We start from the raw sequence: 121,896 nt of genomic DNA on the forward strand, positions 1-121,896 counted from the left end.
AATAATTTACAATATGGAGAAGACGTGGCGGCCAGAAATGACCCAACCACGCTTCTAAGGGTGTAACAGTTATTTGAGCTTCTAGTATAAAATAAACAGTATTAAAAGAAAACATTAAGTGCTTTCATATATCCCGATACTTTTTTCACTTTTTGAACAGTCGATAACATCTTGATACCGAGTCGAAAGAAGAATGTTGACTTGACAGCCATCCAGTTTCGTAATCCTTTGCTAGAAGCACAATTTCAATAACAGTCTAGCAACAAATGTAACAACAACTGTTACTCGCTATTCCCTGTTTTTTTTAGCAACAATACAGCGTTCAATTTATATAATAGTCCTCGGAAGATATCAACAACTTCATTCGGTTTTAGCTACTCGTAATACATTACACCTTGCTGATGTCATCATACGCACAGCAAGACCTTGGTGACCATGAATATTTCGCTTCATTATCGATAGCTAGAGCTCAGAGCTTTTCATCTCTCCTGAACTAACCCACAACTTTCATCACCACTTACACTACCTCATAGAATACCCTTCTTTTTTGTCTGGCAAGTAATGAAAACGGGATGCTGAAGCGCTTCTAAATTTTCAATCATTTCGTCCGATCTAAATACTGAAAAATACAGCTTAGTAGCTCCATATCTGTCCATATTAATTTTGCATTGCGGCGAAATCACAAAATCCTAATTATATCACTTGACGGATGAACAAATACTCAAGAAGAATCAGCCAAATACCTCGAAATATACCTCGATGGTAGGTCAAATTGGAAACATCACGTCAGACAAAAAGCAGAGCAGATTAGATTCAAAGTTAAGCAACTGTACTAATTAGTCGGAAGATACTCTCAATTTAACCTAAAACCAAAGAGACTAGTTTATCAATCAATCATAAAGCCAATTTGGACCTATGGGGTGTAAATATGGGGTTGCACTAAGACATCAAACCAACTAGTAATCCAACCTACCCAAAACAAAGTTCTAGGATTAATTACTAATACTTATCGCTAGCAATCAACGAAGAGCTGCAATATGACTTCAGAATCAAATGGACACACGATCAAGTCATCCAAGATTTCACGCTAAAACATGAAATAAGGTTGCTAAATCACAGCAACGTAGAAGCAATACAGCTACTGGACAAACACGCAGGAAACAGAAGATTGAAGAGAATCAAACCACATGAACTTGTATAGTGTATAGGTGTATTTTAAACTTTAACTTAAGTAGTTTTTGTAGACTAGTTTTATTTTAATTTGGGAAATACATACTGATGTATTAATCCCATACTCGCCTTGCTTGTATATAAATGCAACTACAACAGAACAATAGTAATAAATTAATTGTAAATTAAGATTGTACTAATTATATCAAATATAAGATGTAATTAAAAAAAAAGTTCGTCCGGTAACCAATTCCCTTCTTTGGGATATTTCCACGTAAACACATGGAAAGAATTCGCCGAGTTCAGTTCATCAAAACACCGTTGATGGAAGCAATTCATCAACTATTAAGATATCAGAATGTTCTCCGAGATATTGAGGTGAGCTTTCGTCCAGGAATTTTTAAATTTTATTGTCTTCGAACATTTTTGGTCACCCATGTCCACGCTTTTCATTATTGACATTAAAATCACGTCGAAATCATTGAATTGAACCAACAAAAATAAAGAATGTCAATTTTCAGCGTTCCAGGGTTAGTGTTTGTAAACGTTAAAAAACTTAATAATACTATATGGTAAAATATATTAGTTGATGTAGAGAAATGCTGAAACCATTAAATTTAACAATTAATTTGCGTTGTTTTACATTAATACTTCTTTTTTCACCAATAAATATCTCTGATAAAAATAGATACAAACATCTAATACTACGAATGAATTCCATCACATAATACTCAATACAGAAATAGTTCAAATATTTTTCTACGAAAGATTTATTGATATATCTATATTTTACGAAGATAAATTGGACAGATCATTAAATTTAAATGTTGATGGATAGATTTAAATACCGAGGGCATAATAAAACAAGAAATAGTAGCGTTACCGATAGCTTGGACTACATATGCGCAGAAGTAGCGAAGTCGTTAAAGAAGTAATTTGTAATGTTATCAGTTTTACACTAATTTGTCTCTTCCAAAGTACATTTCGATCATTCTCGCATAGGCAGAAAATCCCGTTCCACGAACGATTACCATGAAATTAAGCACAATGATTAATACGCTTGCAATAGTGCCACAAAACAAATGAGCGCGAACGCCCGAAGACGATAACTAACCGCTGAATAGGTCATTAATCATCGAGCGGTCATTTTATTGAAAATATGATTTCTTCTCGTGTGTCTTCGGACATTTCTGGGAAATCTAGGATTTGAACCTACAGTTCGTTCAAAATAACACGTCTAGGATTGCCGAAAAAATATACACTATGTTAATTCACAGCAACTTCTTTTCTTGATAATCAATTTGATTGCTGTTAATTGACTGAATTTAAAAGAGAACACCCTTATGATTTCATAACAAAAACCAAACAAAAAATATATTAATTTACTTGAAAATATTATTTTATTTACCGAAAAGAAGAGGTGACTTGTTGAACGGCTATATAAAACGGCACTGAGGCGTAAAAAACAGACCAACTGGACTCACTTGTTCACTAGTCAAAAAAAAAACAGATGTCCAGATAGTCTGGGCGGTATTACATGACATATTTACATTAAACTCTTTTCCACACCTCCCATGAAGTAAAGACCCTATCCCCTCAAGTCTAAAGCTCCACTTAATTAACAATTTTGTATTCAAATGACGTATTTTACTCTCATTAGAGAGCATATTTACCATTTTACGTTTAACTTTTGTTTCTTTCGTTGCTGTGCTCCATCTCACGTTTTCTGGCCAAATCATTTTGATGTTAAAGTTACGCCTATAAATCAGTTTTAAAGATCCCTTTGAAATGTGAAGCTTTATATTGATTTGGTAGCACTTCCCATTTTAATATTTCCCAGTATGTTTTCGCCAATATAGCAACATGTGGTCGAGGGTTGCCATACCGAGTAATGACATTATTGTGTTTTTGTTAGAATTCCGGCAGTTTTTCATGCAGTGCCTGGTTCGAACGCATCAACTATAATTGATAGTAATCCTCATTGTTGGTTTCTTCATGCTTTCAATGCCTTCAAATCCTCGTCTGCAATTTTTGTTGGCTGTCCAAAGTCACCTCTTTTAACACGGTGTTATTCCCATGTTGAAATCGATTGACCATGTTTGATATCTTAGTGCAACCCCATATTTGCAGAAAAAGTTCTTGTTTTTACTTAGACGGAATGATACATACTAAAAAGTGCACTTGAAGTTGATTACAAATGTATCGAAAGCGTTCAATGCACAGTAACAGCATCTGTTGTAAATCCTTTAAAATTAATTTATATACCTAGTATATGTCTCTTTATTTACTTCTATTACTGCCTGTTTACATTTTCTTGCAAAATTCTACCGATATCCTTTATATGTTCTAATTTAATCACTGCATTCTCTCTAATGATTTTTTCATATCATCTGTAAAAGGGTTAGTATCCATTCTCTCCTCATACCTCATACCTCATCAACCAAATACTCATATATATTCTGAAGAATCCGTGCACCCAAGTCTTACAGTCACTTCCACTTTCACCATCAGAATCACTGTTCAAATCAATTACTAATTTGTTAATTTTTAATCTATCGAATAGTTGTTCACGATTCCACCATTTGTAATTTTCTTCTTTTGTGTGCGATGGAGTTCGTCCAAACCCAAGATGTTACAGTAGATAATGCTATTTTTCAAGAGTCGCCTACTATGCAACCATATTCTTCTGCCATCTGATATACTGTGTATCTTTTTTCAGAAAAAGTAAATTACATAAAATACAAACATTTAATTTATATTTACCGAGCGAACATATGAAATAGTTTTCCCTCATAGAGTTGCATGTTCTTCTTTTCTGAAAATACTTATCCAAATTAAGAATTCAGAATAGAGTCAACATCAAGGTGATATTGTTTCGTCACCAGCTTAGCTTGTGAACGATTTGGTGAATCCAACATTATATCGTTTTTCATCTTTTAAGAAATCTTAGTCAGAGTGCCCGTTAATATTTTCAGTACATCTGCAACGTGCTAAAAAATATCTCCAACAAAATACAAAACCACTGAATATTTAATAGAACCAATATCTAACACATCTAAGATATATCTATAAGATATTTTACTGGCAAGAAGATTTTACTCTATGTTTCTGACTCCGATTAATTATTGCTAGGTCATTTTTATTCATTTATCAGAATGATCACAAATATTAAGCAGCGATTTCAAATTAATTAAAATAAATAAAACACAAACTTACTTGTATTTAGAGGAATTTTGCTGGAATTTGACAACCAGGCAGATTTTATAGGCTTATGATCCAAATATAGGTCGGTTACATGTTCGAACGCATCCGATATCAACTTCGATTTTTAACTAAAATAAAATGAATGGGAAAATAACTAAAACAAACTTACAATCTATAACAGGCAATATATTCGAAATCGTGAATTCACTGTTATTATTTTTTAGTAATGACATCTAATATTAGATATGCTTAGTACAATTCTAATTTACAAATTAATTTATTACTACTGTTCTGCTATACTTGCCCTAATATACAAGCAAGGCAAGTACGGGATTAATACATCAGTATGCATTTCCCAAATTAAAATAAACTAATCTACTTACGCTAAAGTTAATAATACACTTGTACACTAAACAAGTTCGTGGTTTGGTTCCCTTCAACTATCTGATTTCCTGCGAGTTGTCCTAGTATTTCTTCCACGTTGCTATGATTTAGCGACCTAATTTCATGTTTTAAGGCGAAATATAGGATCACTTCGTGTATCGATTTGATTTCCAGGTCATCGTGCAGCTCTTGGTTACGTAGCGATAAGCATTGGTAATTCATCGTAAAACTTTGTTAGGGTTACGTTGGATTACTAGTTGGTTTGATGTTTTAGTGCAACTCCTTTTGTGCAACCCATAAGTCCAAGTTGCCTTTATGATTGACTGATAAACCAATATCTTTGATTTTCGGTCAAGCTGAGAGCATCTTCCAAGTAACCAGTACAGTTGCTTGACTTTGAGTCTAATCTGCTCTGCTATTTGTCTAACATTATTTGTTTGGCATGATACACATTAACCTACTATCGAGATATATTCCGAGGTATTTGGCTGATTCGGATTTAGTAATTGTGCATGCGTCAAGTGATATAATTAGATTTTTGTAATTTCGCCGCAACTCACGAAACACTACTGTTGCAACATATGCTGACGATACAGCGGTTTTAACGTCACACGAGGATCCAATATCAGCCACAAAAAACCTTCAACTTTATCTTAACAAAGTCGAATTCTGGTTAAAAACGTTGCGTATCAGAGCAAATGAGACAAAATCTACCCATATGACATTCACCCTTTGCAGAAGAACATGTCCCTCAGTAAAATCGAATAATCATGAACTTCCGCAAGCAGACAGCGCTAAATATCTGGGAATGCATTTTGATCGACGTCTGACTTGGAAAAAAATTATAGTGACAAAACGCAAATAGCTTGGGCTTAAACTAAACCAAATGTATTGGCTGATAGGGCGTAAATCTAAATTATCATTAGACAACAAAGTTTTGCTGTATAAGTCAATACTTAGGCCCATCTGTACCTATGTTATTGAACTGCGAGGTACTACTAGAAAATCTAACATAGATATCCTCCAGAGGTTCCAGAATAAAGTGTTGCGAAATATCGCCGATGCCCCATATTACGTGTCGCACAAACTGATTCAACGCGATATCCACATAGAACCTATAACGAGTGTGATTCGAAGTGCCAGTGCGAAGTACTCTGAAAGACTATTAGTGCGTCCGAATGCACTCGCCAAACAGTTAAATGTGCGCGATGACAGTGAAGTGCGTAGTCTCAAACGCAAACTACCATACGAACTGGTTAATAAACACATAGAGTGAAATTTAATAATTTCTAGAATAAGTTAGAATAGTCATTAGAATAAGTTAGGATAGACTTTAAAATAAGTTAGAATAATATATAGAATAAGATTTAGATTATAAATTGTACAGAAGATCACTTACTGAAGTGATCTTCTACATGTTAAGATGGTTAAATTACATAACGGAAATCAAACCATAATACTTATTGCCCACGGGCAGATTGTTGACGTTTCAAGAGATTAATAAAAAGAAATTCGCCACAACGCAAAATTAACATACACAGATTTGGACCTATTAATTCCAGTTTCTAGATTCCAGATTCCAGTTTCTAGTCCCTTTGTAGATCTTGTTAATCGATACCTGTACATTTTCTACAGCCTTAGACAGAGAAATATATTTTGCCATGATAGCTGTGTCGTCGGCAAATGTTCCAAGTACTGTTTCTTTTGTTGTTGGGACATCAGCAGTATAAAGCAGATGTAGGAGTGGTCCTAAGGCACTACCCTGTGGAACTCCAGCCGACATACGTTTAAGTGTTGAGAATGCCACTTCATGAGGCACTCTATATTTTCTTTCGAAATGAAATGACTGGAGCTGTAGACAATAGTATTCCGCGTTAGAAATTTGCTAACTTTGTAGATTACTCCCAAATGCCATACCCGAACAAAAGCTTGTGAGACGTCCTGAAATATTGTAGGGTAGTATTTATTTTCTTCCAAAGCCTTTTTAACAACCGCTGCACTCGGATTGTGGAGTGGTGATTTCGAAATCTAAACCAGAAATCTGGTATTTCTATAAGTGGTTTAACACGTGTCAACAGCAGTTTCTCAAATAATTTTGAACGGAACCAGTTCAGTCTCAAACAGGAATATATATATATATATATATATATATATATATATATATATATACGCTTAGTACAATCTTAATTATAAATTAATTTATTACTACATTTAATTTGTATTTGGATTAATTCATAAGCAAGATGAATGCGAGAAAATACATCAATATGTATTCCTCCATTATAAAATTATAATAACTTATAGCCATAGTTTCCACTAAAGGTATACACTTTATATAAGTTCGTATGGTTTAATTCGCTTTAATCTCCTGATATCCTGCGCGCTGTCCAGCAGTTGTATTGCTTCCACGTTAGTATGATTTAGTAATCTTCTTTCGTGTTTCAAGGCGAAATCTTGGATAACTTCGCAAATCCATTTGATTTCCAGGTCATCGTGCAGTTCTTCGTTGGTTACGTAACGATAAGCATTGGTAATCAATCGAAGAACATTGTTTTGACAGCGTTGGATGATCAGTTGATTTTAATTTTTACTCAACTCCATATTTGTACCCCATAGGTCCAAATTGGCTTTATAATTGTCTTATAAATCAACCTCCTTGATTTTAGATCATATCATCATCAATGATATGCTCCGACTAACCAGTATATTTGTTTAATTTTGGTTCTAATGTGTTTTGCTTTTTGTCTAACATGATGTTATTGAACATATATGTCAACATAATTATTGCTTTTCGTGGCAGCTATTAATAACCTAGGTGAAATATCGTAGCCTTTTTAGGATTAAGAATGTTCAATTTCTGAGGCAACTTCCCTTGGATAAATCAGATTTACAGCTACATCGGGCTCATAAACATTATTTATATCTATTGTAGATTATATAATTAAGTTGGAATATGTTAGCTAAATTTTCTGGGAATAATTCAAGTTTTTCATCGTAGCGTCGAACCCAATTGTTATTTTGAATGGACTATGTTTGTTCTCTGATAGTTAGTTGTTAGTTTTCATGTTATTGATAAAAAATTAGACACTAGCAGAGAAGAACAATGAAAATCCGTTCAAAACGAATCCGGTTTATGGCTCACACATATCCGGGGACGAAAATCGTCTTAATCGTCCCGTTAATTCGAGTTTTACGATCGCTAATTGCAACGTTTCACTGGAATCGACCGAGAAAACTCCGATGTCTTGTATCGGATGATTTAAATGGCGAAATTTTAACGAACAATGCTGCGAATGCGTCGTAATCTCGCGTAAAAATTAGCCACCAATAAAAAACGGATTACGAAACGACATCACCGACATTTTTCCGTGAGAAAAACGGATAAGTTTTAATACTGTTAGCGTTTATTGTTTAGACGGAAATATCGTCTCAAATTATCCACGCTTTTCATGTCATACAACGAGTAAAATCTCAAATAACAATCGATTAAAAAAAAAGACAAAGAGGATATTGTTGAAGAGTTTTTTAATTGACCAATGGCCATTGTTGTTTACGTTTTCTAAATTCATATAATAGGTAAAAACTTGGCTTGGTGCCGAGTTTCCGGACAGTGCCCGAGAAAAATCAACCATCAAAGATTGGTATGCTATGTTTAGACGCGGTGAAATGAACACCGAAGACGGTGACCGCAGTGGATGCCCAAACAAGGTTTTTACCGACAAAAACATGAAAAACATAGGCGGGCTTTTCTTTTATATCAATTCCTTTATATCAATTTTTTTCACAATAACAAAAGTCGCTTCACTCAAAATGCTATAATTCACAAACTAATGATCCGACAGCTATCAAATTTATACACGCATCTTTTAAGTATTAGGGCTCACTAAAAAACATATGGATTTAATTCTAGTAGCGCCATCTATATATCAGGCCCGATAATTTTCAATTGACCTGTTATTTTAATAATGAGAAAAAAGACAGGACAAGACTGGTTTCTGTCATTTATGTACATCTTGAGCTGGCAGTTCGTAAAGCTCAAGGACTTTCAACCGCTAGAGCTAAGGGAATGACAAGACAAGAATGTGCTTAATATTTCGAATTATTAAAGAAGGTTTTAAGAGAAAATATTCTGTTTAGTAACCCACTTAAAGAGTAAGTTGATTCCGATTAATTGAATAAATTCTTTTTAAATATAAATCAAAATTAATAATAATTATAACAAAAATAAACTAAAATAAATGAAATTGTTGGACTCCATACTAGTTTTCTCCTGGCTAAGCTGGCCGACTTTACAGATTTAGCAGTATTTAGAAATTACATTTATTGGGCGTTTAGAAAACCCATTGGATTTTTGGCAAACCCATAAAATGAAACTACCTGAATTCGTTTTCTTTTTTAAAGTTATCACAAGAATGAATGAATGAATACATCTCAGTCTCGCTTATACTACCATTGGAGAATATAAAGACATTTAAAATTAACTGCTCCATCATTCATCTCCGTCCTTTCCTATCTCACATTTTATACAGACAAGAATTCGTACATCTTCGTCTGGCATCTCTAATGGAAAAAAAAGTCGAACCGTGCATTTGACTGGAAATAGTAATTACTATTTTCAGTCGCTATTTTTCTGACTATAGACTGTTTCGACTGTTTTGCGACTATCGATTGTTTCGACTGTTTTCAGTCGATAGTTCCCAACGCTAGTTTGATGCAATTAAAAAGAAGTTGTTCATCATGTGCTGACCAGCTAACGTCATTGAAATCAATAAATTCACTTTGAAATACACGAAAAAAACAATAACTTCTAGTTAAATCTTTGACCATGCTCCAGCAAATGAAAGAATGAGTTTATCCCCAAGCAAGCACGTGTTGCCTACAGAAAAATTAAATGGAAACAATTTGGAATATTTAATAATTAAGCTAAGCTTCGTGTTATCCGAAACGTTCTTCATTAATTTATATACCGATATATAAATCAAAGAAGATCGATTTTTCTACTCGAAAAGCTCACCTAATCCGCCGTTACATGATCGTCAATAAATCAACGACCGTATTAAATTACCGAGATGTTATTTGTTATATCGACGCTTCTGGTTTTGTCGATAGAATATTTTAAATAAAATACATTTATTTATGAATGGAAATGCCCGAAATGCTTAGGTATTCCGTTGCCGAGCTCGTAGAGTAAGTAATTTACGATTATGGGCGTCATAGTTGGTTGATGCACCTTCCTCCAGTTTCCATCTACGTTTTTATCGACGATTCCCTGTTGTCGGAACGCGCCCCCTGCTGCCGATTGGAACTATCCGAAAATTAACATATAGCAGTCGTAACTATTGCCTTTCCACATCGTTAGAAATCGAGACGGTATTTGTTTCATCATAATTAACTGTAATTTCATATTATTATCCCATAAAACCGACATTGTTCAATAAGTATGCGTCTGCAGCAAGCCGTAAAATATACATTATTTGATTATTTTAATAGATCTCGTCGAAAACGTGGATTTGGGCTACCCAGAAGTGTGTCAGTAATTATTTTACAGTTTACAACGGCCACATTAAAAGGCATTAATCAGCGAACATAAAACAATGAATCATCATAGCCGCCGGGCTTTAGTTTGTGAGTTCGAAAAATGAATGGTAGGAAATTTTCCTTATGTGCAAAGGAAATTAATAATAAATTAATGTTTTTTCGCCTATATTTGTAGCCCTTAAGATATCTTGGCTTAGAAACTTTTACATGTTGAAATTTTATTAGACTTTTATAATAAATGTCGTGATGTCGATTATGAACAGGCATGATGGGAGTAATTGAGGTAATAAGGGAGTAAAGGGAAGCGTTTAAGGGAATAAAGGGAATTTCATAGACTTTTCAATATAAGATCACATATTTAATTGGTATATAACATTAATTAAAGTAATAAATATCTGTATCTCAAGAGCTAACACTCATTAACCTTTTTTATTCGTTCATTTAATTAAATCTAATATCCATTAAGTTTCAATAATCAATGCAATATTAATAAGTGTAAATTACTACAATACCGATCGCTATAATAAAATATCATAAGTAACATTATTTTCAGAACAATAACTACTTCAGAGCATCAATTATAAGTATGCGTGATCTTTCTTTACTTTTACGTTATAAACATAACTATGGGTATAATAAATGAAGCAGTACATGTTTGTATATTAAAGCAGAAAACATATAAGTATAGCAACGCTACAGTAACGTAGTAAACTACAGGTGCTAACGTAAAAGTTAGGTTATAAGTCTTACTTCAGTCAATAATGCTATTTAAATCAGATCAATAATAGTTGATTCGAAAACCTCTTTCGATTCGAATTTTCTTGGAGTGTACTTACCGGTTTTATGCCACAATTCTTCAAACTGTATCAATAAAACAAAATATTAACTTGAGCCATGCTTCATCGTATAAAAGATAACGGAGGAAAACAGATAACGGGTGACTCATGTTGCGCCGGCGTCAAATTTCCGTACTGGCTAAAACAGGACTGAGGCGAATTACCCGATACGGCATATTCTCCCACTTTATACTATATCAAGATAATACTGTCTAATGACACTATACCATGAAGGCATGGCAATCTTGTTGGAATGAATAGTCTATTCAAAACAGTAGTGACGCGCGTCATCAATATGTGGCAGTCGAAAGTTGTCACTTGTTGTTTTAACATACAGCCACACAATATTTTTCTTCTTATTTTGTAGTATTTAAAAAGAGATAGAATGCTGTTCGACAAGTTCGAACATTTAACGAAATGAGCCTGCAAAAGTCGTTCGTTTGTCAAATGTCTGCAAAATTCTTCAGAATATTATAATTAAACGAAGAAAGAAATATTGTCGACAATAACACCTTCCGTTTAGATGAGCTCGATCGGACACATTGAAGAAGAAATTGACAAATGGTGGAATCGTGAGCAAGTTTTTGATATATTGGAAATAAAACAATAAACAGCTTAGTTATTCACTGACAGTGACAATAAAACTTTATGAATGTTGGTTTATCACTCAATGCTGACAATTACCAAGACAGGGTGAGGCAAGAGAAAAAACTAAATGTCAGTGTATATTTAATATACTTTAGGTGAAGGAAATTGTGTTATAGAGTGAGAAACCTTTATGTGATTGCGTGCAATTGCTCAGAATATACGTTTCGGATGTTTGGTTAAAATGTATGAGAAGAGAAAAAATACTAACTGATTTTCAGATATGGCAAAAGAATTAAGGAGAATATTTACCGGTAGTAACAGAACAAATTAAGGAGAAATGCAATAATTAACATTTATGCTTCTTGACTAGAAGACTCTCTTAAATAATGTTCTTCTGATTACTGTAAGAAAATTGATTTTCAAATTCTTGGAGCGACACAGGAATAAACTTAACGAGGGGACCGACATTTTGTACATAACACAGTTACTATTACAGATAACAGAAATACGATCTACGAAATAACGCGGAACCGTCAGCTTGCTTCCCAGGTAGTGATGGGTGTCATAAAATCAAAAACGAATAAAAACTGACTGAAACTCGTAACCAGCCGAAAACCGACAAAAACCACACTAATTCATCTAGCACTTTTATAGATATTTTTCGTTTTTAAATTCGAAAATTATACCGCTCCTTAACTGATGATTCCCCAACACTGTTGTTTTAATGTGTCATCGAAGACAAAATGTCGTGATGTTATCATCTAATCGCGCCTAATTCGCCAACTTTTGTTATTGTGAAAAAAATAGATAAAAATGAATTTCGCGTGTTGATAAAATATTGCTTTTTGAAGGAAAAAAATGCAGTTAAAGCAAAAACTTGGCTTGATGCCGAGTTTCCGGACACTGCCCCAGGAAAATTAACCATCAAAAATTGGTATGCAAAGTTTAGACGTGGTGAAACTAGCACCGAAGACGGTAGACGCAGTGGACGCCCAAAAGAGGTTGTTACTACGTAAATTTAAATTGAATGAAATAGCACTCTAAAGATATCAACTGAACGTACATCATATCATTCACGAACATTTGGGTGTGAGAAAGCTCTGTGTAAAGTGGGAGCCGCGTGAGCTCACTTTTGACCAAAAACAACGACGAGTTGGTGATTCGGAGCAGTGTTTGAAGATGACCAAGCATAATTAATCCGAGTTTTTGCATTTATATGTGACAATGGATGGAACATGGCTCCGCCATTTTACATCCAAATCCAATCGACAGTCATCTGAGTGGCCTGCACATGATGAACCCGCTCCAAAGCGTGGGAAAACGCAACAGTTGGCTGGCAAGATTATAACGTCTGTATTTTGGAATGCGCAAGGAATAAAGTTCATTGACTACCTTGAAAAAAGAAGGACCATCAACAGCGACTATTACATAGCGTTATTGGACCGTTTGAAGGACGAAATCGCCGAAAAACGGTCGCATTTGAAAAAAAGAAAGTGCTGCTTCACCAAGACAATGAATCGTATTGTGGCGACCGCCACGACCCTTTAGGCCACCACCAATTCACCATCAACAACTACAAAGGTTGGCAACGCCGGTGGATTGGTACCATGCAAGTTCCAGGGTATAAAAGACCATCACGACGACGTCTCGCTCGCTTTTCTTTTCACCGTCCCCTTGTAACAGTACCACTTCCACAGCGCTACCGTACTTCCTCTACTTAACCTAATATCCTGTCAATTCTCCCATCGACCACATGTATCAATCGTAAGTTAAAATAAACAACTTTGATTCAACCAGTGTTTTTAGTTCCCGTGCAAATTCCTTCCAAAAATAGTAGTGAGTGTTCTGACAAATAATCGCAGCGGCAGCCACACATTTCGACCGACTGACCGACCCGACGAACATTCCTACAGTATCACAAGTCAGTGAATTCGATGGCCAAAATCCATGAATTGGGCTGCGAATTGCTTCCTCATCCACCGCATTCTCCAGATCTGACCTCCAGCGACTATTTCCTGTTAACCTGTTACATTTTCAAGATGTATTAGGCTGTTCCAAAATCGTTAGGAGTATCACAGATTTCATTTTAGATATTTAGGTGAATAAACAAATTGCAAACGATCAACTGATGAAGAATTCTACAACACAAGAGGAAGAAGACCAAGCTGTAGATATATGGAAAGATCGTTATAAACTTAAATACGAGAAGAATAATATTTTGTCTGGCAACGTGACACGAACAGGCCTATAAAACTTTCTGGATTTTTTTTCGTTTATTTTCTTTTATTTAATGTTATTTTTTTTTAATTCATTTTATCATAGAAATATCTAAAATTCATGCTTCTTGACTAGAATATCCTCTTAAATATTCTTCTGATTACTGTAAAAAAAAATTGATTTTAAAATTCTTGGCGCGACACATGAATGAATTTAACGATGGGACCGAAATTATGTACATAACACATTTCAGTTACCATCACAGATAACAGAAATACGATCAATAAATAACGTGGAACCGTCAGCTTCCCAGGTAGTGATGGGTGTCATAAAATCAAAAACGAATAAAAACTGATTGAAACTCATAACCAGTCGAAAACCGACAAAAAACCACACTGATTCATCTAGCACTTTTATGGATATTTTTCGTTTTTAAATTCGAAAATTATACTGCTCCTTAACTGTATACCCCAACACTGTTGTTTTAATGTGCCATCGAAGACAAAATGTCCTGGTGATAACAGCGTCATCTAATCGCGTCTAATCCGCCAAGAGCCGTCAACCGATCACCGCGTCATAAAACAAACAAGTTTAACACTTTTTCGGGTGAATAACGTCTAAAAATATAATGTTTTTTTAATGGCGATCAACCGGCAACATAAACCAAACGGAATGAACAGGTTTACTAATTAACGTGACAGACTTTCACAAATCGAACGATACAATCGAGCTGATGGCCAATTATATTGTTCCACCGTATAACAGACTGATCGTTATTGGTTCATTTTGATACTAGACCTCCTAAATTTATTGACACGCCCATCTGTCTTACGTTGTACATTAGGCAATGTTTATTTTAACATTAACTTATGCCAACAGTTGAAAAGCAAATAAATATTAGGCGTATTGATAATTTTTACAAATGTTTTTTCAATGCTAAAACGTTTACGATTTTGGAAGTATTTGGGGTAGGATCAGGCGCAGATATCAACAAGTTTAAGTGAGTTATCCAGTCTTTAAGAAAAGCAGAATTCAATGGGAAAATCTTTTTTATTTAATTAATACGTAGTTATTACAATATATAGTAATATGGAATGATAAGTAAAATAGTCTAACTCGTAACCATGTTCTCACTCTGTGTAAAGAAAAGCTGACATATTTCTTGCTATTGATCTGAAAATTTCTTTTTCCATATTTGTGAACAGTTTTAAGGATTTTTTTATTAAAATGGAATGTGTATAGCATTTATGGTAAATATTAATTATATAAATGCAAAAAACAGAACAAAACTGTTGTTTTCCAGGATATGAAGGCTCAAATAAAATTAATTATTTTACAAAGCATTCTACTCTAGCGCAGAAACGGGCTTTAAAAATACACCATGATAAACTTAAGGAAATCTGTTATGAGCTCATACATTAAGCACCTGAACCGGAAGACTTGTTCTTTGTATTTCAGGCTAGATTATTATAGACCCAAAAGTGGAAAAGCATTACTTAACAAACATACAATTCCTAATTGTAATTTAAATAGTAAGTTTTTTTTATTAAACTCTAGATCGAAAACTTAATTGTGTAACGATCTTGAAGTATGTCCAATTTTACTCAGAAGCAGCACCAGAAACTATAGTCTATTCCAGGTTTTTTTAGTAATGCGTCATGGATATTTGTGACGTCAAAACATGGAAATATTGCTCCATCAACTCCTAGTTTTAGTTCAGTTTGGTTTTGACGTACAAGAAAATTCTAATCTAAATAAAATAATTGAACAAAAATGTATATATATATATATATATATATATATATATATATATATATATATATATATATATATATATATATATATATATATACAAGAACATATACAAGGACTTTAAACTACAATTAATAACATAATTATAATAATTGTAGGTTAGATTTGTTTTGTTTACATTGAACTCTTTTTCACACCACCCATGAGGTAGAGCTCCTAGGCGCATTTTTTATGTAGTGGTATTCCCCTGGAGGCCTAACCCGCTTAATTAACAATTGTATATCTGAGAAACGTATTTTACTTAAATTCAAGAGCAAAATTACCTTTTTACGTCTAGTTCTTGATTCATTGTATTACTAAATATTATATAATATCTTGGTATTACTAAATATTTTATTTATTCTGCTACTACCTGGGTACACAATTCTTCCTAAAATTAATCACCGAATTCTGTATAATGCCTTTACCATATCTACGAAACAGTTAGTATTCATTTTCTCTTCATACGTTCTAATTCGGTTAGCTCTTTCACGCCCTACAATACAATTTTCTACAGTTATATCCAATTAATTATGTGCATACCTTTAGTTGTTTCCACTATCATCACTCTGGGTTAGGAATTTCCAGCATTGCACAGCATTATGACTAATATCCTGAAAGTCTCCTTCAGTCACTTTCACTTTCAGACTCACTGTCCAATTCAATCACCAAATTGTCAATTTCTGATGTGTTTAAAACCTGTTCACGATTCCACCATTTATCAACTACTTCCTCTGTATGTCTTATCGAGATCATCCAAACTGAAGGTGTTATGGTTGACAATACTTCCTTTCACATAACCAAATAGTTTTTGATGGAATATCCTTCTCGACCAGCAATATATCTGAAATTAATTATTAATAAATATAATGACCAACAAAACCTAATCGAATGCTATTGTAACTTTTACCTTTTTCAATCAATTTTTGTTGTCCTTACACTTTTTTTATTGCTGTCTTGCCAAGAGTGCCCCAATGAAACATTTTTAAATATTCAAGTTTCATCAAGATACACAAATTCAAATAGTTTATATTCCTTGGTCTTATTTTATGCCTTTAAAAATTGAATTATTTTTAAGGCTGTCTCTGGAAGATCCATTAACCTCTCCGAGGGTTTTCTTTACACCATTTAAACCCTATAAGTGTAAGTAAGAGTGTATGAAATGATGCCTTACATCCCTCAAAAAGCTGCATGTCCATAACTCTTTTATGTATACTTTCCAGACAGATAATTTTCTATAAAATAATTTTATTAAACTATGTTTATATATCGATAAAATAGTTTGTGTACTTACTGTACTTATACATTTCGTATATTTGGTCTAGAATAGAGCCAATATCAAGGTGGTCAAGATTCGTCACCCACTTTGTATGTATACCGGGTTTTTTTTGGACAAATCTAACGTATTATTCTTCATTTTGTAAGCGATGTTATTCACATTACCCACACTAATATATAGCGCGCAGCAACCCACTAAAAAACATTTTCAAAAAAATTGTAGGGACTTATATTATTTAATATCATCAATAATTACCTCTCTAACGGAAATTGTAGGCAAAAGGAGGCCTCCATTATCTCGTTCCTTTTCGAAATAACCTATTAAAGCCCGCAATCAATTTGTGACCCTGAATATCTGTTGTTTTCGGTATTTTCAAACAATGTGATATGATGGAGCGACTTAAAATTTATCAAAATAATCAAAGGGCTAAAATAACGTTTGCCGGTTTATAACCTGTTGTAATTATAACTAATATTTTAAATAATTTAGCGTACATCTGACAACTGGACGGCGACCAACTGTCAGACGTATGCAAAATTCTTGAAAGCAATAGTGATAAGAGGTTTTAACTCTTACCTATAAATTATTTTGGCTGTATAATTAACTGTAATTTTTAGATATACTATAATGTTAAAATAAATTATATTTGATAATTATTTTATTTAGATTAGAATTTTTTTGTATGTCAAAGCCAAACTGTACTAAAATTCAGAGTTGATGCGGCAGCATTACAGTGTTTCGGCGTCACAAACATCCATGACGCATTACTAAAAAATTTTGAATAGACTATATTTGTGTAGCTATCTTGAGGCATTAAATGTAAAATTTTGGCTGGAGAGTATTGTAATGTTGGGCGGGGTGCCAGCAGCGCCAACTAATACACGATAACGAATATCTGGCAACCCTGATACGTCTATCTGGGAGATGATTGAAGGATACTTTCATTCATTCAGTGACTGACCATAGTTCAGTTTACGTTCTAGCATCGACTGCCCAAGCCTAGATTTCAGTTAACACCTCTGCCATCCGTTTTTTCATTTATCTATTTGCATATTCCACATATTATATTACACCAATAAATAACACATGATGTAAACCATAACTGTTTTTTCATCTTATCTCCATTCACTCAGCCATATATCAACCCTAAAATTGACTATAAAAGACCACCTTCACGACGACGTCTCTTTCCCTTTTCTCTACCCCTTATAACAGTACCACTTCCATAGCGCTTCCATACTTGCTTAACCTAACCTAATATCCTATCCATTCTTCCGTCAATATAAGATTAAATTTATGAAATGTATAATATATATATATATATATATATAAATGGGTCATTAGGATTATGTAAAACTATATTAAAAAGTGTGTAAATACATCAGAGTTACTGGAAAATGATAAAAGTTAGAATAACATTTGATTAGATTTTGTATATCATAGTATTATTTAACAATTCATTGCAGATATATTGTTATTCATGCTAGAAACAGGAATCTATTAAAAATATCCCAACAAGTGGTTGCCAAAGGCCGTAATTAAGGAATGGCTTTCAGAACATAAATTAGGTTTGGAATATACCATTTAAGGAGTGAAATATTTCAAATTGTGTTTTATATAATTTACTTTTTTAAAATGTTAGATTCGAATAGATTACATTGGAAATTGACAGCTTAGTTGTTGACTTGAATAGTGGCTGAGAAAATGGCAGTGAGTGCATTAAACTTTCTAGATGTAGGATTATGATTCAATGCTGACGATACCAAGAGAGGGTGATGAGAGTGGAAACAAAATAAGGTGAGTATATAGTTGCTATAGAATTACTGTAGAAAATCGTCCTACCAAGTGAGTGTAATAGTGCACACGCATATTGTATATATGCATTACATGTACTGCAATTTTAAAACAAATTATATTTTAAACCAATTTTGTTTCCTTGTTTTATTGATATTAGAATGTTGTTATATATCGAATATAAAATAAACTAAAATGCATAAAATGTCAACGTTAGATGCAACAACATTGAATCGTTTTGACGTCATAACTGAGATAACGAGAGTTCACTACTTCTTTCTATAGACTATATATCTCTCTTTCGAATCATCATCAATTCCTGCCAAGGCCACAAGGTGTGGCAAAACAGCAGTATCGATCGTCGAAATTTATCATTTCATTCAAGATCTAACAGTTTTTGTGTAATAAAAGTTTCGAATTTGAAAAATAATATCCAATTCAATTTTTTTTAAACAATCTTCGACGACGTGCTCAAAATGCATAACATTAAAAATATTTATTACACATACCATACTTATTATCCATATAGTTATTTCTATAACATCTATTTCTGAATATAGTCGAGCGAGCAGCATAAGAACATGGGTACTTATTCGACATAGGAAAATAGGAGGATAGACAGACGTCGCTGGGACAATAGATGTATTACCGAGCTGGCCAATAACTCATTCGCTCTTCGTGGCCTTATTCTATCATAGATTGTCTCGACCATCTCCGGCGAGCGATTAACTCATGTACCGCAAGCTGCGTGGTGTGATAAAGACGCCACGTCCTTGTCTGGCCCTTGTGTCTCTTAACGGTGTTACCGCTTACGGGCACCCTTCTTACTAACAGTTAGAAGTATCAGTTATTGGATCAGCTGATAGGGTGGGGTTTAGTGGGTAGCCCAGAGGCAGTCTCCACATAACCAGTCCAACTCGCTTATTCTTGCGGGTTTTCCCGACCAGGTATCCGTAACAAGATTCCCTGGTCTACTTCCCAGGAACACTGGTCTAATATGGTATAACCAAAACAGCCATTGTCATAAATGAATAAATTAAAAATAGTTCCCATATACAAGGATTTATTCCTGTCCATTTGTTTTAACTTATCGCCCTGACAATAATATTCTTGATTCACAGTATCAAAATCACCGCTTCGAAGTAATCTTCGATCATTTCCATTCAAAAGCTCCCAGCAGCAGTTGTCTGTGAAATAAAGTAGAAAAACTAAACTATAAAAAACAAATATTTTTTATATTCAATCATTCTTAACACAGCAACACCTGTTAATAGGTCAAATGAAAAAAATTATCCCCGGCCTGACACATAGATGGCGCTACTAGAATTAAATCTATATGTTTTTCAGTTAGCACTAACCCTCAAAAGATGCGTGTATAAATTTGACAGCTGTCGGATCATTAGTTTGTGAATTATAGCATTTTGAGTAAAACAACTTTTGTTATTGTGAAAAAAATTGATAAAAAGGAATTTCGCGTGTTTCGATAAAATATTGCTTTTTGATGGGCAAAAATACAGTTGAAGCAAAAACTTGCTTGTAAGAATATCAACCATCAAGGATTGGTACGCTAAGTTTAGACGTGGTAAAATGAGCACCGAAGACGGTGAACGTAGTGGACGCCCAAATGAGGTTGTTACCGACGAAAATATTTAAAAAATACACAAAATGATTTTGAACGACCGTAAATTGAAATTGAATGAAGTAGCAGACACTCTAAAGATATCAACTGAACGTCTACATCATATCATTCACGAATATTTGGGTATGAGAAAGCTCTGTGCAAAGTGGGTGCCGCGCGAGGTCACATTTGACCAAAAACAATGACCCGTTGATGATTCGGAGCAGTGTTTGAAGATGATCAAGCATAATAAACCGAAGTTTTTGCATCGATATGTAACAATGGATGAAACATGGCTCTATCATTTCACTCCGAAGTCCAATCAACAGTCACCCGAGTGGACTGCAAACAATGAACCCGCTCCAAAGCGTGATAAAACGCAACAGTCGGCTGGCAAGGTTATGGCGTCTGTATTTTGAGATGCGCATATAATAATGCGCGAATAATGTTCATTGACTGCCTTGAAAAAGGAAGGACCATCAACAGCGACTATTACATATTGCTGCTTCACCAAGACAATGCACCGTGTCACAAGTCAATGAAAACGATGGCAAAAATCCATGAATTGGACTTCGAATTGCTTCCTCATCCACCGTATTCTCTAGATCTGCCCCCCAGCGACCATTTCCTGTTCTCAGATCTCAAAAGAATGTTCGCTAGGAAGAAATGATCGTCGAATGAAGAGGTGATCGCTGAAACTGAGGCCTAGGACGCAAAGGACAAATCGTACTACAAAAATGGAATCGAAAAGTTGAAGGGTCGCTATAATCAGTGTATCACCCTTGAAGGGAATTATGTTGAATAAAAAAAAAATTTTGCCAAAAAAAAAATGTGTTTTACTATGATCAATTTCAAATGATCTGTTTTCTGTAACAAAACAATTGAACTTACTTGACACCACCTACAGTAAATACCTTAAAAGTAACACACATCTTAGTACATTAAATTGTGTTGTGTGTGAGGTGACACCTTTTTTTAACTGATTAAATCAAATTTCTTTCCTCCCTTCTTGAAACAAAATAAATACCGACGATGTATAAGCAGTCACCAGAAAATATATTCCCCCTCCCTTTCCTATCGGCTGATCAAATCAACCTATCTCGCATTAATTAAGGAAAACCGTTGTAACAACAACTCCGAACCGGTCCTGGCGGGGTGTTGATCGAGATACTAAGCGGAGGCACGTGGCGGCACGCGACCCAAAGGGCAGGTCAGTACCATCCACCTTTAACTCTTCGGAAGCCCTCTTTATTTCCGCCTAGGTCATCGCGCGCTCTACATTGGGCGCACGGGTCCTACCTCGCGCCCCTTTTGTTTTCGTTTTTATTTTGTTTTCCCTTTTCGGTTCGGTTTTATTGTGTGTCCGAACAAGATATCTTTTATTATCTATGACTTATGGAAAGCAAATATGTGTATTTTTAGTGATGATAGAAAAGTGATAGTCGATATGTATACATCAATTCGCGTTAATTAATTTTACAAGTAAGTTTTTTTTTTATTATTACATTGCAAGATATGTTAAGTTTTTTAACCAATAAGTTTGATAGATAGATTTTATATATTCTATACTTGATTTAATCTCTGGAAATAAATAAACTATAAAAACTCCTTATTTAATATACAAAAGAACTTCATTTTATATGCAAACTAACTGCTTTTTTACTAACTATACCTCACTGTACAAGATCAAGTCTACGTTCTATTTCAGTGGTGTCTAAGAGTCGCAGTACTAAGCGTGTAGTCTTTCATCTTGTGTTACTGTTGGCATCCGAAATTTTCAACATAAATACTTGGTTTTGTATTATCTTGATGAATTAATGATACATCTTAGGAATTCATCCTGAAAGACCCAGGTCTATGCAGGTTGTAATATTTGTTTATGCATTGTTTTTCTTGTATTTCGAATCGAATTATTTTATTTTCGATGTCTACATCCCCACAAATTTTTGTACTAAAGTACATTCTAAGATACCTAACGCTGTTATTGTCGATAATATTATATAATTTATTCTAATCGACTTTTAATGTATTTTGGTTGCTTCTTGGACGATTTAATATTAAAATACTATTTATGTTGAGTTCAAAAAGACACGCGTTCCTTATAATAAAGTAGCATGTAGAAAAAAGAGGCGATTAATAAAATTATAAAATTATATTAAATACGATTAATACATTAGAAATATAAACTAAAGCAATAATAGCAATAAAGCAATAAGTTTAATTATAAAAATAATTGACAAGTTGCTGAAGAGTTTGACTGTAATAAATTAAATTATAAAAAACCAAAATAATAGGTCAATTGAAAAGTCCCCGGCCTACCATAGTAAAACACATATTTTGGCAAAATTAGTTTTTTTTATTCAACATAATTCCTTTTAAGGGTAATACACTAATTATAGCGAAACTCCAACTTTTCGATACCATTTTTGTAGTACGATTTGTCCTTTGTTTCAACACAGGTCTCAGTTTCGGCAATCAACTCTTCATTCGACGAAAATTTCTTCCCAATGAGCATTCTTTTGAGATCTGAGAACAGAAAATAGTTGCTAGGGGCCAGATCTGGAAAACACGGTGGATGAGAAAGCAAATCGAAGCCCAATTCATGGATTTTTACAATCATTTTCACTGACTTGGTGACATGATGCATTGTCTTGGTGAAGCAACACTTTCTTTTTCTTCAAATGCGGCCGATTTTCGGCGATTTCGTCCTTCAACCGGTCCAATAACGCTATGTAATAGCCGCTATTGATGGTCCTTCCTTTTTGAAGGTAGTCAATGGAAATTATTCCATGCGCATCCCAAAATACAGAATCCATAACCTTGTGAGCCGACTGTTGCGTTTTCCCACGCTTTGGAGCGGGTTCGGTGCAATCCACTCGATTGGACTTCGGAGTGAAATGATGGAGCCATCTTTCATCTATTGTCACATATGGACGCAAAACAAGATGATGTACACGTTGAGTTGATATCTTTAGAGTGTCTGCTATTTCATTCATTTTCAATTTACGGTCATTAAAATCATTTTGTGGATTTTTTTTAAGTTTTCGTCGTTAACAAACTCTTTTGGGCATCCACTGCGTTCATCGTCTTCGGTGCTCATTTCACCACGTCTAAACTTAGCATACCAATCCACCATTTATCAACACGCGAAATTCTCTTCTCTCTGGCGAATTCAATTTTTTTCACAATAACAAAAGTTGCTTCACTCAAAATGCTATAATTCACAAACTAATGATTCGACAGCTGTCAAATTTATACACGCATCTTTTGAGGGTTAGGGCTCACTAAAAAACATATGGATTTAATTTTAGTAATGCCATCTATGTATCAGGCCGGGGACTTTTCAATTGACCTGTTACAAATCCATTATGTCCCATTAGTCCTTACCTAATATTGAAAATAATTTCAATATTGAGTACTGAGCATTAATCAACGTTGTACTCTTTTTCTTTACTAACTATACTTCACTCTACAAGCTTGAGTATATATGTTCACTAGTTCACCGTTGTCTGAGAGTCGCTGTACAAAGATTAGAATCTTAGATACTGTTATTATTCTTATTCATATTTCATTAAACTATATCTGGTTGACTTGGTCTTTTGGATAGACTGGTTGGTGTCGACAGTCTTTATTGCTGTTGATGTTTTTCTCCCCGCAACACAGGATAAAACTGCTGTAGTTGTTTCTGAACTGTGTAGCTCTTGTAATTCGCTGTGTGATTACTGTTGCAGTTAATACATTTAAATTTATCGTTTCGAATTTCTCGAGTACTGTCTATAGTTATGTTTATTTTATGTATCTATACAATGTGCGATAGTATGTTTTTATGTGACATTGAGCTTGATAACTTGGATATTGCAAAATTGTTCTTATTGTGATGGTTCGCATTAAATGATATTAGTTTATAATTTACTGATGTCATACACCTTCGTACAATTTCCTTTTGCTTTGAATTCGACATAAACTATTGAGAGAAGATATTTTTAGCAAGACAAATTTCAAATATTATATTTACTAGATCATGACTTTGTTCACTTAACCCTTAATGGTGTTAAAGGCCATGGCGTGGTGTGAACTTCTTAGCAAAAATTCGAATATCTTTTCAGATCTTGACCTGAATGTATGACGTTTAGATACCGAGTCAACAAACTGTAAAAATATTAATATAATTTCATGACATATACAAAACATTAAATTATCAACAAAACAAATCTAAATTAATAAAACTGTTTGGGTTCGGCACCGACTTCAAAGTAGTTAGTTGGTAGTAGTTAAAATAATACTGTAAATAGATAAATAGGTTTAGGTGGGTATTAAGCTATATTGTGAGTATGTAGTAGAATATAAAATACGTGTAGTAGATAGGTTAAATAAGATTTTTGTTTATTTTTATTTAGTTATTACAACTAATATTATGTACATATTTTATTTTTAAATGTTTCTTTGACTATTTTTTAATTTTTAGTGAGTTCCTTATTTATTTTCCTGAAGTCGGTTCAATTTTTTATGTTAAAAATATTTTATAAATATGTTAGCTTTTTTTATAGCATTTTACAAAATTCACAACATTTACAAAATATTTTGTATTTTTTTTATTTTTATGTATTAAAACAGATCTAGGATTTTGCTTTGAGATACTGTACCTCTCTGGAAGTAGCTTTAACCTAAGGTCCATAACATTAATGGGGGGGGGGGATTTATTTAACCAAAATGACCATCTTCTGAAGTGTTAGTAAACGATGGTCTCTGTGGATTATATTCTAATGACGTTTTAGTAGATTTTTTGTTGATGATTCTACGCTATGTATACTGCTATTCATTTAATCTATATTGTCCATAATATCAAGTGTATTTAATGGATATGCTGGTCATGTTTTTGCTGAAGGTGTTATTTGGGCGAAATGACCACTTCTTGATGTTCCAGCAAACTATGCTCTATGTCGGTTATATTCCAATGCCCACTTGCTATATATTGTCGTAAAGGGTTATACGATTTTTTAAAAATTAATTACATCTTACATTAAATATCAGTGGTACAACCTTAAATTATAAATTAATTTACTACTACTGTTCTGTTATATTTGCAGGCAAGGCTATTATGGAATTAATACATCGGTATGTATATCACAAATGAAATTAAAACTAAACGATTTAAGCTAATGTTAAAACTACATTTATACACTATGACAAAGAAGTTCGTTCTAAAGTTTGCATGGTTTAATTCGTTCTAATCTTCTGATTCCCTGCATGTTGTCCAGTAGCTACATTGATTCCATATTGCTCTGATTTAGCTACTCTAGTTCATGTTTTAGGCGAAATCTTGGATCACTTCGTATATCCATTTGATCCAAATGGACTTTATAATTGCCTAATAAACCAATATATTTGATTTTAGGTCAAGTTTAGAGTATCTTCCGACTAACCAGTACAATTGCTTGACGTTGAGTCTATTCTGCTGTGCTTTTCCTCTAATAAGATGTTTCCAATTTAACCTACCGCTACTTGCTTGATTCCGTTTGAGGAATCGGGCATCCGTCAAGTGATATAATTAGATTTTTGTAATTTAGCACCAACGCAAAATTATCATGAATAGATTTGGAACTATTAGGCTGGACTGTTGAGTCTCTAGTCCATTTGTCGATCTTGTTGGCTGCTACTTGTACTTTTTGATGATAACTGTATCGTCGGCAAATGTTCCAAGTACTATTTCTCTTGTTGTTGTCTTTTGAATTGTACACACGTCCAATCGACACTATGGCTTGAAAGATTATTTTTAAAAAATGTATATAGCATTAAAATTATTTCAATGAGTATCTCAAGAAAGCGTTCGGTATAATTTAAGTAATTCATTTATTGGTATTATCATTTTCAGCGAAATTCGACTTTGTATCAAAAATCTTATGGCAGTTATGAAATATTTCTATGCCTCACACGATGAGGTCTCGGACGTCTTCGACGCCCACAACTACTTCTCCGGCTGCCAGCCGAATTTTTATGAGCGATCTCTACCAGTAACGCTCAATCAACAACCCGGTTTCATAAAAGTCGAAGACGCCATCAATCTGCGACCCCAACTAGCGGCCAGGACGCCCGATGTTTACGATAACAACACGTACGAGTCGTTCCTGTCCAGCGCCTCGTTAACCGGCGAAGAAAAACTCACTTACGGTACGCACTTACGATCCCCAGATCATTTTCCGAAATTTATTACCGAACGCCTGATTTTTTTTTCTTTCGCAGGTAACATAAATTTTTTCACTCTGGACAACAGCCGATATGATAAGGACGAACAATCGGAGGACAGCGCGATAGAATCGAAAAAGAAGAGCGCGAGGAAACGGAAGGTGTCCGTTCGAGACCGACCAGCTTCCCCAACGATAATGAAAAGGCGGAGATTGGCGGCTAACGCCCGAGAACGACGAAGAATGAACGGGTAAATGTTACTCCCAAAATGTTCATCCAAATCTATTTGCTCATTACTATATATTTCTCGTTATTACTTCGTTTAATTTATGGTTAACTATAGTCCGTCCAATAAAGCAAATAACTCATGTCATCTGAACATCGCAATGTTGCCGATCAAGTCTGAGTTTCAGTTCATTTTGGATTTGACGTACAACAAAATTGGAATCTAAATAAAATAATTAAACCAAAATACTTTTATCAAATATAATATATTTTAACATTATAGTGCATCTAATGAATATATTATTGAAGGACATTAACCTATAATTAATTATACAATTATAATAGTTTGTAGGTTAGGATTATGTTTTATTATATTTACATTGAACTCTTTTTCCATAGGAGTTAGGGTTCTAAGCGATTTTTTTATGTGGTGATATACTCCATATTTGCAAGTAGCATATTTCACTTTCATTAGAGAAAATATTTACCTTTTACGTTTAGTTCCTCCTTCTTTCGGTGTAGTGTTTCCTTGTAACTTTACTACCTGTATATATCTTTCTTGATAAAACTAGATTTAATAACTGTATTCTCCCTAATTATTTTCACTAAATGCTCATGTATATTCTGAACATTAACACACATATCTGTACCCATAAATCTTTTACATCATACAACAATATTTGCTACAGTTATATATTGATTATATACTCGTATCCTGTCTTGGAAATTGTCATCATAGAATCACAATTCCATATTGAAAGTTTCATTCAAGTCAATAACTAAACTGTTCTTTATTTTTATTAAAATTTCCAATATATCTACCATTCGTTCACAAATCCAATTTGTTAATTTCTTCTTCGATATGTCTGATCAAGTTTATCCAGATCTAAGATGTTAATTAACCATTCTTGTTTCCAGCATGAAGAACAATATATCTGCAATGAATTATTAACAAAAGTTGTGACTAACAAAACCTAATCAATTGCTATTCCATCGTTTACATTTTTCCATCAACTTTTATTGTCTTAACACTACTTTTATTATCATACCATTGGGTATATTGGTCCCATTCTGGAATATCCATGTTTCAACTAAATATACAAATTTAAATAATAAGCCTCCTTTGATTTTATAATATACTTTTAAAAATTGTACTCTTTTAAAATCAATGTCTAGAATTTTCATTAGACCTTCCCGTTGGTTATGTTTACATCATTTAAATACTATATTACTCAACAGAAAGGATTTTCTTCATCCCTCAAATAGATCCATGTCTATATAGACTAGTTATTTCCTCTAAAATAACTATATTAAATTATGTCTATATTGAAAAAACGGACGGACGGTTTCTTTTCGGTGAATCCAAAATTATATTTTTTGAGATATTTCTGTAACCATGTTCTAAATTGCAATACGCTAAAAATATTTTCAATAAAAACCGCTGTAACTTAATATTTAACAGTAAAAATGGTTACTTCTCTAACAAATTTTACCGGTAAAGTGGGGGCATCCATAATCTCGTTCCTGTTCAAAGTAACTGACGCAATCTGTTCTGTCTGGCTTCGGCTTTCTCAATCAGTGTAATAATAAGCAGCTATTTGAAATTTACCAAAACAAGCAAAGTGTTAAAACAACCTTTGTCGGTGTATAACCTGAAGTTATATGTAATATTTTGATGAATTTTGCAGACGCTTGACATCCGAGCGACTTTTTCAGGCAGCTGGCAGGTTCGGTTACATGGTTAAATCGTATTTCTTCTTAGTTGAATAAAATAAGAATTTACTAAAACTAATTTACAAATTACGACAGGCAATACAATAAATATCTTAATTACGTGAGTTCACTGTTATTTTCAATTGATTATAGTTAGTGTTTACTTGGGATATATAATTTTATATAAAATCATATAATGAAACAAAATATAGTCAGCCTTAAATCAATTAATCCATCTACATTTATTTTGTTTCTGCAATTTTTTATTTTCAGTCAGTGTTGTCATCTAAGCTTTGTGATTTTACACAGCCAATTTAGCATTTTAAAGTGGATTTACTTAAAGTGTATACAAAATCACTAAACAGGATACATAGAGCACATTGACAATTGCTAAAATCTGTTAAATATATATCCGAACCCAATACATTATAATTTATCAGGTAACAGCAACAATCGTCAATATTGATATTGATGTATAATGTGCAATCAAAAATACCATAAGAAATATTTGTTATTACTTCTTCTTCTTATACCATAAGAAATATTCTTACACTTCCTTATTAAATGATATAAATCAATCCAGTACAAAAATATATTTTGATATTTTATGTTATTTTGCATGGGTACAATGATATAAAAGTACATATATTAGTAATACTATAAGTAAAGTTATTAAAAAAGCCCTTGGGCTAATGATTCCCTTTTTGTACTTCTATTTGCAGAAAGTCTAAATATACAATTAAACCTAAATATTTTAACTAGATATTTTCTTCAGGTTAAATGAAGCCTTCGACAGACTGAGACAGGTAATCCCCAGTCTCGATGCAGAACACAAATTAAGCAAGTTCGAGACTCTACAGATGGCGCAGTCGTACATCAACGCCCTGAGGGAGCTCCTAGCCCTGAGCGAAACGTGACTATCGCGAAACAGAACCTCTCTCCCCAAGTAGTTTTTGCATTTTGTAGGACACCATTTTTGTTTGAGTGCGAGAAAGTGCATTTTACGATTTCTCTTTATTTTCGTTTCTTTCTATACCCTCTACCATGAATAATTTCTAGTCTGAGTCCAAAAATATATATTGTAATTTTATACGGAACTAATGGCAAATGATCTCGGCCTGTTCGTATAATATCGGCATAGAATAAATATATGATCTATTTTTGTATTTGTAAATAATAAAATTAGTGTTTATAATGATTTTTATTTTATATTAATAGGATAAAAAGATAGTTACAAACTGTAAAGAAAAATTTAAAAACCACCTTTAAGAAACAAAACATGTTTCTAATAAATTTTAAGATATTTCTCATAAAACTTAGTTAAAAGCTACAAGAGATCACATAGACTGCAGAAATGCGTAAGCTGTACTATCCACTAAAACCATTTGAAATATTACATAAAAACAAATATATATATATATATATATATATATATATATATATATATATATATATATATATATATATATATAATAGTTCTTAGTACTACATGTTTTGCTTTAATTAAAATACAAATTACAAAATATTATCTAGCATGCATTTAATATACGAAATACAAAATAAACTTTAGTTCTATCTTTAAAATATGATAACAGTATTTTAACTATTTTAATTTAAAATTCAAAATACAATGAGGTGTTAGGTTATGTAAATAGAACAGAACTAACCTTACCCGTAAAAGAAAAATGTCCATTCATGAGCATTAGATTTTTAAATATACTAACAGACAAACAGGCGACAATATGCCTGTTAAAGAAAACAATCTTTTTTACAGAGTACAAACTTGTGTTATATTATTATTTAATCTCCTTGAAGAATAGAAACGTTTTACTTTTATCGTTTAGACAGCTGATTAACTCTAACTGTCTGTTATCGATCCAATGTACGCAAAAACAATAAAATTATGATCTTCTTTACTAGCACTGTAGCTCCCTAGTATTATTTCAAGTTTTTTCTAATTTGCCTTTAAGGCACGAATTGCAAATTAAATTCAGCAAGGTAGTGTACTGGATCCAGTACTATACAAATAAAAATAACCACTGTGGCAACATACGCAGACGTCACGGAAGTCTTAGCCTCCCTTGAAGAACCAGCCATAGCATCAATTAACCCACAAACACAGCTAAATCAAATACAAATGTAGCTGAAAACATAGCGAATAAAAGCCAACGAATCAAAATCCAGTAATATAACTTTTACGCTCCGTAGAAGAACATGTCCACAAGTCTATAACAATAATTGTCAACTCCCGCAAGCAGAGGATGCTAAATATATTGGTATGCACCTACATCGACGCCTAACTTGGAAAAAGCAAACTGAACACGGAAACAACTTGGACTTGAATTGGAATCTTCATCTAGAACCAATAACGGGTGTACTTCAACGTGTTTGTATGAAGAACTTCGAAAGAGTGCCAGTACATCCTAATGTATTCGATAATAAGCTAAGTATGCGAAGTGACAGTGAAGAGCGTAGACAAAAACTTCTAACAACATCCGATTTAATTAATGGACATATACATAGACTTTAGAATACTTTTAGAATGATTTTATATTTCTATACTATATATATATATATATATATATATATATATATATATATATATATATATATATATATATATATATGTATATATAGTATAGAAAACTATTACTAAGAAATATGTATTTCTATTTCAATGAATTTCAATGACATATTTCAATTACGAGTAGTTGAAATACTGCCCAACCCTGAGTTTATAGCTTACTGCAATACACAAACCGCTGGACAATTCACAACAAGATTACATGATTCTAAAATATATACACATACACACAAAATTTCCCTCCGCATATTAAAAATTCATTGTCCGTTATAAATTCTTGCTTTTCAGAAATTTGTCGCTTCTAAATGTATAAGTAATAATTCTCAGAAAAGAATTCCTCTCTTTTTCTTATGTATTTCAGCTTCCGAAAATATTAAGCTTATCGTTATGAATTTCTTCGCCATCACAGCATTTTCAAGTTATAGTTCATAGTTTATAGTTATGCAACCACAGTAGCCGAAACTTGGATGAAACGCTGCAACCAGTTGTGACATTGACCAAAGTGAATACTGTTATGTTAATAGTAACTTTAATAGAGTCCCTAGATACGCTCAAACAGCAGCTTGAATTAAAAAGTAGTTCAAATTGGCGGGAGTTTAACAAAAGCATTAATATATTTTTAAATTAACTCTAAACTTTTAATTTTAGATTTGAGTTAATCCATTAAATACAGAATTTACTTCCTTAATTTATGTTTAATTAACTATGCGTTCACTTTGGACATCTAACTTCATATAACATTATATAATGAAAACAGCTGTATTTATTTTGTTCTTGTAATTTTTCATTTTCAGTTGTGTTGTTATCTAAGTTTTGTGATGTTATTCTATATATATAGAACAAATTCAGTATTTCAAAGTGGTTTTATTTAAAGTGTATACTAAATCACTAAACGGGATAGACAAACCACATTGACAATTGTTAAAATCTATTAAATATATCAATGCAAACTATTCGAACCCAATTCATTATCAATTATCTACTAACAGCAACAATCATCATTAGGAATATTGGTCACCAAGTGAGTGACCATTTATACTACAGTATAAAAAATGATCGAAACAGAAGTACCACAAAAACTATTTTCAAACTTGTATGTCATTATGTATGGGTACGATGATCTAAGAATACATATACAGAATATGATATGATATAACTAAAATTATGAACAAAAAAGCTCTTAAGGTTGGTGGATCTCTTTTTACACAAAGACTGAAATATTTTAACAGTAGCTCATGCTAGAGAGCCATATAAAATGAACTTGATCTATACAAATGAAACTAAATAACCACTACCTAATATATGTGGTAGTATTGTTAGCTAATTGAAACCAAATATACTTAAATTTATATCAAATAAACAAGCTACATTTATTAAAAATTTCCATTTTTTCAATTGATTTTGACCTGGTTTTGTGATGTATATTTGCGTGTTTTATCCACTTTACTTTTATAATATTACCAAAATGGGATACTGTTGTTGTTAAAATCTACAAAATATATAACTGCAATCAATCAGACCGTAATGCAAATACAATAATTATATACACAACAAACATGAGTAACAAAAAAAAAATTCTGAGAATCTGTAAAGATATTAGTTGTTAAATAATTTTACTGGAGTTTATTGAATGAGACTATTGTAGCAAAACATATTTAATCAAACAGATCACAACAAAACGATTCCTTACATGTGTCGTCCGAGCTCAAGCTACATAACTCTTAGTTTCCTGCGACACTGCACAAAACATTTGAAGGGAATTTAAAAATACTTACTACATAATACTTCTCGCTTACATTTAAGAATTATATAAATTAGAATGAACCGGATCTACTTACAAGAAACTGAACAACCACTATCACGTATGTAGTAACAGTTGATATGATGAGACCTAAAGTACCCAGATTTAAATCAAAGAAACCAACCACACATATCACAGGCTTCCTATTTTTCATTGTATCCATTAAATGGTTGAGCTTATCTGTGAGCTTTGCCACATTTTTCTGTTGCGATGACTCCGTAATTCGGTCCAGTGAACGACTACAACATTTTAAAGCCATTTTATTTGCGTTTTCTATATGGTTACCAGAATAAGATAGTACTGTTGCTAAAGCCTACAAATTATAATAGTACACTCAATCAAAATGCGATATAAATATAAATCTGATACATACAAACGTGGCTAGTAACCATAAAAAATATATCACAATCATCATTGCCGAGACTGGGTACCCATTAATTGTCGTACCATTTATACTAAGTTGGATAATGACGATAGTACACCAGAAAATGTTTGAAATAATATATACAACAGATCCCAACAAGACCATCCCTATTTTTTGGTTGAACACATCTACCACATCGCAGATATCATCATATTGCATAGCTGTTTTATTTAGCTTCCTAATATACGCTGATTCTTTGCTCCGAAAGGAGTTAAGCTTAGTGCTAATTGATTGATCATAGAAATACGACTTTTCTATATAGGTGAGCATCGCAATAATATTGTAAAACCTCTCGGATAATCTTTTAAGAACAGTCATCACCGAAAACATCGCCAAACAAAATAAGTAAAATTCCAGGTCTTTAAATAAATAATACTGATAGTAGCTCCAGCCAAATTCGTCCACAACTGATATTAAATCCAACATGACCAAAAAAAGAATCACTGCATAAAATAAATTCACTGTATTCCTGGAGAGAAATGATTGCTTGCTGACAAACTGTCTCTCCCAATCTTCATAAGGAATTAACTTATATACACTGGCGTATTTATGATAATTCACAAAATTGATGATATTCGAAAATAATCTGGCCAAACTAGCGATGTGATCGACAGTTTTAACAGCCGGATGGAGATCTTTATATAGATAGGCATACTTTGCAAAAATTGAATATGAGTGGCCAGTACAAAGCAACAATACCATCGAGATAGTAAAATATCTATGACGCCATTTGTTTTTAAAAAAAAACAAACTTGTTCTTAGCATAAATGGATGACCATTCGGTAACATTATTACACTATGTCCGACTTTTCAGCAAAGATATATAAGTGTCACCATTAATTAGAAATATATAAATGTTAAATAAATTCCTATTCATGTCCTATTAGGACTAATTTCCAATATCCATTTATCTGACAATTTTGAGTTATGGCTTTCAATTCAGAAAACCTATGCTTGTAATTAATTTAATTACATAATTTCCCTCCATAGGGTATTTAGGTAAGAATCAAAGGTTTATTAAATAGTAATGATGATTAATAAAGCATTCTTAAACAACTCTAATAAAAGACACATATGGTTTTAGTAAATAATACTGTAATAATAAATAAAAGACATATTCAAATAATAAAAAAAGTCCAAAAATTGACGAAATTGGTGTTACAGTTTTTTTTTTAATTATCAAGTTGTACAAATTAACAAATAATAGCAAGAAATATGTAACAATCACTGGAAAAAGTGGAAAAAACCATGAAGAATAGTGTTATAAATTCTCAAACTGAACATTTTACTAGAAACTATTTGAATTAATATATCCACAATATACAATATTTCTTAAACTTCTTATCCAAATACCAAAGTGTTCTATTGAAATAAAATAGATTGGTATTATATAGAGACGCCAAGATTTAAAAATAAAATATGCAAGAAATTCTCTATATTCAAAATGAAAAGCCCTTTGGGCTGGTGTTTTGAGTCTCTATATGAATTTCAAAAAACCTATGTATTAATCAAGACCAAAATGTTTTAAAAGCAGCTAATATTAAAAATGTATTTGATTAACACAAAAGAAACTGATTACTATATGTGTGGTAACATTGTTATAATAAAATGAAATAAACCCAAGTTTACTGCAGCTGTATAAGGGTATTGAGTCAAAAAAACAGTTATCCAAAAGATCATAATAAAACTATAGTTGCTTCTTAAAAATTAATTTAATCAAGAAAATGAGTGATCATATTGTAACAATGAATCCAAAAATACTCAACTCCAAATCAAATAAATTAGCTGCTTTATTAAAGCTTTCAATCTATGAGTTGAGTTCAATTTATCAAGTTAAAAACTGTTAGTAACAAATCACAAAAGGTTTGTGGATTGGTAAATATGGTAAAATAAATCTAAAGAAAAAGATACTTTCATGTATGTTTAATAAATTAAATTCATCTTCAAACAAAACATTTAAATCAATAACTTCTAAAAATCAGCACTATACAGACAAATAATAACACTTCTGTGTAGAGTGATTTGTTCCTAATCCCAATCTTATTTCATTCTAAATAAACATCATATTATATAAAAAATACTACCATCACTTTCAGCTATCATCTTTATAGATATTTTTCAGCTTGTATCATCATATCCATAATAATACCCCTCATCAAATGCTCTATGCATATCTAAACTATTTCTTCGAATTCTTCTTCCTATTGGTTCTAAGTCATTATAACACCTATCAAATACCCTTTCAATAGCATCTATAGCATCTAATTTGGATATGTTTCTGGCAGCCAATATTGAACTTAATGCTTTGCTTTTAACACAATTTTGATGAGTGTTTTTAAAATCGAAGAATGAAGTATCACCATTGAGCCATGCTGAGAGAAAACTACAATGGGCTAGGTTTGCTGCTCTTATTTCGGTGCAAGCCAAATGATCAATATTTTTAAAATCCAAATTGTTTTTGCAGTAATCAAACATATGTATCATTTCATGGGTTAATATTCCTTGAACCATACCTGCATCTACTGCATTATTCTGGCAAATTACTACCTAAAACAACTTTTTTCAGTCAAATATAAACATACATGACATATACTTACTTGATTTAATATGGGATCAAAACCACCTGAAACTTGAGGGGCACACACTTCACAACTAATGTGTCTCCTAATGTCTAAAGAACAGCCAGCGGATTTCATTGCTCCTATCATTAATTTTACAAGGGGACTTTCTTTCCAACATCTATAAACCGCCCTTTCACATTTTACTTTTTCGGAGTTGTTTCGCCCTTTACCTGTTATTACATCCGTAAAGGATGTTTTTGCTTTAGAACGACGTTCTGGGTATAAATCATAGCCCCACTTACTGGCCTCTGTCGCGTTTATGTTTTTGGTTGCTGTTTTAGTATCTTTATCTGATTCTGGAGCATTATTAACGGTTTCTTTAACATTTTCCTGATATTCCCCAATTAGCGTCATACTAAATGTTTTTAGGTTATAAAATTATTTGAGGTTAAATTATGTAATTATTATATTTATAAATAAAATATTACATTGTTGATGTGACTATTTAAAATTAAATTGAAAAAGGCATTTAAAATTAGTTGTACGCCAAAAAATAACATTAATAAAAAATATAGAAAATTACATTTCAATTATATCTGTATTTTGAGTTGCATCAGCAGTCATTACATTTTTAATTTTAATCAAGAAGAGAGATAGACCGGCTTGGTTGGCGCAGTGGTAATGGCAATAGGACGGTCCACCTGTTATTGCGATAGTCGCGGGTTCGAATCCTGCTGGGACATGGCCGTAAATTTATGTTTGTGATTGTCCTAGGTAATAGTGCAAAATCCGACAAGGAAAATGGCCCCAGTCACGCCAATAACCAGGCTGAGTAAGACTGGATATCTTCTGGGACGACTTCTAAGTTGGTCACTCACCGTCGGTAGGCCTAATACCGAGGTGCCCACTTTAAACTGTAGGTCCAGTCCAGATAAACCCTCGTTGGTAATAGGAGACTTTAAAATATATACATAAAAAAGATAGGTTTTAATTTTAAATAGGACAAAAAATGAAAATTAAATGAATTTTATCATATAATATATAATGATTTGTATTGTTTGTTTTTTTGTGGAATAAATAATAATTTTCATTAATATAATTAATAATTTTTTTACTAATTAATTTTCATTAATTTAAAATGATTAATAGTGTAATCCCACATATAATTATTAAAATGAATTGTATTAATGAAACCAAATTATTCTTACTCTAATTTAATGGGTAAATGAATGCAAATAAAGGAAAAGGGCAGGTAATACAAATACATAATTTACTTTATTAGAAATAACAAAATAAAAAATATATATTTGTGCAAATTTTATATTAACTTATAAATAAATATATAAAGTAATGCAACTTAAATGATCTAAACAGCAATAAAAGCTAGAAATATGTGTTACAATATAAACCTAATGGTACATATGATTACTGGACAGAGCTGACAAGCAACATTATGATGGCTTTATATGCTTGGTCACTTATATTTTTGTTGTATATATAAATATCTGAACACTTCATCCATTGTGGCTTTATGAAAAAGGTAAAAGTTGTTATGATGAAGATGACACAGGGTGCTCTGATTCTGATCTCTTATTCTAGAAACTTTGGTGGTATAAATCACAAACGTTCATGAAACCTATATTATTTTTGTTGTTTTAGTGACTTGTTTATTAATAATATCGATATCCTTTTAGCAGGATCTGTATGCGAAGCTTCTCTAGTTATTTCTGGCGTTACCAGAGTTGTAGAGATTTATATGGAGATCCTTCTATAAGGGTAAAACTTTGGTTAGTTATTTTAACAATAGCTATGTTAGAATATTAGTAAATACTGCCTTATCAGTTTACCACAGTTTGTTGTGGTAGAACTTCAAATCGAAATATCCTTGTTCTGTCAATCCAGGGGTGTTTCGCCCTGGGGTAACTATTCCTGCTGCTTCTATCACCGGGCTTTTTGACATGGGCGTACGATGTAACGCTGCTTCCTCCAGATTTTCTACCTCGTCCTTTATTTCGTCCAGAGTGATGACCTCTTCCTCGCCATCTAAGATGTCGACGTCGTCGTCAACTTTACCATCCAAAGTTTCTTCACCATTACCGTTTTTCACCACGTTCTCGACGGGCTGAAGCATTTCAGTAACTTCCAAGTTGAGTGACTGGGGTCGATCAGCTTTCGACGCCTGACTGGTGGTGGGTTTCTGACTGGAATAGTGTATAAGATACTGGCTAGGATAGGTTTTTAAGTTGTGCGGTATTTTATTGAGATACTATTCGGGTCCTGCGAAAAGAAAATGAAAAAAAGCAAACATAAATAAAGAACAGAATATAAAAAAAGAAATACGTCAAGTTAGGATACATGTAGTATTGATTAATTTAAGGTAAGCGCGCATTTGTATGCATCGGACAGATTGAATACACTGGTTGCGGATTTTATTCTGTTTGTAAAACCCTAGGAGAACTACTATCCCTACTATGTACTTTAAGTAATTACAAAATACAAATAATAGTTATTTTCTTTCATTTCGTTCGTCTGAAATATATTTTAAATAAAACCTTAATGTAAAGGTAAAAACACACACCTTAAATTACTGCAATTCAAAGGACGTAACTACTTGTTGAATCGGTGGTATGAAGCAGACATCTCAGTCGGTCTACCTGTTCATTTATTATCCTGTTTTGACAGCTCTCACTTGTAATGAAATTAGTATTAAATACCGAAAGAATATTGCCCCCCCAGAATGTTCTTTGTGATCTTTTGGACTGCACTGTTTTCCCCCAAATTTACATGGAGTCATATCCTTGAAAAGTTTTTGTTTGTTTTGCTTTGCTACTGTCTGCCTTGATGTTATATATAGCATATAATTATATAGCATTATAATTTACAAGAGAAGCATTTGTATATATCTATTATTATTTCGAAATTTCAATCAAATAGAAGAGATTCTAATGCTATGCTTCATGAAATTAATTAATGTTATAGTTATACTATAGTTAATGGTTGCTATGGAATAAATTGTTAATAGAATTTCTTAATTATAAATTCAGCTGGCATATGTTTGTATTCATAACATTAAAAAAGTAGTCTATGGATTGAAATATGTAATTTCAAGTAAGCAATGGGAGCACTCTGAAGTAAAATTTAAACAAAAACAATTTGATAACATAAAATAATAATATTAAATACTTCCCTGGCTATATTAACATTTTATTATTTTCATCCATTTGCTCTCAAATATGTCAAATATTCAAATGTAAAATGATAAAATTGATTTTATTACCTGATTTTGAAAAAATCAAGGTTCATCCAAAATACTGTAATTAAATTGTTTTATTTTAGAAAATAAGTACTTGCACGTATTTTTCCATAAACTTATGCTCTCTAGGATACTTTTATTTAGTTCTTCAACCACATATAATGAATATAAATGTTAAACAAATAAAATATCTCCAAGACATACAAGTGTTCACATACTAGGTACCAATTAGGCATTTCTAGAGCTTTCTTTTTTGTTTTGATTGAAACCGCATACTACATGACCTAGTACAATTATAAACGTGCTATAAAATAGTTCTATGCGTTAAATAACAGAATAAAATGTAATTAACATAAAAGGCATATTTGCATGCAGGTCATTGTGGAACATGAGAAATATACTCACCCTGCTGTTTCAGCATTCCGTTTTATTACCGGTGAATCATTATGAATTATCTGGAAATTTAGTGGAGTTCATTATAATTGGTTTAGTACAAAGATTGTGTAGTGTGTAAAATTGGTGGTGCGTGAAATAATGGTGAATGCGCTAGGACACGTTAAAGTACATCATATTATATTAGTTATAAGCTAATTTCATACAATATTCAAAAATAAAATCTCATAAAATGTATATAGTCTAATTATCGCGACGTATATAAAAATAAATAATGAGAATACCGCACTGTCCAATACTCTGTTTATCTAGAACTCATTGATTTTTATCTAATTTCTATCAATTTTAATTTTCATGTGTTTCTTGTGTTTTGTTTTCTTTGAACAATAATGAGAAAAGTCTGTAATTGTTTAAAGTTGAATCCTTGAACCATATTATTACTGTTATACATTTGTCGATAAGTTTTGAGTAAAACACGTTCCTTGTTACCTGATCATTAATTATTTGGATTACATTTAAATTATTGATTCAAAATAAAATTTTGCTCATATTCGTTAAACCACTGTAACCTATTTACCCACTTAGCAAATGTTAATGAGTGTTGTCTGTATATACTGGGTAATGTGAAGAAGTTAATACCTGTCCCATACTACAAGGTGGTCTTGGAGCAGCATATCGACCATACGGTGATGTCGGATATCCTTGCTGTAAGCTATTAGCTGATTTATTTCTAGGCGAGTGGCTGTTAGGAACAACAGTTATATTAAGTGTTACCATAAATTAGTGAAGATAGTTGGGAATGAAAAAGCACCGTCGTTTCTTTGATTTTACTGCTATTATTAGTGTGTGTTAATTTTGAAGTTCCCAGTCCGAATCCAGCGAATTAGAATAACCGCAAGGAGTAATTAAAAGTTATTATGTCCCAATATATTCAAGTGCTGTTTCATTGTTTAATAAGAACTTGTTATAAAATTATACGACAAAATAGACTGATATAATTGCTTGCCTCGGATCTGATCCTGTAGACTTTGGACTGTCCACTACTTTTGGGAAAAATCCATCAAAGACGACGTAATTGTTCATTTGCTTGATGGGATTGTTGAGCCCGTAATGTTTGTTCAAGAATCCTAAAAATTTGTCGCTGGGTCTGTCGATGGCTAGCTTAACGGGTTCCACTTGTTCCATCTAAAATAAAATGTTTACCTCGGTTATCTTGCTGTTACCGTTGAAACTTATTGCTATGGGGATTACAAACATGCATCGTGTTACTTACTTTTAACATATGCTCGAATAATTTTCTTCCAAATCCGGACCTCTGTCTGGATTCATGGACGTAAAAGTCTAGGACGCATATGGGGGTGACTTGGTGGTGTTGTCCTTCTCGGTCAAAGATGTAGAGACCTTTCTCGCCAGTTTTCAACATCCCAGTCACTGCTCCTTTTCCACTGAAACAAATAAATAAATATGTAATTTCCAGTTGGATTAAATAAAGTTTTTGATAAAAATTTTATTTATTTTAATATGTTGTATTTTATCACTTTTGAGGTTGTTGGAAATAGGGTATATGATATTTGGCTTGTTCAATTTTTTTGCCTTCTGTATATTTATTTAAAAGTGAAAATTTATTAAGTTTAAATAATGTGAAGACAAATTTCTGTTAAGTTAATTGTTTGCTATATTTCATTTCACTTTTCTTATTTCTTCTCAATTCATGGGTTGTATATATAAATTATAAGTAATTGGAAGCAAATTACTTGGTACTTCTATTATTTGTGAGACATATTTTTGGAGTTAAAAAGTCTATTATAAAGTTCTTGAAAAATATATTATTTATTTTAATATGTTGTATCTACTGGTTGCATTTTATCAGTTTTAAGGTTGTTGGAAATAATGCATATAATATTTTGGCTTGTTCAGTTTTATTGCTTTCTGTATATTTATTTAAAAGTGAAAACTTATTAAGTTTAACTAATGTGAAGACAAATTTCTGGTAAATTAGCTGTTTGCTATATATTTCAGTTCACTTTTCTTACTTCTTCTCAATTCATGGATTGTATATATAAATTATAAGTAATTCTAAGCAAATTACTTGATACTTCTGTTATTTGTGAGACATATTTTTGGAGTTAAAAAGTCTATTACAAAGTTCTTGATAAATATATTATTTATTTTAATATGTTTTATTTACTGGTGTATTTTATCAGTTTTGAGGTTGTTACAAATAGTGCATATGATATTTTGGCTTGTTCAGTTTTTTTGTCTTACTTTCTGTATATTTATTTAAAAGTGAAAACTTATTAAGTTCAAATAATACGAACACAAATTTCTGGTAAATTAATTATTTACTATATATTTCAGTTTATTTTTCTTATTTCTTTTCAATTCATAGATTGTATATATAAATTATAAGTAATTCTAAGCAAATTATTTGATACTTCTGTTATTTGTGAGACATATTTTTGGAGTTAAAAAGTCTATTACAAAGTTCTTGATAAATATATTATTTATTTTAATATGTTTTATTTACTGGATGTATTTTATCAGTTTTGAGGTTGCTACAAATAGTACATATGATATTTTGGCTTGTTCAGTTTTTTGTCTTACTTTCTGTATATTTATTTAAAAGTGAAAACTTATTAAGTTCAAATAATACGAACACAAATTTCTGGTAAATTAATTAGTTACTATATATTTCAGTTTATTTTTCTTATTTCTTTTCAATTCATGGGTTGTATATATAAGTTATAAGTAATTCTAAGCAAATTATTTGGTACTTCCATTATTTGTGGACAGATTTTTAGAGTTAAAAAGTCTATTCGTGATCAAGTGATATATTTAGTATACATGATAAAATATAACACCTATTAAAAGAAAACTTTAGATAGTTTAGGTAACAGATCGATTCTATGGTAAATATATTAAATATATTTTGAAATAATCCACTTTTAAAATCTTTTTTAGATTCTTCAGTAGATTAAGAGTGTTATGTAGACAGGGTACGGCCAAAATAACTGATAAAATATATATGGCGAAATAAAGCGAAGGAAGTAGAACATCCGAGTGTCTTTCAATGTGTCTATTCGATTTAGACTTTTCGTTAGATAACTATATTGGATGCTTTTTAGTACATTTATGTTACATTTGCTTTGATGAAGCTATGGTTTATAATAGTTGTTAATAGTTCATAGAATCATACTCTCTGTGATTCCATCAAATACATAATTTCTTTAATATACATTTTTAATTTTTATTGCCAAATTTTTTTCTGTTTATGGTTGTGTTTTTCACCTTTTTTATTTATTTTTTTCCTTTTTTCCTTTTTTAATAACCTCACTATTGATTTAATGTATCTTTGAAGCCAATTATTCTTTTTCTATAGCCACGGCCAAACAGTCAATTATTATTTTATCCGTATTATAATTACTACGTTCATGAACCAAATCGGTGATATTACGGTTGATACAGTTCGCTGACGCTTCTCCATATGATTTCGTGCGTCTCCTTCAAGAGTGAAATTCGAAATAAAACGATCTACGGTAAAATTTGACATCGCATTTGGAGCATGAAGCGCTCTGAACCGCATTGTGGTTACTGCGGTGTGTGGTACAAATGAGATACAAATGAGGACGGTTGGGTTAAGTTATTTTTTCGTTATAGTAGACTATCATTAATATGTTTTTTTCTGCGAAGAACATAAAAATTAAAAAAAAAAACGGTTCATCGAATTTACAACACATCGTTTCTATTAAACCTTGATCCTAGTTTAATCCTAGTTCTAGTTCTAGATCCTAGTTAATGTTCCTAATGCTTTAACTTATATCTCGTTACATTCGTTATCCTTGCATCAGATAAATCATCGTGTTTGCAACCTATAACTCTATTCAGAGTTTTTTGTTCATACGTCATCAAGATGTTAATGTGTCGCCTGCCGTAACTTGTAAATTAGTTTCAGAATCAGACAATATATTCCTTCTCATTTTATTTTAGTTAAAAAGAGACACAATGTTGTCTAATTAGTTCGAACACGAACGAATGAGCGTGTCAAAGTCTTCAAAGCAATAGTGATATATTATAACTCTAACCTATAAACTATTGTGGCTCTATAATTAACTGTAGTGTTTAGATGTATTATAATGTTAAAATAAATTATATTTCTTAACATTTTTGTTTAACTATTTTATTTAGATTAGAATTTTGTTGCATGTCAAAGCCAAACTGAACTAAAACTCAGAGTTCATGCGACAATATTGCGACGTTTTGACCTCACAAATTTTGATGACCTATGTACAAAATAACTTTGAAGATATTTGAAAATAACGTTGAAACTATGTATTGTATATTCTTCAATATTGGACCAAGGATTACAAGGATGTGAATTTACTGTTATGCTTGTTTGCAATGGTACATACATATGGTTGAATAGATATCTAAACGTCATTCTACGGAGTAGAAAACAGTCATTATATATGAAGACGCGATTAACTTTCACAGTTCACCAAAAACCGAACACTATAAAAAATATTAAGGCTATATTAATAAGAAATAATTAAATAGTTAAGCTTACACATATTTTCTCTTTCAAATTAACATGGATTAGGTAATATCGACATATAGAGCTACATAGCTCAATGGGCTCACATGAGCATGTCTGGATTGAAGAGATTTGTGGTGATCTATATATCTCTGTAATCTCGGTTTTTCGTTGACCTATCTAGGCATTGTAGTAAAGTATAAATGAAAATATATCAGCTTGACAAGACACATCACTTCACATTAGAAATGACGAAGAAAGCCTGCGTTTAGTACTAAATTTCAATAGCTGGCTGAACAACTACAGCTCTTGATTGAAAAACAACTTTTCTAGCATGGTCTTGGAGAATAACACAAATAATTTATTTAGAGTACCTCATCTCGAATAGTTCAAGTAAATGAGGTTTAATTTTAACAATACCAAAGACTTGGGCCTTAAATATAAATATTTTTATTATGGACCAGTTTATCTGGTGATTTTATATAGGCGATTCTCATTTCTACATTGTTATCATTCATAGATATTAAACGATGATTATAATGTTAGGTGATAATGTTTATCGACAATTAATTTATTAAGTGCTTGCATACATTTTGTAAGTAAACGACCTAATCTAACCGTTGAATTGGATAATTTTGAATTTTTTTTTTTTGACAACTATTTCCATTTAGTATTATTGAGTAATTTAGAGTCTACAGACACTATAGAGTATATATAGAAGTTTTATTTAAATAGGTGAAATCGAGGAAATGTTTGACGTGGTTCAACTAATGCTGGCTCTGAAACCACTTTTTTTATTAGTTCATTCGAATAGTCCTACCAAGGCATTTGGTTGGCTAATTTCTATTAGCCGACTGTTTGTTTCTATGGTTGATTTATGACGCCTTTTTTGTGTGTTTGACATTGAGCACGATGTGTCTGATATTTTTGTGCCTTAATTATAATCACTATTATTTGATTATAATGTATCTCATTCTCAAAAGTGTTGTCTATGCAGTGTGTGTGCGGAAAAAAAACCAGATGTAGTTTTCCTTGGAGGAAACAACCCAAGTTAGCCAAATTAAGGATGTGTGTGTTGACGTAGCATTACTTTTACCTGGTACGTATACAATTATTTATATAGAGCATTCGTATTCATACATATAGTCTATTCAAAGTTTATTTGTATATGCGTCATCAAGATGTTCAATGTATTGCCATTTTATTCAAGTTAAAATGAAACACAATGCTGTCTGATTAGTTTGAACACGTAAAGGAATGAGCCTGTCAAAATATCCAGTTGTCAGACTATGCAAAATTCTTGAAAGCAATAGTGATAAGAGGTTATAACTCTAACCTATAAACTATTGTAACTGTATAATTAACTGTAGTTTTTAGATGTACTATAATGTTAAAATAAATTATATTTGATAACATTTTTATTCAATTATTTTATTTAGCTTAGAATATTGTTGTATGAACGAAAACTCAGAGTTGATGCGGCAACATTGCGACGTTTTGACGTCACAAATTTCGATGACGCATATACAAATAAACTTTAAATAGACTATATGTATATTGTTTTTTACAGGAATACAACAGAAAAAATCATGAAAATATTACTCACACTTTAAACCCAAAATATGTTCAAATGGGGCGAAGGCAAAATTACATTAAAGGTAAATGTGTATATATTGCATGAAAAGTCCTTGTTGCCCATTAAAAAATTGTTTAGAAAGTGCCATCAATTAAAGACTTAATTATTTTGAGGGTTCATTTGCTTGAAACAAATGTATATTGGTTAAGATACTAGAAAATAACTGGAATTGAAATATAAGAAAATGTACTGGCTAATTGGAAGAAAATCACAATTATCAGTACATAATAAATTGCTATTATATAAGCAAATACTGAAACCTATATGGACATACGGAGTTCAATTATGGGGATGTTCTGCAAAGAGTAACATAAATAAAATACAAATTTTTCAGAACAAAGTCCTGAGAGGTATTGTGGGTGCACCCAAATACTATAGGACTGATTACCTACATCGAGACCTTCAGATACCCACAGTCAGTCAAGAAATCAAGAGAATTGCAAGGGGGCATGAGGAAAGACTCCATTCTCATACTAATATTGAAATATTGCAACTTTTGGATAACACCAGAACAGGACACAGACTCAAAAGAATCAAACCATCTGATCTTGTGTAGTGTTGTGTAGTGAGGTGCATATATTAAATAATTCGGCAGTGACATGTATAAACATTATTTCATCAGAGACTGAGTTAGGGCCAATGGGTCCTCCTAGTTATATATTTAGATTTAAGTTATCATAAAGACAAATTGTAGGTTAGACGGAAACGACTAGTAACAATATATTAATTAAATAATAAAAAAGGAGGTTAAGATACTTATAATTAATATTTGATAGCGATTAAAACCAACTTCAAAGTAATCCGTTGGTAGTATTTAAAATAATTTTGTAAATAGATAAATAAGTTTAGGTAGGTATTAAGCTAAATTGTGTGTATATTAGAATATAAAATACGTGTAGTAGGTAGGTTAAATAAGGTTTTTCTTTATTTTTATTTAGTTATTACAACGACTATTATGTACATTTATTTTAAAATGTTTTTTTTGTGTTGAAAATCTAAGTTTGATTTTTTAAAAATTTTTAGTGAATTCCTTATTTATTTTTTGAAGTCGGTTAAATTTTTTGTTAAAAATATTTTATTTTTCTCTTTTTAGTGTTAGATATTTATAGAATAAATTACGCAGTTATATTATTTAATATCACAATGGGTAGACAAAGTAAAGGTGTAGCCCGTATGAGAAAAAATAGGGATAAAGAAACAAAGATTGAAAATAAGGAACGCTTCAGGCTCCGGGGTCCACTACCTATTCTAGATGATTTGGCAAATGTTTTAACTGAACTCGCACCCCCCGACACGGAAATAAACGCTTTGACAATTACATCATAGAAGCAATTGTCTATTGTATTTCTGCAACGTCTTATATACTAGAGGTTGTGCTTAAAAAGAAAATTGAATGGCTTTTGCAGTGAACGACTTCCATTTTTCCGTCCCATTATACATAAATACCTGATTATTTTAGATAAAAAAATTATGAAAACTTTCTACATGCGTTTGAAATTAGAGCGTTTCCCTCGCCCCAGCAGATCCTGACTTGGTTCCATGGGGACCACCTCGGAGGTGCACTCTTTCGAATAAAAAAATAATTTTGAAAATCGGCCCGCAATTGACAGGAGAAATCGGTGAAAATACATTAAAAAATATACACACGAACATAGAACCTCCCCCTTTTTCGAAGTCGGTTAAAAAATAGATAAGTATCGTAGATATATGTTCTACGAAACATTATATTTTTGGTTCTTCTACGGTCCGACCTTAGTCCGTAAATAGATGGAACAAAAAGTCCCGAATGGTTTCTATAAATATCGCAAATTCGCGGAATTCCTGTTCGATTTTAATTGAAATTTTCGATATCCGATAGTGACACGGCACGTTTGTCCGACAATAAAAAGCAACAAAGCGATCGATATCTTCGAAATCGCTTGTCTATTTGTTGGTTTCACGGACTCGACCTTATTTCTATCCTTTGGCGATTTTTTTTGGCCCGTTTTTCTTCAATAACTAATTTTTGCCTCATTATTAACCACCTATGTGGAGGATCTATCATGAATTCGGTTGTTTATTGTCACAGAGTGTTCTACGAATTTTAATTAATGGCATATTACAACTTTCCTTCATATCAAAAAAACTCTATTATTGATTTTAATAACAGAAACATTGTTAACGTTAATTAGATATCATGTGAATGGGTTTTAAGGGCAGTTTTCTGGTGTTATTATTTCATTTCTAAAGATGTTTGTGAAGATGTATGTAAAAAGTCTAGCTTTAGCATGATGGAAGACAACCCTACTAACGATTAACTCTGGTCATTGAGATTATAGTAGTAGATTTATATTTCATCACCAGGCTATCCTATATGATATATTTATTTATTTATATGTTATAGACCCATCAGCCTCTGGGACTATTTAGGGTCTGTTTACAGATATACAACATACAATACATTTCCAGGTTCTACAGCCTAAGACACTGGTCCATCGCACCTCCCAGGTTGACCAACCGTCTTTGCGAGTTGTATCTTCGGCATTCGATTAGTATGTATTTGGTTGATAGTGAGGAACCACATTCGACGCATAGTAGTGGACTTCTTCCCTTAATGAGAAACTCATGGGTCAGTTTGCAGTGACCATTTCTGAGTCGCGAGAATAAGCCTAAGTGCTAGTGGTGTTAAGGCCCTGATAATACTCTTTTTTCATCTCCAATAGCTTGTTGTTTTCAATCAATACACAACTACCAATATTCATAGTGTTGCTATGATTATCTCTCCTAAGCACTCTTAGCGAGTGTAGAGGTAGATATGGTTGGAGGCACTTTAAGGAGCTCATTGAATTAGAGGCGATAACTGAGCGAGGTCAGGGCCCTATACATGGCAAACTTCTATTTTTTTTTCTAGAATTATTATATTTCGCAATACGTAAATATTTTATTTAAACTTTTACGGTTGTTCAAGTTCGCTTCGATCGATTTCAAACAAGGACGATGATTAGAAACTTAACTATGCGGCTTATTGAATAGGCATCAGCCAATATAATGAATAAATAATGAGTCACAGTTGGAATAGGAAATTTGTAAAAAGACCGAGAACGTCGCGAATTTCAAATATAGTTAAACGTAGAGTTTTTTATTTGAAAATTTACATTGCATTGTACATCATCATCATGACTAATGAAACGTGTTTTAATTATGCGTATACTATAAAGAACTTTTAATTAATTAAGAACGCCGTTAATTATGCATTTTTTTTATATTTTAGAAATATCTTATATTTTAAGTAACATTTCAATATTTAAGTAACAATTCATAGTTGTGGAGCATAGTATAAAAATAAACTTCTCAATGATCTTGATTGCTTATATATGAATCTATCATATACCGCGACAAAACTTTAGCACATTATATTTTTTCATTACAATTCTTAATAAAAATGAATTTTAAAGCTTACACATTCTACGATTAAAGAAGGTTAGTCATGTTGTTCATGTTAACATTACAAAGAGACAGCTACTGTATATTTATAAGTTATAAAGGTGGTGTCAGTAAAAGTTTCTTTCTTCTTAAATGCATAGTATCTTGTAGGAGACGGTGAAAAGCCTTTATAGTTGTTTACACGACAGCTGCAGAAGCGATTTGGTTGGCTCCTAAGATAGAACTGAAGCGACCTGCAAAATTGCTTGCATCCTATAGTATATCCTGTAGTTTTTTTAAATATAATTTTCCTTTTCATTGAATATAATGTTGATTTTTCAAAATAAGCTATTTACTACTTAATATTTATATATGCCGGCTTGGTTGATGCAGTGGTAAAGACGACAGGACGGTCCTACTGTTGGTGCGATAGTCGCGAGTTCGAATACTGCTGGGGAATGTTCGTAAATTTATGTATGCGATGGATTAACTCTCTCTTGATGTGCTTAGGCAAGAGTACAAAATCAGAGATGGAAAATGATCCCAGTCACTCCAGTAACTAAGCCGGATAATACCGAATGTTTCCTGAGATGATTTCTAAGTTGGTCACTCGCTAGTCGGTAGGCTTAATGTCGAGGACCGTGCGGTAGCTCACATTAAGGGGGACATCCAGGAGCAAAATAGGACGCAGCTTGGTGAGGTGAGGCTCCGAGAGTCACGACGAGATATTGTGGGTTTAAAGTACGATAGCTACTGCGCAATATTTCTCCGCAACGTACCGGGATGCAGTTTTGGCTAAGGTAATCCTACGGAACGCAGTGTTATTGTCGCAGTTTTTCGCATTAAGTCACGGTAAGTGTTTGAAAATGGAATAAGAATGAATCGAAGCTGTGCGAAGTCGATAAGTTTGGTACGATACAAGTCATGACGGCTACATGAGAACAAAACTAAAAACGGAAATATGGAACTTTCATGTATATATAGAGTTCAGTAGTTGTTAGTGCAATATTAATTGCCATTATACCAAGCCTAGTTCTGTTTACAGCTTTATTGTGAAGCGAGAACTGCAGTCGTATTTGCGCGATTTCGGTGTCTGCCAGTTGTGGCACTGCGTCACCTCACCAAGCTGCATCCCATTTTGCGGCTGGCCTAAACAGTAGGCCCAGTACAGATAAACCCTAGTTGGTAAAAAGGAGACTCTAACATATATATTAAACATTTAATATACCGTAAAATACACGAAAATCTATATAGAAACACTAAAATGGAGAGTTGCACTTCATCTGTCATATTGACCGTTGCCTGAGCAGAACTTCACATCGTATGAAAATGTCATTGGGTTGATTGGTGAGAGATGTGCAGCTAAATGCATTATTGAAAATGTCTTCATTTTAAACAGCGTCAGTATGTTATAAGATGTTTATTTGTTCAGTTAAGTATAAAAATATGAGTATGAAAAATATGAATATGGTGCCAGAAAGAAAAATAAAAAAAAAAACAATGCCAACTAATAAAAAATATTGTCAATAATATCAATAAAATACAAGGTACTATTCGTTCCAAAAAAGCCTAATTAATGATAAAAACCGCGGTAATTTTTATGTACCCCCTTCATGTTAGTCTGTATATATTCGGCAATATTTATCTATCAAACTAATCGATTAATGGTCACGTATATATAGAGGAAGAATGTTAAGAACTAGGTCAATTATTACTAAGTATAGTAATCCCTCAATCAAATTATTATTGTCCGGTATAATTTAGTAAAGATAATATATACGGGAGTAATAGCCTTGATCAATCATTATATGAAATCAGGAATTTGACAGTATCCATATGCTTTTTCGAAATTAAAATGTCTTAATACATATTTTCTCTTTTTACTGGTTCCATTTTTTATTTTTCCTTTCTTTTGCATTCCAACCGAATTATCAATGCGTTTTTTAGGTGGAATAAACAATGTCTATGTATATTAAGTACTATAATTAATTTCTTATATTCGCATTGCTGTATTTTTTCATTTTTTCTAGTATACATTCTAGTATACATTCGGAACATTATCCAGTTTACAGTTTTCGTTGTTAATTTTGACAAAAATAAAAAATAATAACACTTATTAAGAGTATATCCGTTACGTTGCATTAAAAACAGAAACCATTTGAATATTATTGAAGAATAAAATAAAATGAAATATTATGAACGTCGTAAACATATTACTGTAACTAAAATATTGTTGATCTTAATCGATTTCCAAATAACACGATTGTTAAAAATTTAGGACGCGACCTACTCATTTTATCGGCTAATTTTATAAATGCACAATAAACAATCTACAGAATAGGAAATTTATTGAAAAACCGTAAACACTGTAGGTTTAAAGCAATAAATTCCAAATCTAGAAGGTTGAATGTCCTGCTTAACATTTCTTCTAAATGTCGTAGCAAATGTTTATTGCTTTAAACATAAAAAAAACTGAAAATGAATCAGTACTGACAGTATACGAAGATATTAGCTTATTCATTAGGTCACTCTAATTCCACAGATCCCTATTGACCACGGTCGTAATTTACCATAATCCCTGCAAAATACCTTGAGCAGCCATTACTTTTTCGATAAATGAACATCGTTTTTCACGAAATTATTTTTCAAGAGTTAAAAGAACAAGAAGTCAGAGGGAACTAAATCTTCCAATAAGGTTTCTTGAGCTTTTTGATGAATTTTTGTGAGCAGATTCGTTAGCTGGATGGAAAATGATTTTAATAATAATAATAATACTAATAAAATTATCATTGCTTGATCATGCATCCAGCTTGATTTTGTTTAGAGTTAAAATATTGTATCTACATAACTTCATTAATATTTTGCTGTCAATTAGGATTATGTTACTAGACCTATGTCTCTGCTCTTGATATAGTTTCATGGCGCCTTTCGATTCTGAAACACTAACATAGCGTGGAATTTTTACTTTTACTATTGACGTATCCTTTGTGAACTTATTCAGTGATCTAGTATAATGGAAATAACAATTAACTATAAAAATATAAAGATGTCATGAAAAATTATGATGAAAATTGGATTATAGTACTCACTGACATAAAATAATAATTAATTAGAGTTTTGAAAGTAGTTTAAACAACATCAGTATACAAAAAAGCGAGAAGAACTTAACAAAAGGAACTGTGTTCAATAAAAATACCAGAGGAACGAATTAAAATCTGACAATAGGTTATAAAATAATGTGGGTATGTGTAAGAAATACAGCCCAGCTACAGAAAAGAAAGCGATAAACAAATGCAGTATAAACAACAAAGAAATAACCACAAAAAGAAAGACTACAAAGATATTTTAAAATTTATCGTCTGTTGATCATTGATTGTGAGTCACGGATTACAAGCGATAGACATGCTATTATGATGTTTTCAGATATCCTATAAAAAGGAAATTATTCGTGACTCAACAATCAGTTCAAGTGAATAACAATATTTCAAAGTACGTCTTATGTGTGAATACAGCATCACTAAAGATTGTATTTAATGTTTAATGTTCTTAAGTGCTTTTTAAATAAATAAAACCAGTGTTGTAAATAAGTCTTTTGTTGCATCGGTTTGATTAGTTTTAGTACCTTTTTGTTTTAAATTTGGTAAAATTTCATTTCATATTTTAACTGCTAAAACAAGTATGTTACATGGTAGTAAGGGTTTATCACATATAATATATATTACTACAACCGATACACGCTAGTAATGGAGGTTTCTGAGAACCCAATATAATAACTTTTAATACCGAGTTTTAATTAACATAAAAGCGTCCAAAATTTTCATTGAAATTATTGAAAATAGAATGTAATATCCCAAAAACATTAATTTACTGAATTTTATCGAATATTTGTGAGTTCAAAAGGATTATTTCAAAGCCTTTGTACTAACGAATGACAATATTGCGGTTTAACCATAAATTACTTGCTATATTCGACTGATATAGTATTGGGCGCTTTTTGCATTTTTTACGAACTACATCTGCCAATGAAATTAGTAGATTTCTTCTTATCTTCTTAATCATCATCAATTTATAGCCGGCGCTTGGGGAGAGTGTCTATATTTCAGCCAATAGACGGTTGAAACATAAAAACATAAAAATATCTGTTTTAGCGTCAGAAAATTTTACTTTTTCAAATAGCGGTGTGTAAAAAAGCCGATCGATTTCGCCATAAATGTGTGGGGAAATTCTTGGAAACATGTTTAAACCATTCTATTCTGCGATTCTCTATTTGTTCCTCAACTATGCACTAATTGTTGCATCTTAATCGAATGACTTAATTTCTAAAACGAATTCGTTGCGAGATTTATCGAATAGCATTTCAAAGACCACATGATGATGTCAAACTGCAACAGTGTTGAAGTATGGAAGGCATACAACATGATTGGACATCATACAAAATAACACTTATATTGTGTCCGGAAGAGGTGGATTTTAGTTTCTTTTTCTTTTCTCTTGCAGCTTGGTCGGTCCGGGTTATTACTTCAGCAGTAGATGCTTCTTTCTGTCCTTCTATTACATGCTGAGGTTTACATTAGCCACGGCTGTTAAAATGTTGATATCTTCTTCATTTAATATTCCAGGAATTGTTCTCTGCACTATGTCATGAAGAATGTTCGAAGTTACAACAATTATTTTTTCGCAGGATCTGCGAAGATTCCTTTGTATAGTTTTTATAAAATAAATACTCTTCCGACAATGTGTAGGATACTGATTCTTTCAATTTTTTTATTTTTATTTCATTTACATCTCCTTTTTTCAATATTGGAACAATTATTATCTTTTTCGATGGCAATGGTAGTCTCTCGCGATCCGTCCTTATTATCAATGAGTAACAAGGTGATAATAAATAAATGTCCAGACAATCATGAGACAAGAAGCTGCCGAAAAGACAAAATCTCCTCTTCTAAGTGCCACAATTGTGCTGGGAACTACATATCATGAACTATACAAGATGAAAATAATACCCACTTATATGTGGAGTATTCAGATTAAATTTAAATTGGCTCCATCTCAAATATCATTCCAACTCCAACGGCAGCTGTTCTAGCTCTCGAACACCTAGACTCGATGACGAATAGGTTATCGAAGGCTGGAGTAAAACAGAGAGAGAGAGAGAGAGAACTTCCGAATATAATTTTTCTTTTTGAAATCCGACTCATAGCACGGGCTAAGAACCCACACGCTCATATTTTTTGTATCATGACATTGATGGAGTTTTAAACGCGCGATTTCAGTTCCCAAATACTTGAAACATTTTTTGTCAAATTATGACTTTATTAATTAATTTAAAGAATATAAATTATAGTAATAATTATGTACATATTACTTCATGTCTATTTCTCTTCCTATCGTTAACTTTACCTTACGTTAACCGTTATAATCATAATCATAATCTTTAACTCATCACTCCTTGCTTGTCAAATAAAACCAAAAAACAAAGACACTTTTTTCTATGAAATTCTACTTAGTTAAAGAGTATTATTGTGTCTTTTATATACAATATTAGCCTAGAAACTTAACAAGTACATTAGCGAAAAATCTACGTTTATTTACTTTGAAAGGCACCTATATATATATATATATAAATATATACATATACAATAAATATATACATATACATATACATATGTATGTGTATATATATATATATATATATATATATATATATATATATATATATATATATATTTGAATGTATGCTCGCCGATTTCTCTGCCAATTATGGATCGATTTTCAAAATTCTTTTTTTATTCGCAAGAGTGCACTTCCGAGATGGTCCCATTGGAATCAAGTCAGAATCTAATGGGGGAAGGTAAATGGAGGGAAAACCTCAAATTCCAAAGGCACGTCCAATGTTTTCACATATTTTTTAACTAAAATAATCAGATATATTTTAATCAGGAACATTTTTCAAATCACCTAGACTAGGTAGCATACCGCAGGGCCTGAAACGTTCCTTATTTTCAATCATTGTTTATTTATTTCTATTGTTTCCTCATACGGGCTGTACTATTACTTGTGCTATCCATTGTAATATTTAATAAAATAACTACGTAATTTATTGAGTAAATATCTAATACTAAAAATAGAAAAATAAAATATTTTTAACAAAAAAATTTAACCGACTTCAAAAAATAATTAAGGAATTCCCTAAATTTTAAAATATAATGACTTAGATTTAAAAAAAAAAGGTTTTAAAATAAAATATGTATATAATAATCGTCGTAATAACTAAATAAAAATAAACAAAAAAGTTATTTAACCTATCTACTACACGTATTTTATATTCTACTATATACACACAATTTAGCTTAATACCTCTAAACCTATTTTTCTATTTACAATATTATTTTAACTACTTATCGTTAACTTAACCTTACTTTTCGCAATCTTTCCTTGACAACCAACGAAGATACATTTTTTTAAATGAAATTCTACTTAATTTAAACGGTATTATAGATTCTATTATATATAATATATTTTTTTATATATTTTAAAGTCTCTTTTTACCAATAACTTTAACAGTCTTAACTTAAGTACAGCCGCGAAAAATCTGAGTATTAATTCAGATTATATTTTTATATATTTATAATTTAATCTGAATTTACTTTGAAAGGCACCTTGTATATGTTATATATTCGTCTATAATTATAGTATGAAGAAATGGTATTAATATTCCATCAATGCCGTAGTAAAAAACAAAATAATATCATGTTTTATTAGAATATTAAATATCTAACAAGTCTCGGTCGTTTCGCAAATAATAATTGTTCTTGCTCACTCAAGCCTATCGCGTTATTTGAAATGCCACATACAACCATGACCAGAAATTTAGCAGGCCACCGTTCTATTGGGCCTGCTAATATGATGAATAAATAATGAGTCATAGGCCATAAAGGATTTCCCAATTATCACGAAAGCCGTACATTCAAAATAGTTTTTCGGGTTTTATTTTTAATGAAACCTTGAATTTAGTAGGAACTATAATTAAAATAATGTTTTTAATTATATTTATATCTAATTAAATTTGATAATAAATGGGGAAAGCTCGACATCGAGACATAACGTGGAGTGGACAGTATAAATAGTTAATTTATTATCAATTATAAATCGGGTATAAGCGTTGAAACTAGGTCATTTGTCAGTAACTACTGAACTTCTGGGAATATGCATTTTATTTATGTTCCATAATATTGATGCTAACTATAACTTTCACCATTACTCATAAACATAATTATTTGTTGAAGAAAAACTAGCGGTATTGTACTCTAACTATGTGATAACAGGTCAATTGAAAAGTCCCCGGACTACCATAGTAAGCACATTTTTTTGGCAAAATTTGTTTTTTTATTCAACATAATTCCCTCCAAGGGTGATACACTGATACTAACTTTTCAATGCCATTTTTATAGTACGATTTATCCTTTGCTTCAAAATAGGCCTCAGTTTCGGTGATCACCTCTTCATTCGACGAACATTTCTTCCCAGCGAGCATTCTATTGAGATCTGAGAACCGGAAATAGACGCTGGGGTCCAGATATGGAGAATACGATGGATGAGGAAGCAATTCGAAGCCCAATTCATGGATTTTTGCCATCGTTTTCAATGACTTGTGGGACGATGCATTGTCCTGGTGAAGCAGCACTTTCTTTTTCTTCAAATGCGGCCGTTTTTCGGCGATTTCGTCCTTCAAACGGTCCAATAACGCTATATGATAGTCGCTGTTGATGGTCCTTCCTTTTTCAAAGTAGTCAATGAATATCATTCTACTACGACTATATCGTGTGCAGTCTACTCGGATGACTGTCGATTCGACTTCGGAGTGAAATGATGAAGCCATTTTACATCTATTTTTACACATCGATGCAAAAACTCGGGTTTATTAGGCTTGATCACTTTCAAACACTGCTCCGAATTATCAACTCGTAGTTTTTGGTCAAAAGTGACCTCGCGCGGCACTCACTTTGCACAAAGCTTTTCATACCCAAATATTTCTGAATAATATGATGTACACGTTCAGTTGATATCTTTAGAGTGTCTGCTATTTCATTGAATCTCAATTCACGGCCATTCAAAATCATTTTGTGGGTTTTTCAAATGTTTGCTTTGGTAACAACCTCTTTTGGGCGTCCACTGCGTACACCGCCTTCGGTGCTCATTCCACCACGTCTAAACTTAGTATACTAATCATTGGTGGTTGATTTTCCTGGGGCAGTGTCCGGAAACTCGGCATCTAGCCAAGTTTTTGCTTCAACTGTACTTTTCCTTCCAAAAGCAATATTTTATCAACACGCGAAATTCCTTTTCATCCATTTTTATCACAATAACAAAAGTTGTTTCACTCAAAATGCTATAGTTCACAAACTAATGATCCGTCAAAAAGACCGTTAAATTTATACATGCATATTTTGAGGGTTAGGGTCAAGCAAAAAACATATGTGTTTAATTCTAGTAGCGCCATCTATGTGTCAGGCCGGGGACTTTTAAATCGACCTGGTAAATATTTGGTTAGGTCAGATCTAGTGCTATTAGTTAAAAAAATACTATAGAGTAGACCGAGTGGTAAGAGTCTTTTAATGTTGGATCTAGGATTTGAGAAATACAGATTCAGTGATATTACTAAACGCTCAAATCGCGTTCAAGAGGCGACACAAGTGGTTAGACAGTTATTTGCGCTTGAACATGGAGAAAAGTAATGCAAATAATGACAAAGGAAGGAGCAACTATAATATTATGACGAATATGGTAAAGATGCTTTTGCAGTCACTTGCTGTGTTAAAAGTGAATTTAAACATCATCTTCCTCTGAAAATTTTGATGCGAAAGAAGAGTTATACTCATGAATGATCCAGCCGCTGAAAAAGATGATTAAATTCTTTAAAAAATTCAACGAGATAATCATATTAACACTATGAATATTGGTAGTTATGTAATGATTAAGAAAACGCTGAACGCAGTGGACGCCCACAAGAGGTTGTTACCGACGAAAACAATAAAAAAAATCTACAAAATGATTTTGAATGACCGTAATTGAAATTTAATGAATTAGTCTAGATACTCTAAATATATCAACGGAACGTGTACATCATATCATTCACAAATATTTGGGTATGAGAAAGATCTGTGCAAAGTGGGTGTCGCGCGAGCTCACTTTTGAACAATAAACAATGACGAGTTTGAAGATAATCAAGCATAATAAAGCCGAGTTTTTGCGTCGAGATGTGAGAATGGATCGACATGGTAAAACATGACAACAAAACATCCGAGTGGACTGCACGCGATGAACCTGCTCCAAAGTGTGGGAAAACGCAACAGTGGGCTGGCAAGATTATGGCGTCTGTATTTTGGGATGCGCATGGAATAATTTTCATTGACTACCTTGAAAAAGGAAGGACCATCAACAGGACATTTGAAGGGTGAAAACGCCGAAAAACGACCGCACTTGAAGAAAAAGAAAGTGCTGCTTCACCAAGACAATGCACCGTGTCACAAGTCAGTGAAAATGATGTCAAAAACCCATGAATTGGACTTCAAATTGTTTCCTCATCAACCGTATTATCAAGATCTGCCCCCCCTTGAAGGGAACTATATTGAATAAAACAAACCCTGTTACAACAACAATTGACCTGACAACTATAAGCTGTCTAAACGGGACAACGATCACATCCATCCTTGTGATCGTTTCTTTAGGAGGGAGATGTTGTATCACGCGACTGTTAACGGGCCTGTCTACGAAAACTGTTTATTTGAAGACGAATAACATACTTATATATAACTTACATACTTTGTATATAACTTACATACAAACCATTGTATTAACTATATGTTATTTTTCAGCGTACTCTCGTATTTCAAATGGAATAAATCAACGCGTCTAACCACGACCACGGATTCAAGAAATAAATGTTAGAAATAAACCATTCCTCGAAAAATGACATAATAAAACAATTATAACGAAATTAAAATGAACCAAGCACGGGATTGTTTTATAATGGTCGGGATCGTTGCGACGCTAACTACAAAAACAACAGCTAGAAATGAGTGTAACAGTTATAAACTGACATCACTTCGTACGAACCCATTAAGATTTTCGCGTGCAATTTATTTTAATGATGAAAACAGCTGCCGGCGTACAGCTCCATGCGTTCAGAACACCCATTTCGCATTACCTACGCGCTGTGGCTCGAACTAATCAAATCAAACGCCAATAGCATGCAGGTCGGTGATTTATAGTGTTGGGCGCGAGAAGGTACCAGTAGGTGGTGGTATGTGATAATATATATGGGTCTTATCTACGATATATGGCTGGTGTGGAGTTGTTACTGTTAATAAAATACAGATAAACGTAAAATAAAAGTAACTTTATACAGTAAAAGTTAATTATAACACCATCACCATCTTCATATGTTCATATTGTCTTTACTGCTACGTATTCTTATACATTCACATTCTATAAGTATTGCTGCAATGTTATTACAATAATATTAATAATTAATTTTTAGTTCTTAACTTAAACGTGGTGTGATTAGAATATTCGAAATAGGTTATTTTTTATAATCCCGGGCTTAAGAGCGAATACCCTCTAGAAATTTGAAAAAAACCTTTTTTTATTATTCAAAGCTTAACACACAAAGCTCGAGGATATGTCGATATACTTATAAATTTATATCATTTAACAACTTTAAAAAATAAGTAAGGAAATCATTAAAAATTAAAAAATAATCAAACTTATATAATTAGGTTAATATTGTAAATAGATAAATAAGTTCAGGTGGGTATTAAGCTACATTGTTTGTATATAGTAGAATATAAAATACCTGTAGTAGATGGGTTAAATAAGGTTTGTGCTTATTTTTATTTAGTTATTACAACGATTATTATGTACATATTTTATTTTAAAATGTTTTTCTGTTAAAAATAAAGTTTGATTATTTGTTAATTTTTAATGATTTCCTTATTTATTTTTTGAATTTAATGTAATTAATTTTTTTAGAGTTAAATTTATTTCATTTAATATTATAATGGGTAGGCCAAATAAAGGCGAAACCCGTATGAGGAAAGATATGAATAAAGAAACAATGATTGAAAATAAGGAGCGCTTCAGGCCCCGGAGTCTGCTAACTAGCCTAGGTGATTTGACAAATGTTCTAACTAAACATCAACAAACAAAAAGTTATCGTCGGGAATTGAACCTGGGACCTCCGTTTGAGAGTTAAACTCTTTAACCATTACTCCAAAAGAACTTGTCTACAATATTTCTACGATGTCTTATATGCTTACAACGTATTAATCATTATACGACAGAAACAGTGGACTACAATGTTTCTACAACTTCTCACCTGATAATAGTTAGTGCTTAAAAAGCAAACTGAATGGCTTTGCGCTGAACGACTTTAATACACAAATACGTGATTATTTTAGATAAAAAATATGTGAAAACTTTGTACGTGCCTTTGCAAATTGAGCGTTACCCACCAACATATCCTGATTCCAATGGAACCACCTCGAAAGTGCACTATTTGGAATAAAAAGAATTTTGAAAATCGGCTCACAATTGAAGAAGAAATCGGCGAATATACCTTAAAAGAAATATACAGACGAACATAGAACATCCTCCTTTTTCGAAATCGGTTAAAAATATTCAGAAATAAGAGAGTCATAAAAATTATATACAAACTCTAATTTTTTCTAATAATTTTTAATATTTCTTACTATTTCTAATGCCAAATATCAAGAATAACTTTTTATAAATATGATCGATTTTTTAAAATATTTTTAATTTGTTCATTAATAACTCATGTAATAACTCATCCTCATGCTAAATAAACATTATTATCATCATCAATCCAGAGCCAGAAAGAATTATGTTGATTTGGCAGCGATTCAGTCGTCTATCTATTTTAATATTTTTTCAACTTCACAATACTTGCCATGTGTGGCTGATTATGTGTGATATTGATAAATATATGCAATAACAGTTTCATTATGTTCTAGCAACTCGTAATATTTTACACCTTGCTTATCCCATAACATTTATAGCAAGACTTTATGGTCATGAATATTCAGCTTCAGTATTGATATGGATTCGGCCTGAACAACTCTTTTTTGAGGCTTTCTTGCACTTGAGATTGTTACAGTGGATCTACTTTCATCGCCAGTCACAATACGTCACAGAAAAATATTCTTTATTTGCCTGTCAAGCAATGAAACCCTGATGTTGAAACGGTTCCAATATTTCCATTGGCATGTAAACATCAAAAACATAGTTAATTCATCAACTGTTAAATTGTCTGAAAGCTCTTTGACAGTCTGAGATTGGTTTTCATTCAATAAATTTGAAGACTTTTAGTAGTAAATATCCAAAACTTAATTATGAACTTTCCACGATTAGCGTCTATATAAACTGCAAATACAATACTAAATGGAAAACTATTATTTTATGTAGAGAAAGGTGAAAATCATCGGATTTAGTAGTTGTTTCTATTGATACTGAAGTTTAATTAATAAATATCGCTGATGAAAATATATATAAGCACCTAATAAATATATCAGGAAGGATGCTCCAAGCTTAAACATATGTAGAGAAAAATATCGATCGCCATGGCTCTTTATATACTTCTTGTATAATAGCGTCTACTACTATGTTAAGAATTAGTGACACAACAGCGTGATAGCCCGTCAGTTTTAAAGATAGTGCGGTATGCTTCACCAAGTAGGACAGTAAATATTATAAATATTTTATAATGTGTTTTTAATATAAAAACTGGAAACAAATTTAATACTTATATATGTGAGAAGTTTTGCTCTTAGGGCTATTGATAGAGAGTTAATTTCAAGCTTCGCTAAATAGTCTTCATGTTTTTCTTGCGTTAATACATGAATCTATTGGAACTGTTAAATGTCTTTATAAATACATTTTAAAATAAGTTACAATGATTAGAATAATATATCATTTTATTTTACACTGTAAGATCTATTCAATATGATGAAGAACACATTATTACAATCTAATGCAAATACTTTTCAGATATCGTTTTCAATGAATATCAATAACGAATATTACACAGCACATAGAGCTCAAGAAAACATACCTCACATACAAGTTACTTGTGATGTACTTGTTCAAATTTATTCTGTTCATTCAAATGATTCAAATTTATTATAGAATCTTTTAGTATTAAGTAATTATTTATAACATTTATTTTCTGCAATTAAAAATAGTGAATAACAAGTCATTTATAAACATTGTACATTTATAGTATATTTAGAAGTTGAGTTATTAATCCTAAGTACTTTAATTGAATGAATAATATTATTAATATACACAATAATATTAGTTTAATTTCTAAGAAATTAAACTAATATTATTGTTTATACTCAGTGAGTTATTTCTATTAAAGATCAACATTTTCCAATTATTACCATATTTCCTTCAACATTCTATTTATAACTGCTCTACGCAGCAATTTATTTTCTTTATTAGTAAAATACAGATGAAATAACAATATGTATGAATAAAAGCTCTTAACGAAATTCATGTTAATAAAATTATTTTTTCTTTGATATTTATATCGTTAGGTGGCATGATTTATTTGACTTCATATGCTGCTTGGTTATGTGAAATAAATGTGACTGGTATATGATGTATTAGTACACCTACATTGATTTTATCTGAATATTATTCTAAACAGGTTATTTTTACTAAAAAGTATATTTTCTTTCATTATTTCTTTGATTGTAAATCTAATTTTTAAAACCGTTTTTTAAAGTAGAATTATTAATAAATCGCACTTTAAATTACAACTTAAGCTAATATTAGTATTATTAATTTCATACTTCTTTTTGATGTATATTTATGTCGTGGTACATATTTGTCATTTTTGTACTTTTAAGACAGAAACTTAGTCAGTTAGCAGACAGGGTGGAAAAATTGGAGTAATCCGGATTGAAGAAAACTACCCAAAACCAGCTAAAAAAAACAAAAATGAGTAATTCGTATTTAAGAATTATAACTTGGAACATAAACGGACTAAATCAAAGAGTCCGGGAATTGGAATTATTCTTGAATACAAATAACATAGATATAGCTCTTTTATCGGAAACACATATTTCTAAAAAAAACTACATTAAAATACGAGGTTATGATGCTTACTGGACACTACACCCCAGCGAACGGGCTCGAGGCGGGACAGCATTAACAATTAAACAAAATATGCAACATTTCGAACAAGAAAGGATTAAAAATGAAGAAATACAAGCCACGATAATTAGTACTGAAAAAAAAAAACGGGACTGAAATAAATATTGGCGCTATATATTGTCCACCAAGACATAATATGACACAACAAAAATATAAAGATATCATTTCAAAATTAGACCCAAGGTTTATTATTGGTGGAGACTTTAATGTTAAACATACAGCTTGGAGTTCACGAATAATAACACCTGGAAAAGGAGACGAATTACTCAAAGCCATTAACCTTACAAATTGTAATTATCATTCAGGGCGCAAACCCACTTATTGGCTCACAGACAGTAATAAAGTCCGAGACCTGCTGGATTTCTGCATTACAAAAGGCATCTCATTAAATCAAATTAGTACAGAAAGGCTGTGCGATCTAACATCTGATCACACTCCAATATTGTTAACACTGGGCGCGACAATCCTAAGAAAAGCAAAAAAGCCTAATCTTACCTACAAATATACCGACTGAAATAAATTCAGATTAATACTGCAAGAACAAATCAGTTTAAAAGTAAGTTATAAGTTTGTTGCTCAAGATCATCTATACTTTTAATAGATGACCTTGAGCAACAAACCAAAAATATAACTGAACAAATTCGGTCAGCTGCAAAAGATGCTACCCCAGTAGCAAGAGAGAAATCAGAATATGAAGAAATTTACCCCCTTGAAATTAGAGAAATGATAAAAGAAAGGCGAAAACCTAGAAGACTATGGCACAGAACCAGAAATGCTGCGGACAAAACTACTTTTAATAGAATTAATAATTAGACCAATTAAAAGATCAAAGAATATAAACAGAATTGCTTTCAAAAGTATGTAAGTGAATTAGCCCAGAAGCAGACAAAGATTATTCGCTATGGAAAGCAACTCGAAGATTTAAAAGACCAATTATTCGAGTGCCGCCAATTAAAAATGATCGAAATGAATGGGTTCAACGCAACGATGAAAGAGCTGAATTGTTCGCACAATACCTAGTTAACATATTTCAACCTAATGATATAGAATCTACCATGGATACATCTCCTGTTTATCAACCCGATGTAGATCTAAATCTAATTTCTCCACTGGAAGTTGCTACTGAAATTGATAATCTCAATCCTAAAAAGGCACCTGGTATAGATGATATTTCACCTGGGTTATTGAAAGAACTGTCACGAGAAGCAATCCTCATGTTGACATATATATTTAATGCCTGTTTAAGGCTGAAGCATGTCCCGGAATGCTTTAAAGTGGCACAAATAATTATGCTCAAGAAACCTGACAAACCTGCAGAACAAGTCGAATCTTACAGACCTAATTCGCTACGACCTGCAATATCAAAGCTATTTGAGAAACTGATATATAAACGTGTTAAACATTTGGTAACAATACCAGATTTCCAATTTGGTTTTCGAAATCACCATTCAACAATCGATCAAGTGCACAAAGTAACTGCGGCTATTGAAAGGGCGTTTGGGGGAAGAAATACTGCCCTGCAATATTCCTGGATGTCTCACAAGCTTTTGATCGGGTTTAGCATTTGAGATTAATCTGTAAGATGAGCGAATTACATACATTGATCTTTACATCCCATCAAACATTTGCAAGCTAACGTTTTATGTTCGAACTCAAAATATGATTGTTCATTTTTGTCTATTTAAAAATTCTGTAATAGTCCATAAGCTTACCTAGAAGGACGTAAGTTAAAATTAGAGCTGAAAGAGAAAATCTAGTGGCCACATATTACCGTATCAGTTAAAGAATTAGCAAAATTGATACTGTTTTCTATTAAACATTATATACAATAATTTGTTCCATTCCAACTAAGTATGTTTTAGCGCAAAGAAAGTGGTGTTACTGAAGAATATAAATATTTCATAGTAATTCTTGATTATTCGCCATTATATATAATTAATGCCTATGAATATATTTTAATCAGTTAATTTCTCCGTAGTTTTACTATCAAACGCATTCAGATTATGTGGACTATTATTAGTTATAATTTGTTTCTAAATATAAGTATAAATAATATGATGTCAATGACGTTTTTTTGAACAAAGAAACATTAAGAAATTACAATAATATTTTGTTGGGGAAAAAGTATTTTCGGTTTTTTATTATAGATGTCTAAAAAGCTATATATCTTCCCTAATACATATTCAATAGAACTATATTTTAACGCGCGAGGAAGGTAGCAGAATATTTAGCATAGAAAGTAGCATAGAATATTCTAGATAAAGTTAGTATCATTCGCTCACCCTACAAATCTTCTTTCCAGAAGGTGGTTAATTTTAATATTTATTCATTGATTCGGAAAATGGAAAAATGCGACGGAGTCTCATTATAAAGTGTATGTATGGTAATGAACGTCACTGGTTTGTTCGTTTTGGTTCCGAAAATATTGATGTTAAGATGCCTTGCAAACGAATAACTGAACAAGTTGGGGATATTCTTAAAAATATTGAGGTAGGCCGACATATTTCATCTCGTTGTATTGTTACAGAACTATACAGCGGCCATGAAAGACTCTCGAACTATTTACATAATATTAGATACCAAAAAATACTCGATACTTATCTTTTACGTGAAAAAATAAATGGATCAAGTTTCTATCTGTATATCGCTGAAGAAACGAAACGAAACCAAGTCATTTTTTCAACGAATGATTACAGACGATGTAAAATGGATCACGTACGACATTAATGTGCGAAAAATATCGTGACTGAAGTTTGAAGAAGCTTAACAAACAGTTGTAAATCCTGAATAGACGCCAAGATGGACCCAAAGATGAAAGGTGATTCTCATTTTTGGGTGTATGGAATGTCCATAATGAGCTCCTAAATCTGGAGAAATAATTAATTCGACTCACTACTGTCTGTAACTAATGCAAATGAAGTTGATAATTAAGACAAACGACCATTGAATCGAGATGTCGGTTATATTTATTATATACAACTGAGCTACCTCAAGAAACACTGCTGTTGCAACATATGGCGACGATACAGCGGTCTTAACATCACACGAAGATTCAATATCAGCCACAAGAAACCTCCAACTTCATATAAACAAAGTCGAATTGTGGTTGAAAACGTGGCGTATCAAATGAGACAAAATCTACCCATGTGACGTTCACCGTTTGTTGAAGGATTTGTCTCCAGAAAAAATAAATAATTAATAAACTCACGCAAGCAAGCAATGTTAAATATTAGGCAACGCATTTTGACCGACGCTTAAGGTAACGTTTAAAAAAAAATAGTGACAAAACGCAAACAGCTTGGGCTAAATTAAACAAAATTTATTGGCTGCTGTATAAATTAATATTTAAGCCCATTTGGACCTATGGCATTGAACTGTGGGGTACTACTAGTAAAACCAATATTGCTATCCTTCAGAGGCTCTCATATTACATTTCCAACAAACTAATTCAGCTCGATATCCCCTTGGAGCCCGTAATGAGGGTGATCTAAAGTGTTAGTGCAAAGTACTCTGAAAGATTATTAGTGCACTGTAATATACTGACCAAACAGTTGAATGTGCGCGATGACAGTGAAGTGCGTAGGCTCAAACGCATAATACCATACTAACTGATACTAGACACATAGAGTGAGATATAGTAATATCTATAATAGTCTTTAGAAAAAGATTTAGATTATAATTTCGTACAGCAGACCACTTACTGAAGCGAACTTTTACATATAGTTATATTGTATAACGGAAAAGTGATTCGGTAAAAATTGAAGGAGATTAGCTAGGACGTTTCAATGCATTCGCACAAAATGTATCAATTTTGATGTACAGTCTAGACCTTGTTCCGTCCAACTACCAATAGTTCCGGTCTCTGCGAAACTTTCTCAACGCGTTCGTTGCCAATAACGCGCTAACGCGTAATGTGGTGCTTTCAATGGATGCCAATTTCGATCCAGCGCGTTATATGTGCGATGGTCTCTCTAAGCCTTGTATTTAGTTCAGCATTAGCATTGTGCCCTTAAAGTTGTATCGGCATTATCTGAACACTATAGGTGAGTCATTTACGTGATTGGTTCCGATTTTTCCTTTTGGATTCATATGTATTACAGAATTGCATATGGCAAGAAAAAATATCCGTATGTCAGGGCCCTCTCGTCCTAAAAGTGGAAAAAAAGATATGAAACGGGACCTAACTTTACAATAGATATTTAGGTAATCATATTCCAATTTAGGACTTCCGTTTGTCTGTCATACAATGGTTATTAAAATCTCCGTTCAAATCTACTTCCAGAGCGATTATCAGCGAACATGCTTTAAAAATACGAGAGGAGAAGAAAGCAGAAAAAGTAATGAGAAAGTAATGTAAAAATTGTTGTTTATAAAAAATGAAGACACTATTTATGTATGTAGTGCATGTCGTGGAAAATTAGTCATGAGTGACCTCTTATGATTGATCTGAATAGGGTTTTTATTTATCTTGTGAGTTTTAGTGAAAATTTGTATTAGCTTATGGTCATTCATTTATTTCTATTGACTTCTCAATTTACTTGAATATATGTTTTGTTTGTTTGTAGTAACATTTACTTAGTTATTCTTTTCTAGATTTTCTGCTGAATATGTTTTTATCTTATTTTAGTAGTTGATTGATTCCCATTATGTATATAATTTTGTTATGGTATATTAAATTTTGTCTTCTAATCAACAAAGTATTTTCCTATTGTGTCCATTTTAATTCGCTACGCGATCGCGCGTTATGCGGCCATCGGCAATAAAACTTGACCTCAGAGCCAGTCACGCTCTGGCGCGCGACACAAAGAAATTGTCAAAAAATATTAAGATCTAGATTGGACAGGAATGGGAATATTTTATTGCTGTAATAAGAAAAAACGTAGTCGGCTTTTAGGGCATGTATTTGAGACCAGATCTGTAGTGAACGTATTAATGGCGTAAGGCTGGCTTCAACACAGGTTTGTGAAAAATATTTGGTTAGTTTTTTTCACCATAAAAATGGTAAAGATTCTTATATCAAAATGGCACAAATTATCCTTGAAAAAAACATGAAAAAAAATGGAAATTAAAATTTCCACAAATTATTAGGTACTGTTGGGGTGTTTTTAAGGTCTTTATTCGTCAACAGTTCTTTAAAAAATCGCTATTATCTTGATTACGTATAAAAAGTAACACCAAGATCACCAGAATGTGGCAGGTGTGATATTACCGGAAAGTTGTCAAGATAACAACGGTTTTTATATGGGAATAAAAACCTTAACATACGGTTACTGTAAAACCTACGATTTAAAATACACACACAGAAACTATTACTACATATAATTTTAAAATTATTAGCCCACATTCAAAATAGATTAGTGGGCTTTTTTGCTATAATCTCTCTTGAAAAATGTTGTAATGATTATGTCAGTCACAGAAATTATATTCAAAATATATAATTAGGCGTTTGCGAGGTTCGCTCCACTTACCTGTTCGCTGTTTGGTCAATTAGCAGGTATAATTTGTGTTCGGAATTACGTAATTTGTCTGCAGTTGTAATTTGTTTCGACAGTCCCTGAGCTTGTGCCGATGCCTCGCCCATTGCATTGACGATTTGGGTGATTTTTGATTGGACATCCCTGTAAAACGAAAAAAAAACACATTTTAGTTTCATATAGAATAAATCTGTAGGGTCCTGGTTGGTATAGAGCACTTATATTTTTCGATATTCATGTTGTAACATCTTATTGTATCTATTATTAAAAGAAGTTTTACTAATCAGATTATTACTAATAATAATACAATTGTAACTGATGGTGTAATAGTTAGCTAGTATTCAAGTTTGAAAGAAAAAAAGTCAGACTTGTGGAATGAAAACTTTTAAATTTTGGTGTAATAGTTAGCTAATATAAACTTGAATACCTATATACTAGTAATTCTTCTGTGCGTGTGTACGTTACTGAAATCTGATCTTCTAAATTATTTTTATAAATTTATGAATGTTTTTTTTGGACATGTTTGAGTAAATCTAAGATGGTCTACAATCGCAATTGAATACGATTTGCAGTCTACGATACTATACGGTCTGTAGATATATAATATTTGTTTGAAAGTTATTACTTTTATTTTTAAGAAAATTTATTACATCCAAAAGAACAGTCAATGTTCGGAGAAGATAATGCCAGTTAGGTCCGCTAGTTGCGGTACACGACTTAAATAAAATACGATCTTCATAATATAGAATGGATCATCAGGTGGTTCATTTTTAGCGCTACGATATCTGGTCAGAGTCTTTTTTTGGCCGACTATGTACTTCAAAAAGTAAGTAGTAACAATGTTGCTTGAAAATTGGAGGGCGCTTCAGAGCTAACGTGCTAACTGTTTTTTTTGTGCAGCTGCTAGTAGACAGTTTTAGTGTTATTATAATTAAATAAAGGTTTAACATACTTCCATTAACATTTTGCATAAGTTCCATCACTATATTTTTAGACGTTCCGGGGATGCTGGACTGTTTTTGTTGGGATATTTTATAGAAAGGTGTTACGATACGCAAATAATTGTGAATGTAATGAGGTTTAATAATGTTTATTAATGTTTGTTAATGGTTTAATGTGTTTTGTTATTATAACATGTATTGGGTTCTTGCATGTATTTTGATAATTTTTATCTTTTGGCAAAGAACTGTTAAATAACCTAATCTAAGTGCTAAATTTGACGATTTTGACATATCTCTATATAAAAAACATTTTCCTTTAGGTATTATTGAGTTATTCAGTATATGTAGACGTTAATCATGGAATGCTCAATTATATATTCGACAACGAAATGAAAGAAAACTGCTTTCGAAGTTCATCAGACATTTTTGTAAACTTATAACGATGTTGTTCTATCATATATCAATTATCGATTTTGAGATTTAAACGCGGCGATTGTGGTTAATGATAAAGAACGACCAGGAGAGCCAAGAAAGTTCGAAGACAATTGCAGACTTATTACTTATTACTCAAAGAACTTTAATATAGCTTAGCAGTTGATGAATTAACTGTTTCTAGACATTTTCGGGCAAAGGGACTTTCCTACCACTGAAACTCAATTGAAACGGTTTCAACATCGCGGTTTCATTACTTGCCAAGCAAAAAGAAAAATCTGTCCATCAATTACGATAATTTCAAAGCAAGAAGTCATGGGTTAGTCCAGGAGAGGCGTCCATATCGACCACAAAACGAAATACTGACAAACATAAAGTTGTTGAGCATATGGTAGGATCAGCAAGACATGGTGTATTGTGGTGTGCTACCAACATCAATTGAACAAATTGAAGGATGTATTGATGCGAAAAGACCATCGATAGCGTCAACTTTGTTGAAACAATTGTGAAGGATATATTGTAGCAGTGAATGGGAAGTTTTTCTATGTCCAGTGTATCCACCAGGCATGCTACTGTCTGATTAAAACTTATTCAGATCAATGCAGCATTTTTTAAAAATAAATTACATTTTACATCAGATATGATCAGTATAATTTTAATTTACAAATTAATTCATTACTATTATTCTGTTGTACTTGCATTAATACATAAGCAGGACGAGTACCAGATTAATTAAAATAAAACTAATCTACTTAAGCTACAGCTGAGAATGTGCTTATTCACTGAACAAGTTTTTAGTGTGTTCTCTAGTGTGGTTTGGTTCGCTTCAATCTTCTAATTTTTTACCTATTGTCCAGTAGCATGTATTGCTTCCACGTTGCTGTGCTTTAGCAACCTTATTTGACCTTTTAAGCCGAAATCTTGGATGACTTCGTGTATCCATTTGATTCCGAGGTCACCGTGCAATACTTCCTTGGTTACATTGCGATAAGCATTCGTAATTAATCGTAAGACTTTGTTTTGTGTGCGTTGGATTACTAGTTGGTTTGATGTTTTAGTGCAAGCCGATAGCTCCAAATTACGTTTCAAATTGACTGATAAACCAATCTCTTTGATTTTATATCAAGTTGAGGGTATCTTCCCACTAACCAATACAATTGGTGATTTTAAGTCTAATTTGCTCTGCTTTTTATCTAACTTGGTGTTTTCAATTTTACCTACCATCGAGATATATTCCGAGATATTTAGCTGATTCTGCTTGAGGAATCGGACATCTGTTAAGTGATATGATTAGTTTTTTGTCATTTCCCCGCAACGCAAAATTAACATAGACATATTTGAAGTTATTAAGCTCTATTTTCCAGTCTCTAGTCCAGTTGTCGACCCTGTTGATCGGTACTTGTACTTTTTCTACACCGTTAGACAAAGATACATCTCTTGCTATTATAACTGCGTCGTCGGCAAATCCAAGTACTGATTCTTTTATTGTTGGGACATCAGCACTATAGAGCAGATATATATACAGTTTCCTAGACACTATCCTGTGGAACATGGGTTAAATGCAGCATAATTTTGCAAACATACTACTCCGAAATGCAGAATAAATGCGCAATGGCCGATGATTGGACTACCGCCAAAGCAACATCGTTCATTTGACACCATGACGTTAATTGTCACAAAGATAAAAGAAAGTTATCCAAAAAGATATTTTGATTAAAATATGTTGTGCCAGTAGTTTTTTTTTTCAACAAATAACTTTTTACAGCGATAAATAAGTGTCTTTTTAAGTTATTTCTGTATATTATACCTCACTAAATTCAAATATTGCTAAAAACACATGTTGCTGTGTGTTGCTTATGAAAAACTCTTTGTAGATATCCCTAAACTACGGTTTTAATGTTGATAAATGGAATCTGATTATATTCAAAATAGAAATTTACATAACTTGAAAAGACGATCCGCTGAAACGGATATTCAACTAGGTGCAAAAACATTCAATCAAAACCTAGTTAACGGTTGAAAGCGATACGAATGCGTCTCTCTCAAGCGCCGTCGCATGTCAAGCCGAAATCAACGGCGAAAATCTCCTATTCCGACATCACGCTACCATTCATTAGAAGGAACGAGGATTATACGCAAAATACCGATGGCGAATCGAACGAATCTGGGTTAATAGATTTGTGCAACGAGTCGGTGAAAAGTCGACGGAAAACGATGATTGGAAACGTGGGTGGCGTTGGGTAGAGAAACATTAGGCGGTCGAGACGTTAACTGTTGTTTCCAAAACATTAAGCACCGTGAAAATAACTTTTCTATTTACCAGATGCTAGAAGTAGAACTTTTAGTTCGATACAATGAATGACGGAATTGGAATCCCATTAACGAAAACTTTTAAATACCGTTGTTTCATACGGATAATAAAACACTATCACTTAAGCTATGGAGCTAGAAGAAGTGATAAATGTAAATCAGAGCAATATCAGGACTATAATCAATTTGATTAGAAGTCTCTTTAGCGACCTTGAAGCAAATTTTGCATCTTAGGATAGAAGCCTACAAAATACCCAGAATATATTATCCCAGATGTTATGTAATAAGATGAAACAATAACGGAGACTTGGCAACATCGGGACGTTAATCTGGGATATCATTGAAGGGTAATTTGGATCAATCAGTCACTAATCATCATTCAGTTCAGACGTGCCACCATCGACTACCCAAGAGTCTTTTCAGGTAAAAGCAGCGTCGCTCCCTTTCATCTATTTGTATTTTCTTAATATTAATAACATCAATATAACGGTCATACAATGTAACCATCGCCGTTTTATTTCTTCTTACTTCCATTCACCGAGCCAGTAATTCCCAAATCTCCACTGAAATCAAACCGCAGGACTCAAATATGACAGTGTAATAACTGACCCAATTCTAATAAAAATAGGCCTCAGGCAATATGACCCATTTTGGCCTATTTTATTAAACTTCTATACGAGAGATTAGAATAAGTACAGAACTATCCTGGAGTAATAATAAGCGAATAAACGAATCACAATCTCCTGGTTCCGATTTTTAAATTAGGATTGGTATCGCGTGAACTAGAAAGAAGGGTCGTGAAATGGAAATCATTCTTCTAAAAACTTAAATTAATAATATTAAAGTGGCTTACTTATTTACCTGGCTAACACTATTAATAAATTAGATGTATAAACTTGGAGGTGGTGGTTATATAAGCCAAGACTCCCTTGAACCGAGAGGATTCACAGAATAAATCAAAGCAATATTAGGATCATATTTTATTTTAAAGGATATACATATTGTCTCATAAAACATTATTTATATCTTATGTAATTCAGAGTCTTCGTGTCATCATTTAAAACCTCCGATGAACATACAGTTTCATTGATAAAATTGTTTCTATACAGCTGGCAAAGATATCAATGGTTCATCAACAACATACAAATATTTAAAAGTGAGGAAAATGGTGAGATAATGAAGTTGAGTGGAACCCGAAATGGTGTTGCTAGGATGTCGGAAGGACACTTCGGGCTCCCCGTTTCATCGAGTGTATTGACGGCTGAACTGTTTGCCATGTATACTCAACTGATCTACTCATTATTCTACTGATCTCAGTACAAGATGTGCAAGACAAACGATTAGTTATCGCTTCCGATTCAATGAGCTCCTTAAAGTGCCTCCAACCATATCTACCTTTACACCCGCTAGTAGCGCTTATACGTGTACTAACCTCTAAATAGGAAAGGAGCTGCAAAACTATCACGTTTATGTGGCTCCCTTCTAACTCTCGGATCATTGAAAATGAAAGAGCGGCCAAGAATTACTCAGCCAAGAATAGGGAGAGATCACTCACTGAAAATATTCTCTTCTGGAGTAGAGATATGAAGCACAATTCTACTAGAATCTTTAGACATCTAGACCAACTCAAATGGGATCTAACAAAAAACAACAAGCTTTGGTAGGTGAAAAAAGAATATTATCAAAACTTTAACACCACTAATATCAGCACTTAACTCAAGCTTATTCTCGCGACTCAGAATTGGGGACTCCAAACTGCCCCATTAAGGAAAAAGTTCATCATTGTGAGTCGAATGTAGTTTCTCCCTGTCTACCAAACACATTTTAATGGAATGCCCAAGATACAACTCGCAAAGATGGTTGATCAACCTGGGAGAGACGATGGACTAATGTCTTAGGCTGGATAACCTGGACAAGCTGATTAATTTTCTAACCGTAGCAGGACTACTACTAGAAATATAATGGTGTGCATCTATGTAATATCATGCTTGTTCATTTGAATTTTTTGTATCTTGTATCCTTATCACTGTCATGGGTTGTGCAATCATTTTACTGTAGCATAGCATACATGAATCTGTATGCTTTTACAAATTGTACTTGTCATCTTGCGACACGTATCCTTTATCGTACACATTTAACTCTAGACTTTATATTCCGATCATGTATTTATATTGCTCTTTGCATTCTATAGTTGTAATAACATTGTATACTTTAACTTCTAAATAATCCCGGAGGCTGATGGGTCTATAATATATAAATAAATAATATTATAAATAAATGAAAGTATCATTTCAACCGTTTTAAAATCGATGTTTTACTGATCGCCAGGTAAAAAAAGAAGATTTTTTTCTATGGCATATTGTGAGTGGCGGTGAAAAATGGATTTACTATGACAATTAAAGACACAAAAAGTTATGAGTCAGTCCAGAAGAGCCATCCACATTGATACCGAAGTGGGATATTCATGGCCATAAACTGCAATGTAAAACATTATCTTATTTAATTCAAAGAACAGTTCTTTGGAGAATCATCATGCATTAATGAGTATTTCCGATGAACATATAGCTTCATCGATAAAATGTGCTCCGATATAGTTGGAAAAGATCTCTCGTTCAAAAAATTCAAGTTGGGCAAAATAATGCGACGCGCTGGAAATGAAAGTGATGGGATATGTTGAACATGAAAATCGATATGGATTACAAACCATCTGTTCAAGTCGAACATTGAAACCAGAACTGAAACTGTCGCTAAATAAGCAGAAAGGTAACCAGAACTTACTATATAATACAATAATCCTAATTACTTTTCATTCGAAATAATATTAATTCTTGGTTAATTAAGATTAAACTTTTCATTATTCATGATGATAATTCCATATAGGCTGCATTTCAGCCTATATGGTAAATCATTCATCTATCATCTATCATTTTTCTTACAGTTCTCTACTGTACCGCATTGGTGTACTATTAACAATTTCCAATGTTAAGTTATATATGCTGTTGATTTTATTTCTAGAATATGGTGAGTATTTGAAGCCAACTTATTGCTCATTGAGTTCGTTGTGATTCTAGATATGCAGATTAGATATATTGTACATAATATCCGGTACAGATTCTGTGAATGTGTTTATATATAATTGAACGAATGTTTCGTAAGATTCAATATATATTTGAGTAGGATTTTCAGTAATATTCTTGGAATTAAATAGTCACCGATTTTTAAGATGACTTTATCAATGTATATTATTATATAAAATATTCAAGAAATGTTTCAATTTAATAATAATAATAATGTTATAATAACATAATATAAAATAACTTACACATATACATTTACAATTATAACATTTAAAATAGCTCTCTAAAATAGCTAAAATTTATTTCAACAAATAAAAAATACAAAATACACTAATTACAGCGACCTATAGCGATGAAAATCAGTCTAACAGACGACCAGGAAGTAAATTAATTAATGTTAATTAATCGTTTTCGATTAATTCCGAAATTTATGCTAGGCAAGAGAAAACAGCAGGGGAAGCAGGCAGGAAATGCGGATAAAAGGCTGCATCGTTCAGATTGTGTTAAACTCAATTTCGCCTCTTAGGCCTTTAATTTCGTTAAAATGGCCCGAAATGGGTTTGTGTTAGCCGGAATGGATTCGCCCCCATTTAACGATAATAACTCACCTCATCACGCTTGTCATGACTGAGAACTATGACTTATTATGATACGTCGATCCTATACTGGTATACAATATCCGTCAATAATTTCGATTTTATGACCGAAACTTTTTTCCTTTTACCAATAATCTATATAAATAAAATGAAAATGTTCGTTTGTACAAAATCGCTATGAGATACCGAGACTGTATCCTATGCTACAGTGAAAAAAAAAGTATTTTTGAAACCAAATATTATCAGGCTATTTCCACAAATACATTAACTAAAGAAATACGATCAATATAAATGGTTAGGGAAAAAGTTATTTGAGTATTTTTTGTATTCTTCAAAATGAATATTCAGAACCACTAACCAATTATATTGATGTAATCGATACCTTTTGCCACCTCTGGTAAAACCATATTTCCGTCTAGTTCCTATACTATTAGGAATGATTTGCAGAGACCATAACAAATGGTACTAGGTGCAAGGTTCGGACTGTAGGATGTATGTATCAAGACTTCCAAAACAATAGCTCTCAATGTTTACTGATTTGCCGAAGATTTGTAACACTTTTTAGCATTTGGCATATATATGACTAAAGCACACCAAATTTACAGTTCAGTGAAATGAAACATTCATTAATTGTAGATTGATTGATTGAATATTCGTCCCGGGTTAGCTTAAGTAGTCCACTGGTCCTTCTTCTTTGCGTTTTTGTATATATATATATATATATATATATATATATATATATATATATATATAAATAAATATATATAGTGTTTTGTAGTAGTAACATAAAAAAGGAGAATACGAAGAAAATATCATAAGAAACAAAATATCATGCAAAAAATAAAAAGCAAAAGAAATATGATTGGAATGATACCGAAACCAAAGTAATAATTAAGAAATATGACAATTTCATGCTGAAAGCGAATACAGACAAGATTTTGTCCCAAGACAAGACAACCCAACAAGACATCAAAGAAACATGTGATTCACACATATATTATACACAAGTTATTAACTGGAATAGAACATGCTATACAAAAAAGCAAAACTTGACAAGTCTGATATTCAGATCAAACACCTATAGAGCTATGGAATCTAAATCCGTAAAATAACAAACTGGTTCAATCAAATTTACGATACTAAATTGCATTTGACTGTTTTACAGCAATATTTGTGGCCCTATAAAAAAAATCAATCAGCCAACGGTTCGAAGATTATAGACGGATTATGCTGATGCCAAAAGTATTTCTCAAAGATATATAACAAATATTAAGGTTTAAGTGTGAAAGAGTTTTCAAGTGTCTTATGTACGCGAAAAGAAAAATTGTACTTACAAACGCTGATATGAACATCAACATGAGTCATCTTATAACAGTAACAAACTATACCACATGTTGAATCACCATAAAAGGAAAAATAGAAAGGAAGGATATGTTCCCAGAAAGAAAATAAAATATTAGCATTTTCTTAAATTGTAATATTTTTTATTGAATTATTATGTACAATCACAAAGTATACAAAATCTGCACCAAAAGTGATACTTTGAAGATGATAAGATTTAGTTTTCGACAATCACATATGGGTGCTCTGAATCCCAAGAGCAGCAATTTCGACGATTAATGTTGATGTTTAATGATCAAGTTAATTCACTTTTTACTTACTATGCGTGTAGGTTTTAGTTCTTTAATCAATATAAATAATAGAGACAGAACTGTGTTGAGTATATGGTATATCATTGCGTCAATATTATCATTTGACTAACTGGTTATTGGATGATCAGTGTAAAATCGTCTCAAATTGGTCTAGTCCCGATCTTCTTAAAATGTCGTATTTTGTACGAAATTTAATAACTAAGCACCAACCTTTTATTATTTTCAAAATATTATTCGACAAAGGAAATTGGTTCTCTCCATTTTTAATGCTAAACACTCAGCTGATTTCTTATACATTTTCTTATATATTTATTTTTTTTATTAAGATGTTTTAAAGTTATATTCTGAAAAATGTGTTTTGTTCAAAATATTGTCCATTGGTAGCTCGTACTTTTTCACCCAGATTAAGGCAATTTACGGATTCTATTTCGAAAGGACGATGTATCTTTTGAAACTACCCTAGAGTTGGTCATTTTTTTCTTCTTTATCAATCTTCATAAAAACTGAAACAATACTCAGAGAGGTCACGACTCATATATCGGAAAAAGTGATAATCAGAAGGAGGTCTGGAGAATACAGCGGGTGTGTTAACACTTTCATTTGAATGATTCCACGTATCTTTTCACCAAATTTGTAATATGTGGTCTAGTGTTGCCATGCTGAAGAACAACAATGCTGTGTATTTGCTCGTATTCCGGCCGTTTTTTTGCGCAGTGCTCTGTGATCACATCAAATACAAAGCAGTAGCTTGGAGTCATGAATATTCGGCTTTGCCATAGGTGTTGATGCATGACCATTAATGGTTCCATCAGCAGTAATAATATGATGCAAGAAACCTTTCCGTTTTTACTGTTAAAATAGCATATCACACATGACCAAACACCTTTCAATGTCTCTTGATTTCAATTCATATTCAAACTTCCTTACTTCCAACAAATCTTCATGTTCTTCTAGCCCTTTACACGGATCATTATCGAGTAGTATCTTCAAATCATCGTCTTCAATTTTTTTGGCTTTTCAGAACGCTATTTTTCTTTTAAAACGTCGAAACCCACATTCATATGTTGAAATCAATGGAACATGGTTACTATAAGCTTCATAAAGCTTTCGATGACCTTCAGCTGCTTTTTTCTTCAAATTGAATTGAAGAATTTGAAGCTCACTTCGACGAAATCACCAATCATTAAAAATTAATTTACATGCCTAATAATACTTTTTAAAATTATGTCCTGTAGTTCAAGTTTATAAAATGTAATATCAGTTATCTCTAAAAACATTTATAAAAATAATTTTCCCCGAATGTTTCAAATTACTATTCCAAAAATTTATCAGTACTTCTCGTTCCTATAAATCAACCGACACAAACGAATACAAATAGAAGAAACTGCGAATTTATTTATGCCCGTTCAACTTTCAGTTATGAAATACCGAAGCCAAGACGTGTAATCCGGTTTCGTCCGTTCTTGATGAAATAATCGATTGCGCGTTTAGTTTTTTTTTGTGTATATATTTTCCGTTTCATTGGCCAATAAACGGTCCTGAGTAATGTTCGTTTCCTGTCGAGTTAATTCGGTCAATGGGTGAAAATATTTGCATTTGGCTGCTCACAAATACTTTGGTTTTGATGAAATATTATTATATTTTTTGAAACTTAGTTAGTTTTTGAAATTAACTTACAATATTCTTTATTTTTGACAACTATTTTTAAAACTAGGTTAAGATTAAACACTTGTAATACATGGACTGAAAAGTCCCGGACTTAATAGATAGATGGCACTAGTTTTGTTGCATTCACCGCTTTTTCAGTTAGTACTAAGCAACAAAAAAGCTGTTAAAATTTTATGATATTCTATTCATAAGTTTGTTTGTTATTGTGCTAAGAGTAACACTACTTTTGTTATTTTCAAAACAATGGATCAAAAACAATTTCGCCCATCAGAAACAAGAGTAAAATGTTGGTTTGATGACTTCAAAAGTGGTCGTAGAGACACCGATTATGCAGAACGCAGTGGACCTAATGAGGTGGTAACATCAGAAAACATAAAAAAATCCACACAAAATTGTTTTGATTGATAGAAAAGTGAGGTTGCATAAGTTAGCTAACATCGTAAATACATCAAAAGAACGTGTTGGTTTTATATTGTATTTGATTTTGAGAAAGCTCCGTTGAAAGTTATGCAGCCTTAGCTCACTGTTGACGAAAAAAAGAACGTGTTGATGATTCTAAGCAGTGTTTGGCTATGTTTAAACGTAATAAACCGGAATTTGCGTGGATAGTCATCACTTCACTCCGGAATCAAAAGGATCATCATCTGAGTGGACAGCAACTGGTGAACCTTGTCCAAAGCGCCCTAAATCACAACAACCAGCTGGAAAGGTATTTTGGGTCTTGGTATTTTGGGATGTGCGTAACGTAATATTCATCGACTGTCTTGACAAGGGAAACACCATCAACAGTTAATATTATACAGCGTCATTGGGGCGTTTTAAGCTCGAAATTGCAAAGAAATGACCGCATATGGCAAAGAAAAAACATTTTGTTTCATCAAAACAACGCACCGTGTCACAAGTCAATCAAAACAAAGGCAAAACTACATGAATTGGAGTTTGAATTACTTTCGCCGTATTCGCCAGAGTTGGCTCCCACCGGCTGTTCGTAAACCTCAAAAAAATGTTCATCGGTAAGAAGTTTTGCAAGAATGAAGAGGTTGTCCTTGAAACTGAGGCCTATTTTGAGGCAAAAGATAAATCGTGGTATTGTAATGTTAGAGCGGCGCTGGAATGATTGTGAGTCATTTTTGAATAAAGACAAACGCTTCTTTGTTATGCCCGGGACATTTTAGCCCAAGTATTTCCCACAATCTTGCTTTTTTCCTGTCTGTTGAGCAATGGCTTTGTTACTTCTACATTGCTGTGATTCAGTAACATTAGTTCATTTTTAAGGCCAAATCTCGGATAATTTCGTAAATATTTGATTTCAAGGCCATCACGTAACTCTTCGTTGATTACGTTGCGAGAAACGTTGGTATTTAATCGTAGAACTTTGTTTTGGTAGCGTTGGAGTAGTAGTTACAAGTTCAAATAGGCTTTATAATAGATTGATGAATCAACCACTTTGATTTTAGATCAACATGGAAGTATCTGTCGACTAACCACTACAGTTCTATGACTTTGAGTCCAATATGATCTGCTTTTTGGCTAACGAGAATCGAGATAATCCGATTTAACCTACTGTCGAGATGGATGCCGAAGTATTTAGCTGATTCATTTGAAGATATTACTCATTCTTTACAATTATATAAGTTAAAGTTAAAGTGATTTTCATTCCTTCATAACATTTTTATTGTGTAATAAACGTTATTCCTAATAAAAATGTATTCGTGAAGAATGTTATTTCATTATTATTTTACAAAGATAACTGCCCTAAAACGCCATACAATTTTTGTAGGAGTTTAAGGCGAACATGCTCTATATCAACAACATATAGAGCATTATTTCAATGGTTAAAAGGTGGACATTTTGACATGAAAGATGAGAATGTTGAATAAATAATTGTAAAAAAACATATTCTGTATTCATTACTAGTAATTAAGGGTAAAAATACTGACTAATTAAAGCAAAAATACGAGACATCATTTATTATTAAAGTTTTTAAATCATTCTATTACCAACCTTCTATAATTCTTATTTTCAAAAAGTAGACCTTATTCTTTACGTGTTAAGTGTATATTCATTTTACTAAATTGCTGGGCTAAAATATCGTATAATATTTTTGTTTTTATATTAATACTGACGTAATACCTGAACTATAAGCATCGTATGCACATAATACAGGATTTATACCAGGCGTGTCAGTAATTACTCCGGTTTTTTATTAATACAGTTACTGCGCCGTCGGGCTAAGTGTTTTTGTAATGAATGTTTCCCTAAAAAGATATTTAATGAGAATTTATAGGAAAGAAAATAAAGATATGTTGCGTATAATCTAGCTAGAAAGGTTGCGAAGGACTCATTATGTTACGGGGAAGTATTAGTTCATTGGGAATGAGAAAATCGAACACAATAACATATTAGAACCTAGTTATATCCAGCACATCACATACATCATAATCAAAGAAGTACAGTTCTTTGAACTAGTTCTGGGCGGAAGATATTCATAACTAAAATCATAGACATTTGGATTTAAAATTAAATATATTTACGAAATAATCCAACTATTAGCCTTACAACATACAGTAAGGTTACTAAATCACAGCAACGTGGAAGCAATGCAGCTAATGGACAACAAGTAGGAAATCAGAAGATTGAAGCGAACCAAACCATGCAAACCTTTTTAATGTACAAACGTTATTCTTTTTGTACAAACTCTAGACTAAATAGTCTAATTTAATTTTGGTGTGTGGAATACATACTGATACATTTATTCCGTACTCGTTTTGCTTGAATATTGATAATACAACAGGACAAAAAGTATTTAAACGCAAAAGGAAATCCATAATAGTATCAACATATTTTTCTTCATTATGCTATCCATTATATTATCCTTATAGTCATATGTTATAAAGCATAAATGTATTTGAGTAGAAGAAATGTTAAATTAATTTAAATGTGATTGAAACACATCAATACAAAATCAGGTTTCGTATATATTTTTGGTTAAGACATATTTTAAATACTTTTTAAACTAATTGCTAAGTAATGTTAGTATTTTGTGTAAATGTTTTAGTTTCCGAGGTCATAAATGAATCGGCGATGAAAATTTAATCACAAACAACAGTGGTCACAAACATTCTAATATTGATTAAATATTTGAAACATTTTAATAATTTAAATAAAGTTTTATTACAAATTTTCGTTTTAGCAATGTTATCATTGTAAGTCAATTTTTTGATAATAATCACTAGATTCAACATCTTGTGGATATGGTAGATGTATTATTACAATATACATATTTTACATGCCTTATAAATGAATAAGAAATATTATTCTCTGTGATGTTCTTAGCGTTTAGTTTACTCTGAATTCGCTTACTGTCTGCCAAAAATTTATTAAAAACAAGTAAATATATAAAATAAGTGCCGATATCTTAATCGTTATAGGTAAATAATCCTTGTACATTTTATGAATTTGTGTCGTCAGCAAAGGTTCCAAGCAGTGTATCTTTTGTTGTTGGAATGTCAGCAGTGTAGAGCAGATAGATGAGAGCTCCTAAGACGCTACCTTGTGGAACTCCAGCCGAAATAGTTTTAAATGTCGAGAACGCCATTTCGTGTGATACTCTAAATTTTCTTCCGAAAAGATATGACTCCAGCAATTGACAATAGTTACGCGGTAACAATTTGCTCATCGTACAGATTACTCCCAAATTCCAAACCCGATCAAAAGCTTATGAGACATCCAGGAATATTGCAGAGCAGTATTTCTTTTTCTCAAACGCTTTTTCAATAGCCGCAGTTACTCTGTGCAATTGATCGATTGTTGAATGGTGATTTCGAAAACCAAACTGGAAATCTGGTATTATTAAAAAACAATTTAACTCGTTTAAATATTAGTTTCTCAAATAGTTTTAATATTGCAGGTAGTAGCGAAATAGGCCTGTAAGATTCGACTTGTTTTGCAGGTTTGTCAGATTTTTTGAGCATAATTGTTTGTGCCACTTTAAAGCATTCCGGAACATGCTTCAGCCTTAAACAGGCATTAAATATATATGTCAACATGATGATTACTTTTCGTGGCAGTTCTTTCAATAATCCAGGTGAAATGTCATCTATACCAGGTGCCTTTTTAGGATTGAAGTTATCAATTTCAGTGGCAACTTCCAGTGGAGAAATTAGATTTAGATCTACATCGGGTTGATAAACAGGAGATGTATCCGTGGTAGATACTTATCATTAGGTTGAAATATGTTAGCTAAGTATTGTACGAACAATTCAGCATTTTCATCGTTGTGTTGGACCCATGTGTAATTATTTAGAGATAATTTTAAAATGCATTAGCATTAAAAAATATGTTTAAACTTATCAGACAACAAAAAAGTATAGCTAAATGTTCTCATAGGATGGTTTTAACAGGAATATGTTACAATCCTCCGGAAAATACTTCAGTTGTATTCTAGATTGCTTATTATATTTCGATAATCAATTACTTAGAAAGCATATAGTTCGTTTTTTACAAAGATCGATACCATTCCATTTAAAACGCACACAATTTTGCGTGCGAGGCGGTAAGGTGCAACATTTTCTATTGTATGCAATGCACGTTCTTGAACTGAAATCGTTCTAATCCAGATTGTTACCGATGAATATTAATAGGATGAAATAGAACATGCACCTGTCGTCGTAACCATTTTTTAAATTGCGCTTTCTTCGTTTTTTTTTAATATACCGTACAGTTGCTTGACAAAGTACCACCTGTTCATAACAATTTTTAACAGTCGCAAGAACAAACCATCACCGAAACCGTACGGCAAACGACCTAGGATCCGTACCAGTTCACCTTCTGGTGACGCTCCACGTTCTCAAAAGCAACACATTTTTAAGGCAAAATATTTCGTCCACGTTGACCTTTACCCGATTATAGGAGCGTCTACGATAAACCGAACCCAGCGAAACAAAAAAATATTTATTCGTAATACTACAACAATTATCAAGTATTATTTTATCTTAAAATAGGCGATGACGCGTGCTATTTTCGGATTCGTGAGTGGAGTAGAACGATCATAATGATCGACATGTCATAATCTATTACAAAAATTAATTTCTTAGATAAAAATAAAGTTCGAAACGCTTTGATTTGTATTGTGAGATGTAGTGGTTCGTTTTTTGTTGAACGACTGTAATGGTTAATGATGAAGTATTTATAGATATTATTAAACCGCAGGTTCGCTATTTAATATTGTAAAGTGATTCTGTGTATATTGGATCTATTTCGAGAAAATTATAACCTGCCCATGAATCTCCAGTTACACTTAGATATTTCGTAGATATTTTAGTTACACGTTACATGTTACACAATATTAGGTGTGGCGAAAATTTTTAAATTCATTCTCAGAAAAAAAATATGTGTAAGAAATATTGTGAAAAGAGGTTTAATACAAAAGATTGGGGATGAAATAATTTCGATTTATTTAATTATATTCAAAAAAGCTCATTTTTATTATAGCTAACATTAATCGACAATATATATGTTGTTTTGGTCCATTATCTCTCGCAACATTTTAGCGAATCATAATTCCGTTATTGTAGAATTTGCGACGTGATTTTCGCAAGATTCTTTCGAAGCTAATTATGCTCAATTAAAATACGCCTTACCTATAGTTATGGATGGGAGACAAAGCCTTTTTCTATTGATCAATTCTTGTCGTTAAAATTATAAAACAAAAAAATATATAAAAAAGAATATTGTATAAATAAGATTGGTAATTAAGTGATAACAGAACGATAGGAAGTGGTAAAACAGTAAAATAATACAAAGGCAAAGAATTATAATAGGTGTCAAGAGAATCATAAATCTCATCAACCTATCACTATTGTTCCTAACCAAGATACTCGTGTAGTTATTCAGTCCGGATCTTATTCTAGTGCAGGAAAAATGAGGACAGTCTCTCAAGAGGTGACAGAGGCAGAGGAATGGTTACAAAATTCGGAGCTCGCTGGACTCTTCGTGGATATGGAAGAAGTAACAGTATTCAAGTCTCAGCCGAGCCGTTTATTTGATCCATCTTTTAAAATCCAATGTTTTGCACTGTCTCTCTGAAAACGGTTTTGATCATACGGTAGAGTCAGTGTGGATACATTTATTCTCGATAGGGAGCTTGATATTGATATAGGGGTCAATGCAGATAATTATCCAGCAAGAGCGATGACTGTATTTGCGGTCATAGAAGCAATGCAGCGAGTTGAAGGAGACAGAGAGAATGAGCCATTTTCTGTTCGTTTTGGGTAGTAATTAGGGCCTGGTGCAAGACGTATAATTCAGCAATGAGTATCATCATCTGTTCATCGATCCTGAAAAAGCTAGTGTTAGTAGTTCGAAAATACTTTATGGAAATATTTACTGCCATGGAATTATTATTATAAGATATTTTAAAGTACTTTTTTTCATTTTCATTTCACTACTTTTTCAACAATTGACTAGACAGTCAACAAACCAACTCCGACATTTACTTAGACAATCGTGGCTATAAACACTGCACAATATTCTATGAGGCTACGAAATGGAAAAAATGGAAAGCAAAATAATAATGTTTCTGGTGGAATTTCTATTTTCAAATTGCAATAATAATGCATATAGATATGCAACTTTAAAGCCATCTATTAGGAAAAACCAAAAACTATTTTCTCTTTAACTTTATTCATATTCATAATTGATAAGTGTTTCATGGACAACCACACCTAATGTTACACCTTTCTTTATATTATTTTTCTATTAATATGATTAACTATATTCAACGTTAATGAGTACGATGAAAACATATAAGCGACTCATATTGTTATAATAGATTGAAGGAAAATAAATTAAGCTTTTCATAGTAACGGCCATTAAAAGAGCACGTCTCTAGTGATAGTTGTTCACTAAAGTGATACTATAGCGCGTTTAATAGGTAACAGTTCATAGGACATTTTTGATGTGCGTTTGCTCAGTTAAAAGATATTGTGTTTTAAAAATGGAATTTCCAGAAGACCATTTTGGTTATGTTTTGGTTTTCTACTTTCGAAAAGAAAAAACAGCAACACAGGCTCATCGGAAATTGTGTGGTGTTCATGGTGATGAAGTAAATGCCAGTTTTGCACCTTGCACTGAGCAGGCAACAGCTAAAATAATCGATGATATATTTTATTTCATATCTTTAACTTTTATGATCCCTAGAAGAATATGTCCACCAGTTTATATCAATAATTGTCAACTCTAGCAAGTAGAGGATGCTAAATATCTTGGTATGCACCTAGATCAACGCTTAACCTTGAAGAATCACATACATAGCCTAACGGAAACAACTTGGATTAATAAAAAGGAACTATACCAAATATATTGGCTTATCGACTGTATATATTTTATTTCATATCTTTCACTTTTATGATCCCTAGAAGAATATGTCCACCAGTTTATATCAATAATTGTCAACTCCAGCAAGTAGAGGATGCTAAATATCTTGGTATGCACCTAGATCGACGCTTAACCTTGAAGAATCACATACATAGCCTAACGGAAACAACTTGGATTAATAAAAAGGAACTATACCAAATATATTGGCTTATCGGGCGCAAATCTAAGTTATCATTAGATAACCAGATGTTACTGTATATATTTTATTTCATATCTTTCACTTTTATGATCCCTAGAAGAATATGTCCACCAGTTTATATCAATAATTGTCAACTCCAGCAAGTAGAGGATGCTAAATATCTTGGTATGCACCTAGATCGACGCTTAACCTTGAAGAATCACATACATAGCCTAACGGAAACAACTTGGATTTATACAAAGGAACTATACCAAATATATTGGCTTATCGGGCGCAAATCTAAGTTATCATTAGATAACCAGATATTACTGTATAAATCTATAATCAAACCAATTTGGTTATATAGAATCCAACTATGGGGAATGGCTAGCAAGTCTAAAATATCCATGATACAACGGTTCCAAAATAATGTGTTGCGTGCCATTGTTAATGCTCTGTACTATGTCTCAATTGATATTCCGCGATACAAGTGATACAACACGATATTCCTCTAGAACTAATAACGAGTATAATTCAATGTGCTTGTGTGAAGTGCGTCGAAAAAGTGTCAGTGCATCCCAATCAGATAAATATGCGAAGTAGCAGTGAAGTGCGTAGACTAAAACGTCTAACATCATCCGATCTGATTATTAGACATATATACACTTTAGAATAAGACTATATATATATATATATATATATATATATATATATATATATATATATATATATATATATATATATATATTGATTTATATCATATCATATTATTTATATAAGACCTAAGGAAGCAAGAGGAAGCGAGAAAGAGTCATCAAAACCCGAAGGTGTTTCACAAACAATTCCGCACTGACGCCAAGGAAGAAGATGGTAAGTATTTGATGGAATTGGAAACGTATGGTTCATCATATTCTGCTTGAAACTGACTAAAGCTGAAGAAGGTTGTTAAAAAGAACGGTCAGAATTTATTAATCGGACAAGTTTTGTCTTCCATCACATCACTAGGTTACTAACATATTTATCAAGGTATAATTTCAAGGTATGACTGATTCCGTAAAAATTGGAGAAACATTTCAGTTGAGAATTTTTGATATCCAAACCGTATAGCCAGTATACCCCTACAAAACTATATTAATCGTGTAAATCTAGCTTCAAAATAGGCTTAGGAAAAACAGTTTATTTCAGTTTTCGCTCAGAAACCTTAGCTTTAGTTCTACAGCGACAGAGCTATTGTTTTACTAGTGAAATGTCAAAATATTATCGATCAAAATAGCACATATCCCACTAATTAGTGTTTGAAACACATATAAATTAATGCCCTTGGCAAGACAAAGAACACGTGTTCCCCTAATCTATTATTTGAAGAATTTGACCAACTAAAATAAAACAAAACATAACGAACTGTGAATATTTATAAGCTGAATTACATTTAACGACTGGTTTTTGGAGTTAATTATTATTTATCATCATTATTTCAATCCATGATACGGTGTGGCACACGATTCTTCAAATGCTCTAGAGCGTTTTTATGTTGTACTTTAAAACGTACTTTTTTAATATCTAAAGTTTATCTAGAGATGTTTAAAAGCTGCTCAGTGTGGGGTCCCCATGTGGGGTGATAATATCCCAAAACATATCAACTCTTATCCAACCTGGAGTTTGGCTTGACTAGGATGGTTGTTTCGGGCCATATTTTACTTTTAATTTATGATCTGTGCATTATTCTTTTACGTTTTCACGTTTACATTTATAATAACATTGTATTTGCCTTGGATTCCAATTTTAATATACTGACGATCTACGAAACGTTAATAAAATGTTCTGTTGGCTTAATTTTCTAACTTTCAAGTTTGTATATGTCAAATCCTTCTCATGGTAGCTGAATGCCTTATGATTAATAACTTTATATGAATGTCCTTTAGATTCTCCAGAATCAAAGCATATTCCTGGCTTCCCAGAGTCTTCCAGACTCCCATACTACTTCATTTTAGAGCATTATATTTAAAAATATGTTTCTTTTATATCTATTTATATTTTGCACTAGATCTATGATTAGAATTAGATTTTTTGCATTATGTTCATCATCGTTTTATTCATCATATTTTATTTTATATGGCATACCAACATTCTAACATTTACTCTGCTAGCAATTTTTCTCATAATATATATATATATATATATATATATATATATATATATATATAATATATATATATGTATTACTATATACTGGAAGTTGTATTATTTGTGTATTTCCCTTTTTTTTCTAGTTAGTAGGAGCACGGGATCATATATCACAGCACACTGTCTATAATAAACAAAATTATACCCTACATACATATCGATATTTTGGCAAATCAGTCTGAAAAGTGACTAATATCGCTCGATTTCTGAAAGAAAAAATATTTTTGGTATTACATAATTTGCACTAACAAAAAGAAATTTAATTTTGAATTTTCTGAGAAACTATTCTTCGAAAGTTCTAGAAATATAATTGAAGTTTTATACTAGTTGAACGAACTGACTAAATTGAACACTGAATTCATTGCTGCAGCTATAATAATATAAAATGACTACAATACTTTGGATGTACCAAAATTGCAATGAAAATATGAATTTAGAGCTCATTGAAAATAATTCGGTGATTAAAAAAAATATTTACGATGAGGGAAAAACCATGTATTAAATCTTACTAATAGAGGTCAAACTTGACTGCAAATCTAATAATTCTGATCATGGTCTGAGATTCCATTTATTCTACTATATGTGCAGCTCCTAAATTGACAGTGTCCAGTAGGTTAATTATGTTATTAAAAATATGGATAAATGAAAGATTAACAGTGGCATAATAGATATAAAAACACTTGAGTTTGTACATAATTAACATCTGCCGAAAAATGTTAACATCTGCCGAAAAATGTATGTTTACTGTTACACTTGTTTTAAAATATCGAATCAGAAGTTTCCTTTATGATATTTATATACAATAATAATATATTTTTCATAAAATCTGTGATATCTATACATAAATTTACATTTCTTCCCAGCAATAGAATGCTTAGATATTATTTATTATTAATATTGAGTATTTATATATTATTAAATTGTGACTTGGTGTTAAAAAATGTATAGTAAATAAATTATAATAATAAATAAAAGTACTATTTAATATAAACTGGATCTATTTTTAAAATTTTATTCAGTGCATACCATCGTTCAATTGCACCTAGATGTTTGTCGTTATTTTATTTAGTTTTCCTAATAAATAAATCTTTAACTAATTTTTGTATCACCAGGGTTTTTACTCAATATTTAATACGTCGATTTTCTCAAATATGTCTTGTTGTTAATAACATGTATTTATATACACCTTTAAACCGTAATGTTAATAATGAATCGTGGTTTTGTACATACTGAATCTATTTCAGGATTATTATTCAGCATTCATCATCATCATCATCTAATTACTCTACCTACAAATATTTCTCGGATGTCTCAGTCACCTTTCCTATTTTCAATTACACGTTTCTTGAGTTATGTGTATGTATTAACTAGATTTTTTAATAAAATAGTTTATATCTGTCTCATGATTAGACTTTAAAATAGAAAAATGCTCAGTTCAATTTTTTTGTACTATTATTTAAAAAATAGAGTTACTTTGATTCCCAAAAAATAAAAGTAATGTTTCTTATGTATTTATTATTAAAACATTACCAGGGAATTTTAATAATTATAATATATGCAAGCATTATATCACACAAAGAAACCAACAAAGTTAAATAAAAATACCAAAACTAAAAAAATTTACCTATTTTTTAACATTGCAACAACAAATAATTGGTGGTATTTGCAAAAAAAACATCCACTCATCGAAACAACAATTTTTGGCATTTAACATTCGAACGTTCGAAAACATTGTTTTGAAAGCGAATGCGAATTTTAAATATTGACCTTTCGATATGGCCATTAATCAAAATTAACGAATATCAGCTTACATTTGATCTAGCTGTTAGGTAACAAATTCTATATATCAAGTTATATAACATCATGGTGTAATTAATTATTTTTTGTAATTATAGTTTATATAGGCTTGTTATTTAGGGTATATATCACTGGCCACTGCCTGTTTCCAATTTTTTGGAGGCATTTTTTCACCTTAAAAATTAACAAATGATCAATCCTGAAAATATTTGATCTTACCAAGTATGTGACTGTAATGGTGGTTCCTGTTCCTAGTTGGATTTTACACCATTGCCTATAGTTAATCACCAACATAGATTTGAAACAACCATACCTTGAATGCGACTCGAACCCACGACTATCGTATCTGTACGAATCGTCTCTACCCCTTTGACCATTGTACTGCTAAGTAGGGGCATTTAAATTCGATTTTGAAGTTATTCTTCAAAGGCATGAAAGTGTACTGTGGCTTAATTCAGTATTCACTATTGACATGAACAAGTAATGTTTCAAAGAAATAGTGCCAAGTAGACCTCTCGTTCGAGAATTCCCTAGTAGTTAGTCACAAGATTTGCAATATGTGATCAAACGTTGCAAAACGCACACTTGTTGCATAATGGTCTGCTTGTATAATTTACATTTCATTGTTGGGGGCTCAAGCCCATTAGCTGCAAATTGTGCTGACTATAACAGTTGCAAATATTGGATATATATTAGATATTCATATGCTGTCTAAAATATACAATTTTTTTAATACTCTTAAATTGTTATTGTCAAAATATATAAAGCATTATTTTAGTTGAAAAGCTTGTAAAAATATCCCAGATATTAAGAATACATCAAGAATGTGGCAGTTGAAAAACGAAAACTACAAAAAAATGGCAACAAAATAAAATACAGGAAAATAAAAATATGTTAAATTTTTGTAAATTGGGCATGCAACTAAACGAAAGTGAATTTTAAAATAATGTGCTGTTCCATAAGAGCGAAAATAATATTTCAAAAAGTTATGTTGACAATAACTAAAAGCTATTATAGAAAGTAAAAATATAATACTTAATTAATACTAAAAATTAATACTATAATACTACAACAATTGACTAGAATGACGGGGCATATGAAGATTAAAAAAAACTCAGACAGAACCGAAGTTTCGAGGTTTGGCATGCACCCATTCACAAACAAAACTTCCAAAGCTACACACTGAAATCTTAAACCCTTACATCTCAGTCAATTTTTAGAATCAAATAGGAGAAAGCTTACTTTACAATAAAAGAAGCTGAAACTTTAACAAAACCAAACCGGAGCATATTGAGTTTATATATATATTCAAACTACACACACAACAATAATCATGAATATTACTGTCATCCGATATCCTTATAACTAAGCATCTTGGGATCAATCTCGATGCAAAACTCCATTGGAGTCAGGAAATACAAATAATAGAAAAAAAAAATATTTTCAAATATATAAAATGTATTGGTTAATTTCAGTAAAATTAAAATTATCCCTACATATTATAATAATATAATTATCCCTATATATACATATAAGTTCTAAATATTTAAAAATTCTCAGTATATAAATATCATCTATCATATAATGTATAAATAAATATAAATTTCAAATATAAATAAAATACAACATGAGCACCGAAGACGGTGAACGCAGTGGACGCCCAAAAGAGGTTGCTACCGACGAAAACATTTAAAAAATCGACATAATGATTTTGAATGACTTTAAACTGAAATTGAATGAAATAGCAGACACTCTAAAGATATCAACTGAACGTGTACATCATATCACTCATGAATATTTGGGTATGAGAAAGCTCTGTGCAAAGTGGGTGCCGCGCGAGCTCACTTTTGACCAAAAACAACGACGAGTTGATGATTCGGAGCAGTGTTTGAAGATGATCAAGCGTAATAAACTCGAGTTTTTGCGTCGATATGTGACAATGGGTGAAACATGGCTCCATAATTTCACTACGAAGTCCAATCGACATGGAATAATGTGCATGGACTATTTCCTGTTCTCAGATCTCAAAAGAATGCTCCATGGGAAGAAATTTTCGTCGAATGAAGAGGTGATCGATAAAACTGAGGCCTGTTTTGAAGCAAAGGACAAATGGTACTACAAAAATGGTATCAATACCATTTTTGTAGTACGTATAAAAATTAAAAAGGATACTGGTCAGACAATATAAAATTATCGTGGTAAAAGTGACAGCAGAACTCAACACTCACTTGAGTAATATTGTTTCCACAAAAAAGTACGGAGGGAGCCCCACAGAACTAACATTCAAGGAAGGTTTTCGACTATAAAACCCTTTATAATGCAAGTCAACATTAAGCTACGAAAGAAGTGGTGCAACGATTATAAGAAATGGACACTTAATTATTAGAAAGATGTGGTATGGTTTGATGAATCATCGTTTACATTATTTTTTACAAACGATTGGATTTATGTATAAAGAACATCAAAATAAGCCTACAATCTGGACTGACTGAGATATCGTTATGATTTGGACGGCAATATCATGGTACTCAGCAAGACAAAATAATCATGAATAATACTGTCATCCGATTTACTAATAACTAGGTATCTTGGGACGAATCCCAATGCAAATCTCCATGGGAGTCAGCACATTACAAATAGTAGAAAAAAAAATTCAAATATAAAAAATGTATTAGTATATTATAAAATTTAAATTATCCGTACATAATAAATTGTTGTATCAGTAAACTCTAAATATTTGAAAATTATGAGTATATAAATATCACATAATAATAATAATAATAATACATAATAATATATATTCCAAATATAAATAAAATACAAAATGTTCAGAACAAAATCGTGAGATGTAAGTATAGTAAATGCACCCAGATAATATAGGTGCCGATTATCACTCAGAACATCAAGAGAATCGTAAGGAGAAGGGCAGATAATTAAGGAGAAACTCCCCATATTAACACCAAAGTATTGCAACTCTTGGATTGGAACATTTGACCAGAGCATATACTCAAAAGAGTCTTCGTAGTACAGTGAATGTTATTTAACAGAAAAAAACAGCATTGGTAACACATGAACTATACATATTAAATAAGAACATCCACAACACTGTATTAATCTTAAAAAATTTAGGTTTCGAATGATATTTTATATGTACTAAAATTATATATAACTGTAAGATATCATTTATATCTTTATATCTTGTTCTTCGCCTAATTTGTTAAATATTCATAATAATATTTTTTAATTATAAGCATATATTTCTTTGTATTTAAATTAGTATAAGATGTAATTGGCTTTTAACCTCGTCGTCAATCAAAACAAACGTGAATCTGGGGAACTATATATCTGGGTGAATTCGATAAACAACGATTTATCAACATTTAATATGTAAGTATGTAATAAACAACCAAATATTATTTTAATTAAGCTTGTTCGAGTGTTTCCGTATAACAAAAGTAGTGAATATTTCAACCACAAATTATCACAAACATATGCTAATTAAATATAATAACAACTGTAAGGACCTTGTGTTTGTTAGTATACCCATGCTCCCAAGAGGATTTTTTCAAATAATTTAATATATTGAGGCAATATCGACAATTTTACTGTTTTGCAGACTCTGCATGTTATTAAATTTGATAAACATATTTTAATACATTAATTACATTTGAATTATATTATTAAAAATAATTGTATTTGTAATGTGATATAAATCATAGGTACTTCAGATTGATAACAAATTGATAGATTTCATATTAGATATGATAGGGCAGATACAGGCCAAAATAATATGAACACCATGCAATATAGTACATTTTGTTTTATGTTGCCAACATTGCTTCCGTGTAAATAATGCGACGCGTATGTATTGTTTTATTATTATTAATTATTTCATGTCTTGTAGGTTATATATTACCGTTTTATACCCTTTACTCTGCAACATTTACAAAAACGATCCATGGCAATTATAGCATACACAAAATATGGTAAAACATCATCGGAGAACTGAATGCCAAATATTAAAAAGGATAGGGTCAGACAATTATCGTAGTAAAAGTGGCATCTGAACTCAACACTCACTTGAATAATACTGTTTCGACAAAAACAGTACGACGGGAGCTAAATAAAACTAACTTTCAAGGAAGGGCTTCGACTATAAAACCCTTTATAACGCAAGTCAACACTAAGCTACGAAAGAAGTGGTACAACGATCATAAAAACTGGACACTTAACTATTAGAAGAATGTGGTATAGTCTGATGAATCATCGTTTACTTATTACAAACGATTGGGTTTATATATAAAGAACCTCAAAATAAGCCAACAATCTCGACTGTCTGAGGTTTCTTTATGATTTGGGCGGCAATATCGTAGTATTGAGCAGGCTTTTTCATTCACATCACTGGTTGGATTACTGCGAATTAATATCTTGACGTCCTCAATGACGAAGTTCTTACTACGACTGGCATATTGCTGCCAAACAACACTGCTACAATCCAAGGAGATAATGCACTCATACCCGCAACCAAAAAGGTCCAGTATTGGTAACATCTTCCCTGACCAGTAAAATCGCCAGACCTCAACTTCACTGAACCGTTATGGGGAGTTTTAGAGTAGAGGGTGAGGTGTAGATCTCCATCTTCAACATCATTGAACCAATTGGCGGATGTTTTGAATGTACAGGAATGGACAATATTCCGTTGAAAACTATTCAAATACTCTACAAATTTATCCCATGAAGCATTGCAGCTGTTTTAAAAGCAAATAGTGACTATATTATTTTTGTCATTTTCCCATATTTCAATAACAACATGTCACCCAACCACCCAGGGGTTAATTAACTCTTCAATATATATTTGAAAAATCTTCGATATATTTATGAACTGAGTAAATAAGATTTTTTATAGAATCTTTGAAATTAATAAGTAATTTTGGAAATTGGATTTATATTAGCTTTTACAAGAGCATTAATTTGTTTACTTACAGTTAATCATAAACACATTTTACTACAGACTCGGCATGATATTAATTATTGTAGCGTAGACAACATATATCAAAGGGTACGGGGTAAGAGGTCAAAATATTATAGCTTAAATTAATTGAATATAACTGCTTTTGGGATCCGAAACCAGAAATTATGTGGGCATGTGTATATTGGAATATATAAATATATATAATTAAAAGTAAATAAGTAAATAATGTAAGTATTATATATATATATATATATATATATACATATATATTGTGTAAAAAAATAGACTAGACATTGAACAGATGGTCTTTTCGGTATTTTCGGCTATAACCACAACCCTTAATATGGTAACAGTTGGTAAATTGTCTCGAAAACAAGGGCAATATAGCTTCACCAAAAACAGCTTGAGTACCTTGAAATATCTTTATATTTCATTAAAATAAGCTAAACAACAACGCAGATATCTGACAATCCATACCCTCTTAATTATTAGTATAAAAATTGAGATGTTTCAAAATTTAGTAGAAATAATTTTTTACGTTGGGAGTATTATTGTCAGACAATCAGATTATTTTTTATTACATGAAAAAAGCAATCCTACTTTCTATAAATAAAAGAAAATCATTAAGTTAACATTATATGTTTATATTGTATTATATATATTTTATATATGAATATTTATTATGAATATTATTATATACTTATTTGGTTCAAACCTTTAACAACGTATCGGAAACTGCCTAGGCAGATGAGCCAGATCCTTATAGCCTATATTTCCAATCTTTATTTCAGAATAAGATACTGTGACGAATATTCAGATCTGAAACCCATTTATACTAGTTACATATCAAAATGTGAAGGAGTAATAATAACCACATTTGCTGATTAGAGTACGAGTACCCACAGCTGTCAATAACATTGCAGAGGAGGCTAAGAAATTGTAAATAAAATTGAATGCTAGGAAGTCTACACATGTGGAATTCATATGCAAAAAATAGACTACTTGGTACTGATAATTGGTTCTAGAGTAATTCCCTATGCGAATACAATTAAATACTTGGACATGACACTGGACGCCAAGTTATAGAGATGTATAGAAATAGCATATTAAAAATAAACGAGCAGAACTTTGAAAGAGGCTCATAAAATAAGGTGGTTGCTTGGACAATAATCTGAATTAATACTTAACAACAAACTCTTATTATAGAAAAAAATCTTGAAGCCAATATTGTCTTATGATGTGGCACATATGAATCTAATATTGACATGACCTAATCTTACCAAAACAAAGATCATTGCAGCATTGTTAAAACCCCACTGGTAACTCCCTGTCACAGTATATTAGACAACATTATTACTTTATTATTACAAATGTTCGACAACAGTAGACTTATCTGAAGGCTGAAGAGGCAAAAACCCTTTAAAACTATCTGACATGCACCTCCAGAGTACATCCATCAAATGCTAATTCAGTATAGATCTGAAGTTAAAGAATTTTTTATTAAATTCTGTTTAAGAAAGCCAAATAATGAATATTAATAAAACAGATATTACATAGTTAACTACCAATAATACTCTGTATATACATTCCATCCTTTGTTCGCCTACACATAGTTCTAATAAAATACTACAATGTCAATCGAACTAAAAGAATAAACAGTGAAAACTACCATATGTTGGAGTAAATCAAGTTAAAATAAACTAAGGCGTTAATTTTAATGTATCTTTCGACTATTACCTGACTCTCCAGACAAGAAAAAAAACAGATCAATGATAATAAAACTCACCACAAAGATCGCTTATCGCCAGTAAAACCGGGAGGAATCAGCGTATTGTTCAGCTCCACCAGGGGTTCCTGTAGGAATTGGTTCAGATCGAATCGGAACTCCATTTTAGCCCCCTTCTATCCGGGCCGTTCCAGCAGCCGTAACGCGTCCCGAGATGATCCGCGACTTGTCCAGGGAGGCACGTCGACCGCCGCCCCACCAGCTGTGCAGGTTTTTCGACCCCGTAGACGCCCTTATTTGATCGTCGGTCCTGATGAGCGGCGTGGTATCTCGCGAAACCGGCAGGCAGGCAGACTTTACACGCGCTTCGCACCGTAGTAGTAAACGCGACCGTTCTGTCGCGTAAGGTAGCTGTGTTGAGTTACGTTTGTTTCACGAAAGGAAGCCGCGGTCTAGCTTGGTTGCCTTCGGAACTGGCCGCCAGGGGCGTATCGTGGGGCGATTCGCTTCGTAATGTCGCGCCTCCGGGACGATCTCGCCAGGATACGTCGATATTAAATCGCGGGAACATCGGAAATTTATCGGTCATTGTCTTCAATTACATTGATTAATGTGTATTATTTTGTTTAGAATTGGAAGTAACGAAAATATTACTTCATACTTATCAATAAAGAACAATATATAGGGTGGACCATCAGTTTATTTTCAAGTTGTATTATTTCGAGATAGGATAAAAATGCGATATAACTAGAAATAAGATATATGGATATATTTTTTTATTATTTAACTATTACATTGTTACTAGTCGTTACCGACTAACCTACAGTTTGTCTTTATGATAACTTAAATCTAGGTATATAACTAGGAGGACATATCGGCCCTCTCTCAGTCTCTGATAAAACAATGTTTATACATGTCACTGCTGAATTTTTTATTATATGCACCTCACTACACAACACTATACAAGATCAGATGGTTTGATTCTTTTGAGTCTGTGTCCTCTTCTGGTGGTATCCAAAAGTTGCAATACATATTCATATACATACATACAAAGCATATACATATTCTCATGAGAATGAATTTTTTCCTCGTGCCCCCCTGCAATTCTCTTCATTACTTGCTGACTGTCGGTATCTGAAAGTCTCGATGAAGGTTGTCAAACTTGTAGTATTTGGGTGCGCCCACAATACTCCTCAGGACTTTGTTCTATAAAATTTGTAGTTTGTTTATGTTTCTCTTTGCAGAACATCCCCATAATTGAACTCCTTATGTCCATATAGGTTTCAGTATTTGCTTACGTAATAGCAATTTATTATGTACTGATAATGGTGATTTTCTTCCAAATAGCCAATACATTTTCGTATATTTCAATTCCAGTTCTTTTTTTTTTTCTTCTTCATTTGTTCCTTTCAGCGACATATTTAGTGTTGTTGCTAATGTGGAATGATAATATTATTTAATGTTATTGGTGCTTGTACGGTCTGATTGCAGGGGAGCTGCACATGAAGAGATTTACTTTCGTTAATTTTTATTTTCCAAGCTTGTGTCCAATTATTTATATTGACAATTGCCTGTTGTAATTTTCATGTGGCTTCTTCACTATTGTCTCCGACAGCTCTAATCGCAGTATCATCAGCAAATGTAGCCACCGTAATATTCTCCATTTGTGGTATATCACAAGTGTAGAGTAGATAAAGCATTGGCCCAAGTACACTTCCTTGTGGTATACCTGCTTCAGCTTCGTTTATTGTAGAGTAAGCTTCTACTTGTTTAACTCTAAACATTCTCGCTGTAATGTACGATTTTAGTAGTTCGGTGTTTTATTTTGGTAATATTTTTTGTAGTTTATAAACATTACCTTCATTCCAAACCTTATCGAAGGCTTGTGATACATCATAGGCTTTTTCAATAACATCTGTTATTCTGTAGACCTTGTTAATTGTTGAATGCTTGTTAATAAACCCAAACTGCTGTGCTGGTATTAGATTTTTCTCTCTATGATATATGGATATATAAAAATCGATATATCATTTTCGATGTTTTTTTAGTTTTGTAATAGTGAAGAGCAGAGAAGCACCAAAAAATGGTCTTTCGAAAAAAAAAAAAAATATTATATATATGTATATATATATATATATATACATCGAGAAAATATTCATCCAAAAATATATCGATATTATTTAAGATTATTAATAGTGCTCAAGACCCAAAAATGTAATTAGTCTAGGATAAATATCGATATGCTGAAGACATATCGATATGTTTAGGCATATTATAGTAAAGAAGAAGAAAAGATCACTGGGCTGAAGCTATATCAGCATATTGAAAAAAATATCGATATATCAGAATAAAACATGGTGCCAGAGAAATTTTCATGTGGGCATTATTCAAACACCTAGGAAGTCATAGAGCCTCCTAAAAAGTTTTACGGTATCGAATACAGCAAAAATCTCCAATAAATGAAAAATACAAATATATAAGAACTATTTTTGTTCAATGAGAAATTTGAGTGGATATATGTTCACAATACTGCCTTGAATTTATTAAAAAAAACTAATTCACAGTTCTTGTAATTATAATTCTTTCTGTAGTAATTATAAATTAACTTATGGTTGCACAAAGATGTCTTTTTAACTATATCTTGGCCTTTCCAGACCATTGGTAATTTGAGCCTTTAGTTCTGCAAGCTATACTATGTTGTATATACCAATCATTAATTAACCATATTCATTCATTCGATTATAATAAAAAAATCTTATTTAATGATAAATTAATTTGAGGCCTTTAAAAAGCGCATTTCTGAATGATATTTCGCAACGATTGAAACAAGTAATAGTCCAGTGGTGGCATTGCTTCCAGGTGATTCGGTAACCTTCTTTCATGTTTTACGTGAAACCTTGGAAAACTTCCTGGACTCATTTGATTCGGAGGCCATCGTGTAGTTAGTTTACCTTGGGCTACCAGCTCCCATATTTTCACCCAATAAGTCTAAACATACTTTATTATGGACTAAAAACTCAATCAATCTTTTGATCTACTTTGAAGAACGCCCTCTATCCTACTAACTTGTAAAATGAATTAACGAAGCCTAAGCAATATTTAGGATTATAGGTTCGCTTTTCAGTATACCTCTACTTCCATCTCTATCTTTGCTAAACCATTCTAATGAATAATATTTAATAATTCCTCTAATGTTTAGAATAAATGTTCATGCAGCATTACCTCCAATTCTCATTATTTATTTATCAATTCTTCATATTTCGCGATCAATAATTCATTTGAAGCGAAATTAACATATACCAGTAATATTGAATATAGGAAAATGGAATGGCTTTGTGCAAAAGTTCTCCTTATGAAATAATAATGGGTTAAAATTTCAGCCATATGCTTTTTCAAGGACTACTTATCCTATATTTAATGCTGCAAAAACTGTGAAAAATAAAAAACACTCTTAACTATAAGTTGTTGTAGGTCCCACCTATTAAAAAAAATTTCGCAGCTAACTAACGTATTTGTTGAAAGTGGTATTATTTATGTCTTGTCAAACAGCGAACGCTTTCTATAAAGAATACTCATTTAAAAAAGAGGCATCAAATTATTGTAACACACACTCTCTTCATGGAACCACATCTTTGATGTTTACCATCGTCTTCCAATTACAACCACAAAAATCTGATATTATTAATATGTACTTTTCATTGGTAATAGTTATGGTAGAATCAGTCTCACTTCGGAAGAACCAATAACAAGTAATATACAGGCACAAGTTTTGTTCGAAATTGATTATTGATAGTCACCCAAACCTGACAATTTTGTTTACTGATCTAGAAATTCATTTAGGAATATATCGTATTGCTGTATTTGATTATTTATGCAAAGTTGATTATCCTTACCTCTGTTACAATTCCATTTCAACAACCATCCAAATCAAACCGGGTACCATGCTCTCTAAGACCGGATATCTTACGGAATAATCTTTAAGTTGGTTAGTTGGTAGATTTACAAGTGTTATTGACATTAAGCAGTAGGTCCAGTCCAAATAAACACTAATTGGTAAAAATTGGAGAGAAAAATTCTGAAATAATTTTAAAAAAGTTAAATTTTAGATTTTGATTTGAATTATAGTGACTCATTAGAATCATATTACTATCAATTATCATTGACTGGAACGTTGATGGATCGACAAACCTATTTAGTGGAAAACCAGCTGAAGTGTCTAAATCTTTATAAAATTTGTTCGAATCATTAGGTTATGATGAGCGATCGATCGAGATAACATCGATTAACATAATTTAATATTAATCAATTAGGATTATTTCCTTTAATCATATATTTATATAGCTTTTTGGTAATTAGAAAGATTTCCAAGGTATTTGAACTCTTTGAGGCAATAGATGAGATCTGGTAATTCCGACAAAGAAAACTTCTTAACGAGCGAGAAAATTTTAATATAAGAATATTTTAATATAAAGCATTTTCACAACAATAATGTAAAGAACTTATCACAAAAAACTTGAATATATGAAAATATTTCTCAAAATCAATCCATAGTTCTGGACGAAAACCTAACATAAACTACCACAGCATTTTCAGATAGTTTAGCCGTTAATAAATAAAGTAATTCTAGACGTTTAACGTATATACGATGGAAAGGTTCCAAAAGGAAGGGAAATGTTTACCATACAAATTGACTGACAATGCTATCTATTTCAAGATTCAAGAAATCTAAAAACTATTTCAACATCGGGGTTTTATTGCTTACTAGACTGAAAAAGGAGATTTTTCTGTAGCATATTGTGACTGACGATGTCAAGTGGATTTACTACGACAATGTCAATTGCGAAAAGTAATGGGTTAATCCAGGAAAGCCATTAGCCACCCAATATTCATAGATATAAATATAGTGCATGTGGTAGGATCAGCAAGATTGAGCTTCTGTTCAGATATATTTTAAGCTTCTAGAACTATGTGAAACTGTTACTGTAGATGTCAACTAGAGAGAATTGAAGAAAATTACTATTAAAAAACGTATTGTTGCAAAAAAAATCTGAGAACAGCGAGTGACAGATGCAAAGTCATCCTCTTGCATGGTAACGCTTGGTTGCACGTTGCAAGAGTTTTTTTTATTAATCTCTTGGATCGTCAACAATCTGCCCGTGGGCAATAAGTCTTATTATATGATTTCAGTTATATAATATAGCCATCCTAACATGTAGTGATCTGCTGTACAACTTAAATTTACTTATCTAAATCTTATTCTAGATAATATTCTAACTTATTTCAAAGTCTATCCTAACTTATTCTAATGACTATTCTAACTTATTCTAGAAATTATTAAATTTCACTCTATGTGGCTATTAACCAGTTCGTATGGTAGTTTGCGTTTGAGCCTACGCACTTCACTGTCATCGCACACATTTAGCTATTTTGCGAGTGCATTAGGATGCACTAATAGTCTTTCAGAAGCACTAACACTTCGAATCACACTCGTTATGGGTTCTATGTGGATATCGTTGAATCAGTTTGTTCAACACGTAATATGGGGCATCGACGATGACTCGCAACACCTTATTCTGGAACCTCTGGAGGATATCTATGTTAGATTTGCTAGTACTACCCCACAGTTCAATATCATAGGTCCAGATGGGCTTAAGTATTAACTTATACAGCAAAACCTTGTTATCTAATGATAATTTAGATTTACGCCCTATCAGCCAATACAGTTAGTTTAGTTTAAGCCCAAGCTGTTTGCGTTTTGTCACTATGTTTTTTCCAAGTCAGACGTCGATCAAAATGTATTCCCAGATATTTAACGTTGTCTGCTTGCGGAAGTTCATGATTATTCAATTTTACTGAGTTCTTCTGCAAAGAGTGAATGTCATATCATATGAATGTCATTTGATACGCCACGTTTTCAATCACAATTCGACTTTGTTAAGATGAAGTTGGAGGTTTTTTGTGGCTGATATTGGATACTCGTGCAATAAAATGTCTGTCTGAGAGGTACGATTTCAGCAATTAAAAGTGCGTATGGGGCAAAGTTGTAAGAGTTGTGAAGTATTCAGGCTTGCAGCTCTAATAGGAAATTATAGTGGCCGACGAGAATAATTAACCCTTACAATTAAGTACCAGGATTACAAAACATTTAAAATTAAGTAACAATTTAAAAGGTTTAGCAAATATAATTAAATGGTTTGTTATAACGTTTAAGGAATATTTCTTTGTAATATCGAAAAATATCGGCTAACAAAAAATATCGATATATCGGTTAAGAAAATATCGGTCAGAAATTTCAATATTTTTTCAGAAAATATCAATATATCGTTATTATTTCGTATAATATCGGGGTTTTATTGCTTACTAGGTAGAAAGCGAGGAGTAGCATATTGTTATCAGCGATGTCAAGTGGATTTACTACAATGTCAATCGCAAAAGTAATGGGTTAATCCAGGAAAGCCTTACACATCGACACCGATGAAGAATATTCATAGGCATAAAACTTTATTGTGTATGTGGTAGGATCAACAAGATTGAGCTTCTATTCAGACCTATTTTGACCTTCTAGAACCATATGAAACTGTTACTGTAGATGTTTACTAGTGAGAATCGAACAAAAATAAAGGCGCACTGTTACAAAAAAAATCTAGGAACAGCGAATGTCAGATGCAAACTCATCCTTTTGTATGACAAGGCTTTGTTGTACGTTGTAAGAGTTGTGAAGGATTCACTGTTGCAGCTCGAATGGGAAGTTATTAGGACCGACGAGAAAAATATCGATATATTGGTGAAAAAAAATATGGGCATTTTTTTTGCAATGTGTATAGATATTTTTTAATAAACCTTTACAATCAACTAACAAAATACACTAAACCTTTAAAATTACCAATTAAAAAGTTATATCAAAAATAATTAATCTTCTGGAATGATTTCTAAGTTTCTAAGTCACTCGCCAATCGGTAGGCTTAATGCCGAGGACCCTGGTTTGGATCCCATGTTAAACTGTAGGTCCAGATAAACCCCTATTTGGTAAAAGTTCCAACTTGATCAGATTACATGTAAACACCCAATAGTTATACCATGGACTTTTCAGACAATTCATTAGTAGGATTTTTGGTTTCAAATATATCACAATGTGAGTGTTTTTAACTCGTGCTTATATTGATTGATTAAATAAAAACTAATGACCAGACATAGCGTTTCGAAATGCCGAAGAAGACGAAAATGGACCAATAAATTGATCGTGGTCAAACCAACATCGTTCTTTCGACATGGCTTCACAAGGTTGCCAGAAAGAAGGGAAAGAGTTATTTAAAGTTCTAACATGATCAGATTACATGTAAACACCCAATAGTTAGACCATAGACATTTCAGACAATTCGTTTTTAAGATTTTTGGTCTCAAATGTGATATACATTGTGAGTGTTTTTAACTCGTATTTTCATTTATTTGTTAAATAAAGAATTAACAAGCAGTAATTAATAATATAACCCCCTTGCGCCGCCGCCACTGCCTTGGTATATCGATTGTTGTCATTGGCTAGTTCACGGGCCGGCATTGCGCATTGGTGAAGTTACACATGGTCAGGTATCTTTCAATCATTCTTTAAAAAAAAGTATCTCAATCCCACTCATTTTCATCACAACAGTCTTCATTCGACATACACGTGCATTCCTATCACCCAGACGGATTTGATCCGAATCAGAATCGCACCCATTCCGCATAGCCTCCTTTGTTGTCGTTTTTTCTTCGAAACCCCGAGCGATGTTTTTGTTTTTGTCGTGTACGTACACTGTCCAATTTCTATTTTTGGTCCCGATGTCTTGATTACTAACGCCAGCCATCGCACGTGGGTTTCGACAAGAATTCATGGTCTGGCTGAATGGATCTGGGTACGGTTGAATGAAAACATTCGCAGGTATTGATGGTGGTGTCATTTTTGCGATATTGTGATCGGATAATGAGGACAGTTGATTGAAAATGTTTAATAAAAGTTTAAATGTCAAAAATTATCGTAAATCGATTGATTTGCACTATATTTTCGTTTTTAGAATTCGTTTACATTATAAATTAATAACTAAGCCGATAACTATGTCATTATATCTTCTAGAAGTAACACTAGTGTTAAGCAATATTTATTTTTGTAAATTGAATAACATAGGATACATAAATCCAATATCTTCCGGAGTCTTTTCATGTTTCTTGATTTGAGCGCCACCTTTTGGCTAGTAGTAGATATACATAATTGGCGTCTAAAAATTCCTGTATGTTTTATTTTATTCTATTCACTTGGTTAAGAATATACAACGGAGATAGCGCTAAAGCACGTTTATTTAAATAATATTTATGATTTATTGCTGTACTACTGGGTTACTGTACTTAACACTTATAGTAAAGGAAATGCTCTTTTATGATTGCCCTTGCTTAGAAAATATGAAAGTTTAGATTTCCCTCTAATTAAAATAAGAGAACAGTACAGCTTTAGTATTTTTGTCATTTTCTTCCTGCATTTCATTGCATAATCATTAAAATGTATTACGTTGCGTCATTGTTATTCTTTGATTTAATCAATTTTTCATTATCCTTAGTGTGATTCAACAATCTGCCTAATGGGCAATGTGTATTTTTAATTTTTTAAAATTATTTAATTAAAAAATTATTAGTCGTTTCCGTCTAATCTACAATTTGTTTTTATGGTAACTTAAATCTAGGTATATAACTAAGAACATTGGTCCTATCTCCGTCTCTGGTGAAATAATGTTTATACATGTCACTGCTGTATCTTTTAATATATGCACCTCACTACACAACACTACGCAAGATCAGCTGGTTTGGTTCTTTTCAGTCTGTGTCCTGTTCTGGTGGTATACAAAAGCTGCAATATTTCAATATTCTCATGAGAATGAAGTCTTTCCTCATGCCCCCTTGCAATTCTCTTGATATCTTGACTGACTCTGGGTATCTGAAGGTCTCGAAGTAGGTAATCAGTCCTATAGTATTTGGGTGCACCCACAATATCTCTCAGGACTTTGTTCTGAAAAATTTGTATTTTGTTTATGTTACTCTTTGCAGATCATCCCCATAATTGAACTCCCTATGTCCATATAGGTTTCAGTATTTGCTTATATAATAGCAATTTATTATGTACTAATAATTGTGGTTTTCTTCCAATTAGCCAGTACATTTTCCTATATTTCAATTCCAGTTCTTTTCTTTTCTTCCCTATATGTTCCTTCTAGCGAAGTTTTGTATCGAGATTCATTCCGAGATATTTAGCGTTATTCCTATATGGAATGATAGTATTTTTTAAAGTTATTGGTGCTTGTACGGTCTGTTTGTAGGTGAACTGCACATGTAGAGATTAACATTCATTAATTTTTATTTTTCAAACTTGAGTCCAATTATTTATATTGTCATTTGACTGTTGTAATTTTCGTAAGGCTTCTTCGCTATTGTCTCCGACAGCTATATTCGCAGTATCATCAGCAAATGTAGCCATCGTAATATTTTCAATTTGTAGGGGTATTACATGTGTAAAGTAGATAAAGCATTGGTCCCAGTACACTTCCTTGTGGTACACCTGCTTTAACTTCCTTTATTGTAGAGTAAGCTTCTTTTTGTTTGACTTGTAATGCATGATTTTAATAGTTCGGTGTGTTGTTTTGGTAGCATTTTGTATAGTAATAAAGCTTTTATCTCAAACCTTATTCTCAGATAGTCATTTATGGTTTTGTTTTTAATTTCCAATATTTCTCGTTTCAGTCTTCGTGTTGTACTTTTAATGATAATTATTACTGTCATGGTATTCAGGCCATTATTTGGGCAAGTAAAATAACGTATTCTAAATGTTATTTAATTAATTAAACTAAATATTGCTCTAAAATCTATATATATATATATATATATATATATATATATATATATATATATATATATATATATATGTATATATATATATATATATTAATCAGATAGCTTACTAGTAAACGTTGTAATCTACCAACTTCACTGTTATAATTCACATGTAGCCGATTTTCAAGGGGTAGCTCCCTTTCGAAATATTTAACACTAACATTATGAATTACGCTCATAATGAGTTCTAGGGGAATACCATGCTGTATCATTTTATTAAAGACATATTATGGAACATTGGCCAGAGCACGCAACACTTTTTTTAAAACAATTAAGTAATGGCTGTATCATATTTGCCAGCAGTATCTCATAGACACTGTAGGGCCTAATAACCTAAACCTTGATCAATATCTTGTCAGTTACAGATAACTTACAGCAAGTATGTGTCATTCAAGCTAGATGTCGATCTAGATGCACGCCAAAATGTTTATCATTCTCCATTTGAATGAGTAGGAGATTATTAATATTCACTGGTGGACACGAAAGGTGAAAGTTACATGAGTAGATTTCATTTCATTGGCTCTAATATAATAATTGGCCAATTTCTCAGGAATTATTGTATTTTAATAAAGTATGGTTAGAGTATTCTTGATGTTATTATTGGCTATTATTCGGAGAATGCAAAGATGTCGTGTCGTACGTACAGTAGTGATTTTTGAGGTAAGTAGATCGACAGTATACAGAAGATACAATATTTGACCTAGCACACTGTAGTAGACCAGTTCATCATATTGTATTGTCAATTATATATCTGTAAGATACGATTTCAGTATCTGAAAGTGCCGATGAGGGAGAAGTTCACTGAAAGAAGGGGAAGAAATGTCATGAATTATTAAAAGCTTGAAATAGTGTATATCAAAATATCCTCTATTAATATTTTTTAGCATTTAGGCCTATATTTATTTCCTTTACCAGTCTATGTATTTCCTCTAGTTCTTTGGAATAACAGCTCTATTTTCATTTATTATATTAAACCTTGTGATGTATAGTTTCTCAAAAATCTTTGAGATTTTAGAGAGAAACTTATTGGGCCGGCAGGAGGGACCTTTTTTCGATTTTTCTGTGATTAAGAATCATGATGATTAAACCACTTTCCATATGCTGGGGAAGAAATTCAGTCGAAACTTTGCATAAAATATAAATGTTTTTAATTTGAGGCCCTTTTCTGTTAGCAAAATATTTCCAGATATTAGATCATGTCCAAGAGCTTTTCATATAATAAGAATATTTAATTTTTTATAAATACATCTCTTAACTACACTTAACATATAGATCGTTAAGGTATTAATCCTAATACAAATTCATGGTATTCATGAATGATTAAGTATTAAAAAAAAGGCGAATGCGCAAGTCTCTCTGGCTAAAAGTTAAAAATGTTAGCGAAAACATTTATTACTGATGTCGAACAGTATTTTAATTATATAATTTATATAATGTAATAAATTTATATATTTACTTATTGTTATAAAAGGTCGCATTAACTAAAAGCATATATAGGCTCAGCAATAAAAGTCTAAAATATTAGTAAATACTATTAGTTAGAAAAGTATATATTAGTTATAGTTAAGGTTAAAATGTAAACAACAACTCAAATAATTGATATGTAGTCATTATTGTCTGATGGTATAATATCACCCCCTCTACTAGACAGTTACTTAGACACTGATTATATCAAAATGACATCTATAACAAGTATATTAAATTAATACATAAATAATGAACTAACACAAGTTATATTAATTTGGCTTTTATCTTCGAAAGGGCTTGACTCATTATTCATTAATAACTTATGATATTTGACAACATGGATACAGAAACTAATGACATCCTCTATAATGCTGCATTGTATTTATAGCTATACATTTATTATATTTATTATTTATATTTATATAAACTTCTTTGGAAGCAACATGTAAAAAAGAAAAGGAAAGAAATTGAATTAAAATATAGGAAAATATATGGGTTAGTTGAAAGAAAACCACAATTATCAGTACATAATAAATTGTTATTAAACAGTCAAGTGTTGAAACCTATATGGAGATCCGAAAACCGCGAAATCTAATATAAATTTTTGTTTTAATATAATGTTAGAAGTGAGTATTGTAGGTGCACCTAGATACTACAGGACTGACTGATTCTTATATCGAGATCTCCAGATACCGACTGTCACTCAGAAAATTAAGAGAATTGCAAGGAGACATGAGGACAGACTATTCTCATGTCAATATCGAAGTAATGAAACTCTTGGATAATACCCGAATAGAACACAGACGCAAAAGAACCAAACAATTTTATTTTATGTAGTGTAGTGTAGTGAGGTGATTTTAATAGAACAACGTTAATACATAAATATTATTATACTACAAACTAATATAGGCCGATGGATCCTCCTAGATATATGTCAATTGAACAAATTTAAAGACGCATTTTTTTTTGTAACACAGAAAAGTCCATATATATATATATATATATATATATATTGTAACAATTTTTCTAATTCTATTTCTAAGTTTCTAATTCTAGTGTGACACTGGATGCCAAGCACAAGTGGACAATGTAAAGAATAAACTAGCAGGATATTGTATGGGCTTAAAGGCTGTGGTGGTTACTTGGATAACAATACGAATTATAACTCCACAACAATTTGTTACTATGTTGTTAATGTTAATATACACGAATTTTGAAGCCAATGTGGATCTACGGTGTGTAACTATGGGATTGCACAAATAAAACCAATAACAATATAATCTAAACTTATCAGAACAAAGATCTTTGCACCATTGTTCACACCCAATGATATATTAGGAATGAGGACATGCACAAAGACCTGACCACTTTACCAACGGTTAGTAAAGAAATTGTGCGCCAAAAAAAGATACCAAAAGAGATTGCGCGAACATAAAACCGTCACAGTACCACAACTACTCGATAACAGTGGATCTATCCGGATTTTGAAGAATTAAAAATCCTTTGAATTATATAGTTAAGTTATATGTGCAAATATCGTGTTCTAAATTTATGTGGATAACCATCAAGTACTAATTAGGTTTAGATCTCGAAAATTTATTAAATTAATCACGTTTCTCTCATAATAGAGATGATAAAATATTTAAAAATGATACGTTACTGAAACTTGTTTTCACAGTATTTTCAATAAAAGATCAGACATATATTTGATATATAACATTACTTAAAATCTCAAGAACTAACATAAAAAATGTTATTGCTTTACATTAAATACTATGCTACTAAACATTATAACAAATTATAATAGATAAGATTCTTTTTCAGAACTGTAACAATTTCAGGGCATTAAATATAATTATACATTATATTTTTCTAATTTTATGTTATAAATACAGGTATGAAATAATAAATGAAGTAATATGTAGTATATTAAGATAGAGAATGTATGAATAAAACAGTTTAGAAATTAATATTTGACTTCAACATGTATATTAAAAAAATAAAGAACACAATTATTTAATATATTTTTGCTGTAATAATATTTATCAATGCTTTAAAATGTTTGCAAATGTATTGTTAAAAACTCATAATTTCTTTTATTTATCTAATGTATTCCATCTATGCAAATTATGTAGTTAGTTTCATTTTAACTCAATTTTCATTGCTTCATATAGTCTTTCTCTTTTATTTATATTTCTCACATATGTATTACAAAAACAATAAATACACCAGGCTGATAAAATTGCTAAATAAAATTGCATTTTTCTTTGCTCATTTATTTCACTTTTTGATCTCGCCCTTGCAGATAGCTCATGTTTAGTTCGTCTTCTATGATTTTCATTTATCTACAGCTTTCTCTTTGTAGGAACGTAGGAACTAACAACTCACCAGCAAATGAGGAATTAAAATTCTGTGAAACGATTTTATAACTGCTAATATTCTACGCAATATTCATTTTAACTCTTGATACACAAATTAACGTATTTATTACATGCAATATTCAATTCAGTTAGTGCTTTGTTAACAATTGCACGTACTAATAAAACCTAATATTAATCAGAAGTCAATACCACTAAAATTTACAGAAAAATCTTAACAACCTTTAAAATTATCTCTAGACAGTGATATACTATGTCTGAATGATGATGATGAACCATATGAATTAATAACAGTCCTTAAGCAAGAACAGTTTTTGTTTTTTTCCTTTTTCTTCACCAGAGATCAAATTAAATTGAAAGTTGATTTCGAAAATCTAAATATCTCGTTAGCAAAGAAAAGTGACAAGAGTCGTCGGTATTCTCGAATTTTGTTAATCTATGTTGGGATAAAATTTTCACATATGTGGGATTTTTATTCTACATAGACTAAGAGAGTCCGATAACCTTCCGATAAAGCGAACACATTAATTAGTTCTTTTCTTTACAAAATGTAAAATATAATTTTACGTGACCATACTATTCTTAATCGTTTTTTATCCAAATTTGCCATAAGGCTTTAATAATTGCAACAATACGAAAATATTCGAAAGTAACACAAACTCATAAATAACACTACTTAAAATAAAATTCGTTTTATAATGTTTTAACCACTCACTATCCGTTTGTATATCGTTTAACTTAACTTAAAAAAACCTTTAGCCCCAGTGAGATTTGATTCTAGTACATTATTGTCGACGAGCTAAACCCTTAACTCGCTGTGTTCATTTATATATTTGTCACCTATCTGGCAGCTATTCCTGGTTGCTTGATTTGGGCGTTATTTGTTGGAATTGGAATATATTTATTTGTAGCGCATATTACACAAACATAGTAGTCCTCAAATTTCTTCTTCTGTATAAGCTTTAACTGTGCTAAATTTCACGCATCCAAGTCCCTCCATTTTTATCAACTTGTTGCAGAAAATGATAAAATCGATAATTTTCAACCAAATAGATGAAAAATTCCAGACATTTCTTTGATTAAAACAAATCTACTACGGATATAATACACACTTCGAAGCAACAGTAACAGATGTGAGTACCGAACCTTCGAGCGAGTAAAATTCAAATTTTCAAGCGAGCCCTGTTTCGAGACAAACGCGGAAAGCGCCCTCATAATCCACGCCCCGGGGGCGAAATAATTTGAAGCTTTGAGTTCGCAATCACAACCGGAAAGGGAAGAGCGGCGTCATGCAATCAAACCGTCCTGAATGGAGCCGGTGCGCGTTTTCGCGATCCTAATCGTGAGGCGACATTTCAGACGATTCCGGCGATACCGGTTATTATACGATACTGTCGAGGAGCCATTATCATCTTGCCTTGAGCCATACCTTATCCGTGAAGAAGATTTATCATATATCAACAAGTTAAATTTATTGGAACAATGAAAATATCGAAAAAAAAACATTATTATTAAATAATTATAAGCTGGCTTGATTGGGGCAGTGGTGAAGACGACAGGACGGTCCATCTACTGTTGCGATAGTCGCGAGTTCGAATCCTGTTGAGGCATGGTCGTAAATTTATGTTTGTGATTGTTTAACATTTGTCCTTAAGCAAGTGTCCGACAAGGAAAATAATCCCAGTAACGCCAGAAACCAGGGTAAAACCGGATGTCTTTTGAGACGATTTATAAGTTGATAATGCCTTAATGCCGAGGACCGTGGTTCGGAGCCCACGTTATACTGTAGGTCCAATCCAGATAAACCCTCGTTGGTAATAAAAAATATACATTTTTTTTTATTGATGTCACGGTTATATGACGAACATTTGCATCATTTTATTGTGATAAACCAATAGCAAAAAGGTAAACGCGCTTAATTAATTAAAATGACAGAAAGGACCAATTCAATATCGTATTAAATGTGTATGGGTGATTTAATGCATTAAGTGATCTTTTTGTTATATTTTAGAGTATCTTTTATACCAAGCAGGTTTTATCTAGACTGACTGCTTAACAAACCATGGTCTTTGGAATTAAGCCTACAGTCTGGGGAGTAGCCACTTAGAGAATATGCCAGAAGACATTTCTTTCATTTTCTTTCATTCACCTAGCCTGGTGACTGGCCACCGTATTTTTGTCATCAAGATTTTTCTTGCCGGATTTTTCACTTTTGCCTTATGGACACTCTCAATTATAAATTTACAACCATTCCCCAGCAGGATTCCGGAACCGCAACTATCTCACCAGTAGGTAGACCGTGCTATCGCCTTGAAGACTACGCCCACCAAGCTGGTGTATTAATTGATGGTAGATGGATAATTAATAAAAGGTAGGTGCAGTTAATCGAATAAAATGTTGAATGTACTTTCTAAGCACTTATATCTCAATCCTTCCACAAATAACAACTCAGCTCAAGTTCTTCTGAAAACGAGCTTGTTCGCTGGTCGACATGCTGAAAAACGACCTCATCCGTCGCTGCAGTCATAACTTTTGCCCCCATACGACAGTATCCAGTCGTGTATTAACTCAAGTTCGTGAATCAATAGTTAGTTCACTATCTCTTATTTCGCCAGAGCCTTGTGCCCAATAACAGCTGCCCGATGAGCGGATGTCATATCCCCAAATTTAATGCAGTAACAGTAGCGACTCACAGGGGTTAACTGTGAGGCGGTTTCGATTTAGCGTATTGGTAAGCCCAGAGGCAGTCCCACATAACTCGGTCCAACTTATTACTCCAGGGCAAGTTTCCGTGGCCAGGTATGTATCATGCATTCCACCGCCTAGTTTTAGGCCAGAACAAAAAAAGCTTGAGTATAGATTTATACAGTAATATCTGGTTATTTAATGATAACTTGGATAATGATGACTTGGATAACTTAATGTCCTTCTTTCAAGTTGGGCGTCGATTTAGGATCATACTAAGATATTTAGCATCCACTGCTCGAGGGAGTTTACAATCATTTATATAGACTGGTGAACATGTTCTTCGAAGGAGGATAAAATTTATATGGGTGGATTTTGATTCGTTGGCTTTAATACGCCATCTTTTCAGCCAGATTTAAATTTGATTTAGCTGTGTTTTTGTTGTTGTAGGTACATCGACTGCATACAGAAGAAGGACCTGGACCTGAAGTGAACTGGACACAGTACACTACCTTGCGGAATTACTGAGTATATTGCGTGTAATATGGTATGTTCATCGCCTTATTTTACAGTAAAATGACGTTCTGTGAGGTAATATTTTAGTAGTTCATAATCTGGATGAGGAAGTAGTTTCTTTAATTTAACCTGCAATTCCGTATCCCATACTTTAGCAAAGGCCTGAGATATTTCTAGGAATGCAGCTGAACAACATCTTTTGGCGTTTAAGTTCATATTTATTTTATTTATAAGTTTATACACTTGTTCAATTGCTCTATGATTATTGCGAAACCAAAATTGGTGTTCTGGAATAATCTTTCTTTTTTCTATTATATAAGTTAACCTCTTTAAGTATAATTTCTCAATAACTTTCGAGATTATCGGTAATAAACTTTTTCTGGTGTTTTCCCTGGTTTAAGAATCATTATTATTTCAGCTAATTTCGAGATGCTAGGAAAATAATGAATTTCTAATATAGCACCGAATGTGAATGTTAATAATTTTACACCTTTCTCTAATTTTTGAGTTTCTGTAATATTTTTCCGGTTAACAGGTCAATTGAAAAGTCCCCGGCCTAATATAGGAAAAACACATTTTTTTGGCAAAATTAGCTTTTTTTTGTTCAACATAAATTCCTTCAAGGGTAATACACTGATTAGAGCGACCCTCCAACTTTTCGATAAAATTTTTGTAGTACGATTTGTCCTTTGCTTCGAAATTGGCCTCAGTTTCGTCGATCACCTCTTCATTCGACGAAAATATCTTCCCAGCAAGCATTCTTTTGAGATCTGAGGACAGATCGCTGGGGGCCAGATCTGGAGAATATGGTGGATGAGAAATCAATTCAAGGCTCAATTCATGGATTTTTGCCATCGTTTTCATTGACTTGTGACACGGTGGATTGTCTTGGTGAAGTAGCACTTTCATTTTCTTCAAATGCGGCCGTTTTTCGGCGATTTCGTCCTCCAAACGGTCCAATAACACTATGTAATAGTCGTTGTTGATTGCCCTTCCTTTTTCAAGGTAGTCAATGAAAATTATTCCATGCGCATCCCAAAATACAGACGCCATAACCTTGCCAGCGGACTGTTGCGTTTTGCCACGCTTTGGACCGGGTTCATCGTGTGCAGTCAACTCGGATGACTGTCGATTGGATTTCGGAGTGAAATTATGGAGCCATATTTAATCCATTGTCACATATCGACGCAAAAATTCGGGTTTATTACGCTTGATTATCCTCAAACGCTGCTCTGATTCATCAATTCGTTGTTTTTGATCAAAAGTGAGTTGGCGCGGCACCCACTTTGCACAGACCTTTTCATACCCAAATATCCGTGAATGATATGATGTACACGTTCAATTGATATCGTTAGAGTGTCTGCTATTTCATTCAATTTCAATTTATGGTCATTCAAAATCATTTTGTGTATTTTCTAAATATTGTCGTCGGTAACAAACTCTTTTGGGCGTCTACTGCGCTCACCGTCTTCGGTTCACTCATTTCACCACGTCTAAAGTTAACATACTAATCCTTGATGGCGGATTTTCCTGGGACAGCGTCCGGAAACTCGGCATCAAGCCAAGTTTTTGGTTCAACCGTATATTTTCCTTCAAAAAGCAATATTTTATCAACACCCTTCCAAAATTGGAGATACTTTATCAGAAATCCGGACCTAACCCGATACATTATAGAGAATCGTTCAGAATTAAATTGCCCCTTCCTCGTTCGTCCTCCGCATCATCGGAGCGGACCCATTTAATATTAAGAGCAATTAAATAGAAACAATCGACCGGCGGTTACAGTGTAGATGAACCAGTTACAATGTAAATACGATTTCAATAAATCAAAAATGGGGCAATAAAACGGAAAGGGGGTGTTTCTGATCCGTAGACGTGGCCGGTACGTTTTTATAACCGTTCTGATGATTTATCTGCGCCCGGAACGCCCCTCTTTGTTAATCACTTGTTGGTTTTTCTACTGCGATCGGCGCCAACAGATATAAAAAATCCCATTTTATAGTTCCTTTTGCCCCGCGCTTGTTTTAATTGTATTTGTTCTTTTATTCCGTTCATTTTCGATATGTATATGAAACGCGTTCGTTAGTTTGATATTTCGAAATAGACCTGAATACATGCGTTTCCTTTATATTAAAAGAAAACGAATTATTATTTTATTTTATAGATTTCTACGATTAGTCCTTAGTAATATATCAGGCGTGCCGGTAAAGACAAGGCGTTATTCACAGCGGATAGTTAAAATTTATTTATCTATATATTATCTTTTTGAGGAAAACGTGAGCATCGAGAGGTTTGAAATTGGCACCATGGTATAAGCTTTATACCGAGAAAGAATTTTAGACCTAAGATTTTTGTGTAATATGCCATACAAATAACTAACTTCCAATAAAATGAAATATACCCTCAATCAAGCAATGAGGAATAGCCATCAGATCGGTGACACAGTGGAATTTTACGTTGTAACGCAGATTTGGCAGTGCTGTACCGCAAAATGCCGGCAGAGTAATTTTAAATCGAAAGAAAAGACCTTACGTGCCGGCTTGGCTAGCATAGTAAAGGCGACAGGATGGTCCTCCTGCCGTTTCGATTGTCGCGGATTCGAATCTCGCTGAGGCATGGTCGAAATTTTATATTTGTGATTGTCCATAGTCAAGAGTGCAAAATCCGACAAGGAAAATGATCCCAGTCACGCCAGTAACCAGGCTGAGTAAGAACGGATGTCCTCTGGGATGATTTTTAAGTTGGCCACTCGCCAGTCGGTAGGCTTAATGCCGAGGGCCATGGCCAACGTTAAACTGCAGGTCCAGTACATTGTCGTTTAAAATTTTGAATTACTTGTGGTTATTCTTTAATTTTTCGAACTGTTAGAGAGTTATGGAAGTTATAAATTTTACATAATTTGAAGGGACAACAAGTTAATGCATCCATTTTATCGCAAGGTATAATATTGAGCTCTGAAAGAAAAACACGATATATTCGAAAATTTCATCCCGATATGGATTAACAAAATTCCAACAAGAATAACAAGAATCGGAGCTCTATATAAACGGTATTTAGAATTTGATATATAGAAAACTTTGCGGAAATAATGTCTTAGTTCTTTTTTCGGATTTATATAAAACCTTCAAAAACTGGACCACTAAGAGGTTACACTTCAGTACAGTTTTATCATTTGTTAATTGATCATGTAGCATAAAAGAGGGCGATGTAATCAGAAATAGTGTCGAAGATGTCTGCTGCAATGCTATATGGGACAAATCAGTGTTTAAAGATGAATATAATGATGGCCTACTTCAATCGCATTAGTCGCTTGAAACACTTCATCATGTTCACCTTCTGGGTGACATGGTCGACTATTAAATCGTTTGTGTAGTACGCGATTATTAGATTAAAAAATTGCGGGACATTGAGTAACATCAGTAGCTAGTTCTAAAACTCTACCTCTTAAGTTTTTTTTATTGTTTATCTTTATGCAACATAAGAATAGAGTTTCATTTGCTATTCGGTCTACATTGATTTCGATGTTTAGTTCAGTGGTGATGTAACGTGAAGAAATATATCAGCCCACCTTAACGATTATTCAGGGTGAGGTTCAGATTTAACAAAAGTATCTATCTACATTAGACAATTTTCTATGAACTTGCTCTGCATTTCGGAAGTTAAAAATTAACTTTCTGGAAGCTCCATTTCAGAGAGAAATAACTTCTCACTGAGTAAATGAATGATGCTACCTTTATATTAGCGTTAGGAACTATCGCATTAACATTGTTTGGTAATCTTCTAGTCGCAGTCAGACTAGTGATTATAGCTATGTTAGAGTAGTGACTACTAGTGACTAGTTTCAATCGCTACTATTCTAGTCGAATATTCTATTTGTTAATATTTTCGATTACGTCTACTGCATTCCACTGATTTAATTAATTAAGTAAATATATTTTGGCGCAATTAAAAAATTCAATTCAATTAAAAAATTCAATTCAAATAGTATAAATAAATATGATTTAAATTATAAATTTAGTTTGATGTAAAATAAAATTTTATTATATAATTATTCCGTTCTTGTATAAAACTCCCAGGAACACTAGTATATAAACATAATTTTGCATGTTTCCAAACTAAACCTTACTTTGCAACATAATAGAATCCCAGAACACCCTCTTTCCTAAAATTAAAACAAGATATATGAACCTATAATAAGACAATAAGGACATTTCCGTCTAACTTATGGCACGGTTAAAAAACAAACAAAAATAAATCGTAAATACGCATTAGAATAAAATATTTAATAACCAATTTCATTTATTACACTGTAATTGTAATTTTCCCAATATTAAAATACGTCGAAACATATTTGGGATCATGATTCCATCACGAATGTTATATAAGGTTCTTCTGGTCTCTATTTCTCTTCTATCTCGGTCTTCTGGTTTAAATAATCATTTAGATACAATAAATCGTTTAGATTACAACAATCTCAAACTATAGTAATTTTAAAACAGCAGCACACCCATGTGACCTGTCAAAACGTCGCAATATTGCCGCAGCAACTGTGAGTTTCAGTACATTTTTAAATAAAATAATGGAAAAAAAATATTATGTATTATAATTTATTTTAACATTATAGTACATCTAATGCATATATTGTCGAAGAAGTTAAAACTACAATTAACTATACAGCCACAATAATTTATAATTTAGAGTTGTTTTATTATATTTATATTTAACCTTTTTCCACACTAGTATAGATAGCGTTCTAGGCGCGTTTTTTATGTAGTGGTATCCCCCGATGGCCTAATTCAATTACTTAACAATTGTATATCTAAGTAATGTATTTTAATTTCATTAGAGAGCATATTTACCTTTTACGTTTAGTTCTTCTTTCCTTCGATGCAATGTTTCCTTGTAAAGTAATTTTGGTATTACTATTATTAGTTATAGTTATAGATTATTAATTGATATAACTACATTTAAATCACTACATTCTCCTTAATGCATTTGCAATATCTGCAAAACAGTTAGTAGTATTTCTCTCCTTATACATTTTAACCAAACTTGTATGTATATTCTGAATACTAACACACATGATCATAAAGCTTTCACACTCTATAATACAATTTCCTACAGTTAAAGTATATTAATTGTATACTGGCCTTTAGTTGTTTCCTCTTTCATCACCCTGTCTTGGTAATGTCTTGGTAAAGCTGTTTATTTACGATCTATCAAAAAGTTGCTCACGATTCCACCATTTGCCAATTTTTTCTTCAATGTGTCTGATGGAGCTCATTCAAACCGAAGGTGTTATTTTCGATAGTGGCTCTTTCCATAAATGCAGACAATTCTAGTTTGAATATCTTCCTCAACCTGAATGTCTATTGTAATAATTCTTTGCAATTATTCCCCATATCAACTCAATTGGATAAAATATACAGTGATACGGAGGAAGACATAATACTTTATGGCTATAACGTTCAGCAATCTGATCTACCATGTATATTTTCTCAGACCTTTTTCCAAAAAAAGTAAATTACATAAATTGCACTTAAATATTCTATTTATATTTACCGAGTAACAATTTGAAATAGTCATTCTTTAATATGGCTTCTTCGAAACTTATTTTATGTACTTTAAACTATTCCTTAATTGCAGCCTTTGTTGATACACTTGTTGGGATTTTCTCCATCAATGCACTATGATATTCTGCATCGTACATAACAATAACTGATGGTTCCTCCAAGTTACTTAAAAGCTGATTTTCAAATTATTACAAAAACATGATATGGTTCTTTTCTCCATGGTAGTCACCCTTGGACTTAGAGGAAAATACTATTTCATCAAATTTTGTTGTCTTTACACTATGTTAGGCTGTTACCCTTCAGGCGCGATGTAACACATAAGCTGAAAAGTCCAGGACGTAAGAAAGAAATCGCATTTTTGTTTTGTTCAAAATTCGCTTTATTTATCAAAATAATATCCATCAAGAGCCAGACAATCATTCCAGTGCCGCCCTAATATTTCAATACCACTTTTGTAGAACGATTTATCTTTTGCCTCAAAATAGGCCTGTCACTAATTGCTGTCCGCTCAAATAACGATCATTTTGATTCCAGAGTGTGATTGATCCATGTTTCATCTATTGCCACATATGGATGCAAAAATTCCGGTTTGTTACGTTTAAACATGACCAAACACCACTCAGAATCATCAACACGTTCTTGTTTTTGGTCAACAGCGGCACCCACTTTGAACAGAGCTTACTGATATTCAAATGCTCATGCAATATAAAACCAACACGTTCTTTTGATATCTCTACGATGTTAGCTAACTCACGTAACTTCACTTTTCGATTATTCAAAACAATTTTGTCTCATTTGGCCGTCCACTGCGTTCTGCACCATCGGTTCCTCTACAACCATGTTTGAAGACAGCAAACCAACGTTTTATTGTTGTTTCTGATGGAGGGTAGTCCTTATAACACTTTTCAAGTTATTGCTTCGCTTGAATTGTATTTCTTCCCATCAAAAAGTAGTATAAAACTAAAACACGAAATTGTATTTGATACAATATTTTGAAAATAATAAAAATAGGGTCACTCTTAGTGCAATAACTCACAAACTTATCAGTAGAATATCATAAAATTTTAACAGCTTTCTCCTGAAGATTAGTATTAACTGAAAAAACGACTGCAATAAAACTAGCTCCATCTATGTTTTACTTCCAGAACTTTTCAGCCCATGTGTTTCATTGAATGATTATTACTAGCGATATGCGAGATCTCCAAACATTAAGTAATATGTACATTGAAATTCAAGTGATATATCTTTAAAAAAGCTGGTATTTCCATAACATGTGGAGTCCGATTACAGCTATATAAGAAAACTGAGCTATATATTAAACTATATAAAAATGCAAAATAAAACAAAAAGGTAGGAATTAATAAACCGTAAGAGGCATAAGAACAAGGCTGACACATATGTAAACTGACTAAATCGGGCGACATAGATCAGATTAACAGCGCCTACAATGGAACTGTATCATTTTTCGAGACAAGTCGAGCGAGAAAGTCGATGACAAAGCCTTAAATACATACCTATTGAGGGTTATTAGTATGTTGTTAATGTGACGTCGACTGAGGTCACGTGGCTCCTCGTGGGGCGCTTCGAGCCCACTGAAGTGGTCGGCTACGTAAGGGGGCGT

At 32.3% G+C, this 121,896-nt stretch overlaps 3 protein-coding genes across 3 annotated transcripts; 1 reads left to right on the forward strand and 2 right to left on the reverse strand.

The window, feature by feature from the left end:
• The first annotated feature begins 26,328 nt into the window (after window positions 1-26,328).
• On the forward strand, window positions 26,329-29,519 carry LOC143203404 (uncharacterized). Its single transcript, XM_076415522.1, has 3 exons — window positions 26,329-26,587; window positions 26,660-26,852; window positions 29,316-29,519. Exons 1-3 carry the CDS (start codon window positions 26,329-26,331, stop codon window positions 29,455-29,457), a joined length of 594 nt encoding a protein of 197 aa, XP_076271637.1. The 3' UTR covers window positions 29,458-29,519.
• A 5,738-nt stretch (window positions 29,520-35,257) lies between these two features.
• LOC143204335 (mitochondrial inner membrane protease ATP23 homolog) lies at window positions 35,258-36,357 on the reverse strand. The gene is made up of 2 exons (XM_076416923.1): window positions 35,947-36,357; window positions 35,258-35,896 (listed from the first exon to the last, which is right to left on the reverse strand). The coding sequence occupies exons 1-2, from the start codon at window positions 36,322-36,324 to the stop codon at window positions 35,468-35,470; spliced, it is 807 nt and encodes a 268-aa protein (XP_076273038.1). The 5' UTR covers window positions 36,325-36,357; the 3' UTR covers window positions 35,258-35,467.
• A 1,255-nt stretch (window positions 36,358-37,612) lies between these two features.
• On the reverse strand, window positions 37,613-98,206 carry Atat (alpha-tubulin acetylase). Its single transcript, XM_076416675.1, has 7 exons — window positions 97,808-98,206; window positions 68,832-68,981; window positions 40,830-41,001; window positions 40,563-40,741; window positions 40,196-40,298; window positions 39,569-39,618; window positions 37,613-38,111 (listed from the first exon to the last, which is right to left on the reverse strand). Exons 1-7 carry the CDS (start codon window positions 97,909-97,911, stop codon window positions 37,754-37,756), a joined length of 1,116 nt encoding a protein of 371 aa, XP_076272790.1. The 5' UTR covers window positions 97,912-98,206; the 3' UTR covers window positions 37,613-37,753.
• Window positions 98,207-121,896: the final 23,690 nt, after the last annotated feature.

The sequence above is a fragment of the Rhynchophorus ferrugineus genome, unplaced genomic scaffold (assembly GCF_030347505.1).
Source record: "Rhynchophorus ferrugineus isolate W39M unplaced genomic scaffold, kcgeb_rfMv2 rfM10, whole genome shotgun sequence".
In the NCBI taxonomy this organism is placed as follows: domain Eukaryota; kingdom Metazoa; phylum Arthropoda; class Insecta; order Coleoptera; family Curculionidae; genus Rhynchophorus; species Rhynchophorus ferrugineus.

Bases quoted from the DNA above. Each gene is read 5' to 3' on its own strand.
- LOC143204335 (XM_076416923.1), bottom strand. From the start codon at position 36,324: ATGACGCTAATTGGGGAATATCAGGAAAATGTTAAAGAAACCGTTAAT. The intron at 35,897-35,946 runs GTAAGTATATGT...AAGTTGTTTTAG, and splicing joins TTGATCCCATATTAAATCAA to GTAGTAATTTGCCAGAATAA.
- LOC143203404 (XM_076415522.1), top strand. From the start codon at position 26,329: ATGAAATATTTCTATGCCTCACACGATGAGGTCTCGGACGTCTTCGAC. The intron at 26,588-26,659 runs GTACGCACTTAC...TTTCTTTCGCAG, and splicing joins CGAAGAAAAACTCACTTACG to GTAACATAAATTTTTTCACT. The intron at 26,853-29,315 runs GTAAATGTTACT...TATTTTCTTCAG, and splicing joins GAACGACGAAGAATGAACGG to GTTAAATGAAGCCTTCGACA.
- Atat (XM_076416675.1), bottom strand. From the start codon at position 97,911: ATGGAGTTCCGATTCGATCTGAACCAATTCCTACAGGAACCCCTGGTG. The intron at 68,982-97,807 runs GTGAGTTTTATT...TTCGTTTTACAG, and splicing joins GGCGATAAGCGATCTTTGTG to GGATGTCCAATCAAAAATCA. The intron at 38,112-39,568 runs GTGAGTATATTT...ACACTATTCCAG, and splicing joins CGGAATGCTGAAACAGCAGG to TCAGAAACCCACCACCAGTC.